Source organism: Episyrphus balteatus, chromosome 2, assembly GCF_945859705.1.
Source record: "Episyrphus balteatus chromosome 2, idEpiBalt1.1, whole genome shotgun sequence".
NCBI classification, from domain to species: domain Eukaryota; kingdom Metazoa; phylum Arthropoda; class Insecta; order Diptera; family Syrphidae; genus Episyrphus; species Episyrphus balteatus.
In genome coordinates, this window is record NC_079135.1 from 91,553,539 (window position 1) to 91,697,717 (window position 144,179).

General features: G+C 30.7%; 1 protein-coding gene across 3 annotated transcripts; it reads left to right on the forward strand.

Moving 5' to 3' along the window:
• Positions 1-33,449: 33,449 nt before the first annotated feature.
• On the forward strand, positions 33,450-106,916 carry LOC129910575 (runt-related transcription factor 3). 3 transcript variants are annotated; one of them, XM_055987999.1, is made up of 6 exons: positions 33,450-34,022; positions 67,568-68,228; positions 88,793-88,906; positions 91,367-91,483; positions 99,091-99,306; positions 105,941-106,916. In XM_055987999.1, the coding sequence occupies exons 2-6, from the start codon at positions 67,709-67,711 to the stop codon at positions 106,750-106,752; spliced, it is 1,779 nt and encodes a 592-aa protein (XP_055843974.1). In that variant the 5' UTR covers positions 33,450-34,022; positions 67,568-67,708; the 3' UTR covers positions 106,753-106,916. The 3 variants fall into 3 exon arrangements, with proteins under 3 accessions (XP_055843974.1, XP_055843975.1, XP_055843973.1); XM_055988000.1 differs by lacking the exon at positions 33,450-34,022 and adding an exon at positions 52,508-53,063 and having other exon boundaries at positions 91,382-91,483; XM_055987998.1 differs by lacking the exon at positions 33,450-34,022 and adding an exon at positions 52,509-53,063.
• Positions 106,917-144,179: the final 37,263 nt, after the last annotated feature.

Below are 144,179 nucleotides of genomic sequence, written 5' to 3' on the forward strand. Positions count from 1 at the left end.
CTTATATAAACATTGCATTGCTTCCAAACTCATCATCTGCCAAATGTATGTGTTTTTTTTAATAAATATATATATTTTACATAGCAATTAAAAAAGAAAACAAAACAAACAAATTCATAATCCCATATACAAATTTTTGATCTCAAAATGAAAATGCATTTGCTTTTGTTATACCCAACTTGTTGCAAAATATTTATCCTTAGAGATATTATATAGCAACTGGTCTGTTAACAAATTACAATGCAATATGGATATGATACCATATTATACCCTCTTACCAGAGGCTAAACTAGAATCAACACCCGACTAATATGCCCTGAATGACTCCTCTGATCCCAAAAAAACCTTATCTTTTTCTGAGCGATGTGTGTGGCTGTCTAAAAAATATGTTAAAGTACAATTGTATCCCTTTTCTTGTTTTGTATGATGTTATGATCTTCCTTTTTACACACTAGACTACCAGATGACGTCGTCGGCAACAGGCACAGAGGGTATCATGTAAGAGTATAACAATCATACATTAAACTGCTTTACATGAGGATAAACATAGAGTGAGAGTCCTTAGGTTATGGTTACCCAAAGCCACTCGGGCTCATGGCCGGCTTAATATATGTGTATTCCTTTTTCATTTTGATGGACGGATGGATTGGATGAAGTTTCGTGGTTGAATGAATTCTATACACTTTAGACTTTTATTTCGGCTCATTGCACTTTATGATCTTTTTTATACACAGCCAGCCGGAACTATCCTTGAGTCGAATATAAAAATTGATTTATAGCGGCATCAATTCATCATCGCAGAATCAGGAGTTTGTTTAAACATGGGCATCATGATGATGATCCGCTTCTAATAAAAATAGCAAACCTTTAAAAAACACATCAAGATGTTCTAGTTTTTATAAAGAAGTCTGAAACTAATTGTCAGATGGTTTTTGTTTGGTTACGAATTTTATTGAAAAATCGGCCTAGGGCTAGCATATGCCGTACCTAAGTATGCGCGAGGCAATAAAATGAATTAATTTCAATTTGACATTTTGAAAATTTTTGTAGTATTTTTAGGACTTTATTAAATAAAATGCACTACTGTTATGTTAAAAGTTGCTTATGTTAAAAGTTTCTTGGAATATATTAAATATTTTTAAAAAATCATAAAAGAATTTTTTAAAGAAATTTTTATATTAAAACTAAAAAATTAATATTAAATTTTGTTTAAAGTTTCAAAACCATCCCCTTAAAAGTATTTGACCTTCGAAACAAGTATGCCATTTAATTTCTTGTGCAACAAGGAATTTTGAGAACAATTTTTTTTTTTATATAAAATTTTCGAAAATTTAAAAAAAAAAATTTGGTACGCCAATGAAAGGGCAAAAAATTATTATTAATTATTATTGTTAACATTAATTGACACATAAAAACAATGTTTCAACAAAATTCATTGGACTGTTTTCAAAAAATTGATTTTTCAAAAAAAAAATTTGAACTTTTCTTACACAAAAAAAAATGTTTGAACATTTTTCTTAATTTTAATAACACTGGTCAACAAGGTTTTTGCCACTAGAACCAAAATATACTTTTCTAAAGGTTTTTGATGTGCTGAACTCGAATCTGAAGTTAGAAATTTTTTATTGGCCTCCGTTTTTGAAATATTACCGTTAGAAAAGGCCAAAAAACATCATTTTGGCTGTTTTCGAGGTTTATTTTTATGTGGGGTAATTCAAAATGAATAAATTTGTAACGGTGCCTTTAAGAACTGGTTTCATTCTTCCAAAAAATGTTTAAATCTTTCCGATATCTCTTTTACTGCCCGAGATATTTAAAGTTTGAGTAGCGGTCTTTGACTAAGAAACAGCACTGGCCAATCAAGTTAAACTTTTTTTTGCCACAAGAACCAAAATATATTTTTCTAAAGGTTTTTGGGTTTCTAAACTCGAATCCCCAATCAGAAAAATTCTATTTGCCTTCGTTCTTAAAATATTACCGTTATAAAAAAAAAAGGTTATTTTATAACGGTTATATTTCATAAACGGAGGCTAATTGAATTTATCTGATTACATATTCGATTTCAGAAGCCCAAAAACCTTTAGAAAAATATATTTTGGTTCTTGTGGCAAAAATTCTATGACCAGTGACTTAATCTTTACATTAAGTTTAGTTTCTCTTTGGTTCATTAGCTGAAACTTAAGATATCTCCAGCAATAAAAGAGATACCGGGAAAATTTAAACAGTTTTTAAAAGAAGAATATCTGTCCTTTTAATCACCGTTACAAATTTGTTGATAATATATTACCTCACATAAAAGTATAGCCTTGAAAACAGCCTAAATTAGGTTATTTAGCATTTTATAACGGTAATATTTCAAAAATGGAGGCCAATCAAATTTTTCTGACTTCAGATTCAGATTAGCACATCAAAAACCTTTAAAAGTATATCTTGGTTCTTGTGGCAAAAAAAAGTTCAATTTTGTTGACCAGTGTAATTATAGAATTATTATAACTTTTTTATACAAAAATGTTCATTGAAAGAGGTTGTTTCGTTTATGAGAAAATCCAGAAAATGGTTCTATTGCAAGTACCAACCGTTTAAAACGGTTCAAAAAATTATTTTTTATTTTATACCCCATAATTTTTTATTTTTTCCACAGGATATATAACAGGCACTGGTTCACGCTTCCGAATTTTCGGTTGACAAAATCTCGTCTTTGATCCTTTGTCCGTCTTTCCGAAATTAAACACCAACTTCCTCTATATGGAAAAAGTTGAAGACCACCATTGCGTAAGATAAGGATATTCTTATTTTCATAGGGAAGTCCCTAAGTGTCCGATATGTGTTTGACTAGACAGTTTGGCGTCTTCAAGTGGCTGAAACATGACATAAATACAAAAGACCAAAAACCGTACCGCCAAAACCAACAATATCAAGTGCGGACCACACAAGTTTCACTAGACCACTGGTCCACCAAAAACCACGACCATCATGCAGTCGCGTAGAAAAAAAAAATCACTTATACATCCTAAAAACAAAAGGAACATCCCAGACAGTATGACGCCAATCGAGAAATACCAGATTTTCCAATACAATACATGCACACACATGATGTCAATACCACACTCATAAATTTGTCTCTCGAGTGCATAAAAGAGGTCCTTATTCTTACGTCATGTTATTATTTGTTTTTCTTTGTTTCAAAAGTCAAAAATTATTTGGGATCAAAGGAAAAGTATCAACTCAGCTGTCAAAAAAAAAAAAATACTTTGTTTTTTTTATTCGGATATTCGGAACTCAAAGAGAAGAGGTTTGAAAAATCTTTGGATTCACTTGGAAAGGATAATGAACAGTTAGAGTACCTAACCAATACAATTAGTAGCTTTATAATTTATCTTATCCTTGCTCCTCTTTTGTTGTAGGTTTTTGTTTCCTTTGTTTTTGTTAAAAAAAAAAAAACTTGTGATCCGTTGTATAGTATGGTATGGTCTAATGTCACATGAATATAAATAATTGTCTTCCTCGTGATTGATTAGAACCCATGAATATGGCGGTGTTTACCCAACAAAATACTAATTTATCATCAGTGGCGTGCCGTGGGATTTTCGGCGGAGCGTGGGATTGTTGTTGCTTTGTTCTTGTTTTGTGTGTTTGCAATTTGATGAATAGAATTCAGTAAATAAGAATGATTATGTTCATGTGTATGGAATTAAACTATCTTTGATAAAAAAAAAAAACTAATTCAACTTGACTAAATTTTTTGAGAATTTTTTTATGTATATAATTTTTTTGCCAAAATGGTTTTAAAAAGTCGTTTTATAACGAAAAATATATCCAACTTAAATTCACAATTCTACGAACCACTTAGCTACTATTGTTGAAATCACATCTTTTTAAACGGTTTTAACCTCCAAACTCTTGTATAACCAGTGATCTCATAAAAGAAAAAATTGAAAATCGTCACGGACGTTTTTTTTTTAATAAATTAATGTTTTCAAAAAGTCATTTTGATGCCAATAAAAAAGAAATATTAATCAACACATTCGCTTAAAAAAATTATTTTTCAAAGTAAAATTTTTAGGAAATCAAGTCAGAACTCAAGAGATCTATGACGGTTCAGAAAATATTTTTTTTATTTAAAGAACTTATTTACCACGGTGCATAATTTTGTATTCACAATCGTCGGAGCCGTTTTTGAAAATAAAAAAAAAAAAAAACGGGAAGAAAATAACCTATAAATTATTCTGATGAGACACAAGAGTCAAAATTAGTATTGTTTTATTTTAATATATCCTTTCAGGGGCGGATCCAGGATTTTTTTCTGGGGGGGGGGGGGGCACAAGGGACGGATTGGCAAAAAAATCAGCAATAACAGTTAGAAATAAAATGACGACTGACTGACAAGCAGCGTATTTTAACGACGCACAGTGCGGTATTTTGGTCTAAAACCTGACCAAAAATATTTTGGCACATTTTCTGCATCAAATAGGTACCAAATGACAAAAAAAATATTCGGAAGGAAAAAATTTCATTTTCTTGTTATAGTAAAAGTCACTTAAGTGCTTACCTACTTATCTCCTGAAAAAAATATAAAAAATCATAAAATGCATGTACAATCCTGTGCTATATTAAAGTTAGTACCTAATCTATTCCTTATTTTATTTTTTGACTTAAGTTGTTTCATTAAATAGTTTTTGAGAAATTGAGTTTTAAAGATAAAATTTAGAAAAAAAAAAACAAATGTTTACGTTTTTTAATTGATTTTGTATAAAATTTTGCAATATCATGGACATATTTATACCATTATTTAATGACCTAGTAGTTTTTAGTCAAATACTCAAATCTTCATTTTAATAAATATTAAAGTTCTAAAAGAAAAACAAAAAAAAAAAAACTGAAACATACTTTTTCCCCGGGAAACCCAGTCTTGTTTTTTTTTTTTATTTGCATTAAAATTTTTTTATATCTCAAGAATATTGTGTTCAAATTGTAGGTCTATTAGAGCCAAATTTACCAAGTTATGGGTATTTAAATACTTCGCTTACGAACGTTTTAGTCCAGAGTTCATAACTTTAAATCGTTCTCCCCACAACTAATGTTTTCAAAGCCGGTGCCCCTCATAACTTTAAAACTAATGCACCGATTCTTTTGAAATTTGGAACACTATTTTTTTTACATATTTTTAAAGGAATCCCTGGAGAAATTTTCTCAATAACATAATGTTTATAAAAATCTATAAGTAAGGGTCGCTTTTGGGCAAACTTCTGAAATGCAAGTTTGTTCTACATATCCAGCAGTTCAATAATATATAGGCAATGTTGTGGAGTGTTGCGCTATTTTAAAACACTAATGTTTAAAAAAAAAAAACAACAAAAAAGTGCAAATTTTTTAAGTGTGAACTTCAATCAATCCGTATGAAAAAATTGAGTTGCATATATATTTATTTTTTTTTTAGAATACCATTCATACCTTGATTGTCGATGTCCATATCAAAATCTTTCACCAAAATCACTTTGAAGTTAAAAAAAAAACACTTTTTTTTAAATCGAAAAAAACATTCGTGTTTACCCATCGACAAATAGTCGTTTATTTATTTGTGAGGTGGAGCTTTTCATGGGAAAGGGATGCAACAAAGAATAAAATTCGCATTTTCAGCCAGAAATAGACAAGAGTTTCACCCAAGTTCATTCTGTTATTATTTATATATTTTAACAACTCTTATAACTTGATTTGCTTTAAGTATGAACCAGTTCTGGGGGGAGCACGTGCCCCCGTGCCCCCCCCCCTGGATCCGCCGGTGCATATATCATTCTTTGAAAACTGGTTAAAATTGAAGATCGTATGAAACATTATAATATTATTTTAGTTTTTTTTTTTTTTTATTTTCGGAGAAATGACAAAAATTGTTTGTATCCCCTTTTGAAAAGTCACTTCTCATTTTTGTTTTACTAGCCACATACGAGTAACAACAGTCAACACTTTTACTTCTACATGTGGGAAGTAACTAGCAACTAGCGATGTATCTACCTATGTATTATTTATTTTTATGGGTATGGATTTACGTCATTGGCTCTCTTCCTCTAAAACATAGGTCCGTCAAGATAGCACCCACACCCCCAAATTTCCAAAATCTGAGTATGCAGTAATTTGTTGCTAATTTGTTGCTAATTAGTTGCTCTAATCTCGAATTTGTTGCTCCACTCCTTTCCCCTCAAAATTGATCACTTTTCATCACTTTTGAGGGGGAAGGGGTGGAGCAACAAATTCCAGATTAGAGCAACTAATTAGCAAGAAATTAGCAACAAATTATTGCATTCTTCTTTTTTTTAATTTTTAGGTTTTTCTTGGTGTGGGTGCTATCTTGACGTTTTGATATGTTCCACAAGTTCCACAATGCATTTTGGACATGAAGGAGATGGATTTAAAAGTTGAATGAGACCTTTTTGAAAAGGTGTTGAGAGGCCCTTTAATTTGATATCATTTTTGTTGCTGTGCGTTAAATTTTGGGGAATTTAGATTTTTTGAGAAAACTGTTGAAGTGCATTTCTAGGTCAAATCTTGGAGCAACAAATTCAACTAATTATCAACAAATTACTGCGTACTCAGTTTTTTGAAATGTTGGGTTTTTAATGGGTGTGGGTGCTATCTTGACGTCAAAATAGCACCCACACCCTTTCCATCAATTTTGAGGGGGAAGGAGTGGAGCAACAAATTCGAGATTAGAGCAACTAATTAGCAACAAATTACTGCATACTCAGATTTTGGAAATTTGGGGGTGTGGGTGCTATCTTGACGGACCTCTAAAACATTCATATTTTGATTTAAAAATAATTTTTACTAAAAGTAATTTTTACTTTTACTTTGAAAAAATTTACTTTTAATATTTTTTCGTACAAAAACTCACGACTAACAGCAAATGTCACATCCGTGATTATTGGTCACACCCTTATAAGTATTAGAATGAATATTTTCCATAATTTTTCGTTGTTTTATGTCTCACCCGATATACACCTGGAAAAGAATCAACTTGCGAGAAGAATGCACCTGCAATTTTAGAATCGGATGTTTTGCAAGGTCACGGCCGTAAAGCTTCTAAATTGGATATTGAAATTAATTTGAGTATATTTTCATTTAATGAAATGAAACCCATGCATTTAACTCAGCATTCAAGTAGCTTTCTACTGACATTTTTTAACCCTCTGTCGGCACACGGGTGTGAATTTGGCAGGACAAAAATAAAAAAATTACGATTTTTCAAAAAAGTGGTCACAAGAAAGTCTCTTTATAAAGGTTGAACATATTTTTTTTCGGAATTATGAATACAATATTCGAATTCCTCGGAATATTCTACATCAATTTCATACTTGATTCTCTATAAAATATTGTGAACGAAAAAAGTTCTAGCGACATGAAAAAGTATAAACCAAATTCGCACCCGTGTGCCTATCACGTCACAAAAAAGAGGTGTGTCTACAGAGGGTTAATAATGGTTGAATAAATCATATATTTTTGAGCAAAACTGTCACACCCGTAACAATGAATACTTCCATATGTAGTTTTTTCAACAAGGGTAGAATGTCTTTAGTGAAAGCAATTTTTTAAATATCTGATTTTTCTACGTACATTTTAAAATATTTTTATTAATTCAAACAGTGTAACATATTATTCGTTTTCGAGTACCTACCTACAATGAATATTCTCCCAGCCAATGCCTTTTTCTTAAAATGATTGACTTCACTTCACATTCAACATTGTCAAATCTGTAAAAATCTCATATACAAACTTCCTGTTTTTAATAGTAGATAACTTTAAATTTGACGGGGGACTTATAACAAAAATATTTAAAGAATGAATAAATATCCAAAACTTTTCGTAAAATAATAAATTTAAAATGTGTATGAACAAAAAATAAACTAAAAATTGATTTTAATTATAAATCCCCCAACTATCGACTTTTTAATAGTAGAGTAACTAAAGCAAATTATTAGGGAACCCGGCCGAACAGCTCTGATTTTGACGATTTTTTTTTTCAAAGGTAGGTAATTAAAAATACTTTAAAGTCTATAGATAAAAAATTGCCGGTGTTGCCGTATTGTTTTTTTAAATTAAAATTAAAATTTTTTTTAACAAAACCATTTTTTTTGCTTAAATTTCATAAAACAAATGATAGCAAAAGATTCTCTAGGTAATTTAAGGAAAATATATAAAAGGCAGTAAGGAACAATCTTCCATCGTTTAAGCGATAAATGCAATTTTCTAACATTCTGACCTCAAACACAAAAAAAATATTTTGAAAACAACGGCAACACCTACAATATTTTAAAACACATTTTTAAAAAGCCAGAAGCTCATTCTTATCTCTTAAATTTAAATCCACTAAATTTGATCAAGACTTTTTGAAAAAATGGTCCTCAAACTCAGAATTAAAAAAAAAAATTATATTAGAAAAATTTAAAATGACTTTTTTCCAAACTATTTCTAATAAAATATGAATTTATTTAAAAAAAATTTTTGGCCATAAATATTGAAAAGTTGAATTTCGAAGCAAAAAATTTAAAATATATCACACTTTTGAAAAAAAATGAAAAATTACTTCAATTTCAATGGTTTTTTTTTATTAAAACTGAATTTTTGCATTGAAATAATTAATTTTCTCAAAGACTGTGGTAAATAGGAACTTTAAATTTTTGCTATTTAACTTTCAACAGTAAGGGTTATTAAATGAATAAAAAATAATTTTATGTTTAGATGTTTAACTTAAAAAAAAAAAATAAGTTAAATTTTTTTTCAAAACTTTTATTAAAAAAAGTTCTTCGAAAATGAAATACTTTTTAATTTTTTTCATAAACCGCAATGCATATTAACATTTCCTTTTATAATTTGGAATCATAATAAATGCGGCCAAAAAAAATTGAAAATAAATGCATTTTATATTACGACCAAGTTTAAAAAACGACATGTTAAAATTTTTTCAATAATTTTTTTTTTCAAAAATCTGAGTTCAATTACCATTCTTTCAAAAGCCGTTCATTCAATTAACTTAATTTTAATTTTACATATATGACTAAGCTTCTAGCTTTTAAAAAATGTATATTTGAATATTGTAGGTGTTGCCGTTGTGTTCAAATATTTTTTTTTGTGTTTGAAGTCAATTAATGAGAAAATTGCATCTATCGCTTGAACTATGGAAGATTGTCCCTCACTCCCATATATTTTTTTTCCTTGAATTTCCTAGACAATCTTTTGGCATCAATTAATTTATGAAATTTAAGAAAAATTTTTGAAAAAAATTTGTTTTTGTTCACAAAAATCTTCAATTAAATTTAAAAAATCAAAACGGTAACACCGGCAATTTTTAATTTATAGACTTTAAAGTATTTTTAATTACCGACGTTTGAAAAAAAATATCATCAAAATCTAAGCTGTTCGGCCGGGTTCCCTAATATTGCCAATTTTTGAGCTTTAGTTACTCCACTATAATGCCTATACTCAACATGAACGAATAAATTTCTTCAGCAACAAGGGATTAATGTTTAAAAGTTTGTTTGAAATTTTTAAATAGAAAATTTTCCTTAAAACTTAAGTCTATAAACATCAGATCAGATAGAAACATTCATCCTTTTTATCATAGAAAAGTGTGCGTATGTTTGTGTGTGTAAATGAATAATGAATGAAAGTTGGAACATCACACATGTATAGACACCATCAAAGAGTCTAGTCCTCTTTCGATGTGAGGAGAGGTTCTATGCATACCATACATGAAAGGGTAGAAAATTAATGACCACATTATTCGGGCTCAAAATCGAAATTAGATGCAAAGTTAATTTTTCTTTTCTTCTTTAAACTTAAATGCAAGAGGATAACAAAACAAGCGGTACAGCATGGGTACACATATTATATTCTCTATATATTTTCATATAGATAGCTTTTTTTGGGTTGTATTCTAAAAAGGACATTTCACTATAGGTACATTTGAATCTAGCCAAATGACCTAGCCTTTAGTCATTGAATTCAAAAATGCCAATGAGTCGAGTAAAAGAGAAAAAGGGGTCCAGACATTTTGGTCGAAAATCCAAAGGGGCTGGTTTGGTTGCTGCTTTCGCAAGCTATGAAAATGCTTTGTTATTAAATAAAAAAAAAAAAAGTAAAGGGAAGATATCCTTTTCTTCTTTGTTAAACAATGAGAGATTTCCTTTTAAATGAATCTCCACATATGTGTGTTAGATGCGTGTGTAGCGAGCGGATGTGTCCTTTTTGTTTACCGTGTGTTTTTTGTATGTACCTTAGCACATACAATCCCCAATTTTGACCCTTGGCTTGGCTTAATTTGCATGCCCAAAAGAAGGATTAATTATGGTCATTTCGTAGAGTAATTGCAAAGGACGAACCAAAACAAAAGAAAGCTATCGCATATATGCAAATTTATAGAAAAAAATATCTACTTATTTGACTGCTGCCACCCGCTCCAACGCCTTCAAATAGATAAGTTTAAAGAGAACGCCGGACAAACAAAGCTCTCACCTTTTATCTTTTTTTTTATTTTTATGTGTCCCAACAGGAGGAAACTACTGTGCGTCTATAAAAATACGATTTAACTTCTAATGCCTCACTCTACTTGAAGAAGAATAAAAAGCGTCACACCAGCGAGCAGTGATGTTAAATTTGAAGTGTTATTGCTATCAAGTTTTTGTAAAATGGAAAAAAATGTTGTTAAAATACCTTGAAAAAAAAGAATTTGACCTGCACACTTTTGCGTGCATATCAAATTTAACCTTTTTTGTCTCCGAAGTTTATGATCATCAAATTTGAGAAACTTTACTCAATAAAACTGTCTAGATATTCTTCGGACGTCAAAAAATATTTTTTGTAGCTCTTAAAAAATGTAAGGATATGAATAAAAATTAAGACTTGGATTGTGTCTTGTCAAAGTTCTTACTTTGCAACGAAGGGACATTTTATTCTGATTTATAAAGTTTGATAATTGCCACTAGAATTCACACGCAAGGTAAAATAAAAAATAGCATACCTCAACAAATAATTTTGCTCCTATAAGGACTTACAGCTTATGTAAAGCTGTATAGAAGCGAAATTTTAAGTTAGGACGTAAGCAGGTGTGTTGAATGCAAACAGTGTAAAACATTGCTTACTTTCTGATATTACGAGAATAAAAATAATAAATGGAAGGTCAAAAATTTATTTTATCAATTGTCCGACCATGTTAATACGAAACCAATGAGTTTTTTTTTTCAAATTTGTAGTAATTTGTAAAATTATTCAAAATAACGTAAAATTTTGAATATAATGATGTTAACAATTTTTTTTTTTTATTTTGGAGGATGGCAATTTTGGATATTCGGCGGCCATTTAAAAAATTGGTAAAAAAAAATAAAAGAACTGTAACTAAGGAGAATCTTTTACTATGGAAGTTTCGCTATATTGCATTAAGAACGTAAGATATTGCAATGACAAATTGAATTACATTTTTATTTTAAATATAATACTTAATTAATTTTTCTAAGCTTGCCAACAACTTCTAGAGTTTTCATGTGATTTAAACTAAAAAAATAATTGAACAGCAAAATTCTCAAAATGGACTCCAAATTGTTTTTTTAAAAAGCTTATATTTTAGCGTTGAACCCCATAAAAATGTAGGTACCTGCCAATTTTTTCTAAAGAAAAAGTATTTCTGAGATTAAGATTAAGAGAACTACTTTTGCCACAAATTCATAAAAAAACAGTTAAAAATGATGGGATTCCTTCTTTAAAAATTCCCTGAAAATCATTAGAAGAACAACAAAAAGTTAATTATTTTTGGTTGAATACATTATTAGATGTTTTTTTTTTTTCAAGAAAAAAAAAAAAACGCGAAAGATATAAAAACCTTATATAACTTGAGATCGAAGAAAAAAAAGGAAAAAAATACTTCATTACACTGAGGGAAAAAATAAATTGAAGTTGAAACGTCTTTGTTTCAAAGATGAACTACATTGATTTATGTGACTTTAAGATACGAAACCATCAAAAATTAAATTTTTTTCCACGTTGATTTTAAAATGTTCATCTTCAACGCAAAATCATTCCGAATAATAGTTAAATCAATGTGGTTTTCATTGATTTAACGTTGCTTTATGGTGACTTTTCTTTCAGTGTAGTCTATCGGTTTATGAACAAATTTTTGATTCTCTTCCAAATACCTATTCTTATTTCAAAAAAAAAAAAAAATTATTTAAAAGTTTAAGACAGTTTTGAAACTGATTTTTCAAAAACCTTTAAGTTTTTGGATTCAAAAAAAGTTTTTGCAATTTTTGGTAAGATTGGTGAACTTTTTGTATATAAATTTTGTGAATTGATAAAGAAAACAAAAACAAAAGGAAGGATAAAACAATTTGATAAATGGATTTGAACTCCGTTATTTTCAAATAGATTTTTAGAGAAAAAAAATCAAAAAAACGTTGGATATATCGCTGGCTGAGAACTAAAATGTTCTATGTCTTATGGAAACCCCTGCAGACATGGAACATTATAGTTCTCAGCCAGCGATATGTATATAAATAAATAATAATTATGCTTATGTTGGGACACAACTAATACCTACATTTCAAATAGAAAAAGTATTATGCTCTGTTTTCGAAAAATTACTTAAAAAAAAAAAAAAACAATTTATTTGTAAAAATTAAAAAAATATTTTTTGAAAACTTTGTTTTTGATTTATTTTAAAGTTAGTTGTACATATATAAAATATACTATACATTTATTAAAAATGAACCAATCATTTAATGTGGAAAAAAATCAAAAACAAATGAATATGTAGGTAGCACCCTTAATTATGATTTAAAAGAAAGTTTAAAGTTAGCTACAAATACTTCACTTTTTAAAATTTTGTATTTAATTGTAGGAATATAACGAAAACTGAAAAAAAACTTACTTTAATCAAAAACTGCTCCAATTTAATTTTTTTGTCTGAACTTTAGCAAATAAGTTCGTAGGTACTTTTGAAGTAAAAAAATATTTTTAAATTGTTAACAATACTTGACATTGAACCATTATCTTTTGCTCTGACATATTCTTTAACGATTCAATAGAAGAATTTACTTTTGAATTATGTAAATAAATAAAAAAAATCAAGTTTGTTTATCGAAAAATTATTTTTTTTTTTAACGGGTTAGTGATATTTTTTGAATTTTCATTTTTTATTTTCCTTCTAATTATTTCTTATGAATGGCATACAAATTTTTTTTTTTGTAGAAATGTTTGAAAGGTACTTTTGAAAATTGATAAATACTATATTTTACTTGTTTCATTTAAAATTGAACTATAAACTTAAAATTATAGAAATACGGGTACAAGAACTAGTTCGTGTTGTTTCTTAATACCTAATATTGTTTTGTTTTTAAACGTTTGATGTTGGTAGTCAACGCTTTGTCAACAATCTATAAATTTTTCTCCCCAATTTTATTTATAAAGATTATTTTTATTGAGTTTTTAACGAATAATCTCCGTGTTTTACTGAGTTCCATATTTCAACAAACTTTACTTTCTTTTAAAATGTCTACTTTTTCCAAAAACAAAAACTATATCATCACTGTACATTTATAATTAAGAGTATATTTTTAGCTGTATGCCTGAAATTATGTTAAATCACCTAGTAATGATTTTTTGTGTGTTGTCTACTTTTAGGTGTCCCAGACTGATTTTTGTTTTCAACTTTACTGACAATATAAAACACAAACGATTGAGCCTGAGGGTTGATCAAGGAATTTTTGAATAAATATGCTAAAGAAGATAAAGTCCAGAGGTCATCCCTGTATTCTCTCTCATTGTTGTTGTTGCCCTCTGCCTTCATCGTCGTCGTTCATGTCTATATTGAAAAAAGTAAATTCTTTTGCTGTGAAATTCTTATTAGAATAACGAAGTGGACGTTTTGAAAATTTATTTTGTAACGGAAAGGGATGAGTGTTGGACATTGGATATGCGGATCTAGTTGGTTGGTCATTTGCTTAAGGATTTATGAATCCTTTTTAACTAGAATATAATTTATTGCTTTTTCAAAGTGGTTTGGTTGAGATGAATATTTTCATAATAAAGCCAAAGTGATAAGGGTATAGGAGTAGTATTATGGAAAGCTAGAAAGTAGAGAAAAGGATAACCGGAAGCTAGATATTGGGTATATATACAAATGAGATAGAAATTTTCAAAAAAGGGTTTCATTATTTTGGCCTTTGAATATCAAAAGAATGAACAATTTGTTTTAAAAGAGAGAAAACATCTCATCGTGCATGGAGAGTATTATAGTGTTCGTGGTAGTTGAACTAATTGAAAGTTGGTCAGGTGGAAATCAAACCAGCTTTATGCAAAAGGGGATTCGAATAGTTTTGAAATCAAAAATTCAGTTTATGTTTATGCTGGGGGGGTGAAAAGAAATTACAAGGGTGTTTTTTATCCGTTCTTTACAAAAAAACTAAAAAAAAAAGAATGAAAATGTAAAAACTTTATTAAAAATTGATTTTGTATAGGATTAATGGTATTATATGAATTTGAATGAAGAAATTCCTTAAAAATGATTTCAATAAAAAATATATTTTTGTTTTGATCGTAGATTTGAATTTTTGGCATTATTTTTAAAAAATGACTTTCTTTTTTTTTTATTTGAAGTGTTATTGTTTTTTTTTAGATGTTGAAAAGTTCAAAAGGTTGCAAATTTTGACAGTTTTGCATGCAATATAGTCTATATAAAGCAAATTTAGGATTTTGTATATAGTCTAAATCGCAGCGAATAAATAAATTTTGAATAATTAAAGCAATTTAAAATGTGCTTAATGTTGTTACATTTGTTTCCTATTCAACAAATAAACATACCGAGTAAAATACATTTCATTTAGCATAAACTCAAAAAATTAACTTGGTAATATGATTTAGATTAATTAAAACGATTTTAATGGACATGAAAAAATTTATTTTTTTATGTTTCGAAAAAATCTTTTTAAAAGGTTTCGACGTCCAAACGTATAAAAGTATGCCTTTGAACTCTTATACAATAAAAAATCAAAACAAAAAATTAAATCTTAAGAATAGTTAAAATAAAATGCACGACTGGGGCCGCACGTACTTTCTCTTGTAGTTCAAAGTATCTATATCTTAAATAACTATTGGAAATTAAAGATTTTCGTTAAATTTTGAAAAAAATAAAAGTAAAAAAATTTTTGTGAAAAACTAAAAATGCAGTTTTGTTAGAATCATTAAGACTATAAAGAAAATCGAAATCGTTTGAGTCGTTTTCGAGAAAATTGCAATAACTCATTAACGATACACGGGAAGAGCCGACATTAGCGATAAAAAAAAAGCAAAAAATTGTCATATTTCCACTATCCGTATTTTTTGAGAAAAACTAAAAACGCAGTTATATTAGATATACGTACAGCATTACTTGTGTCAAATTTTTTGGACTTCTCGATTATCGTAATGTTAGTTTTGATTAAAACCTCGAAATTTTTTTTTTGACACGAAACCAATACTTGCTTTATAGAGCAAGTAAAAAATGTAGGTAAACCTATAAAAATTTTAAAAACAAAAGGAGATGGCACATTTTTGGGCCCAGTGTGTTCACTTACGAAATGGGTATCAAATGAAAGGTGACGGTAAGCACATTACGTGGTAAAATATTTTCAAATTCGTTAGTGGGGTTTTGGAGATATTTGAGTTTGAAGTTTCGGATTTCACAATCAAGATTTCAGCTATTTTTGCGATCAATTAATCGTAGAATGCGTAGAAAGGACTTTTTAGATTGGAAATTAGTTAATCTTTCTTTTTCTAGTACATCATTTTTCTCTAGGAGTTATACTTTCAGAGTAACAGAACCGCAAAGTATCTCATTCTCAGTAATTCCGCACTTAACTCTAAGGGTTGTTTAAAATATTTAAAATATCAAAAAACACACAATTTTCGGTAGTGAACTCTGAAATTATAACTCCTAGAGAAAAATGATGTACTAGAAAAAGAAAGATTAACTAATTTCCAATCTAAAAAGTCCTCTCTAGTTTTCTGTCCGACCAGTCGTTCTCGAGATATTGAGACCAATGCGTTTTTCAAAATGGCGGTCGCCCCACAAGACCAAACAATACGCAATCTGAGATTTGTACTTGGGATAAACCCCTCTTCAATACTGCATTCAAACTTAGCTCATGTCATAGCTTTTTCCAGATTTTTCCCCATTGACTGAACTATAGTTTCTATTCTTATTATTTAATAGGCATATTTCAGCGCGTTTTTGTGTATTTTGCTTATTATAAGGTTTTTGTATGTTTTATAGAACTATTTTATATATAGAATTAAAGGTAACACATTAAGCTATCGAAAAATTACAAAAAAAAGTGCATGTCACCACTGAATATTTTGATATTTCGATGTGCCAAATGCCTCGCTTAAAAAAATCACCTTTTGAGAAGTAAATGCCTAATATGTATTATTTTTTTTAACAAAGAAAAAAACTTTTGATACAGATTTATAGACAAGAGAAATACCTTTTATTTGATACTAATATTATTTCTGTACACCCATTATTACGCATTCTACGATTAATTGTTCGAAAAATTAGCTGAAATCTTGATTGTGAAATCCGAAACTTCAAACTCAAATATCTCCAAAACCCCACTAACGAATTTGAAAATATTTTACCCACGTAATGTGCTTACCGTCACCTTTCATTTGATACCAATTTCGTTAGTGAACACACTGGGCCCAAGCTCCATAGAAAAATGTGCCATCTCCTTTGTATGCTGTTAGACAAATTTATAAATGAACGACTCTTAGAGCCCCCGAATATTTCATAAGACCTTCTACCAGTTCGGGCTCCTGTTCAGTTTGAAAATATATGAGAGTGTGCACACTAGAACGATTTAGTATCAGAAAGGAAATGTAAATGCGGTATAGGTTTCATGTAAAAAAAATTGATGTTGCAATAAAAACCAATATTATAATAATGGACAAGTTAAAAAATATGATTTCTAAATACATGTGTCAAATAATAAATTGCAAAACAGAATTTCTTGTAATTTAGTACCAATAGTATCTTTAACCGATGTTATTATTTGTAAATGTTTATTCATGTCAACGCTGTTGATATTGCACTTTAATGATACATTTCCATTTAAATATTCAAAACCTCGAAAATATTTCGAATTGCAAGAGTTGCAAAATTAGGTACACCTAATTTTTAATCAAAATCCAGGTAGGTACCATTCATTTTGGTCTTATAAAAAGTTTGAATTTCCCTTCTAAGGAATCACTTAAGACCCTCAAATAACAAAATTTGAAGCAAATTGCTTCATTAATTTGGCTTGCAGCTGGAGATAGAGAGACTTACATATAGAAAGGCAGAGTTGTGGGACTTACTTTTTCGCATTTTCTATCATCTTAATGTCATGTCTAATTGGTATCCCGAATTCTTTTTTTTTTTTTCTATGAATCTTATACATACTCTGCTTATAGTATCTATGTCGCAAACACAAATTTGGACTAACAAAAACTAATTTTATTTATTGAAACTATTAAACGAAATGAAATATTACAAGACTATTTTACTTCTCCCTGTTATATCGAAAGTCTTGGGAGAAAAAAAAAATGCCTAACACTTGAAGACAGATGTCTAGAAAAAGAGCGGTCTTCTTAGAGGTGTCTCAAGGTTTTGACAAATTATGGCAATATGACCTTAAATTCAAATTTGGACAAGTTTTCTCTGAAGGATCATATACCTATTCAGGCATATTATGTCTTTATGTATACTTCTTAGCATTTAATTTATTTTTGGGTGTCCCTGTTTGGAAATAAAGGTTTTGAAATTTAAATAATGTTAATCGGGCTCAGATTATCTTATTTTATTTATTCTATCTCTTTTTTTATTTACCTATCATCTTTTAAGTAAAATTCTTACTGCGAATGTGACGATACAACGGTTACATTTATTTTGGAATGTCAATCAGCGCGGGTTAAATCACAAGTAGTCTATTAAAATTCTTTCTTATTCGGGCATTAAGTTATTTAAATTTTTTTACTATTTAGGCACTAAGGCCCATTTGCTCATACGATACTTAAGTATTTAAGTATAACATAAAACCCTATTATATGTTTCACATATCGGTTTGCACGAAACTCAAACTTCGTCCTAAATCTCAGTAAGTTCAACATAACTTAGGGGGAAGAAATAGTGGAACATAAGCTGTTATGTTCTACCTAAGCACTTTTATTTTATGAAAAAAGCAAGAATTTCGCTTAGAAAATTGATGTCGGTAGTACAAAGGACAAGAATTATCAAATTAATCAAAATAAACTTACATTTATTAACTTAAACCATTGAATAATTACAAATAGAAGTGACACCGCTGACGATGGAGCCATCATAAGTGAAGACCCGATATCCCTGCAACGAGCACTTGATGTATGGGTGGATGTTCTAGAAGGTAGTGGGTACCGCATAAGCGCGAAAAAGACAGAATACCTATGCTGCCCATTTTCTGATCCACACAGGCCTATTCCTGACATTTATTTGAATGGTGTAGTGCTTCCCAAGTGTGAAAAGTTTAAATATCTGGGGTCTATGATAAATAACGAAGGTACTTGTGATGACGATATCAATCATCGCGTAAGCGTAGGGTGGATGAAGTGGCGGGAAAATTCTGCTATCTTCTGTGATCGAAAAATGCCCCCTAAGCTGAAAGGAAGGCTCTACACCGCAGTTGTGCGTCCAGCACTCACATACGGTTCACAATGTTGGACAATGTACAAAAAGTATGAGAGTAAGTTAACGGCAGCTGAGATGAAGATGCTTCGTATGACAGCAGGAGTAACAAAGCTTGATAGAATTAGAAGTACGAAGATCCGAGGAAGCCTTCATGTTAAAAACACCATCTCCCAAAAAATTGAACACGACCGACTCAGTTGGTATTGCCATGTTCAAAGGAGAGATCCTGAGAACCCCGTCAAAAAAGCAATATCATACAACGTTCCAACACGAAATAGAAAGAAAGGTAGGCCTAAAAACTCCTGGTACAAGCAAATGCAAAACCACCAGCATTCAGTTGGCCTTAGAAATGGAACAATACAAAACCGGGAGGCTTGCCGCCGATTTCTGAGGTCAACCCGGCGAACCCCACAGGCGGATCACTAGTGTGAAGCAGTTACGTGGGATAGTTATGATCCCCTCGACATCGAGATCATAACAGCGCCGAGAAAAAGGAAGAAGAAGAAGAAGAAGTGACACCGCAGATTACTCATGCGACTATAAGAGTACCAGAGATAGATGAACTACAATAAATTATTATTATACATTTCAAAGAGCTTATATTGATATAAGTTTTCGTATTTTGAAAAGTCATATTAGTCTAGAGAACAAGGACGATGCCTTTTACTCCTACTGGCCTAGGTTCGAATACCGGTAAAATTTGAAATTTTTTTCTTTTGTGGAGATTTTTTTTGAGAAATTTAATTAATTTTTATTCTAGTAATGTAAAAAAAAAAAACAATCTCAATTTCCCGTCAGATTCGAACCTGGGCAGGTAAACTTAACAGACATTCACCTTATCCTCTAGGCTATCTCCACTTTTTGAAATAGGAAAACTTTTATCTATAAGTATAAGCTGTTTAGGATTTGATTTTGGGTTGCTGGATTTGCTTTTCGATTGTTGGCTTTGCTTTTGGATTGTTGGATTTGCTTTTTTAATTCAACGCACGATACTAGCGACGACAATTTTACAGCGGAAGTTTCCCTGGGTGTCCACTTCTATTTGTAATTATTCAATGCTTAAACCATTGAATAATTACAAATAGAAGTGACACCGCAGATTACTCATGCGACTATAAGAGTACCGGAAGATAGATGAACTACAGGTTTGCGCCTCAACTATCATGTATTTTTGAGTTGAGTCTTAACTAATAATTTTTTTAAACCTTCATAAAAAAATTAATAATTATTATTATACATTTCAAAGAGCTTATATTGATATAAGTTTTCGTATTTTGAAAAGTCATATTAGTCTAGAGAACAAGGACGATGCCTTTTACTCCTACTGGCCTAGGTTCGAATACCGGTAAAATTTGAAATTTTTTTTTTTGCGGAGATTTTTTTTGAGAAATTTAATTAATTTCACACTGTAACACTCAAAATATACGCGGGCGGAGACCTATCAGGTTTTGTAGAGCTAGTCGCACTGAATACGAAACGGTATTTGAAAATCCCCTAACACCCCCAAAATCTGGAGTTACCCATTGAAAAAATTCTAGCTTCGACAATTTTTTACCCATTTTCGATTTTTTTACAGTTTCTGATAGAAGATAAATATACCTTTTTAACAATGTATAAAACATGTAACTCGGTTAAACCACTTAGAATTTATAGGATGTCAAAGTTCAAAAATTCAATTTTTTTTTGTCATTTGCCCAACTTCGGCATCAATTTAAAGTATATGTTTTCAAAACAACATGCTATTTAAAAAATATATTCTAAAACTATATCTATTTCCCAATTGATCGAGGTATTTTTTTTGAAAATCACTTCAAAATTGGCTTAGAAAAAAAAATTTTTCGATTTCAACCCAGATACAGAAATTCGAACTTTTAGGTATAGAACAAAAATGTTGTTTCGGCACGTAGTAGGATAAGTTGGGCGCCAGGATTTGATGAAAGGTTTTTGTAGAGGAGCTCAATACAAACATTTTTTTTCTTTGGGAGGGGGGTCTATCTCCCCCCGTTTAGGTGGGAGGGGCATTTTTCTAAAAAAAAATTATCAAAATAAAAAAAAATTATTAAAAAACAACGGCAACACTTACAGTAATAAATGATACCATTTCCAAAAGGCAAAATTGTGCATTTGATTCTTATTTTTAAATAAATATAATATTACTAATAGTTTTTGAAATAATCGATTTCAAAGTTAAAAATAGGGGAACAAAAATTTTTTTAAAACTCATTTTATACTATTTTTGTCCAGACTGTGAATTTTAGTAAATAAATTACTTAAACAGAAAACTGCCTCAATTAATTCCTTATCGAACAGTGAAAACTATATGTTTCTATGTCTTCTAGTTTTTGGGAAAATTGAAAAAACCATGGTACAATTTATACCACAGATTTTTGTATGAGGTTCACTATTTTGCTGTCATATTTCTTTGACTAATTTTGACACACTAGCACATTTACACACACACACGAATAATTTTCGTTTAACTAATTAACACTTATTTTTGGCTCAAATATACTTTTTTACACTTTTATTCAGCAAGGTAAACCCACAAACTTGAAAATTTAACAATATTGTTGTATTTTAATTGCTAAATTGCTCAAAATCAATTTTAATTATTTGACGTTTCTATTGATTTGACTTTTGAATATGAAGTTCTCAGCGATTTATATCATTGCTAGGTTGAATATAAATATTTTTTAGCAACTTAGAATAAACTAAGTAAAACATAAGAGTTATGTTCGACCTAGCTAAGATCAGAATTTATGACTAGTATGAGCAAATGGGCCTAAGCTATTTTCCTTTTCTTTTTTATAGGGCTATCGACTTATTTCATCAGCTACAAACAAATTTTCTGAAAACCAAGGATGAAATTGAAGGTGATGATAAAACAATAATTAAGTGTAAGGTATTATAATAAATGACCGAGCAAGCTTTCATACAATCTTCACGAAGGTATTTCAGTAGGTCTTCAAAAAAAAAAAAAAAAAAATAAAAATGTTTAAAAACAAAATGGTGGCTAAACACTAGCTGCACTATCAAAATTTGGAATAAGTAGGAAAGTTAAAGAACTTATAAAAATAGATATAAATATAAAAACAAAATTTTAGTACAAAAATTCTTATATTTTAATTATTTTAGTTTTAAAACTTTAATAATTACAACATTAATTTTAATTAAAATTTGTTTTTAAACGCTTTTCGGATTAATGGTCCATTATCGGGCGTATGTGCATCTGACGTTTTTCTGAACTTAGTTTTAGTCGTTATGGTGGTTTATGTGCTGTCGTCAAAACACAGAGTTTTGTTTAAATAATGCTATGCTTTCTGTAGCTCTGTGGAAAAATTTTTATTTGCTGAGCACATGTTTTCCTCGTAATATCTTTATTATATTTCCACACCTACCCACCCAACAAATTGTTACCCAGAAATGGAACAATAATTGAAAAAAAAAAATCATGTGTGCAATTCACACGTGGTTGAAGTGAAACCTTAAAAATCATTAAAAAAAATCGTAAAAATATAACTTTTTTTTATTCCATCACTTTTTTATATGACAACCTATAATAAATTTTATACCATCTGAAAGCTTATTGTTTCAGCTCAAAATATTTATATCGACCATGAGCTAGAATTTTTTAACCCAATTAGTTTTCATAAAAAAGGCAAAACAATCAATCTCTTTTCACTTCTAAAGCCATTAAATCCATTTTTTAAAAGACAATCTATGATAAATTTTATATCATTATTATTTCACCTTTTATATGACGCTTCAATCATATTTCTACCACGCCTATAAAAAAAGTAAGAATTTTTTAAAGCCAACCACGTCGAAATTTCAAACTGAGATTACGGTACTTCCTCTACTGCTGGCTGGTCATCGGCAACAAATCTTCACAGGTGTTTTGAGGTATTTTTCAAGTTTTTCAATCAAAGATTATATAACTTGTAGAGCACATACCGTTATGTGTGATATATTAAATGAAAGTTAATATTATCAGCATGCGTACGAAAGTTAAATAAATTTGTTATGTGTTCTAGATCAAAAGATATAACGTGTTTAGAAAAAGAACATCTTTTCACCGTTATCTCAGAATTTTGAACATGAAATTAATTGAAATTTTGCACAATCATAAATTATTTAATAACCTATCTTCTGTATAAATTTCATGAATCTACATATCTATTAAAACAAAAAAGTTATGATCAATTGATTTTTCGTGTCGCTTTTTCGTTTCATCTTGTTTCAAATCACTACGATACTAAAGAAGTTTTCACTTAAAAAAAAAAAAACAGTTTCTAGGTTCACTATGGTGTATGTGTAACATTTTTTTCTTGAACAATCTTGACGTTCAATGCAAATGGTTTTATTCCCATGGTCAACTAATTAGATGAGTTGTTGACAATTTTCTGGCCTTTTTTTATAGCTAAAATGTTTATGCCGATTTCTTTCTATGGGATGCACCACTCCACTCATCGTTAAAAAAATTTGTAAAAATATACTTATAACTTTAGCTCAGGACGATACTGGCATTATAATAGATTTGTATTTTCGATTTTCTGACTGCAGCAATGAGTTCTAATTTTATCTTTTCTATAAATAATGGCAAATGTAGGTAACTACCGATTCCTAAGATAATAAAAAAAAAAAATACCTCAGAATTGGAATGATTAAAGACAAATCCTAATTTTAAGAAAAAAGATGTCAGAACTCTGTGATTATTAAATTCAATAACACGACAGATTTAAAATAACTTTCGTCAAAGTAATTTGAAAATAACTTTAAAACATCGCAAAATAAATTCTAATAAAAATAAATACCTACATAAATAGTTCTATACTTAACACATCTTTAAACCACCTATGTTAAGTGACCGAGCCTGTTGCAGACATTCAATTTCACTTTTCTCCATAACAATTATAATCTTTTCAATACCACTAAAAGTTCATCTAGATATATAAATATGTAAGTATATAATTAAATATCTGCCAGAAATCCCTCCCATATACTCCATCATTGCTTATTCCTTACAAAGTATCTTTTTTGTTGAAGAAGATGAAAAAAAAATTCTTTTCTACTTTCTATTCTCATCACAAAATGTAACATTTCTAAGAGCTTTCTTTTGTGGTTGCAATTTTTTTTTTTTATAACCACTCCACTTTGATAGATTTTGCAGCCGCCATGCTGCACTCCTATTTGAAGTCCTTGCTGCGCAAGCAAATGAGATTGTCGCTAATTTTTTTTTTCTGTCTTTTTCTGTAAAAAAAAAAAAAAATTAAAAGCAAAAAACTTGCTCTATTTTTAGTTTTTCTTTTAAAAGTTTTCCTCCAAAATAGAAAAAAAAAACTATAAAATAGTTCCGCGCATGTATATTTCGTAAAAGCGATAGACCGAAAAGAGTTCTGTTTACAATTTGCTTCTTTGCAATTTTCTTTGTTTTTTTCAAAAATAAAAAAAAAAAAAAAACAAAATGTAGAAAAAAAAACAAAAAAAATATATAAAAAGGAGAATTTCAGAGCGGGAGCTCCGCCCGTAAATAGGTACACGTGATTCGAATAGAGTCTCCCATCTCTATATCCGAAAGCATCCAAATCCAAATTATTTATTTCCTGGCTCCCGCTTCGGAGTAGTCCCAAATGAATGATGCCACCATCCAGCCAGCTAGCAGTTGGAGAATATTTTAACATTTTCCACGGAAACCAAAAAGAAAAGGATTTTGCCGCTGGGAGCTCTCCATATTGCAATAATGCATTCGGAGCTTATTTTCACATTTGTAAATGTGTTTGTTTCCCTGAAATGTGTGTGAGTGGATGCAAATAGAAATAAAATTTTCCTCATTTTCCAAATTATAATCATCGCACTACTTTGCTCCGCCCGCGCTCTCGTCGTCGTCGCCCTCTCTGGCAGCTCAAACTCTCTATTTGGTTACAGTGTAGCAACAAAATAATTTTAAACCCAACCCACCAGAAACCGCAACAAAATTCCCCCCGGAGGGGATTTTGGGGGTGATCCCAGCAACCTGAACAGAATAACAACAATCCTCCAGCTTCCAGCTTTAGAGCTCCAGCGGCTGATGGCTGATATTTGTATTTCATGCTCGTATATTTCTCTGCAACTGAGTAGAGTTGTATCTCTCGGATTTACTTTTCATCTGTGTGTTGTTTTGCTACTGTTTGGTTTGGTTTTGGGATTGCTGCTTCATGTTCTGGGTGGTCCTGCTGGCTGGCTGGATTGTTTTAAATATTGTGTGTGTGGTCCATTACAAAACATACTCAATACTATGAGAGCTGGAGAGAGTATGGTTAAAAGGGTTGAGGTGCATAGAGGCAATTTTGTTGCTTTACCATATACAAACTCGAAATATTTTGTGGACTTTGTTAAGAGCTTTCTGCAAAGCTTTTGACTAGAAGAGGCATGGATATTGGATATATGGAAATGCTATGATGCAAAAGTTTTCAAATCCTTGGGTTAGTTAAGTTGTTAAATTAAATTGAGCATAGAAACTTGGTGTAGTATGAAGACATAAAACCTGCATATTTGAAGTTCCAAATGATCTTTAAAGAAAGAGTTATTGTGTTACAGTTTGATAGAGAAGGAACAATCAAAAAGGAACATTGTTTTCATTTTTCTACAACGTTATCACATTTTTTATAATAATTTTTAAGAATTAAAACGTATGTGGTCACTGGGGCGTATGTGTAACCTTTTTTAAATAAGCATTAAAAATAATAGTTAATCCTGCACATTAAATTAGTTAAGAATTAAATTAAGATTAAAGGAAAAAGTAAAAGATAGGTGCAAAAAGTCATCACAAAGTGAGAGTAGAATATCAAAGACATTTTTATATGCAATGTTAAAATAATTTTGTATTGCATTCTTAAAATTTTCATAAGCTTTTTAATTTCCTCGTAAGTTTAAATAGTTTACAATTAAAGTAAAATACTTTTGAAAATTTTTAGTATGCAACATTTAAACATTGCATATAAATGTGTTGACAAAATTTGCAAGTAAATGGTTAAGTCGTTTTGGAGAAATCTAGAAAAAAGTGTAATAAACGTAAGAATATATATACAGTTAATAATATCTTGGAATGCAATATTACTAAGCCTAATTTTTAGTATAATTGTGCAAAATAAGAACCAAATCGATCAGACGCAAAGCCCAAGTACATGAATTTCACTTTGACACAGGGTTAGTATTGAGTAATCGATATCGATAGAACAAAACCTGAAAAAAAAAAACTAGAAGATGTTTCTTTTATTTATTTGGAAACGATTGAGCTGATGTCTTCATTAATTTTGTGATAAGGACCACCCTTATGTACAACTAGCAATAAAAATAAACACATTTCATGTTCAATTTTGACAGAAATGTTAAAAAGTGTCAGTCAAAATAAACTCCTTTCATTATTATTTTTAGTGAAAGCAATGTTATTCTTTGTATATACACTGAGGGAAAAGCCACCATAAAACAACGTGAAATCAATATGAAAACCACATTGATTTAACTATTATTCGGAATGATTTTGCGTTGAAGATGGACATTTTAAAATCAACGTGGAAATAAGGTTAATTTTTGATGGTTTCGTATCTTAAAGTCACATAAATCAAAGTAATTCAACTTTGAAACAACGACGTTTCAATTTCAATTTATTTTTTCCCTCAGTGTAGGTCAACAAAAATAAGGTTACAAAATGTTCCACATACACCACAGTGATCGTTTGAGTCTTAAGGTTAAACCTAATTGATACAAAATTTGCAATAGCTGGGACAAAAAAAATAATATAAAACAAAGTTTGTTTTTTGTTCTCTGCTTTTTCATATTGCTCATTTACTTTAATAATGTCATAACTCAAAAATCACAATTTGGAGAAGTAATTTTAATAAAGTCATCTTTAATCCTACAGAAAATCATAAATGTGATAAATGCATGAAATTTACATTTTTGGTAGTACTCAATATAAGAGTTATTTTGAGATATTGGGCCACCTTGTATTCCATCTGGAAGGGTAGATACAAGAGTTTTTCTGTGTTGCACTTGATTTATTGCATACCATAGTATAAGTAATAAAACAATTTTATTAATATGATACATGATTTTGAGTAATTTCTTAACTCACGATCGAATAAAATTAATACCAAAATGTCTTGACCATCATGTAAAATGTTATTGAACTCTTTATGAATAGGCTTGTACTTAAAGAGCAAGAATTTATTATTGTTAATAGGATTGTTAATACAATATATAACCCTCATTTTAAAATATTGGGCTACTTAATATTTTACGTCGAAGGGTGTTTATGACGATGCACAGAAAGCAAATTAAATGAATTTATGGAAAATTCGTTATTATTAGAAGGCCCATATGCATCCTCTTAGGTAAAATATTAAGTGGCCCAATATGAGAGATTTTGGGCAAAAGTGCAATGGTGTTGCATTGAAAGTGTTAAAAATGTATTCGATGCACTTTTTTTTTGAAAAGAATTTCAGAAGTTTCATTTAAAAGCAGAATTCTAAAGTCAAAATTTTGATCCCAATGAAAAAAAACGGACTAAGAAATATCGAAAAATCCATGTACACATGTGAACTCGATAGTTTAATTGCATATAGCTGATTGACTTTATCTTAAATCAAGTGTGTTTTTATTTCAGTATAATTTCAGCCTTAGACTAATTTTTAAAACAATAACAACTATAACAAAAAGTAATAACTCTCATAATTTTTCAGATTAAAAGCAAAGTCACTTTGTTATTATTTACTAAATTATTATACATAGATACATAAGCTAATAATACATAAGCTAATAAAACATATTACTGTTCTGTTTTAAAAAATGTGTTTGGCCATAATAAAAAAAATAAAAATTTTATATCAAATCAAATATAACATAACACATTTAAGAGGGGAAACCGACGAAGTTACGAATACCAGAGTTACGGGCAACAGAGTTACGAGCGTCAAAGTTACGCGAAACCGAAGTTACGAAAAACTAGAGTTACGAATTCTAAAGTTATGTTAAGCTATGACATGTGATTTTTGGGTTGGCAACAATTGCGAGGAAATATGGAATTATGGAAATACAGAACTATGTAAATGAGTAAAGCGAAAATGGGTGTTATTTAATCTTGTAAAATTTTGATTGGATAGGTAAAGATAATTACATATATGGTTTTGTTTTTGTGCGAGAAGATCTCAAAAACGTTGAAATAGAAAAAAAAAACATAAGTATACTTATGTAAGTTTGGGGGACATAATTGAAATTAACTTCTTATTTGTCTAACTAATATTGCACCTACGTATCGATATTCTCTTATTTATGTTTCCATAATTCCATATCGTTCCTCGCAATTGTTGCCAACCCAAAAATCCCATGTCATAGCTTAACATAACTTTAGAATTCGTAATTCTAGTTTTTCATAACTTCGGTTTCGCGTAACTTTGACGGCCGTAACTCTGTCGCGCGTAACTCTGTTATTCGTAACTCCGTTACCATTTCATTTAAGAGTTATGTTAATATTAGCTGAAGCGGTAGTTAGTTAATAATAACATTTTTTGTTTGAACTTTGAAATTATTAGGATAATGGTTTTACGTGCTTTAGCATTAACATTGATGCACTATTTATCTTTGTCATATTTTAAAAGATACAAAAAATAGGCATGTTTCTGGTAATAAATTTGAGGGTATACTATTATTTGCTTTTCTAACACTGAGACACTAAAATAATATAATAATATTTTTGTTCGTTATTGTTTTATAAAAATACAAAGCATCTTATCTAGAAGGATAAGAACATGATCAAAAAACTTTTTATATTTTTAACATCAAATTTTTCTATAAATTAAAGTTTTTAAGTTGAAATAGGACAATCACAAATCATCTCAATTAGAATGAAGTCCATATGGAATTACTTTTGGTCCTCATTGGAATTATTGCTTTTGCAGCTGTCTCTCAAGCTGCTACCGACTAAATTGTCCTAAGGAGCTTTGTGGAACTAAAAAAACACATTGCTTTCAACGCAACCGGGATAAGTTTTTAAAGCTATTAAAGCATATTTGAAAAAAAACACGACTTACGAACAAATTTACTAACTTCCTTTGTTCATATTTTTTACTAGAAATTTGCGAAAACTTGCTCCTCAGACAGAATAGACAGGTCACTACTTTCAAATCTTCACAATATGATAACAATTTTGCGTTTTATTTCGTTTGCAATTTTAAGGAGATAAATATGATTGATGGCCAAATTTATTCATCTGGAAAAAGTGCAAGTAAGTGTACCACTGGACAAAATCCAAACTTCAACGCATTATGTTCTGATAATGAAAAATATTAAAAGTTAATTGTGAATGAGACGGATATTCCGAAACGACCACCTTTTAAAAATATATAACCATTTTTATTGAAAGAAATATGAATATTTTTTTGAGATCAACAAGTAAAACCAGTAAAAAATTTATAGTTAATAAAATTTGAAAAATAATATTTTTTCGTTGCGTGGCGATATCCTGTCAAGGCATAGGGTTGCCACGCTTTAAAGTTAATTTTTTGAGTTTTTTTCGACAACACCACCCTGCTTAGGTATATGGTAAGTGTTAGAGGTGTAAAAAAAAAAATTATGCCAGAGAAAATTAAATTTAAAAATTTGAATATTCAGGATTTTTAGAAATTTGACATTTTAGAAGGGTTAAATTTAGATAAAGGTCAAAAAGCTATTTCCTTAACAAAAAGTGTAATATCGATACTGGAATCGATAGATATTGTTAAATTATTATAAATCACATATACAAACCCAAAATGTAAAAAATCTGCTACTCGAGACATGGACGTTTAAAAGTCCAAAAATCAGCACGAAAGGTATTTGAAATAATGTTTATGTTACAGTGGTCGGCAACGAAAATAGAGCTCAAACCAAACCATACTTTTCTAAAGGATTTTTGTGTGCTGATTCCGAATCCGAAATCAAAATTTCACTGGCACGTCACGTTTTCGAAATATTTTAATATTAACAGGTCAAAAACGCGTTTTTTTGGTACGTTTGACGTTGAATTTCATAATCGTTAATTTTTTTTTGTAAAACTACTTATGCAATCTCCAAAAACCATATTTTATCGTCTTAAATATGTAATTTTTTTTTTCAAAATAATTTTTTTCTACAACTAATTTGATATGTAATGTATAATATCTGAAAATCTTAAGTTGAGGTAACTTATTGTTTTTTGAAGCAGATTTGAAGTCAATTTCAGTTTTCGACTCCTGATTTAGATTTAGAAAATATATATTTTAAATCAAATGCCAAAAAATATTTCATTAAAAATTAGTTTTTGGGACTTTATAGCGAAAATAGTGATGAGCAGAGTTAAAAAACTAGACGTGATGGAACAATTCTATAAACAGTTTTCAATTCAGCACATTCAAGTTAATCAAAATCACCTTACAGAGTTCTTGTTCCTGACTTTTTTTTTTGTTTTTTGCCGACCAGTGTTATTAGAGAGCAAAAAACAAAACTCGACACGTACCTGCCAAATTTTTGATTTAACTAAGTTTTTGGCTCCTTTATATTTTAGAAGAATTACAGATTTTTACAATTCAATTCACTGTTTCGGTGAAATAGAGCAATTTTGATCATGTTATTGTCAAAATAAAATAAAGCACAAAAAATTATTTTCCTAATAATTTTAAAATTTCAAACAAAATAGAGTTATTATTAACTAACTACCTTAAGTCTCAGCTAATATTAACATACTTTATAAAGGTGTTATTTGTTTTGATATGTAAATTTTTAATTTTTTTATTATGGCCAAACAGATTTTTGAAAACAGAACAGTAAAGACGCGCGATTCTCAGAAATATGTTAGGTACAAATAATTTATTATTAGCAAACAATTATTTAGTAAATAATAACAAAGTGACTTCATTGTTATTTGTTTTAAAAATTATTCTGAAACCAAAATTAAACTAAAATAACAGCACACTTAAATAAAGATGAAGTCAGTCAGCTATTTTCTTCGGATCAAAATTCTGACTTCAAATTTCTACTTTTAAACTAAAATTTAGAGTTATTTTAAATCTGTTTATTAAAATTCTTCTTTTTTTTAAATTTCTTTTTCAAAACTCTACCTTTTAAAATCCTGCTTTTCAAAATTCTTGAACAAAAAAATCTGTTTACTAAGCAAAAATATACCAAAGTAAAAATGTAATTCAACTATTGTTTGAGTGTCAAAAATTATTTTTGTATTCTTGCTTAAATAAGTGAGAGGATAATTTTAAAAATTCAAAACTAAAAATTTTTTAAACAGTCAATTTTTTGAGTAAACAATTTTTTTCAAAACGGATTAATGAATTTCCTTGAAGTTTTGCTTCAATAAGTGAAAAAAATAATTTCTTCAAAAATTTAATTTTTTTTTTTAGTTTTCGAAAATTTTTATTAAAAATATTTAAAAAGTTTTTTTCGTAAAAAATTTCTTATAAAATTAATGATATTATTAAATTAAAATTATTCTTTTACGAAATATATAGAAAGCTATTAGATATCTATTTAAGTGAATAGTATTCTTTTTTTTTCCAAACATTTATTTTATGTAAATTCGAAAAAAAAGTCTTTTCTCTATTATTTTTAAGATCAAAGATGTCGTTCAAAACAAAATATAGATTTAATTAAAAAAAAAAAATATAAGATAAAATATCTACTCTGAATGTCCTTTCAGTAAAAATCCTTACAACAGAAAATATAATTCTCAATATCCAGAGAGTTAAATGAAAGCTTAATTAATATAACCCTTCTTTTTTAAATAGCTTCCACCATGTGCTCTATAAAACGTAAACAAACCATTTATTTCTTTGAAAACATACCAAATATATGTTACCTAGCTACCAATTGAGAGAATCCCTTGCAACCCTTTCGTATCACAAATTAACTTGTTTGCTTTGCAGAATCACTAAAAAGCTTTTTGGATTTCATGGAAATAAAACCCTACGAGTATCAAAAATCTGCAACCCTTCTCTGTATATGAAATTTTCTCTCCAAAAAGGTATCTGTTGCTTGTTATAAAATTCCGTTGCACATACCCCAGTCACTCTTAACATAACAGAATCACAACATTTTCCTAACAGACAAATTTTAAAATCCCTGTTATCACTTAAAAAAAACGTTTAAATTCAAAGCAAAAGGGGTGCACAAGTACACTATTAAACTAGATTATATTATATGTAGATGTTATCTGTAGTGTCTCTTTTTTTCAACCCCCATAACTATCATTCCTCCCACCTCCCCCAAAATTGATCTCCTTTCTCTCCATCAACTTACCCATCTTCAAGAGTATTTTCCAACTCATTTTCCCAACTATCGCGCCTCAGATGTGTGTAGTTTTTAGGTCTATTTCATTATGTAAATTTCTCCCGCACTTCACTTTTTATAGTGCCACCACCCCCATTCACCCTCCCCAAACCATCAAAACTGAACTCCTGTGCCACTTTTCATTTATTTATAACCCACATGAAGGGTATCCGGTGTGTTTAAATGAGCCTGTGTGCGTGTGTGATTTTTCCAATGCATTATCCTTGTTTCAAAAACCTGTTTTTTTCTTAGCAAAAAATATAAACTTTTACTATACCAAACCAGGAGAGCAGAGGGGTTTGAGGGGGGGTAGATGTTGATGAAGCATCCCTTTTTGTAACGGTTTTTGGTTGGTTTGTTGTTTGTCCGTCCATATCGTCGATATAGTCTCATTCACACATATCATTAAGCATATTGTCAGTGTATATTCCCATGTGTGTGTGTGTGTCTGTGTATATGTGTGTTAATGATCTCCAATACAAACAAAACAACTTCAGCAACTAAAAAAGCTCATCTAAGTTGGTGTAGATGAAATTATACCAACCGCACATACGCGGAGCTCCTGATGAGTACTCGCATGGGGGAAGGATGGGACAAGGGTGGTAAAAAGTGGGTGATGTTGGAGGGGTGGAATGGGGGTTCGGAAATGTGTAATGAAACTGGTTTTATTAATATAAATTTTCTCTCTCATTCTGTCGTCGATATGATGGTGTATGCAAATTGTGTTCCCCTCTCACATCATGTGTGGTCCTTCATACACATCATATCGGCAGGCAAGAAGGGTGGCATAGTCGTGGCAGCAATGACCATTACCATCAGCACCACCACCACCACCATCGCTATTGCCATATCGTCCTCTCGTCTCGATGCTTGTTATTATCTATCATCATAAGAGCGCGGCACGGAAGTGCAAACAAACCTCGACATCAGAGTGACTGAAGGGGGTTTGTCGTCGTATAGTTAAGTCTCCACTCGTATGCAAGCGATAGTGTGCGCCAGCTATATCTTTCTAATCAACATACTGTTTAGTTGGGCTAGCAAGCAAGTGCTCCTGGTGGATGCTTTCCATTGATACCGATTGTCGAGATATAGTAAACTCATCATAATGACGCGTAGCAGCTTCTGCTGCTGGATGTGCCTCCATTTATACCTATAAGCTGAAGAAGATCGTCGACAATGTTGATGCTGATGATAATAATGATGATGATGATGATGATGACGATGCTTTTCAGCTCCAGCCCCCTTTTTTAGAGAACCGTGTCGTCGTCGTCGTCGTAGTCATCCTCGTCGTGTCGTCGTGTGGCAAAGGCACACAAAACAAAATATACCAACAACACATCACAGGAATATACCTATACCATTTTCTCGATATTCCCTCGTTAGCGGTATCGCCACGTATACAACATGGTTTTCACTCACTCTTGAAACGGCCGTTGTGCGGACGTACATGTTTAGACGGAGTTTATGTCTGTTTTTTAATTCACTCACAGTTTTGACCACTTACTTGTCGGGAGTGTGTTCCGAGTTATTTTCTCGCAAAACGAAAAAAAGGTACATAGCGGCGGCGGATAATATTTTCAAATTTTTTTACTCTGTTGTAATAAAAAGAAAAAAAACAACAACAAAATAAAAATAAAATAATTTAAAAAAAATAAACAGATTCTACCCTTAAGCTTTTGAGTGTTGTGTTTTTAAAAAAGTGAAAGATAAAAATTATAATAATTTTACAGAAAATTTGAATCGAATTAAAAAAATTAAAAAAATTACCCCTGGCGGATAACCGATGGAAAAGTGTACAAGTGTGTGAGTGAAATTGTGAATTTCAGTGATTTGAAATACCTAATTAATAACAACAGTTATAATAACTCATTTATTGGAGATACAACACTTCTGCTGACTGAAACAAAAAAAAAAAAATTGGAGAAGGACTATCATCAACATAATAGATGACATCTTACGGTGGTAAATTTTAAGAATACAGGTACATATACTTACCCAGTTACAGCTCGAATTCAGGAAACAAAACATTATAAATGTTTCAATTGCGATGAGGTTTTAGTTACATTCAAGATGTATAGTGAAAATGTATAAAAGAAGTTATATTTAGATTTTTTTCTGGACTTCAAGCATCCAAAAAAAAAAACAAAGGAACATTGACAATCTCTTTTGATTGTTTCTTCCTAATTGTTTGGTTAAATAACTTATAAATAAAGCAAAACGATTGTTGTAACGGTCTATCTGTAATTAAACTTTTTTTTAAGACTTTATATTTTCAGCTTGAAGTTTAACAATTTTTAAACACCAATTACACTGTGCTACAAAATAAAAAAAAAATACACCCGAGAAATAACATTTTTTTTTTTTTTATTTTCAAAAAACCATTTTTACAGACTTTACGATGTAATCTATGAATATCTTAGTCATTTTTTTAACAATTGTCAATATGTTATATGTTTTTGGAAAGAAGATTTCCAGACCTTTTGAATGATGTAAATAAGTCTATTGTTTAAACAAATTAAGTGTAGGTTTTTATCCCATAAATCTTGAAAAAGTGATTTTTTTTTCTCAATTTTTTCAACTTTACCCAATTTTGTTTTGCAAAATAAAACAAACAAATTAATAAAGTTAGGTTATATTCTGAAAGAATATTTATTTAGGCACAAATTGGTGTATTGTTTTGTTGAATTTGACCAAAACTGCGGAATCTATGGTACTTTTCCCGTAAAAAGATATCATGATGTGAATTGCAAGGTGCACAATAGGGTGCTCGTTATTTTAAAATAATTAGAATTTGTATGCTCCTGAGATCTTATATGGTTGGAAATAAACAAAAAATAATATTCCCCTAGTTTCAAGTCTCTAACTTTATTCTAACACGTGCTGCCAAGCGGTTGAAGTTTCTTATGGGAATAAGTTGGGGTTTCTTGGACCTAGTTAAGGCATTTAAATAATTATTTTAATGCCTTAACTCTGGAATTTCAAATTCTTTTGAAAAATATCGAAAATAAAAAAATATAAATATTTCAAAAATACCTGTTAGAAAAATGAAGATACAACAAGTTTGTTGTGTAGGTATCTAGTAAGTCGTTATCAAGATATTCGGTGAAAGCGATTTATTTTGAACTATAAGGTTTTCATTTATTTTTACTCAAAAAATCACTCAGGATTTTTTCATAGAAATTATTTGACCAAAACACCAGTGCAATCATCTTGTTTAAACTTAAACAGCTAATAACTCTTGCTTCATTGTCGAAAACCTATTTTTTTTTATGTTAAAGCTCATTTGGCGGGTTATATACGAGTTAAATTAACAATTGAGCGGCCATTTTGAATTTTTGCTTGATATGTCATTTTGACACGTAAACAATAGATCTGTTTGGTTTTCTTATTTCCTCTTATTTACCCATTCTTTTTTTTATAACGCAATTTAAATACAATTATTATAATTTCTAACTCTCTAGCTTCTCTGTCCCATTTCTGAAATTACTCTATTTAAAGAAATAACATGAAACATAAAAATATAAAAACGACGGAAAAAATATATAATATAAATGACTTAAATATTAAACCACATTTTCAATTTTGTAACGAATATTTTTGGATTCGTCCCACTGTACCTACATGATTGAGTGACAATTTTGCTTCTATAATGCTTTACAGAAGCAACAATTACATCTGTAAAGCTTTATAGAACCAAATTTGTTTGTCCGAACGGTAATCTATTTTATAATCGCGTTCGTGCTTTGTGTCAAAAAATTATTATCTGTTTATTTTAATTTTTTAAACGACTAGAATTATTTATCTTGAAAAAGTGTGATATGTGATTTAATTTGGGGATTTGAAAAAATTAATGTGACAAAGCAACTATTTTAGTGAATTTCGTAATTTTGTTGATATAATTCTTTTAAAAATACTAAAATTTATCCATTTATTGGTCGGTTTAAGTGCAAAAATACGGTGGTAGGGCATTTAACCAGGAATTTGTACCAAACCAAAAAAAGATATGCCAAAAACAAGAAGATTCTGTATTAAATTAAGTGCATTTTTGCATGGTTTGTTGTCAAGAATAATACCGGATAAATCTAATTTTCTAAAAGTTTTAATTTAAAAAGAATCCACTTTATTTAATAAGAAACTTTTTTTATTTTTTGCGAAGAAATTTAAATTAAAAAATAAAAAAAATTGGCATCGACTGGTGATCGATTCTACAACCTTTGGGTCACTAGGCGAGTGCCATCAGGCTATCTCAAGGTGGAAAAATAGTATGATAAACTGCAACTTAAGCTGAGATCTGATAAAAACTTAAAAATTTGTTTAACTTGTTTCAATTTATCAAATACTTAAAAGATTTTCACAATAATTTTAAATCATTTCCTATGCAAATAGAATTTATTACACTGGTTTACAAGGGTTTTGTTGCCGAAACAAAAATATACTTTTCTGAGGGTTTTCGGTGTGCTGAACTCGAATCCGAAGTCAGAAATAACTTACTAATCAGCTCCCGTCTCAAAGATATTACCGTTAGAAAATGCAAAAAAACGTTTTTTTGAGTTCTTCGGACTTTTATCTTTTGTTTACGGAAAGTTGTTTGAGCATATTTAGTAACGGTTTCTATAAGAACTGTTTTCCATCTTTCGATACCTGTTTAAATCTTTTCAATATCTTTTGTATTGCTCGAAATATCTTAAAATGAAGTAAGTGGGTTTGGCTTCAAATATCATATAGGAGATAATGACGTTATAAAATTTATAAAAATACCAAACAACTGAGGATATCTCGGGCAGTAAAAAAGATATCGGAAAGATTTAAACAGATTTAAAAAGGTGGAAAATAGTTCTTATAAAAACCGTTACTAAATATGCTCAAACAATTTTCCTTATATAAAAGAATAAGGTCCGAAGTACTGCATTTTCTAACGATAATATTTCAAAAACGAGAGCTGATTAATTTTGTTTGACTTCGGATTTGAGTTTAGCACACTGAAAACCTTTCGAAAAGTATATTTTTGTTTCGGCAACAAAAAAAAAAGTTTAATTTTTTTAACCAGTGTTATAGAATCTTTTTATTTAAAGTGTTTTTTTTTTTTAAGTTGAAAATTATCATCAAAATGAAATGAAGTTTACTTTAAATTTAACAGAGATGGGATTTAAAGTGGGCATTAGGGTGGTTCAATTTTTTGGTTTTTACATTTCCGTTGTTCCCTACTCAAAAATTGCTTGCATATGTTTTTTGTATTACACACCTGAAATTTCAGCTTTTTAGGTGAAGTGTAAGTGGGCGCTCAACAGGCTCAAAGTTTTTGCTCAGATGCTGTTACAGCTGGGTAATGCCTAGTAATTAACTTTTTCTTTAATTTATCAAGCGAATTAAGTTGTGATGCGGTAAAGTTTTCATGATATGTTTTTTTTTTCTTTCACAAAACACTAATAGTTAAGTGATATTTTCACAGATAAAATTTTTGTGCATTTAAATTCGTCTGTAAGTATTTTTTGCTTAAAGTTAAAACAAAACAGAATTAATCAATGAAATACAAGCTAGTGACTCAAAACCAAAAAAAAAAACATGAAAACCATTTACTTGGTTGTCGGGAACATGCGTGCTTATCATGTTTAGGCCAAATTCCAACTCCAAGCCAAGTCCTAATACGATGTAATCAGATATTAAGGGTGACAAAGTCTAATACTTCAAAGCTGATGAGCGCCCTCTTCCTTTTACTTTTGAGGGCTAAAACTTTCAGCATATGTTGGTATTGATGTCTGTAGCAAAATAATGGGTAGGGAAGTATGTAGATATTGAATTATATGGTTTATTTTTTTTGCCTTATAACGTGGACCACACTAGTGGGCATCATCTTATTTTAAAGTGCCTCATTTTCTTCGTGCTGTCGTTAATTAAAAATTATAACATTAATTTCTATTAAAACTAAAAAATTGGTCAAATCTAACAAATGATTTCAACGAAAAAATAAAATTGAAACCAAAGAAATCGTTGGTACTAATTTTCCTGTCACCTGTAATACACTATTTCAGTTCGTGCATCATTGTTGTGATTGTAGCTAAAGCTTATGAACATCTGTTATTAACCAACACTAAGGATTATCGAAACATATGTACGTATTTGAGTTTATTCAATATTTCACTGACTTTTTTTCTGCTTCAATTTCCTATATCCAATAATGAACATTTTGGTATTACTAATACAAATCTATTTATTTGTATAGAGAGAACGAAAAACTCAATATGACAAACATGCATTTGTCTTAGTTTCGGGAAACGAAACCACTATTTTTGAAAAAGTGCAAAAGTAGTTGCACAATAGTTAAAGCCTTAGCCTCCAAATTCAAATATTTTTCAATAGATAAAAATTATACAAATCCAACCCAAATATGAAAAACAATAGTCATAATTAAATATAGCCTATCAAAAACTAAGGTTAACAATTTCTATACCATATTGCATTTTAAATATTAATTATTGAATTTGCCAACGAAATTGGATAGTTTTTTTTACAATTTTTGTCGCCTTTTTCAATTGATATCAGCCTCATTTTACTAATTGTAATAAACGATAGTTTAGTTTACAAAAAAAAAATGTATGTATGTACATGTTAATTAAGAATTAGTTAAAAAACAGTAAAAAACTAAAAATGGTTGCCGCTTGATACTGATTCAAATAAAGTAGTAAATATGGTTTAAATTTCGGGTAAACCAAGAATAAATTAGAAAAAAAAAACACTAAAATAAAATATACAAAAACAGTATGAGTTTTGTTTTTTTAATATATTTTTTTTTTTTTTTTGGATATTTTCAATTTTTATTTGGCTTATCTGAAATTTAAACAATTTTGTTTTCTTTTTTGTTCCTATTGAATTTCAATTCAAAAATAGGGTCTTAATCATGTTTGAGTGTTTTTTTTTTTCTAATTTGATTTTATTCAAAATAATGCGTTATAAAAAAATACAAAAAAAGTTAAATTTTTGCATTAATATTGGAATAAAACACTTTGACTTAGCTGTTCACATTTTTAAAGACCTCCACAAAAAAAAAATGTATAATCACTAAACATCTTTTTATAATCATTTTTATCAAAAAACAAAACCGACTTCCATGGATCGAAACTGTTTTTTTTTTTTTTTTTCTAATAAATAGAACAGCTTTCCAATACAAAAAGAATTATCAAAATTAGTTCACTCAGTCCAATGTTATGAGGTAACAAAAACAAAAAAAAAAAAATGTATACAGACGAAGTATGTAAAAATGAATTATTTTAAAACAATCTTATTTTCTTTTAAAAAAGAAATTCTCAGTAATTTTCAAAGAACAAATTAAACTCATACAATCAGAAAAAAATGCTGCTCAATAAGGAATTTTTCTGAATAAAATGATGCCAAAGTAAAAAAAATCCTGGAAAAGCCACTACAAAATTTTTGAGATCCTTTTTGAAAAAAAAAATTTCTGTCAAAATCGTTAAATGAACAAGAAAAAATTGTGAGAAAAGCTTTAATTATTATTTTTAATTTTTTTTTGCTTTTAAATTCAGTTGAAGTTTGGTAAAAAAAAGAGCTTTTTTCAGAATAGAACACCAGCATGAACACGAAAATGAAGTGGAAACGAAAAAACTACGTTATAAGTTTTTTTCTTGAGGTACCTTAGGTACTTAAATTATGGTGAGTTAGGAACTGCTGCTTTGTAAAGTCTAGTTTCAAGAAAAACGCTTTTAAAATTACTTTAGATATGTAGATGTATATTCTACAGAAATATGCAAGGAATAAAATTTCGATTGTTTCCAATTTTCAATTTGATAGTGATGCTGTTAAATCTTGGATTGTTGATCTGTTTGAAGAAAATACCAATAAATGTTTTATGATGCATAAAAGCTTAGAAAACTCAATAAAATTCAATTATTGTATCAGTTTTAAGAGTTTTAAGATGAGGCGGTCACTCGGGCGTATGCGTGTTTTTTTTCTTTCCTTTTATTAAAAAGACATTTTATGACTAGATAACATCACAACTTAAAAACAAAATGTAGGTATAATTTAATTTTATTCAAATACAATTTGTGTTTATAATGTTTTTGTGATTTTCAGGCAACTCAATGTACCAATGTAAACCAATGTTTTCAAGAAATGGTTGTGGATTCCATCACATCACAAAACACATTTTTGCAGCATTTTTTATTTAAATTGATAAGATATTTAAATTGATATTTTAAAATGTTAAAATGATAGGTATTTTTTTTTTTTTGCAGTGTAAGATTAAAATCTGTATAAAAATAGTTTTTTTGTATGTTTACTTTGTATTTTGAAAATTGCTCCTGCATTGCAATAAGGTTAAATTAGCTTCTATAAGTTTGACTCCAGAGAGCATCTTCTTTGGCCAATTCTTTAAGGAGATTGTCATTAAATCCTGCACAGAGGCTCAATGTCTTCCTCATGACGTATTGACACTAAATGCACCTCATAATTTTTTGTTGGCTGGCCTATATTGTGTATAAATTAAATCAATTAAAAATATAAAATCAAAGTTAATCCCAGGTAGGAATAAAACATTATCAGTAAGTGTCAATATAACCACTTAAAACACATGTCAAATGTCAAGTACTTTTCCGGTTGCATATACAAAATAAAAAAAAAAAATTAATACCTACTCAATTGGATATATCTTGCACTTTTCAAGCGCGACACTAGTTCTGCATATCGGTCTACCACACCGCACCACAAATCGATGATTTTGGTTGACCAAATATATAAAAACATATAAAAAAAAAATAATACAAAAAATCACTACAAAAGTGTCAGTATTGTGAAAAAATGCACTTTTCAAACCCACAACCATTAAAAACCAGCCACCGCGCGCGCCGTGGTTCCATAAGTGAGTGGTAAGCATTTGAAAATAAACAAAAAATATATAAAAAATAAAAGAATAAAAAAAAAAAAAATTATAAAAAAAAACAACGAAATCCCTATAATAATCGAAAGTTTCAAAAATTTCTGCGGCAACCAATATGTTGGAAGCATCAGGATGCGTATGAAATTTATGATCAATGAATTGTGGTGTTTTTAAAAATTTTTCAAACTGAACAAAAAAATAAACTGTGACCCTCCAAAAATCTCATACCACTGCCATCGTAGTCGTGGTGAACCCAAGTGGCCAAAACAAATAAACAACAGTGAACTTTTTTGTTGCATTTGCATTAAACACTGCTTCGTCCTTATATCCTTTTTTTTTTTGTATATATATTTTTTTTTTGTTTATTTGTGAGCGCGAGTTGTACCTAGTTGAGTCCACTGCCAGACCTCGGTTCTGGCCTCAAATGATGTGAATCAAAAACACACAAAAGTGGCTTTCGATTGTGGCAGATTTGCGTTTTTCTCTCTTTTTATTTTATTCTCACATGCAGCTTGTATAGCGTATATAGCCGTCGCGTCGTTGCTCCACCATATAGTCTCTCTACTACAACACTTGTTTTATATTTTTTCGTGTATTCACGCTGTTGCTCAGTTGCATTTTTTGGCCAAATGTTGCTAAAAAAAAAGTGCATATTTCCCCCAAATGCATGAATGCGAAAAAAAAAAAACACATACGAGGGGCGCGGTAGTGGTTACACTCGAAAACCGTAAAAATCAACCCAAAAAAGGTTACACCCAACTCCTAGTTGCATCATCACAAACAGGTTCACACAGAACAACGACGACGTTGACAATTGAAAGGACTATCATCAGTTTTTTAGTTTCTTTTTGGATTTTTTGTTTTTTTTGTTTGGTTCCCCTGTAATTTTTTGGTATGTTTTCTGGAGGAATACAAATATGAACGAAATGGGGTTACCGCAGGATCAACGGTCCCTCGCGAGGATGTGGTCATATTGAGTTCACTTGCATGCAATTTTTTTTCAGCCGTTTTATCGATTGAATTAAGCGATGACCGGCAAGCGGGTTGAATGTGTGTGGTATGACTTCCTTTTTGCTTGATTTTCTTTTTTTTTTTTTTATCTGTTCTGAATTCATTTCAATCATACTGCCATATCCTCGCGGGTGTCTTTTTTTGTTCGTCGGTTAAGGATATCAACGCGAAATCAGTTTGGGAACAACAATCAGAATGTCAACCACTCTGCCTGATAAAAAGGAAAGACTATAGCTGGCATGCATGTTGGGCATTACATATATATATTTTCGTATGTTTGTATGTTCGCATCGATGAATGTGCGAATTTTGATGGTATTGGCAGTGTCATTTCGTAAATGTGAGTTAACAAAAAATAAAGAGAGAGAAAAAAAAATTATGTATAATAAAAAGGACCTTTCACACCGCTTAACCACTACTACAAATAAAGTTAAGTTGCTTCAATATTCATGCTCTTCGTGCAATTGTTTTACCGACATCGTTTTTCTGTTGCAATGCGGCGGATATGGCAATTTGTAAGGATATTTTTGTAGGTTTCATTGTGTTATCAATTAGAGTTGCCAGATATGAATTCAATTCACAATTTTCAATAGTTTGAAATTCAATCCAAAATTAAAAATAAACTATTAGAGATACAAATATTTTTTATAGCTTATTTGAAATATAATAACCTAAAGCTCAATCCAAATGAAGGATTTTTAAAAATTCAGTCATTTAATAGGGTAAATAGGGGTAAAAAAAAATTGCAAAAAAAATGGCTATTTTGTAAACGCGATAATGTAAAGAGTTGAATTATTTTTAATGAATAGATAAATTCATTGCAAGACTGACAATAGTACTGAAAAAAATTCTAAAAAATTTCAAACCAAGTAATAAATGGTTTTCTAAAACTAAAACATGAGGTAGACCTTTGACGAAGTACTTAGTGATTATAGGTAGGGGAAATTTTTGTTGACAATTTGAAAAACGTCATTCGAAAGATAATAAAAAAACGTTAGGGGTCTAATACGAGTTTTTTTTAAGTCTCCACCTTTCGAAATATGAATTTTTAAAAATAGCTAGGTACTTATTTTATGGTTTGGGTGCGTTTTTATTTTTTTAAATTTTTCGTAGCGTTAAAACTTATACAACATGTAGTCTATGACTGTGCGCATACATGTGCAAAAAATTGGTATTTCAAAATGGTTTTTGACCGAATAACGGAGAAAACAAGTTTTTTTGTGCCAAGTTTTTTTGACCTTTTTTAACCGTTTTTTATTTTTATCTTTTTTTTTCAACAGAAGAATAAATGAAATTTATATTTTAGATAGATAATAGACAGGACTTTATCTATGCAAAACTTCAATTTCAATTTTGTAGTCACAGTTTTGAGATAACGGTAAAATAAAGTTCTATTTTTCAACAGGTTATATCTTTTGATCTAGAGCAGATAATGGTGTAATTTTTTTTGTAAGCTTTTAAAATAAAAAAATTAATAGGTATAATGAGAAAAGAAAAGAGGTAATTGTTTTACCTTTTTCTTGTAAATTATGATTGCTTGAAATAAATAAACGCTTCAATTGACTCATTTTAAACAAAAGCACAAAACCTGTTTTCTTACGACGTTATCACGTAAAATCACCGTCCCTAAACCGGATTTACAGACAACCTCTTTTTTTTTTTGAAAAATCAAGTTTTTGAAAAGAGGTGATAAGTATTGTTGACATTTCGTTTTGAAGTGTTGAATAACACTAGGCAACAGGGGTTTTGTTTTACTAAGCCCTGATTTTTTAATGATTAGTTTTGTTAGCCTATCAAACGAATAATCTCAATACAAAAAAAATAGATATTCCTAGGAATGAGTTCTGTCTGAAGCTTATCTGACTATTGAAAAATTGGCCCTAAGTTTAATAAACTTTTCTGAAGGTTTATGAAGTGGTGAACTCAATTTCGAAGTCAAAGATGTTCTATCAGCTCACGTTTTCGAGATATTTCCGTTATAAAATCTCAATAATCGATTTTCTGCTACTTTTCAAGTAATTCTGTTTCAGAAATAAATCAATAATTTTCTAAAGGTTTTTGGTTGTGTTGAACTCGAATACAAAATCAGAATTTTTCCTATCGACTCAGGTTTTTGAGAAATTCCCCTTATAAAATCTAAATAATCGATTATTTTCTAAATCTTGAGTAATAAACGACAAATCTGAACAGAAAAGCCGGCGACTTAAAGCTGAGTAAATAAGCAACAAATTCTAGAACAACTTTTCTGGGTCACTCCAGATATTTAAGTGTAATTTATTAAAACATTTTTAAAAAAATCGAGTTTTTAAAGAAAATTTCTGCAAAAAAAACTTTATTATTGAAAAAAAAAAAAATCAAAATGTATCGAATCCCTAAAGTTTTTTGTTTGCAAAGCACACTTTTTGTCAAAGATAAAAAGATAATTTTCTCCAAAATCTATAGGTATATAAATTATAAAGATATGACCATTTTTGTAACGATCAATATTTTCCACTTTTTCTTTAATTTTTGAGTTTTTTTTTTTTGTCTATAACTTGAAAAGCAAGCCGAATTTGAAAATTTTTTTGTAGATAATTAAATTTCCAATCGATGTGTATCATTTAAAAAGAAAAAAAAATTGAAATATTGTAAAAAACTTACGAAAAACTAATTATAAAAGAGAAAAAAAAAAACGAAATTTTTGATGTTTTTGCTAAATGGTCTAATTTTATAATTTGAACATTTATAGATATTGAACATGTAAAGGAGAAAAGAAGATACTTTATCTTTCAACATAATGGTCACAAAAATTGATTACAGATAAAATTGGATAAAATATGAACTTTCAAAATTTACTGTTTTTGGTCTTTTTGAACCTTTTTTCTTTAACTCAAGATATAGTCCGAATACTAAGTAAGCTGGAAAAAAAACAATAACAAAAAACTTTGAAAAATCATATCTCGAAAACCAATATTTTTTTAGATAAGATTTTCGAGTTTTCTGGGCTTAAATCTATACGAAAAGTATAACGGCACTTAGTGTCCAAAAAAAATTTATGTTTTTGTAAACTAGATACCTAGTGTGATATGCAATTCTTGTGAAGTTTCGGAAAATCTCTACAGTACAATTTACAATTCTTTCACTAAAACATTATCTTATAATAATAACTGGGAACAACAGATAGTAAATCAAAATATTTTTTTTTCATACGCCATTTTGCTTCAAATTAAAAGTTTCAAGTATTATACAAGCAGAAAAATAATGTCTAACCGAGAACTTTTTTGGCTGGGTTGGAAAAAAAATGTTTTTTTAAAAATAACGTAGTTATGCGTAGGTTAAAAATTTCTGAGTTCTCGTTGCTAAAATCAACGTAGTCGCGGTTAAATTATATCTATTGTTTAAAATTATCATTTTAGAAGGTTATTTTTAACCGATCAACTTTGATATTTTATTACAATTTAACCGAGAAAGTGGGTAAGATTCAATAATTTTGAATAACCGAATCGATTCCTGTACGATATTTTTTTGCGTGTAAAAATTTAATTTCTTACTTTTATTTGAAAACAACAACCCAAGTTTTGTATGGTGAAACACTGGTTTATTATTTTAAAAACTTGTTATTGCAGTTTACAAAAAAAGTATAAAAGACTCTAACATTGAAATTATACCGAAAGATATTACAATTTGAATTCAACTAAAATGAAAACTTATAAGATAGTTAATCCAAAACAACGTTAAACGGTGGGGTCCATAAAATAATGCCATTAGACACTACAACATGTTAGAAACTGTTAACATCGTAAAAACCTCTCAAAAAACCTATGTTAGTGCTAATCACAAAAACATCTAACTGGAAACTGCAATTAGGTATAGAAGGAACAAAATTTGTTCGACGTGCATCAACTGTAATGGAAATCACATGGGAGACTATAGCGTCTTTGAGGTAGATAAATGGTTACAAAAAGTTGAAACTGAAGTCAAAAGGTGTAGAAGTTAAACTTGTAGATATCTGGCAACTCTCCTTCTCTTATCCCTTTTGCCCTCTCACATTGTTGCACATAATTGAATGGCCGACAAAGAGAGAAACAAACAAAAAATTGTTTCGTGCATATATTTGGAAAACTTTCACTCGAAATAACACAAAAAAAAAATTACGAAAAAAATTCCCTTGTTATAGTACATGTTTTCCCGTTGGTATTTTGTTTCCGTTTTTGTATTATTTTTTTTATTATTTCGTACTTTTCCCGAGGTTTTGTATCCTTCCGCAACCGTTTGGTTAGCTTTAACCTACGATTTCCACACGAGAACTTTTGTCAATACATTTTCACACCTTCCCGCGAACGATGTGTTCAGAGGGTGAAGTTATTTTTTTTTTGTTGCCTGTGAGAGGTCAGTGTATATGAGTGTGTGTATAGATATGAGAAATTCATCTACCACAATATGGCAAGGCAATATTATACAACTCCTTCGGCTGATGGAGACGACAACTCAAACTCCCGCACGGAAACTCGGAAAAAATATCACTTTGAGGAATAATAATGATTTTTAATGGGGAATCACTTTAATTTCGTATGTTAACCACATCATATATATTGTGTTGTCCCTTGCCGATGGATGATGGTAATGGCGGTGGTGGTGGTATGGGTTTAAGGACTCCCCACCAGCCACACACAGATTTTTTCTTTTTTCTCTGCGTTCTCTACCCCATGCCGTGAAACATCCTCGGTCAGGTAATAAACTGGAGCAGTGTACAGTTTAAGTGGATTTAATTGACGGTGTAAGTGCGGCATTGAGTTTATTATCATAATGAATATTGGGGGATTAAAGGAATTTGTGGATTTTATTATTGAATTACTGCCCCAACATCCTTGTTATAATGCTGTTGCAAAGTAGCACACATAAAAAAAAAAAATTATAAAAAATAAAAAAAAAAAAATTTACAACGCACCGAGGGATAAAAGGAACAAAAAAAAAAAAAAAACATCCTGCCAATGAATTATTAAGTCATTATCAGTTGCGGAATTGTCCGACTACCAGTTTTGTGTATGCATAAATCGACGGGATGTGGAGGACATGGTAAATGAGTCCTCTGTATACTAAATGAGCATGTACTCAGGGGTTATTTGTGATTAATATAATTTAAAGTATAATTTTTTTTTTATATTTAACAACAATAACAACATGCGTGTAACTATACTCAACCAACAAAATGTAAAAAAAAAAAAAAAATATAAAAAATTAAACATAAAAATACAAATTATCAAAAGATTGATTGGAGTGCGGTAGGGATTTTCACTTGAATTACAGTTTTGTAATTAAATATTTATTTCATGCGAACGAATGCTATTTTTAAAATAGTAAGTATACGCCATGTATATCCAGAGATTATTATTATTATTGTACTTTACTTTATGTGATACTGAGCTAATAATAGAGAACGAGAGGATTTATATAGCGTTGATGCCTATAGACTGAATTGAATGCATTTTAAGTTAACAACAACTTTGAAATATTATGTAATTTACATTTTTTGAGAAAAGCTATATGATGTGGTTTTCCTTTTTTTTTTAAAGAATTTTTTCAACTTTATTTTTGTTAAAGATCATTTATTATTTTTCTCTACATTGTAGTTTTCTTTTAATACTATCGTAAATTGCATAAAAAAAACATCTCATATTGTACATGATTTCCAAAATGTACCAAATCCAAAATGTAAATTGAGAAAATGAAATCTCATAATTTTTTTTATAGAAAAAATCATAAATTCGTTAACTGATTCTTTAAAATGTATAAGAAATATTATGGAACTTCGATAAGACTTGCATAAGTGAGGTGGAAGATAGATGAGAAAACGAACAATTTCTTTAATAGATTTTTACAGGTTTAAAAAAATTAACTTACTCGAACTTTAGGAGGAAGTTCGTGCAACCCAGTTGTCCATTTTTATGTTTATTTTATTAATCATATAGAGTCTATAAAAATGGTAAATAAGCAATATTTCAAAGTTCTCAGAGATTGTTTTGAGCTTGATGATTATTTTTTTCTAAATTTTTGATTTAAATACGAGTATAATGTTTTATTAAAATAAGGAACATGTTAGAGTTTGGAAATAATTATGTATTTAAAATATTTTAATCAAATCATACATTTATGTTTTTTATGTTCAGCATACGAAAAAGCAAAAACCTAGAGCAGGACTGGCGAACCAATGACATGCGTGCTATTGGTGGCATGCAATTAAAAATTACGGACACGTTACGAATTGAATAATCCAATTGCACCTCCAAGCAAAAACATCAAATGTTTTAACGAAGTTCTGTTTTTTTTTTTTAATTTTGTCCCCGATTTTATCTCTAAAAAGAAGCAACCAAATATTTAACCTGATCTGAAAATTCAATACAATTTTTTAAATCAAAACGTTTTCGAAAAATTGATTAAAAAAATATTTTTTTTTTTAAGATCCAAAAATGTATTTTAATAATAATAAACCAAATAATTTTAATTTTAAGAATTTTCTAAATTTTGTATAACGTGCGTCGTATTTGAAATTCAAACACAAGTTTCCAAAAATGAATCTTTTGGAAATTAAGTTTTTGATGTAGGTGTATTGACAGTATATATTCCGCAGTGACGTACACTCCAACTCACGGACAGCATTTCGAATATCACTTGCTTTGATTGTGATCAAAATCTCAACATAACCAATATTTACACAATAGACGAAATAAGTTTTTGCTTGCACGAAAAGTGTACTTCAAAGCGTGTACGGATTTTTTTTTTTCAAATTTGGTACAGATGATTTTTATAGAATTCTAAAAGTTTTTTTTTAATATTTTTTTTTTTTCAAATTTCGATAGAACGCGTACCTCCCATACAAAATTATCAAATTATTTCGAATTTCTCGAAAATGGCTCTAAAGATTCTAAATTTTTTATTGAACAAAAATTTGTCTTTCCTTGTCGCCTCATCCCAACCAATTTTTTTTTTAAGTAGAGGATAAGAGCTTATGTTCAACTTAAATTATTTAAGTTTCGTTTCAGCAAATGGCCCCAAGAAATATGAAAAGCAAAAAGTTATTCTCCAAAATAATAAATAGCAAAACTAATGAATGTGTTACTCTCATGTTACATGTAAGTAACATGCACTGCCTATGACCACCAAAAAAAAGCTTGACAACTGAGAAAATAATTTTTTATATAGTAACAATGTAGGTATACTACTTCTTCTTACCCAAAAAACATAACACTTTCTGGATTTATATTTTTAATTTTTTTTTTCAAACTATGACCATATAAACAAAATTTTAGCAAAAAAATAATGTGAATTTCAGTCCCTTTTTCGATAAAATAAATTAAAAGTATGATATTTGACTAACTTTTTGTACTAATCCAGTAACTAGACATTATTATCTTTCAATTAAGCCATCGAAATCTAAAAAAAAACTATTTAATGGAATATTTTTACGAATTTTTAAATATATGTTACATGAGAGTGACGCTGGGTTCGAAAGGGTTAAATAACATTTGATGTTGAATGAATTTTCTAATTGCTTTGCTATTTCATTTAAGATAAAAAAATACGATAAAAGTTGGAGTTGCTTAGTTGAATAAACATAGACAAATTCTAAAAAATACACTAAAAAATGTGTATGGCGTATGAGTGATTTTTTTTAGCAAAAATTCATTTTTACTAATTTTAAAATCCGGAAATATTTGGAACGAAACATTTTTGAAATATTATCATGAAACTTAATTATCTAGCTTACTACCTTTACACAGATATACCTACATAGCTATTCCGGAACAACAACCCATTTTTCTAACCAATTGTTATTTTTTTATTTGGCCGGTACAATTTTTTAAATCACTAACCATATAATAGCAACTAGTGTAATTGTTATATTTTTGGTGACAAGTTCTTAAATGGGAAAAGGATACATAAAACAAAAATTTATTTCATAAAAAGCGGAAAAATATTGTTTCAATTCAAGTCATCAAAAAAAGCAAAAAAAAAAACATGAATTTTTATTTTCTCAAGTCATTAATTCCATTTTTTGCCCTAACAGCCTATACAAAATTTTAGACCATCTGAAAGCTTATTGTCTTTGCTCAAAATATATCCATCAGGTGTATGAGACATCTACAAAAAGAGCTAGAATTTTTTTTAACTCGATCAAATTTCATTAAAAAAAGCAAAAAAAAAAACATTTATTTTTATGTTCTCACGCTATGGAATCAATTTTTTTTTTGACAACCTATAAAAAATTTTATACCACGTGCAAAGCTTATTATTTCACCTTTCATATGACGTCAGATCTCCACTGGTGTTTTGAGGTTTTTCGCAAGTTTCTTGATTTAACATTGTGTAGCTTGTAGTTAGTCTACTGTTATGTGTGATATACCAAATGAAAGGTAATTGTATCAGGATGCTCATAAAAGTTTAATACAATTTCTATCTGCTCTTGGTCAAAAGTTATAACCTGTTGAATTCTAAAATTTTATTTTACCGTTATCTCAAAATTGTGTTTACGAAAATGATTGAAACTTCGCACACATTGAGTCGTGGTCATGGTCTATCATTACTCCATATACTTATTCCTCTATCTATTAAAGAAAAAAAGATAAAAATAAAAAACGATGAAAATCGATTAAAAAACGGTAAAAAAACGTGTTTTTTTAAAACTTGTTTTTTCCGTTATTCAGTTAAAACTCACTAAACGATTCCAATTTTTTGCTAAAAATCAAAATCTACCCAAAAATACCCCTAAAAAACAAGGTGTTTTTCAAAAATTCATATTTCGAAACGCAGAGTGTTGGAAAAAAAATCCGTATTAGACTTCTAATTTTTTTTTCCCTCATCTTTTACCTGACACCTTTAGAATTGTCAAAAAAAATTTCCCTACCCAAAATCATCATTTTGTCATAGCGCCAACACGTGTACAACGTTCAAACAAAACGTTATAGCTTAGTTTGAAAATTTTTTAGAATTTTTTCTTAAATGCAGTTATTCTTAAATTAGTCTCATCTATATATAGCAAAATCAACTCTCTACAATTTCGCGTTTGGATTTTAGCCCAAATTTCATCTTTCCGTTTTACCCCTGTTTACCCTATTAAATGACAGAATTTTTAAAAATCCTTCATTTGGATTAAGCTTTAGGTTATTATCTTTCAAATAAGCTATAGAAGATTTTTGTATTGCAAATAGTTTATTTTTAATTTTGAATTGAAATTTTTGCCACGAAATTTTTGACGCGAGAGTGTAACGTTAGAAAATGGCGACTTTTTTGTGGTGGCTGCCATGGTTCGTCGATTTATAAGACGTTATCACGTCAAAAAACTAAACTAAAAACAATTTTAATACTATTTGGTTTAAAAAAGGTAATTTACGCCCCTGCCAAACAAATTTGTCGTTTCAGAATCAAGCTTTTTCTAGTGGTAATGCTGTGACTTATTTGTTCACGAACTCTATAAAATTTACCATTTTTATGGTATGTGTATCTTTAGAAACGAATCATTTAAGAACTAAAAATTTCATTAAGAAATTCATTTTCTCACTTAAATCCTCTCTTCTGCTACGTGTTATATAAAATTTCCAAACTATTTCTAACTGCATAATCAAGAAATCCTAAAAATAAACACACACTCTATAGCTCTGCCTAGAAATGAGTGCATTGCAATCTGCGAGGAGATTATCCGTCGGACACAGATGATGGCCATGCTATCTACAAAATTCTACTATGCATTTATACCTACATATATACCATCTCCGCCAATTTTGCATCATGATGACCATATCAACGTTAAATCGCATCATCATGGAACGAACGAACGAGTATACCAACTCAACCAACCTATCCAAAAAGTTTTACTTAAAAAAACATTCCGCTATATGAAATTTTCGCTCTCCAAAAGTGCGACAAATTTACCCAGGATCGTGCGTTGTTCGTGTGATGCGTGTGCGTATTTACGCACTTCACACTTTCCGGGCACACACATGATGCGGTTGTGTATGGGTGGGAATAATTTAAACAATTTTCGGTCTACCCCAAAAGTGTATGCCACATAATGCAAGAAGTCCTGCTGCTAACAGTTGAGCTAGAGAGCTAGAGTTCCAGAGATATGCCGATACCGTGTGTGCCAGCAGCAGCAGTAGCAGAGCCCAAAAAACCAGTCCTACCCCACGCAACAGTTCCCATTCCTCCCCCAAATTTCAAACAACATACAATACAGATGCCATAGTATTCTGCTATCACAAAAAACACTCACACACTGACATCCGGTATCCATCACATGAAAGGGTTAAACTTTTGAACAGGGTGGAATAAAGGGGGTACAAGACTATCTCTGTGTGTGTGTTGCATACGTTTCAGGTTTTCTTTAACACTCATACACACTCAGCCTACTCTTGCACTATATTTTTAGCCAGAAATTTCCTAGATGATGAAAATTTGTATCTGTGACTTTTGTGGATTGTGAGAGAGTGTGCGTGCGAATTTGTATCCAAATGTGTAGTAAAAACGAGAGCAACACAACCCAATTGAATATAGTGTGGAGGGCTTTTGCTTGGATTTTCCTCTTCTCAGCAGCAACCAGCAGCAGAAGCAACATCAACACCAGCAACATCAACTATAACACACAATATGTGTACTGTGGCGGTGGTCGGAAGATTTTCGGGTTAAACAGTTATAAACAGGAACAGGATACAATTCAAAATACGAATACCTAGCGTACGGTTGCCGCCGTCGTTGTCTTCTTCACCGCCGCCGCTGTCAACGTCATCGTAACCGTCAAATGTCTATCATAACGTTGTCGTCCCCATATTCGTGTTCTGTGTCATTTCCGATTTACCAACCGATTATTATAATCAAAATCAAAGTCATCAAAGTGCGGCGTCAATGAAATTATAGCGCATATATGTATGCAGTTATTTGTCTACGAAAAAAAAATAATAATAATAAATAAAACCAAGCTATTCGTGGATATAAGTGATAAATAAAATAATAGTGAATACATAAGTTCAATGGATTATTAGTTGATGTTTTTATTTGTTTGTATTTCGGTTAAATATCTTGACAAATTCAATAACAAACATTATGACAACAAGCAAGGAAGTGCGTTTGGATATTTAATTAACGGTTACCATGAGTAAGTTATTGATATTTTACCTACGAATATCGCGTGAGTGAATATCTTTGTTGTTTTTTTTTTTGTTTCTGTTCAAACACAGTGGTAATGGTTTTCAAATTATAACGAAGCTATTTAACGAAATAGGAATCTATCTTAAGACCATTTGAGAAAATAACCGTTTTGGGGAGTGATAAAGTGACACTTAAAAATGTTGACAAATCCAGGTTGTTGGTTCACTATTTAATTTGAAATAAAGTTTCTTTATAAACGATAAAAACATTGTATAAAAAATTCTACGAAAAAAATTAACATAATACATTTTAAAAAAAGTTTTTAAACCTAAAAAAAAATTGTATGAAAGAAATTTTATTAATGTGTTGAATTGGCAACAATTAAATTCGTGTTGAAAACTTGATATCTAATTGTTTAGCCTCCCGCTATGAGAAGATTGTATAAAAAACACGAAAAATTAACGAAAAACTTCAACTTAATTTTTATGTGTGTCTTCTTCTCAAAATAAAATTTAATGTGAATTAATTTGCAATTCAGTTATTTGACAAATAATTTTTTTTTTTTAGTTAAAAAAAAAAAGTCCAACAAAAATGGTATCGCTGCTTCAATTCGATAATGGAAAATGTTTCTTTAATTTCGCTATAACCTCTATAAAGCTTTCTGTAACATAGCCCATGTACAATAGATATACAATATTGGAAATTTCCATAGAACTTGTGTTTTGATAAATGTGTAGCTACAAATGATGAAAATTGTTTTTGAAATATGCACTAAGAAAGTCTTATAAAAGTTATAAACTGCATTAAATCAGCTTACGCTACGTTACGTTACGTCACTTTATGACTTTTGGTTCACTTTTTAGCTAAAAAAATTGAAGTCTCTACCGAAGTTGATGATGCGTATTGCTTTTAGCAATAAAATTTGTAAATTCTTAGTAAAAAGTTGTTCTAGCTATAATATGGCCTCATGTGCTAAGTCCTTATCGTCACCTAATATTCAAATTTATTAATTTTTTTTAAACAAAGTTGAATTATTAAATGAGAGTCTTTTAGTGCAAGAACTGCCTTGATATTATTGTTTGTCCCTTCATATCGCACAAAACGGTTGAAACTTACCACTTCTGAAATATTTCTAAAGTAAAAGTGTACCAAGACACTTTTTTCTAAGAATGCATACAACATTGTGTAAGAAATTAAAGTCAATCTGATGATTACTTTTCTAGTTTAGTTAGAACAAACGTATAGAAAGTGAATTTGTATCCATGCGTGTGAAACTTTAATTGGTTAATACTTTTTGAATAGAATAAGAAACCATATGATTTTTTTGCTTCAAGCTGCTGTTTTACACCACCACCAATTATTATCTCAGGATTTGCAATTTTTGGAGATCTTAAGAAAATAATAGAAAAATGTACTAAAAAAGCTTGCAAATACACATCGTACAACAAAAACAACTGGAAAGTCGCAGTCGAAGAAACCGACGTCCCTTACTTTGGCGGACACTTTGTGGCGGTATCAAAAAAAAAAAAATTATCACATTAATTGTAGCTAATTAAATGCTAATTTGTTGCGAAAAAATTAATTTTGTAGCTCCACCCAGACATTTTTCATTTCAACTTAAAGTTTCAAAAGTGCACTTCGGGTTTGATGAGGCCGGTGGAGACTTTTTAAAAAAATCACTTTTTTCTTTTTTTTTTTCTTTTTCCATTAATTGTAGCTTTTGAATACATGGTTTTTGATACAAACCAAAATTTTGTAGCTCAAACCGTTTTTAAAATATATGTATTTTGTTTTAAAAAGATGTCTCAAAAGTAACCTTTCAAAATCCAATTTTTTTTTTTTTTTGCACTAAGACGAAATCCAAAAACCTCGATTTTGTAGCTCGATTAGTTTTTTTTTTATTCAATATTCCGCTAAAATAAGACTCAATTTCATATGTAACGGTCAAAATTTTTGAATTTCGCAATTTTTTGGATTTTGAAAGGTTACTTTTGAGCTATCTTTTTAAAACAAAATCTTGAATATTTCAAAAACGGTTTGAGCTACAAAATTGGCGTTTATATCAAAAATAATGTATTCAAAAGCTACAATTAATGGAAAAAGAAAAAACTTAAAAAAGTGATTTTTTAAAAAGTCTCCACTGGCCATCAAACCGGAAATGCAATTCTGAAACTTTAAGTTGAAATAAAAAATGACTGGGTGGAGCTACAAAATTAATTTTTGCGCAACAAATTAGCATTTAATTAGCTATAATTTTGGACATCAAAAAAATATTGATTTTCCTACTTTCGTCCGCTAACTTCAGTCTTATTTTAGCGGAATTTTGAATAACAAAAAAACTGTTTAAGTTGGAAAAACCAAGTTTAGGTATGCAATTAAAAAGCATTTAAAAACTTACAAATTTGGAGGTCAACTAAACTCATTAGTTTCAATCATTTCAGATTTTGTCCGCTAACTTCAGTCTTATTTTAGCGGAAAATTCAATAATTCAAAAACTATGCGAGCTACAAATTTTTGTTTTGCGCAACAAATTAGCAATTAATTAGCTACAATTAATGAGATAATTTTTTTTGATTCCACCACAAAATGTCGCCAAAGTAAGGGACGTGACTTAGTCCACTTTCATAATCAAGGGCACAAATAAAGTTCGGAAAAAAATTTCAGAAGTCAGTTTTTTTATACCGCAATGGAAAAAGGGATTGATATTCAAATATTGACTTAAAGTAGCATTGCTGCTGGGAAAATGTTGTACAAACTTGAAGCTGATCTTATTTTATAGAAAGTTAAAGTTGTGCCTCAAAATTTTATTATATCTATCACTCACCGAAAAAAAATAAATCGCAAAAGCATTACATTTTTGTAAGTTCATTTATATGTATTTGAAAATTTGAAATACAATTTTAAATGTAAAATAATCTCAGCAACATTTGATCTTCTTTCTATACTAAGTAATTGATGAAAAAACGTTTTGTCTTTATTCGCAAATTTTGACAAATACAGGAAAAAAATATACTCCATTTTACTATGTTAAAAATGCCTTACAAAAGTTCCATGGTCCATGGAAAAGTATATTTTTAGTATTTCATCGATCTTTCAGGAAAGGGACATTTATGAACATCCAATCAGCCAGCAGGCAAAAAAACACCTGGTAAGGAAGGAAATATTAACCCTCTGTAGGCACATCTCTTTTTTGCGAATTTGGTTTATACTTTTTCATGTCGCTAGAACTTTTTTCGGTCTCACTATTTTACAGAGAATCATATATGAAATTGATGTAGAATATTCCGAGGAATTCGAATATTGTATTCACAATTCAAAAAAATGTATTTTCACCCTTATAAAGACACTTTTTTGTGACCACTTTTAATTTTTGTCTTGCCAAATTCGCACCCGTGTGCCGACAGAGGGTTAATAGCTAACTTGGACAGTTTTGTCGGTCATCGTGGTGATGTTTAAAGAAATTGCAGGGGCTGTCCTAGTTTGCTTGCAGAATTGTCTTTTTGGTTCCGAACAATCTTCGTTGGCGTTGGAGTTGAGCTTATCCTTATCCAAAAGCCTTGCAACATTACAACCGTTTTGTTTTCCTCAAAAAATCAAAAAATTAATTTAAAAAAAAAAAAGAACCTCCTCTATTAACTACGGGACGATTGGTTTTCTTAGGGATGTGGATGTCTTGATTAGCTGATATGTTTGAGAAAGTCAGATATACGAGTTGGTTCATTGACAAGGAAAATTAGAAATGTTTAAGTATCTAAATATTTAGTCCATTGAAATATTATATTAACCTTGCATTTTGGGTAGGACAAGATTTTTTTGTTTTGATGTGTAGAGGAGGTTAATGTAAGTATACAATCTAGTTTTCATGGTTGAAAGCCCCCCCCCATTTGGCCGCCATCTTGGAAAATGTGATGAAAACAGTTTTTTACCGATATCTTGCGAACCGTATGTCCCACAAAAAAATTGTAAATGCTTTTAAATTGAAAATTTTCAAACAAAGCCATTTTATGTAACAGTTTTTGAAAAATTAATTTTCAAAATCTGAATTTTGAAAAACAAAATTTGAAAAAAAAAATTTCAAACTAATTTTACTTGCGATATATGTAGGTACTATATATCAAGTTATGCATTCGTAAAAGTAAAAGTTGAGATAACATTTTTCCATGACATTACGATGGTAAAGAATGCTAAAAAAGTGGGTCCCGGAAGTCCGTCTGTCTGTCTGTATAAGGAGCTACAGCCTAAACGGATGGACCGATTGACTTCAAACTTGGCAGGTTTGTAGCATTTTTCGGAGACCCTCCAGAAGAGTTTTTGGAATTAATATTTTTGGACCAAAAATAACGGTACTTGTTATATACCGATTTTAGTAAAATTGAAATATCTCGAAAACGGCTCTAACGATTTTGTTTAAAAAATTCAAATGTAAGTTTTAAGCTAAGGTCTATCTTCAAATGAAAAATTATTTTTTGGAAAAACATTATTAACGATACCTGCCATAAAACCGTTTTTTTTTTTCAAAACTGATTATCTCCGAAACTGCTTATTCGAGTTCAACGAAACTTTATGTGAAGAAGCATTTATACAATTTAAATATAAACCAAAAATAAAATTTAAAAAAATATGTTTTTGATTTTTAAAAAAATTTTTAAATTTTTTTTTTGAAAAATCAAATTATCGAAAACGGGACATTGAATTTTTTTGAAATTTTGTTTTTAGATGTTGATTAGTGATTTCTACAAAATTGCATACCAATTTAATTTTAAAACTTTTTCTCCAAAAAATTATTTATAAAAAATTAGTTTTTTAAAAAACGGCTCTAACGATTTTGAAAATTTTTTTTCTAAAAATGCATCTTAATATGTCAATCAAAACTGCATAGGTACTTGTTTTGGAGGGCAATTTAATTTCATATTTTATTTTATTTTTTTTAGAACGAATTTTATTTTTTTTTCCAAATTTCTATATAAAAAGTCTTAAAAATTTAAGCAACTTTAACTCTAAGAGCAAGTTCGTGCGACCCAGTAGTGCATTTTATTTTATTATGAACTGCTTGGGCAAATATTATTTTATTGTCTTACCATGATGTTATTAAAAATACGAAAAAGTGACTAACCTAGCTTTCTGTCTTGAACTTTTCTTAAATAGCATTGAGAATCTAGATAGAAAACTAGTTTAGCCTGTAAAATGAAACAAAAACGTTAAAGATGATTCTTCAAAAATTTCATACTCAATATAAATACCTTTCTCGAAAAAGAAAATTGAATTTGATTTAAATAAATCTTTTTGCAACAAAATTACAGCTTTCAACCAATAAATCAAAAAACATAATTTTTTTTATTATCAACAAATTTAAATGCATAGGAATATGTACCCTATTCAAAAAATTTGCAACTTGTTTACCAAACAATTCTCTCAATCGTCAAAACAATTCTAAAATAAAAACTACCCATACAAAATTTTCTTTCTTTTTTTTTTTAATAGCTCCTTTTAATCTGACATGCACTTGTTTCAATGAAAACAAACGAAATCAAAAAAACATTATAATTTCAACTGTATAATTCGTTCCAAAAATAAACTAAAATTTTTATATTTTATTTTGTTTATAATAAAATTGTGAGCACACCCATATAGCTTATAGAAATAAACATTAGGGGTGGTCCGCACTGCGCATATATAGGTATAGTTAAATGGCGGCCATGTCGGTGTCTCAACAAAATATCAGATGAAGCCACCCACATGCAGCGCCAAAATTTAATACAAAAAAAAAACCAAATCGGTCGATGTCGGTGCCACACTTGTGCATTGCTCTCTCTTCTCCCTATCATCATCATCATCATCATCATCATCATCACCATCATGCCTATCCTGAATGTCATCATCATCATAGTCGTCCACTCATCCCTATGCATCGTCGTAGTCTTCGCCGTCGTCGTCGATTTATTGACGTTTATTACACACTCATTAGGGCGCACAATACGCGAGGTCATAAAAAGTGCGGCAGGCCCGCTACCGCCGCCGGTTGATCAATCGCATCATAATATACAACACATCTGGCGAGACTCAAATACTTGGACGCAGCGCATAGAATGAGAATATGGAGAATGCATTGTGAAGAAAATATGAATTCGAAAGACCACACACACACACTCTCTTAATGGTTGCATAGAAATATAAGCATCACAAGGACATCATGGGGAGCAAATCTGCAGTTTAACAAATTAAATGACTTCCAGTCAACATTGTTATGACACGATGTCACCAAGTCTACAATACGAAGAGAAGAGATGGAGACGACACATAGATTGCAGTTTGCCCGGAGTCGGAGTGTGGTTTGAGTGACGAAAGTTTGTCAACCGGCACTTGGCCTTAATGAAATTTCTCATACCAATATCCTCTCCCTGGGCCAAAAAGGATCTCTGGACATGACAGAGCTTTCTCCCTATAGTTTGATATATATGTACCTCCTCTACCATCAACTGAGAGAAGAAGAAGTAATTATTGGGGAGAAGATCTCACACCGAGACCAACCAACCAACCGACCGACCGACCGACCGATACACCGAAAGAGGTTTTCGCGCCTTGATGCAGTCATCATCACTTTTCGGCTAGAGTCGATTTCGGTCTAGGCGGAGTACACCTTCCTGTGTGCCCTCTTAACATACTTTGAGCATCATCATCATCATCATCGATGGGGATGGTATAAAAGGACGATTTGCAAAAGACCGAGAATATGCATTCAATGCAAGGATGCACTTGTACATTTTGGTCCTTCTAAGTTGCACTATATCTAAGGGTGTGACAACTTTACGCATTCATAAGCTCTCATTTTGCACATGCTGGGGCGACATACTCAGGAGTCCAGAGAGAAAAACAGAACAGGAACAAAAACGATAACACAGGAACGGGAAACAGGAAAGGCATCACACACAACAGGACTTACCGCAGCATCCGTGAGGTACACTTATAAGTGCAGAGTTCCAAGTTCCTCTCCTGGGCTGGATGTGTGCGGAACCAGAATATTGCCATCCGCAGTGACCACAGTGTCGCACGCCAGTGTAAAAGCGAACGCATTTTGGACGACCCAAGTCGACGTCGATGCATCGTTTTTCGGGAAGTGTGAGGGGGGCTTTGGACTCTTTGTGTGAGGTCTCCACACAAGCTATTACACTGCTGCGAACAATGCACTTTTGAGGTAGAACGCACAGTTCATCTCTGGGTTTGAGTTTTTGCTTTATATGAAGGCATTGGTTTTCTGGAAGTGGAGGGTGGGCGGTCTGTGATGGCGGGTGACAATGACGAAGCACAATATGACTCTAGGCTATATTTTCGATGGTAAGAATGGGTTAAAGGTGATGACGACGTCGTCGATGCTGTGATGATCGTGTTTAATGCACTCGCTAACCAAAACGGATACCAAAAGCATCTAGACTTTGGTTTTTGAGGTTTGATTGTCACTTGTTTCGGAAGTTGCCCGCACCGACTAACCGACGACGACGAAGCCTTTCGAATTTCTGGATGCTTGATGCGATCCCGAATCAAATGCAATAATATTTGGCCCAATACATTGCATTTATCAATTTTGTTGCGTTTTTCAATGAAGAAGTGTTGCCCAAATGAAAAGCTACTAGATAAATTGAAAAGGTGGTAGGAGTGAAGTAATTTGTAACATTTCAATGCGAGGTAGTGAATGTCAAAGATGAAAGTGAATTTTCAACTTTAAGACTTTGAAGTTAATAGGAAATGCATTTACATATGACAATATTTAGTCTTATAGAAAGAAATTCACTTATCACAAAGCCAAAACCACGAATCTGCAAAATTGTAGTTTTGTAGAAAACGGCTTCAAAGTTTTGGAAACTCATGAAAATTAATGGAAGCTAGGCAACAGATTGAGGATTCGAGTTGACGCAGTGAATAGAAGGACCGATAACAAGTTAACTGGGCTCATTAAAGTGAACATGTCCAAAAATTCAGATTTGCGGTGTTGGCTTTGTGCCGACGATATCAGTTGAATAGCTGGCCAAGAAAATGATTTGTTTTAATTTTGTTCCTGCATTTTATTTTTATTTTTTAGTAAAAACTTGACAAAAAGTTTGCTTTTGGGATGAGAACCAAGAGGATAAAAAAGAGTCTATAAATAAAAGTTGGGTGGAAGGATGTTTTTTCGCGGTCTAAGAACTTAAGTATAAACGTTTAATTTGTCATCAAAACCAAAAATAAAATGAATTAATGGGTTTTTAGGACCAATTACAGATTTGACTGTCTCTTCGAAAAAAAACACCCTTCCAAACAACTTTTTTTAGTTCTTATCCCAAAAGCAAACTTTTTGCCAAGTTTCATGAGTGCAACAATTTTTTATTTTTTAAATGCTTATTTTACCTGTACTATTTAAGTGATTCTGCTTTTCGAAAAAATTACAAGAATGAATAAATTTTAAAAATAAAAATTAAACTTAAAATTTGTTACAAAAAATCTAAAACACACTTAAAATCAGTTTTAAAATTAAAAAGAAAAATTGATTTTTCATATACAAATAAAAAATTTTAGAAATTTTTCTTAAAAATCGTTTCAACCAAAATAATTTCATAAAAATTAAAAATTTTCGAAATAACAAGTGTAACATCAAATAACACATTTTGAAAAGTATTTATCAATATTTTAAAAACTGTTTTAAAAACATCAAATAACACATTTTGAAAAGTATTTATCAATATTTTAAAAACTTTTTTAAAAATCAAAAATATTTTTTTTTTGAAAATTTTATTAAGTATAAAGATTTATGTCTATGTTGATTCAATTTTCGTTGAAATCGGTTGATACAATTATTCCTATCTTCGGGACCTTATTTTTAGATTCAAATTCAATCCTCAATCGGTCGATAGAAATCGAGAAGTCGAACTCAACGACAATAAATACTACAATACCAAGATACGATTTTTTGAAAAGCTAGTAATTTATTCTTGTCTCTTAATTTAAAACAGTTAATTTTAATGATTTACATGATTTTTTTTCATAATTGTTAAAGTTTTTCGTCATTATTATTATAAGTTTTTATTCAAAATAAAATCAAATATTTCAATCCAAAAATTCTGTTTTACTCAATCTTAAAAGTATAAACAGTGAAATTTTTTTAAGTATTTTTTTTTTACTCTGAGTTTGAGGACTATTTTTTTAAAAACGCTACATTCAATTAAATTGATTTTAAACTAAAATACAAATAAATTTTTGATTTCCACTTAAAATTAAATTTTGTTTAATTTTTTCATTTTTTGAATTAAATACAGTCGACTTCCTCTAAGTCGAACTTTTTCACCATTTTTAATGAACAATTTTGAAGAAAAAATATTATATAAATCCCTCTAACTCGAATTTCACTCTAACTCGAACCGATTTTCGAGTCCCGTGAGAGTTCAACTTAGAGGAGGTAGACAAAATTTAAGAATATTTATGTTTATTTCACATTGATTTGGCAAAATGTTTTCAAAAAAATTAGTGTACTTGTAAAGACGTCTTAACTTAGTTTAAATGGTTCCAAAAACATTAATAGCATTTTTTCAAAACGGTGTTTTCAAATTTAGTGAAGAATCTTCTTCTGTAGAAACTTTTGTCTAGTAGGTAGGTATACACTTTAAAGTGTTAATTTTCTTGAAAAAAAATTAAATTTTTATTATTTTATTAGCATGTCTCAGTCAATTTGTATTAATTTAATTACATTTGTTAAAATATCGATTTAAAAAAAAAAAAACATTCAAGCCTTTGACTTATGCAAAAATGTTGGCGTTTTGAAAGTTTAAGAATCCCCAAAATAACAAAGAAATTATTGGCAAACAACCTTCCTCTAATATGCTTTATTGGAATTAAACCCTTTCCAAAATACTTATTAAGTTTATCAAGGAAAGTTCATAGCTTCTTTTTTCAATAGCGTTCATGTAATAATAACATAAATCTCTTAAATTTCATACAACTGATTTGTTACAAAAAATGAAAAAATTCCATAACTTAATGCATATCAGCAACATCGTCTGTTACATCCCAAAAAGAATACCAAATTTCTCTCATATACAAATTTGTAATCATCAAAGCAAATTCCAAATCTGATTGCGGACATAAAATACAAAACTTTTACCATCATCGTTCATTGAGCTGGAAAAAAAAACAACACAACTCCACATCCACTTCAACTCTTTCCTAATAATTCACCACCGAAAAATACCCAAAAACGCAATCAACCAGAAGCATAACTAAGCTTAACCCGCATAATCGAAACGAAAGAAGACAAAAAAATTCAAAACAAGCACTGAAAAGAATTTCCAACAAAAAATTCGTTAAGGAAAATGAACGAACCTAAAAAAAAAAAAAAAAACGAGACTCCATCAGAGTTATCTTGGCATGGAATGGAGTTAATATCCTGCGGAATGTTATGCGGCGTACCCATTGTCGGAGAGAGTCAACCATTAAACCTTGACCCTGGAAGTTGTTCTTTTTTTTTATTTTTTTTTTTTTTGGTTCATAACCAACACCAATCTTGATCCTAGCAAACATGTCCCCAACTATACCTTTTTTATACATAAACCATTGTATCCGACATCAGGCAAACTCGTACACACGTTGTTAAAATATGTGTTCCGGTGAAAGCCTCCATTTTCTGACAAAAAAATATAAAAAAAAAAGGAATATAGACAAAAATGTGGCTCAAAATAAAAATAAAAAGAAAAAACCAGAGAACAAAGGTCCACAAAAAATCATAGCCAGATCGGGTGTCCACAATCTGACACCCCATTGGAAGTCGTTAAACACGCATATTGTCCACCGAAGCCATCAGCCAGCATCGCAGCAACAGCTTCAGAAAATTGCAAAAAAAAAAGAAACAAGAAATATCAAAAGGACGATTCGTCCTTTTCCCCTCTCTCTCTCTCACTCTTACCACTGAAATAATTGACATCAAGCCCAAAACGTATCTAGTGGTGCTATCTGCTTGTCGCCGTATAAACTATGAACTCTGGTGCTACTGTGCTGCCCGCGAAATCACTGAACAATTTGGCTCACTGGTGACGCCGCTGACGACCGACATTGTCGACTTAAGGGGATGATGACACCCAATTTGTGGATTTACCCGCGTGCGTTTCGCCATAAACCCACATAACGCTATTAATTTGAAAGGGAGAACCGTTATATGGTCAGAACAAAAATAAAAAAAAAAAAATGGAAGTTTATTTCTTTTTTTCGTTCATTTCCACGGCTTTCAGGAAAATAAAAGAAAAATATTGAAAGCTTTGTGGATATTTTCTTTTTGTCGGACGTTGTCAGAATTGAAATTGACTCCGCATCGTATGCCTATGGCGGCGGCAGTGGCGACTATATGATGTGAATTGTGATGCCTGATGCTTGAACTTGGCGGTTTGATGCGCGGTGTCAATGGCGGTGGTGGCAGATAGAGAGAAAGAGAAACTCAACTCGGGACTGTATTTCAGGCGCGGTTACCCGATATATGCGTTTTTGTATTTTTTCTCCTTTTTTTTGTGTTTTGTTCGGCTCTTTTCACTTATATTCCAATGTCCATGTCGCTTTATTTGCATTTCGACAACGTTCAAGTGCGGTGAACGAAAAGACCGACATTTTGGTGATGGTTGATGGCTGGGCTGGTAGGTATATACAGAATCATCGGCGGACTATGATAATATCGGAGTGATCTCTGAACTCTGACCAGAAAAAGATGCAAAAAAAAAAACGCACATTGACGATGTGAGTAAAAGCGTGTTAAGTGGATGATGCCGCTCAACTGTTATATGTGGAACAGCGCACTTGATTTTCAAGTGTTTCGAAAAAGTGAAGTTGGGTTTTTGGTTATGTTTTGTTTTATTTTTCTGGTTTTTGTTTTACTATGGCAGCGAATAAATTTTAATTTTATATCATTTTTGGTTAGCAGAGAAGTTATTTGATTTTATTGAAATTTGTCAACAAGTTTTTTATTATGTTGAACATGAATATGATATTTTGTAAGCGGCTTATAATAATTACTCAAATTTATTTGTGTTTTTCGTGAGAAGAGGAAATGCAATTTTCGAAAAGAAGGGAAGTATGTGAACCCAATGGTTCAAAGCTCCATCACCAAGAAAAACAACATCCATATCCAAAGTGCAATACAATAGAATGTGGAAGAGGTCTTCAATACCGGGAAAGGGAATCAGATAACAACAACAAATCAATGTTAGATTTTTTTTTGCAGAAAACTTCATCACCTATCCAACCTGCACCCTATCGGTAGTTTTTCAGCGATATCCAGAGATCCATTTAGCAGACCCTCCCAAAAAAACTATGTTACAAACAATGGCACAGCAATCAAGGAATTTAGCAGGAATTATCATAACTCAATACGCCAATGTTTGAAACACGATAAATTTATAGCTCATCCCCGATATTAGATGTATGGTAGAAAAGCTCAAGTCCTGGTTTTAGACCCCCCTGGCAAAATCCGCCATTTTGGAGAACGCGAATCTCTCTATATCTCCGAAACTATTGGTCTTGGAAATGGTTATCAGCCCAAAGTTATATTTTTCTGGGTGGGCAATTTTTTTTTTAAGGTTATTTTTTTTTTCAATTTTTTTTTTGAAGTTTTTATCATTCCCGGTAATAGTTACATAGTTTTTGAACCGTACAAGTTATGAACCATTAAATTTCCGATAATTTGGTATTTTTTTGAAAGTCATGCGATGTATGAGTCGAAAGTTATTGATCTGAAAACTATATTTTTAGTACGGGAAAGTAAGTAAAAAAACAGTAATTTTGTGGAACGATATTAACTGTACTAATTGGTGATAAAAAAAACTTAATTTTTATTTTAAAAAATAATTTTTTTTGAAAAAGATGTGATGATTTTTTTTTTAAATTTCGTTTTTAAGTTATGATTAATATTTTCTTGGAATTTGCCTACCGGTTTTTTTTTTTTTGAAAAAAATATTTAAAAAAACCACTCTGAAGATTTTTAAAATTTATTTCATCTTGTATAAGAACAAAAATCGCCTACTTCTTTTTGGGATCAAAATCATTTGAAATAGTATTCAAGTCAAGTACCTAATTAAAAAACAAATTTTATTTTTTTTTTATAATCCAGTTAAATAAGGGTTTAACCTCGGAATGAATGTTAGTAGAAATTTTTTTTGCTCAATATCTTCCTTTTGCCATTCTTTTACATATCTCAAAAGTCTAGAAAAATCTCATATCCGCTTGTCGCGATTTCAAGGTCATATCGCGAAATGGAGATTTTCCAAATTAGCAAAAATAGGCTACGGTAGTATACACACATATGATACATGATTTCAAGGTATTTTTTAATGCTAATTCCAAAAAATCTAAAATCAAGACAATCTGACGTCTCTAAAAAAAGTTATACCTGTTTTTCATCTGTCAACTCATATTATTATAACAGTTGCAAACTTACTGCCGAAAAACCCTTAAAAGTTATGGTAGATGGACCAAATTTTGCATGAAGATTTTAGAATCCATCATTATTAAAAATCAAAACAATCCCTTACAAAAAATATATATACCTACGAAATAATGGTATTTTTTGATGGAGGGGCAAATTTTAGGATATGCACTAAAGAAGATTCTTGTTTATCTTAGGAATAAGTGCAAATAGGCTAATTTTTTCATTTTAATCTTTGTTTGGATATTCTTTAACTACCCTCAAAAATCTAAAAAAATCTCATGTCCGCAAGTCCTAATTTTCTTGGTTTGAAAATAAGGTGCAGATTTTAAAAAATTAATAAGAAAAGTTTAAATTTTTATATGTATACCAACATATGCGACATGATTTAAAGGTATTTTTTAACACTAATTCCAACAAAACTCACAAACAAGTCAACCTGACCATCCCTGAAAAGTAATGCACCTTATTCATGTTGATCTGACACAAATATCTGAAGTGTAGTTTTCCAATTTTTTAAAATCTGCACCTTATTTTCAAACCAAGAAAATTAGGACGTCAGATTGTCTTAATTTTAGATTTTTTGGAATCAGCATTAAAAAATACCTTGAAATCATGTATCATATGTGTATATAATACCATAGCCTATTTTTGCTAATTTTGAAAGTCTCCATTTCGCGATTTGACCTTGAAATCGCGACAAGCGGACATAAGATTTTTCTATACTTTTGAGATATGTTATAGAATGGAAAAAGGAAGATATTGAGCAAAAAAAATTTCTACTAACATTCATTCCGAGATTTACCCCTTTTTTCTCCTTATTTTACTGTATTATTAGGTACATTTCAAATGAGTAACTTTAAAAAATCATGTTTTAAATATTGTATAAAAACTAAAACTAGAGCTACTTTTACCATTCGAGAAAGAAAGTGTGTAGGTAAATATTGGCCATTTTTTTTTTCGTTCGTGTTCACTTCAATTTATTTTTGCGTTTAAGGCTGCATTTTACTTTATTAAAACATTAATACCTAAATTACCTTAGTAAGAACAATTATCTTAAAAAAAAAATACTTCTTTTCTTTCAGAACAATTTAGAGACATGATTGCCTACTGAATACCCCAACATTAACCTAAAACAAAATCACAACAAAGAACAAAATAAGAATACCTACATAATTTTTCACGTTGAAACTGAATTTAAACAAAAAACCGTTAAACTGGCGAAAATGCATCTAACGACGACACCAAACGTCACAAATACCAACTCAACAAACAACAGCTCCAACAATGCAACAACTGGCAATAATACCAGCAATACAACAAATTCTACCAGTGGAACTGGTACGAATAACAATAACAGTTCTACAAATGGCACCAATGGCAACACTGAAAATACGCCGCCCACAGCAGCGCAGCTGCTCAATGAGGCATACACCAAAATGACATCTGACATTTTGGCGGAAAGGACGTTAGGTGATTTTCTAACAGAACATCCGGGTGAATTGATCCGAACCGGAAGTCCGCTTTTGGTGTGTACAGTGCTGCCGCCCCATTGGCGATCGAACAAAACTCTGCCGGTTGCATTTAAAGTTGTTTCGTTGGGCGATATTGGTGATGGGACAATGGTAACAGTGCGAGCGGGTAACGATGAGAATTATTGTGCTGAATTGAGAAATTGTACGGCCGTGATGAAGAACCAAGTGGCGAAATTCAATGATCTGCGATTTGTTGGGAGAAGTGGTCGAGGTAAGTTTTTGTCTATTTTAAAAATTAATGATTCCCCATTCTCCTTTTTCTATCAAACAAAAATAATCGAAAAAAACCACCGAACACAATTAACCACTTTGGTTGTTCGATTTAACAAACTTTGTAATCAATTTACCGGAAATAAACTTTTCCACCGCCCAATTTACCAATAAATCCCCAAATACATATTGAATGCAAGTCCTTCATGACTAGGACGAAAAAAAAGGCAAAAAAACGAAATCCCCCCTCAAGTAAATATACGACTACTACGACGGAAGGCATTGATTCTCTTATCCTGTAGTCAAGAAACTTTTTACGGAAACAGATTTATCTTTCCCACGGCAAATCAGCACAAATACAAAAAAAAAAAAAATCCTTAAGAAAAGTTTAGTCCCTTTTGCGTGTTCTTGTATTCGTGTTTTTTGGGGTGCGAAGAACAAAAAAATAAAAATTGAGGTAGGCTTTGAAGAAGAAGAAGGAATTCCCTTTTTTATTTTTACCCGAAAAAAGAGGGGTGAAGTTTTGTTTTCTTTGGATGTTTTCTTTATTTAAAAGAAAAAAGTATCCATATCGAAGGTGTAAGGACTTTTTCACAAAGCAACAGGATGAGCGATAGGAATAACACGTTTTTTAAGGACACGCTCCAAGAAAGGTTATTTGAAAAAAGATTTATGAGGATAAACTGAATTGTGTTGGTGTACCCCAAATTTTTGTTGACTGCCATTTAGTAAGCTACTCAGTGATGATTTAGTAAATTTGTCCGGGGATTATGAGATGAGATCATTTGTCTATACTTTCCGGATGTGGATGGTTTTATGAAAAATTGGACTTTTGAACTTTTTTTTTTTTGTCTCAAAAAAAAAAAAAAAAAAAGACCTGAGGGCTTATTTTTTGAAGTCAAGAGACTTGTGACTGTGTTGTTTTTGATTATGTTGGTTATTAAGTTGAGGAAAATGCGGTTGCTGGTGTATCAAAAATTATTATGAAAAAGTTATGTTTTAAATGAAAGAGAGGTTTTTAAAAAGTTGATAAAATATATGGTACATTTAAATTAATATTGAAGAGGAGATTTGTTTGTAAATGATTACGAATATTTGCTTTAGTGTTATTAGGTTTGTTACAAATGGGGGAAGTGAATATAAAATATAAAATAATAGGAGAAAATTAAACGTTTAAAAAATTGGTATATGGTTATCTTTGGTCCAAAAATAATGTTATGTTTGAAATGTATCGGAAGTTCGTTTTTATTTTAAATATATGCATAACTTTATGTATTCCCGAGTCAAAATAGAAATAGAATTTTGAAAGAAATAAAAATCTTGACCGCTGCGCTACAGCTGCACCAACGCCATTTGGCGGAAAATTTCGGAGCACCACCGATACATACACCATGATACATAATTTTGGATTATTGAAAATTAAAAAAAAAAAACTACCGACGAGAAGGAGATTCGAACCCGAGTATCCACAGCACTTTCAGTTAGAAGTCCAACGCGCTTTAACCACTCGACCACAAAGTCATGTTTGTAAGAACTGGCAATTTGTTACTTAGGTATGTCAAAATAACTTTAAAGACGACTTAAACATTTTTTTTAAGTACGAGAATCGATTTTTTTTCATACAAAATGAAATGGTGCGGACGTGGTGCAGTCGTGGTGCGGCGGTGGTACAGCGAACTTTTTTCATAATTTATAATTTTTTTCAAAATGAAACGGTGCGGAAAGCGGTTTAGAAATGTTTGATCATAGTGCGGACGTGGTGCAGCGTAAGTGCGGCAGTCAAAATGTGCTGCGGACGTGGTGCAGTGGTGCGTGATGCTGCGGAATTCCATTTTTACTCTGGTTATGTTACCGATATCCGCTAATGACAATTACTATACAGTAAGAAAAATGCAAAAAACTTAAAATTGAATTTTAAAATTATTAAAACACAATAGCTCAAAACAAACCATGCAATTTAATTTTTTGAATGAATAATTAATTTTTTTTTGAAAATTGTAGGCCCTTTTTTTTAAATCATACAATTTTCCAGCATATTAAAAAAAAAATGCCATCATTTAGAAATAATCATTCAAAATTTCAAAAATATTTATACTTATCGTTTTCAAAAAAAAAAAAAATATTTTTCAATTTTGCAAATTTATAATAAGAAAAAAAAAAAAAAATTATGTGTGCAATTCACACGTGGTAGAAGTGAAACCTTAAAAAATTATTTTTCTTGGAAAAAAAATATAAAAAAAATCTACCTATTTTTATTCTATCACCTTCAAATCCATGTTTTTTATATGACAACCTAGATAAATTTTATATCATCTGAAAGCTTATTGTCTTAGCTCAAAATATATATATCAATCAAGTCTATGAGACATCTACAAAAAGAGCTCAAATTTTTTGAACTCGATCAATTTCCATCAAAAAGCAAAAAAAACATTTATTTTTATGTTTTCATGCTATTAAATCAATTTTTTTGTTTGACGACCTATACAAAATTTTATACCATGTGAAAGTTTATTGTTTCACCTTGTATAATAATGTATAAATCTTATTTCAAAGATGTCTACAAGAGAAGTTAGAATTTTTTAAAGTCAACCATGTCGAATTTCCAGACTGAGATTACGGTACTTCCTACACTGGTAGCTGGTCATCGCCAACAGATCTCCACAAGTGTTTTGAGGTATTTTTAAATTTTTTTCAATTTAAGATTGTGTAACTTGTAGAGCACGTAACGTTATGTGTGATATGTAAAATAAAGGGTTATGTTATCAGCATGCGTATTAAAGTTAAACCAAATTTGTATGTGCACTAGATCAAAAGATATAACGTGTGTTGGAAAAGAACATCTTTTTACCGTTATCTCCGAATTTTGAATATGAAATTAATTGAAATTTTGTACAATTATAACTTATTTAATTACCTATCTACAGTACAAATTTCATTCATCTATCTATTAAAATAAAAAAGTTATAACAAGTTGAAGTCGTGTCGCGTTTTCGTTTCATCTTGTTTCAAATCACTACGATACTAAAGAAGTTTTCACTTCAAAAACATTATAAAATGTTTTTTTAGGAAATTGGAAATAATTTTTGTTTAAAAAATGGTTTCCATAAAGTTGATCAAAAAATCTACCAAATAATAATAATAATCCAACTTTACATACCTACCAGAGAACAAAACCTACCAAGTTTGATAGGATTCTACCCAAACGGATTTTTGTCATCATGCACAATATCAAAAACAATAAGTGATATTGGAACTAATGAGCTGGTCTTGTACAGATGAAGCTTTGTCTTTTGGCTAGGTGTGTTGCTTTTTCGAATAAGTGGATCTTGAAAAGCCGTGTATCCGTCCGTTTGTCATTTTGTCATTCTTTCATGATCGGTCGTATAAGGAGCTACAGCCTAAACAGATGGGCCGATCTTCTTCAAAATTGGTATAGGTATAGTAGTTTTTCGAACTTGTACAGAAGGTTTTTGGAATTAATTCACTTGGACCAAAAATAACACTAGGTTTCCGTCAAATATACCAATTTTTAACAGTTTAATTTTCTAAAAACCGGTTTTTACGAATTGGATCAAAAAATTCAACTATGCATCACTTTTTATGCAAGGATTACCATGAAAAAAAAAAAATTTTTTTCAAAATCGTTATTCGTATAATTATGTAATTCCCATGGAACCCGATTTTCTCTTTAAAAAGATTTGCTTAATTTCAAAGAATTTTTTTAACAAAGCATTTTTATAGTTTTTATATACCTATAAATCAAAAACTAAACTTTGAAAAAAATAATTTTTAGATTTTCAAAAAAATTTTGAATATTTTTGTTTGAAAAATTAAATTTTCGAAAACGGGATATTGAATTTTTTTCGTAATTTCAAAAATGTAAAAAGTTTAAAAGTTTAAGAAAGTTGAACTCGAAGAGCAAGAGCGACACAGGCGTGCATTTTATTTTATTTAAAGTCGTTATTTTTAGGGAAAAGTGAGAAAATGAAGGAAGTAAGTAAATAGAAATAGGAAAATTTTGAAGTAGGTACTGTGAAATTTTTTTTGCCTTTTTTTAACTTTGAAATCGATTATTTTAAAAACTATTGGTTATAATATATTGATTTAAAAATTAGAATTAAATGTACAATTTTGCCTTTCGGAAATGGTATCATTTATAACTGTAAGTGTTGCCATTGTTTTTTTATAATTTTTTTTTTATTTTGATAATTTTTGTTTAGAAAACTGCCCCTCCCACCTAAACGGGGGGGAGACAGACCCCCTCCCAACGAAAAAAATGTTTATATTGAGCTCCTCTACAAAAACCCGTTATCAAATCCTGGCGCCCAATTTATCCTACTACTTGCCAAAACAACATTTTTGTTCTATACCTACCTAAAAGTTCGAATTTCTGTATCTGGGTTGAAATCGAAAAAATTTTTATCTAAGCCAATTTTAAACTGATTTTCATAAAAAATACCTCGTTTGATTTGGAAACAAATATTATTTTAAAATATATTTTTAAAACAGCATACTGTTGTGAAAATATATACTTTAATTTGATGTCTAAGTTGGATAAATGACGAAAAAAATGGAATTTTTGAACTTTGACAGCTTATAAATTCTAGGTGGTTTAACCGAGTTACATGTTTAATACATTGTTGAAAAGGTATATTTATCTTCTATTAGAAACTGTAAAAAAATGGGTAAAAATTTGACGAAGCTAGATTTTTTTCAATGGGTGAAGGTAAAAAAAAAAAACGTTTTTTGCCCCTAACTCCAGATTTTGGGGGTGTTTGGGACTTTTTAAATACCGTTTCTCTCTACAAAACGTGAAAGGTCTCCGCCCGCGTATATTTTGAGTGTTACACCGTGATATTATTCGTTTTCTTTTCTAACGAAAGATTACTATTTTTTACACGTAGAATCCCAATAAATTTTTGCTCGAAATCATAATTTTTTTTGTTTCAATATATTGTAATAGTTTGAGGTTCGTGTGCGGATTTTTTTTTATTTCAGGATCTGTGAAGGTTAGATACCATCGCAAAGAGTAGTGAGAGGAGGTTTTGTTTATTTTTTTAACTCAGGAACTTATTGATCCAAAAATCTTATCATGCATGTATTTTTTTATATTTTGTGGATTTTTTAATAAATTCTCAAAAATTCAGGAGGTCACTAGTGATGCTCCTTTAATTCAAACAATTCATATTTTACTTCTGTGCAACTTCAATAAAATTTATTTCTTTTTCACTATTTTTAATGATACATCCTTGAATATTGAAAGAGTCTTCTATTTCCTTTACAAAACAAAATAAATATTCCATGTAGATTAGGGTGGTCCATTTTTTTTAAATTTTATATTTCCGTTGTTCCCCACCTAAAAACTTGTTACATATTGTATTAAAAACGTGAAGTATCAGCTTTTTAGCTCAGGTGGAACATGGCGCTCAACAAGCTCAAAGTTTTTGATAAGATTCTGTAGGTACTAGTAAGATGCCCATTCCTAAAAAATTGATTTTTTTTTTTCAAATTTTCCTGGTGAAGGTAGTTGGGATTTTGTATAATTTTTCATGATATGCCTTTCTCATTTACAAAAACCGTTAGTTAGTTGATATTTTTGACAAATTATTTTTTCATATAAATTCGTCGATAATTTTTGTTTGTTTGCCCAAAAGTTAAGAAAAAAAATTATGAACGAAAAATTTGTTATTCGACGCGAAAGAAAGATGTAACTTGTTTACTTGATTGTCAAGAACTTGTGGGCTAGTCATTTATACCTATTTCTTGATGCATCCGCATATCCAACAACTATAACAACCACAACTGTCACATTAATCTGCAAACTATTTTTTTTTTTTTTTTTCAATTTCTATTAAATTCCATTCCAAGTAATAGAAACTTTTTGCACAAAATGACAAACTGCAACAACAAATTCTCCATATAAATAACGATATATTTTATAGAAACGAGTATAGAGATGTAGTGTATATTGATCTGGATACGTGACAATTTAAATTGACAAAAAGATTTTCCGTTCAAATGGATAAACAGAACAATGCTTTAGTTAACTCTCAACAACCATCCGGTGAAATTAAAAAAAAAAAAAAAAAAGATTCACAATCGAATCGAATAAAATGGAAAAAAACTGCTGGTCTCCTCTCATTCCTAAAGATATACGTATTCTTATGTGTATACACAAATAGCATTTATATTGTGATGTATTGGTATTATCCTGTCCAACTATATCTATACTTTTCGAAGCCGTAATCCTTTTGCAACATACTGCCTATAGTATACAACAACGAATATGCACTCTAATGAACAAACGCATGTGGAAATCGAGTTTTAGAAAGATGGCAATTCGTAGATACGCAGTTCAAACACCTTCAGCTGCCCATTCCGAAACACACACTCTTTCACTCCTCACCCGAGAGTGAAATAATTTTATTCGTGCACCTTTTTTAAGCTTCTCATTTAGTCCTCTGGACGCTGGCATGCCATTGCCATCATCCCTCCAATGTGTTCGCTGTATTTGAAATCCCTTTTTTCAAAGCATCGCTGATTTTTCGAATACTCGCCCCTTATTATGGACATGATGATGATGCGTATAACATCGCGTGTATATGTAGATGCTCTGCCACTGCGTATCTCTACACACGCATTGACAAAACGCAATCAGTGCATCGCATGGAGCTCGATTGATTCGCACAATAAATGCAAAATTGCAATTATTCAAATGCTACCGGTTGGTATATAGGTCTGGCCGGGTTTAAGTTGGGGTTGAGGCATTTTGGGGTTTGAGTTTGGGTTGAAAATATGGTTGGCCAGTATGTAGCGGGGCTTTGAATCAGAGAGAATACCCGAACTGCCAACTCCGCTCCACTCCGGTCGGCCGGTCGGCGGACCGGACAGACGGACGGTATAAATTAATTTGATGAAGCACAGGGCACGATGCGGTGCGTATGTGTTTTCTGTTCATTATTCACAAGAGCAACGAAAATTGACTGATTGAAATCTGTATCTACGCGAGTTTATCGGTTTTTCATTTTATGCGTTTTTCAACATTTTGTATTTTGCGTTTTCCATTGTCCATTTGCAATAGTATGTAGCTATGTTGTGCGTATATGTATGGAATGTACTGTATGCCTATGTAGAACGATATAAGAATATACTTTTATAAATCATTTGGAAGCGCGTGGATGGTCCCGTGGGGGCTGAGCAGAGGAATAGAAGAGAATGATGGGCGATGTAAGATAAATGCTGGACCAGGCTTTTAATTTAATCAAATGCATGAGTGTTATCGGGATAATGAGATATCCCGATGAAACATTATTTTACATATTGTCTTTGTGTATGTGTGTCTCTGTTGTTGATGATGAATAAATGCAATTGGTGTGGGATATATTCCATTATGCTTTACTGTTTGATAATGCAACTATATGTGCTTATTTATAGACATTGAGTGAAAGAATGAAATAGGATCAAACTCATTGATTATAAAGTAAAGTATAGGAATTGATTTATCTATATAAATCTGACCAAATAGGAATAGCTTTGTTTTTTTTTTGTTTTTGTATTGTACAAAAGTTTAATCAATTAATAACTTCAAGCTGGAAAAGAACTTATGTTTTTCGTAAAAAATACGAGTATGTTAACTATTGTGACCATTACCATTAAAAAAATGTAGGTACATCAAACACATTCACCGATTTTAATTTGAAAAGATACATTAAATTCATTATTTATTGATTTTTTGAAGTGAAAACTTCTTTAGTATCGTAGTGATTTGAAAAAAGATGGAACGAAAAAGCCACACGAAAAATCAATTGATCATAACTTTTTTGTTTTAATAGATAGATGAAGGAAATTTATACAGTAAATAGGTAATTAAATAAAATATGATTGTGCAAAATTTCTAAACACGTTATATCTTTCGATCTAGAGCACATAACAAATTTATTTAACTTTAATACGCATGCTGATAATATTACCTTTCATTTAATATATCACACATAACGGTACGTGCTCTACAAGTTATATAATCTTTAATTGAAAAACTTGAAAAATACCTCAAAACACCTGTGAAGATTTGTTGCCGATGATCAGCCAGCAGTAGAGGAAGTAACGTAATCTCAGTTTGAAATTTCGACATGGTTGGCTTTAAAAAATTCTTACTTTTTTTTATAGGCATGGTAAAAATATGATTGAAGCGTCATATAAAAGGTGAAATAATAATGATATAAAATTTATAATAGGTTGTCATTTAAAAGTGGATTTAAAGGCGTTAGAAGAGAAAAGGGATTGATTGTTTTGCTTTTTTTATGAAAACTAATAAGGTTAAAAAAATTCTAGCTCTTTTTGTAGATGTTGTATAGACATGGTTGATATAAATATTTTGAGATGAAACAATAAGCTTTCAGATGGTATAAAATAAATTGTAGATTGTCATATAAAAACAGTGATGGAATAAAAAAAAGTTATATTTTTTCGATTTTTTTTAAATGATTTTTAAGGTTTCACTTCAACCACGTGAAAATTGCACACATGATTTTTTTTTTACTCATTGATGTGACATGTTGAATTTATTACCTAAAACTTCTTTTTCTTAACTAAACTAAACATTTTACTTCTAAATAATTGTTCTATTGAGGAATGGAGATCTCGAAAAATATAAATTGTTACCTACTAAGCTTACGAGATATTGGAAAAGTCCTTTTTTTTATCATTTTGTTTTAAAGTTCAAATACATCCTTACAAATTGAGTTATTATGAAAAATTAGAGTACTGAAATTTAAAAGTTTTGATAAAAGTATAAAACAATTAATTCACAAAAATCAATAGAAGTGAAAATATGGATTTAAAAAAAAAAGTTTAAGATTAAGGGTAATTCCATATGGAATGTGGACAAATTATGAAGGCGTTTCTACTTTTTCTAGGAGCAAATCACTAGGTTACGAACGGCAACTCTTTATGCAAGTTACAAGAAAAGATTCTTTATAACCCTAATGGATAGAAACCTAGAAACTAAGTTCAGAGAGCATAAATAATGTTGAATTATTTTTAGAGCATAACCTTGCCAACTACAGAATAAAGACAATATCCTCTAGTGATTATATTAACATTGAGGCACAGACAAATAAAAAAAAAACTAAAAAATATCGCCCCTAGATTTTTATTTAACGAAGCGAATGGCGTTTATTTTATGAAAATGGGTCCATTATTACAGTGGTGACGAAAGTCCAAAAATTTTTAAATACATTTTTTGGTGTTTTTTTCGTTTTTTGGCCATAACTTTTTTGCTAAGACAAATAAAAAAAAACTAAAAAATATCGCCCCTAGATTTTCATTAACGAAGCGAATGGCGTTTATTTTATAAAAATGGGTCCATTATTACAGTGGTGACGAAAGTCCAAAAATTTTTAAATTAATTTTTTGGTGGGTTTTGTGTTTTTTGGCCATAACTTTTTTGTTAAGACAAATAAAAAAAAACTAAAAAATATCGCCCCTAGATTTTTATTTAACGAAGCGAATGGCGTTTATTTTATGAAAATGGGTCCATTATTACAGTGGTGACGAAAGTCCAAAAATTTTTAAATAAATTTTTTGGTGTTTTTTTCGTTTTTTGGCCATAACTTTTTTGCTAAGACAAATAAAAAAAAACTAAAAAATATCGCCCCTAGATTTTTATTTAACGAAGCGAATGGCGTTTATTTTATAAAAATGTGTAAATTATTACAGTGGTGACGAAAGTCCAAAAATTTTTAAATCAATTTTTTTGGTGGGTTTTGTGTTTTTTGGCCATAACTTTTTTGTTAAGACAAATAAAAAAAAAACTAAAAAATATCGCCCCTAGATTTTTATTTAACGAAGCGAATGGCGTTTATTTTATGAAAATGGGTCCATTATTACAGTGGTGACGAAAGTCCAAAATTTTTTAAATAAATTTTTTGGTGTTTTTTTCGTTTTTTGGCCATAACTTTTTTGCTAAGACAAATAAAAAAAAAAACTAAAAAATATTGCCCCTAGATTTTTATTTAACGAAGCGAATGCCGTTTAATGTTTCAAAATCAGACCAGTTTTGCGACTTTGGTGGCTGTCCAAACCTCAGCAGACAAATTGTCTGCAAAGTTCAGGATCATTAATATAATCATAATTTTATAATTATAATTTATTATCTGTGATTTAAGTAAGCATCGTTATACAATATTCGATTTTAAAATTACTTTAATGGCAGGCAACATGAGTTACTAAATTAATGTAACGTGATTAACCTTAATATTTTCAAATTTTTCCTCGAAATTTTGAACACATTTTTGGTTTTGTCACTAATTTCAAATTTTGTATGTATGGAATTTTCATTTCATTAAGATTTTTAATTTTACAGAAAAACTTTATACTGTCGGACTCTTTAAACTCGTCTCCAATTAATGTAACGTCTGTTACCAACTTTAATTTTTTCTCTGCAAATGCTAATAATATTTTACATAATTATAAAAGTAATATTTATGCTTCATTCATGGACAATATATTCGTATCAATTAATATTACAATTGACAAAAAAAAATCTATTGATGTATTGGACATTTTTTTTTGATTTTAACGTGAGTTACCACGGAATTATCCTTAAATAAAAATATTAGCATATACATATACCTAATATCTTGCATACCTTTTTGTCAAAGTTTTCAATTTTGCTTGACCTTACACACCTAAGGATTAGGTTAATTTGTACAGAAGTTAAATCAACAGAATTTTCTTAAGAACTTCCATTATGTGCTTTATAGCTTATGCATATTAAAAAACACTAAAAATTGTAATTGTAAAACAAAATTTAAACTTCAAATTCCTTTTGCAAAAAACTACCATTTTTGACTTAATATTTTATACATGCGCAATATAGATAAATTGGATACATACATGGGTACTAAAAAGGAAGTTTAGGAAACAAATATTTTGGTACAAAAAAATTTTACAATCATCAAACATTGTTAAGGTTCCTACCATATTTTTTTATATTTTGCACAATTTTTTACTTGCTCTATATAGGGCAAGTATTGGTTTCGTAGCGAAGAAAAAATTTTAGGTTTTAATCAAAAACAACATTACGATGATGGAGAATTCCAAAAAAAAGTGGGTCTCGCAATTCCGTCCGTGCGTCTGTGCGGTTGTGCGTCCATCTGTAGTCTGTACACATTTCCACAGCCTAAACGGTTTGACGGATTTTCTTCAAATTTGGTACAGATGATTTTTATGGAATTTTGAAAGTTGGTTTTATTTTTGCTATTTTATATCTCACTTAGAAAGTGTTTCAATTCAAACCAAATATAACTCAAAAACGGCTCTAACGATTTTGCAGACGTAAAATTCAAAGCAATTGCAATAAAACTGCATTTTTATTTATTTTTTTTTTTTTTAAGTCAAATAAAAAAATTTTTTTTTTCATTTAACAAAATTTTGCAATAAATGTCGACTCTTCCCAACATCAACAAAATTTCTTTAAATTTATATAGAGGCAGCTCTAAAAATCTACAAGTAAACTAACATAAAAGTGTTTTAAACTGCAGGAGCAAGTACGTGCGACCCCAGTCGTGCATTTTATTTAATAAATAACAATACCAGGATATTGTTTAGCAGCCCTGCTAAGTTCTAAAAATCAAAAAATAATACTGACTTGCCTAAAACTTATTTTAACCAATGTTGTATGAGAAAGGTTTTTTCCTTTAAAATATTCAGACAGACTTAAAAACCTGGTTGATAAACAATTAAATATTTGCCTTGGGGCTCACCAGTTTCTGAAACTGTTCATTTGTTCACTGATTTTCTTAACATTTTTTATGATCCCTTTATTTTATTTACATTCACTAAAAGGTGACACATACTCTTTCCACACAAAAAAATCATCCCTATGTCTTTCTTCAAACAAAAATAAAAAAATATCTCAATTTGTCATTTAAACTTGTTACGTTCTTTTGCTCGTTCTTGAATTGTAAACCTTTTATCCATTGGCAACGGTCTTTTTCAAGAAGATGTTGTATAAGTAAGAATATATTTATTTATTAAGCTTTGTGTAAAATAATACCGCCACATATACACACATGAGAAAAAAAAACAGCATACAGATCTATTTTTCAATTTACAAAACCAACCCTATGAGCGAGAAATAATTATGCGGAATTGTCAACGTTACAATAGTCTCAGAAGTGGGATGTTACAAAAATGGGGTTGGGGGAATTGTGGTGGTGGCTTTCTATTAGCGATAAATAAATCTTAGTCTTTCACTTGAGAAAAAGTTAAATAAATTAAAACCGTGTGTATGGTATTGGTGTGGTGTTTTTTTATACAGGTTGTTGTGCTGACACCATTGTGTTCGGCGCAAAGTTATCGTCATCATCGTCTTCGTCGTCTGTATGGCATAGGCAGAATTGAGGTGCAGTTTTTTTGATTGGGGGTCGTTAAGGACGCGTTTGGTGTTTTGTTTTAAATATACTTTCGTTCAAAGTAATTTCTTGCTTGTCATCTCCCATATTCGTATTCAACACGCTCTCGTCGTAACTAACTAAAAGCTTTTTTTTTTTGTTCTATCCTCCAGAGTATGCTCATATTTAACATGCAACAGAATGATGTTGTTTTTTTTTTTTTTGCCAACTTATAAGAGGGGAATGGGATTAAATCCTGATGTGGGTGTTTTGGTAACTGTGGGGATAGCAAAAAGGTGCGTGAAGCCATCATACCTAACCTACCAACGTTGTTAATTAAAATTTTCAAATCGATAAATCTAATTAACTGGCACGGAAATAACTCTTTTTCGTTGTTATTTGTTGGTGCGACATACCATCCATATCGCCAACACCATTATTTCCCGCTTAGCATACTACACTCCTATAACACTCCTATAATACTTATATAAAGTTCATATAACATGACGTGTCGGATGGGACAATTTGCGCGCAGATTTATTGTTCCCGATATAGGTATGCGTTTATAACTCCGGAGGGTGCTTATTATAACAATCATAACAGGAAGACAGGTTAAAAAACATGGGTGTAGTATAGCTACGCGTATAGTTTAAAAAAAACACACCAGATAAGTGATGTTGCGATGAAAAACGGGTGGTGCGCATTTAATATGGGGGAAATTGTATGTGCTTCCGCTTGTTAAAAGGTGAAAACCATGTTTTCAATTGACAGTTTGTTGTGTGTTTACAATATCGTCCCCATTTTTCGATACTTACTAACAAGGACTAGGTGGCTTTTTTGATGTTTCAGGACTGTGTTAAGTTATTGGAAACATCATGTTTTCATAACCTGTTATATTTTGAGAGTTGGACTCTTTTTTTTAAGACTTTTTTGAAGGATAAGAATGTAAAAGTTTTGTCCTTGCAAAATACATCACATTTAGCACTTTTGTTCCATTTAGCTAGAAAACAAGAAAAAACACAAAAAAAAGCTAAACAAAAGGTCACTTTAGTTGGCCGCTAAATGACATCAATTTGCGTGTTGGTGACAAGTTATCCTTTCAAGTAGTACAGACCCATTTGAAAAGGATTGAAAAAGACTTTTTTTTTCTCAACGAAAAAGAATAAATAAAATAACAAAAAAGGCTTATTCAACGAAGTTTCAAATAATTTTTTTTTTTCTGTTCAGTTTTATGCATTCACAAAACTTTTCTCATAATAGACAATAAAATGGAAATTGTATTCGCCATGTAACCATTAGAAGAAGGATTAAACAAAAAAAAAATAAAAAGGATAAAACTCTTTTGTCACAACGAATTAAGTAAACAATACAGCTGGAATGAAGAAAGTTTACTGGTTGTGCTTTTTAAGTGAAACAATGTGTTTTTTTTTGTAGGTACTTGTTGTTACAGACAATAATTAATTGCTTTTACTGTAACTTTACTTTTGGTTTTTCGAAGTAATTTTTTATAGAAAGCCAAACTTTGGATTCTAAGGTCAAGCACTTGATCATACAAGTTACACGAGTTAAAGCACTGAGATGTAGAAAAAACTGGGCTTACATAAATATATAGGTACATGCATGCATATGTATGTAGGTATGAATATGAAAAAAAAAATTAACACATAATAACACTGGTTCTTTTTTCGCCTTTAAATGATATGTTTTTGAAATTATGAAAAATTTGACTCTCTTGAAAAAAAATCTTGTTTCAGGAAAACTCTAGCACGTACCATTTTATTTAAAGAGATTTTTGAAAAATATATTATTTTCATAACAGTATCTATCATACGATACCAAATTTGTCAATATTTATTAATTTCAAAAGAATAAAAGTATACTAAGTGGGAAAAGTTCTATCACGTAAAGATTTTGAGATAATCGAGTTAGAAAATCACAAAAACAATTTTTTGTTAGAAAATCCAAAAGAAATTATCAGGTATATCTCAAAAAAAAAAAAGATAGCTGATCGAGTTGTTTCTACTTATTGCTACAAATCAGAAATTAACCCTCAAAACTAAACTAAAGTTAATTTATCAAATGACAAAAACAAAAAATCAACTTTCAAGAATTTTTTGTTTTAATTTTTATGGATGACCAAGAATTTTTGTAACGACCAACATTTTCAACAATTTTCTGTAGAATTTGTTGTTAAAAAAAATACATATCTAATTCTTTAAACATAATTCTAAAAATCTGACAGTATACATTTTCCAAGAGAAGCTGAATTCCAACAGAAGACTTTAAAATAACAAAAAATTGCAAAGGTGGTTTACCTTAGGACCTATACACATTTTGGAATATTGAAATAATTTTTTTAATCAAATAGGTATTATTAATGATAATCATTTTTTTTTTCATTCGATAATTTACAAAGCACTTAAATATTTATAATCATTTACCTACAAATAAACGATTTTTGCAATAATGCTTAATTTTATAAAATAATGAAAGCTTAAAACATTCATTCTTTTGTTTACATAAAAACAAAACATGCATATATTTCTACTTTTAAACAGTAAATACACAACGTAATAAATGTTCACTGTGGTGTATAAGTAATTTTTTTTTTAAGAAACAATAAATAAATATACATTCATGGACTCCTTCTGTATTGAATATTCAAATAATGTTTTTTATTCTAAATAACGATTCAAGTCTCGATCAGCAGAGAGCATACCCTATTAAAAAGGGTTAGGTACTTGAATTCTAGAATAAAAATTTCATTTTTGGAAGTGGTCAAAACACTTTGATGGATTCAAGATAACTGCTCTTGCTTAGATTGTTTTTTGTTTTATTATTTTTAAGAATAATGATTTCAAAATTATTTTTAAGCAAAAAAAAAAAATTTAAAATAAAAAATAAATTTTTACATAAATACAAGAATATTTTTTTCATTTTAAAAACGATTCAACAATTCAAACATTTTCTTTTTATTAAAACCACTTATTATTGCCGTTTTAGAGCAAAACTATCTATTGATGAGCTATATTTTTGTTAGCTTTGGTCGTAATCAATTACAATCACCCAAAATATATACAATATTCGTTTCAGGCGCATAAGCTGTAGCTTGAAAAATCTTTAATCAATAAACAAATTGGAATATGAATAAAAAGATGCAATGAAAATATTTTTTTTTTTTTAATGCTTCAGTTCGAAAAAAAATAACAAAACGCAAAAAGTGCAAATTTATGACAAATCTTCATCTTCCACTATTCATGTAGAATTAAATGGTGTTAAAAAAAAACGTAGGTATGTTTGCACCAGACTTTAAAAAAACTATTCTATTCCAAAACTGTTCAGCACTAAATTTATAACGAAAGAAATGTTCACTGTGGCGTATACGCAACTTTGGTTTAAAATCTACGTAAGCTTGTTTGTGTTGAATATGCAAGTATTTCTATTAAAAATAATGATTTTAATCCAAGTTAGCCTCTTAAAAAAGGGTTGATTGGATTCAAGAATAAGAATAGAGTTTCAAAAGTCTTCGAAAAAACACTCCGAAGAATTTAAAATCACTAGTCTGGCTATGTTTTTTGATATTGTTTTGTATTTATTTAAACCTTTTTTTGTTGTTTTGATGAGTTTTTTTTTTGAAAAGGTGTTCTAATAAATAATAATAATAATGATAAGCATAATCAGAAACTTTTATTTTGTGTTTCTATACTTCTTGATTAACCGATTCGTGTGAAAACACATAAATTTGTAAACTTTTCTTGTTTACCCTAATTTTTGGGTTCCACAGTGTACTTGAGTTCAAACATCACGCATATGTTCATGTTAAATTGACATTCTTCTATAACACTTTTGGTCTACTTGTAATTATGTTTTACCAAAAACAAATAAAATACCATTTGCATGTTTAACTTGCATTTATTTTGACACAATAATAATGTAGGTTTTTAAAAACTCACCATATTACATGTCAACAAAGTAGGTGGCATATTAACTGTGATTGCGTATATGAATAGCTTCGCACAATATAAATGAGAAACTATAATAATTGTTCACGGCACTCAATGACACCAATAAAACCTGAGAAAACATTGGTATGTAGATTTACACTCGCAAATCGGAATAGGAAGGTTTTGTCAACTCGTTTAGTTGCACGCAAACCCCCAGCTATCAATTATGGAATGAATATTATCTCTATAGTGTTGCAATATTAAGTTGATATGTGCGTGAGGGGTTGTTATAGGATCAATCCAACTATACTACCTTAGCTATATAGAAAATGTGCATGAGAGATATAAATCACTCAAAGACAAGTTGCAAACACACACCTTTTTGGTTGAACGCAGTGTAAACAGGTTTATTACGACAACAAAAGCTTATATTAGTTCGGTATACCTACCTACCTTTCCTACCTCTACCTGTGATGTGTCGGAATAGAAGACGTCCAACACACAACACATCAACATCACCCATCATCAGCATCAGCCAAAGGCGTTTCGAAATTCCCATATTTCGTATTTACAGAGGCTTATTGGCAGGCATTAATACGTTCATCCTTTGAGGTTTTCCGGTCATGCGGTTTATAATCAGATTTTGTTGGATAACTCTGTTTGTTCCGTTGGATTTTGAGAGTAGAATATGGGTGCCGTATAAGATTTCCGTTTTAATCCGGTACTCGATTGTTGATGTGATGCTTTAGCAAACGACCATTTATATTTACACTGAGGTAAAGAATAAGCTTTGTACATGTGCAATGTGCTTGTGCATTATGGAGCAAAATATTCATAGGTTTCGAGAGTGTGTGTGCGTGGGTAAGAGGAATATCTTCAAAGTTCAAGATGGCATCCTTATGTTTGCTGAGTGCACTCAGAAGAATGCTGCGTAATGGGAGGGATCAGAGAAGATATTATAGGGACTTTGAAATGATTGGGAGAAGCAAAATAGATTTATGGGTTTCGTTATAAATCTTAGAGATTTTGGCTAAAATAATATAAACAATCTAGAAAAGTTGGTTTCTTCGAAGAACAATAATTTAGAAGAAGTGTCATCTTAACATAAGTGACAGGCATTTATTTGAACATTTGAAGGCAGAAGGTAATTTTAAATAGGCTTATAAATTCATTCTTCCCCGTAACACAATTATACATATAATTCACAGTCTTATGCAATAAAAACAAAAATAATAATAATAAAAAATGGAATATTATTACACAAAATATTAAAAAATTGCTTATGTTTTGCGTACACCAAATATTTTTATAAAAAACTAAGTTTAATATAATTGTGATCAAATGTCTTAAAAACATTAAATAAATATTGCGTTATTCATATAATATAAAAAAAAACATGACCAAAAAAATGTTAAATTTACATTTAGAAGAAAGTGTTGCTTATGTTTTGCACAATTTTGTAGGTATAATTATATTATTTATCAAAGTCGAAACAGCATATTGCATAAGATCCTTAATTTGCACATTTCCGGACTAAAGAACGAAATTTGTTTTGGCCATCAAGATCGTAGCCTTCTTTCAAAGGAATTTTATTTAACCTTAAAGATAGAGGACTATTTTAAATTCAACCTTAATAACGCTTTATTGGAGGTTTTAAGATCTTATTCTGAATTCTGAATTCAAATTCGTACTGGAAAAAGAAAAGCAAAGTTTTTTTTTTATAAATAGGTACATAAAAAATAAATACGATAAATGGTTTACTTAATCTACACAAAATAAAGTTATTGTCAAATAATGTAAAAGTTCACACTAAAACACAAAAAAAATTTTGATTGATTGAAAAAAAAAAAAAATAACCTCAATGAAACCTTAACTACATTGGCCAATTTATGCAAAAGTTCAAAGTGAAAATATTTTTTTTTCTCGCTAACGCTGTTTGTTTGTAAAAATGAGTACACAAATGGTTTTTAAACCAAAAAATAAGCCTTTTGCATCATTTTTTTTAGTTTTCCAGCCCGAAAAATTATAGATACCTACAAAATTGCGTTTGAAAATTTTCATTTTTTTACTTTTTCACTTTTTGACCCAAAGTTAATGCAAGCTTAATGATTTCATTATTATAGGTAATATAGAGCAAGTTTAAAAAAACGATCTCGAAATAACAACATAACGTCAATTTCAAACCGGATAGTTTAGTGAAATTCCTTGGAGGAAAAATTGACATATGGCCAAAATGGAAAACCTTGCTTTTTTCAGTAGCAAATCTAAAGATTTTGATTTAGAAAAAAAGGGAATAAAAAGAATATTTTTTCAAACGTTATTAACACTACCTGTCATAGAACTATTTTCTTGTTTTCTAACTTCTTGTTTTATAGCTTTCAAACATTTAAGTGATTAAAAAAATAGCCAAACTAAAAATTAAGAAAAATGTTCTAAATTTTAATTTTGGATTTTTTTAATATACTTCAATTAATTTTTATTTGAAAATTGTATCAAACTGGATTAATAAATGAATTAAGGTTAAATATGTAAAAAAAAATTAAATTCAATACTACCTACATACGTATGTACACTGAGGGAAAAGCCACCATAAAACAACGTGAAATCAATGAAAACCACATTGATTTAACTATGATTCGGAATGATTTTGCGTTGAAGATGAACATTTTAAAATTTAAAATCAACGTGGAAAATAGGTTAATTTTTGATAGTTTCGCATCTTAAAGTCACATAAATCAAAGTAGTTCAACTTTGAAGCAACGACGCTTCAACTTCAATTTATTTTTTCCCTCAGTGTATGTACTAATTTTTTTAAAATTTGAACTCAGCTAAATTTGTTTACGAATGAGTTTGCCCTTCCCTAATCAATATTCTGTGTACGCCCTTGCAGTACAAAAAATATAATGATCGTCAAATTTGACAAAATTTGAGACCTTGTCAATTTTTTCACTTATAAATTACAGACGAAAAACGCACAAAAACTAAATTTTTAACAATATTTGACCATTTTCCGACAAGATGCACAAAGAAAATTTTTTATTTTTCAATTTATAATTTTTTCAAATGACATTTTATGAATTAAAACAAAAACAAATTTCCTGTTTACTGCGATTCAAATATAAAAATTAAAGGCAAACTTGACAGATAGGTCTCTGTTTTTTGACACACAAATTTTGAAAATGTTCGGAAGATAATAAATTTCAAATAAAAACAAATCAGCATTTCATTGAAGTTTTCCGAGATAATGCCATTTTTTTGAGTAAGTTAAGTCCTGCTATGTACATACATAAGTAGAAATTAAGACGAAAATTGCAATTTTGAATAGAAGCTTTTGTGTATTTTTGGACAAGTCCATTTCGACCAAAAATAAAAAAAAGTACGTATACACCACAGTGAACTTTTTTTCGTATATCCTACATTATCAGTTACCTTTCTGTAAAAATGTGTAAATAGCGTTGTTTTACTATTAATATAATGATTAATCAATGCTTTCAATATTAAGACAACAAGCTTCATGCACAAATATCAAACCTTCTATCGTTCAAAGGATTTCATTCATCTATAGCATTCTCATCACAAAATGTATACATAAAAAAAACTTTCATCTAGCTATTTTTAAATTATACTCTTCTTGCTCCTTCATTGGGTACTGTTATGTTCTTGACATGACTTCATCAGAGACCAGCGTCAAGACTCCAAATTTTGGACTGTTTTTGAGGTTGAATTAATATTAACGTTAAGGCATGTCTGTGATATTTGGTACAATTATTTTTACATTTAACTGTTTATTTAAATATTGAAAGGATTGCACTAAATAATTGCATTCACTTCTAATACTGCGTTCAATAGGAAATAAGAATTTAAACCATGACAAAAATTGTCAAAATGTAAATGTCTCAAAACATATTTAAAATCGTATTTCCTGATGCACATCTAGATACATAGTCTATACAAGCTTTATATGTTCCAATCAAATGACAAATTGAAAAACCCCAGACATGCAAATTCAAAAAGAACCCCAAACTATTTTCCACAAAATCTTAATGAACAACATCCTACATATATCAAAAAATAAAAAAAAAAAAACATTCCTAGAGGAATAGTAGTATACACTTCGTTAGATTCACTTTACTATAAATATTCCTTGATACTCTCCTCACACAGGAGTCTACATATGTCCTTTTAATAGAATATATTTTTGTTTCTTTTTTAATTCTATTACACAGGGAAGAGTTTCACACTAACCATCACCATATCGACATCACCACCGCATATAGCCACCTACAATAAGGCGATAAAAGTCACTGTGGACGGACCCCGAGAGCCCCGTTCGAAGACAAGTAAGTAAACAATATCTTATCCTTTTTGGTATAAATCCTTTTGTTTTGTTTGCCTAGAAGGCAATTTAATTTGCATCCATATTTGAGATACGAGTATAGAGTAGAGGCTTTATCACACAGATTGTTATTTCTGGTCTCTTTGTCTGTGTGTGTATAAAATGACAGTTCTAACTTTCATCACCAAGTCTTTGCAAATGAAATATACAAACTATCCTGCAATATCCTACTGCAAACGTACTTAAATGTATTTGTGTGTGCATACCGACCAATATATTCCACAAATGATTTATCTTTGGAAAATATTTAATGTATGAGGACTAGAAAATACATACATATAGAAGATTCCTTTTTGTCTATATAAATTGTATTTATGTATATAACTTAACTGCGTATGGTATACACGATATCTTGCAAAACGATTCAAACATCTTTTGCATTCTAACTATAACAAACAAAAGGGATTGCAAGAGAAGAAAATCCTTGATATTCAACAACTGACAACACTCGCTCAACCTCTTGGACTTTTGGTTGTGGAAAATTTGCATTTTCCTTGATATCATCTACTGTATAACTCCTTTAAGCTTTTTGAGGAAGGATCTGTATGTTGGTAATTGACTTCAAGTCTATTCATCTTCTCTCTTCTTACCACTATACGCGTTGGCCAACTGTAGAATTCTGTAATTAATTGAGGAAGCTTAAGTGCTGGGTATATATATGCAACATAGAGCTTAAGCCTTTCCCCCAATGTCCGATTACATGCAACGAATTCGTAATGAATTGCGTGTTTAATTAATGTCTCCCATTGGATGTTGAAAGTTGCTAGAGTTGTGTTGTAAATTGAAATAATATCTTCTTCGATAAAGCAGTTTAGGTAAATGTTTTGAATTGTTTTTGAAACATTATTCAAGATCGGTTGATTTTAGACAGTTTTAATGAATTTTTATACAAAATCTGTGAAATCAACTCTGGAAATGTCTGTGTCACCTTTCTGTCCAAAAATACTTCTCAGTTTTTTAATACAAGTTTCAAAAATGATTTGAGAGCAGAGTTGTAAAAATATCAATTGCAATGCATTTGAAATTAAAAAATTAAATATTTATTGCAACTGAAAAAAATTTGCATTAAAACAAAAATATTTGTTGCAACTGAAAAGAACTTGCATTAAAAAAAAATATTTATTGCAACTGAAAAACATTTGCATTAAAAAAAATTTATTGCAACAACAAAAAATTTGCATTAAAAAAAAATATTTATTGGAACTGAAAAAAAATTTGCATTAAAAAAAATATAGAGATATTGCAACTGAATAAATTTGCATTAAAAAAAATATTTATTGCAACTAAAAAAATTTGCATTAAAAAAAAATATTTATTGCAACTGAAAAAAATTTGCATTAAAAAAAAAAATATTTATTGCAACTAAAAAAAATTGCATTAAAATAAAAAAAAATATTTATTGCAACTGAAAAAAAATTGCATTAAAAAAAAAATATTTATTGCAAGTGAAAAAAATTTGCTTAAAAAAAAATATTAATTGCAACTGAAAAAAATATTTATTGCAACTAAAAAAAATTTAATTAAAAAAATATTTATTTCAACTGAAAAAAATTTGCATTAAAACAAAAATATTTATTGCTACTGAAAAGAACTTGCATTAAAAAAAATTTGTATTGCAACTGAAAAAATTTGCATTAAAAAAAATAAAAGTATTTATTGCAACTTAAAATAATTTACATTAAAAAAAAAATATTTATTGCAACTGAAAAAAATTTACATTCAAAAAAAATATTTATTGCAACTCAAGGAAATTTTCATTGAAAAAAATATATTTATTTATATTAATAAAAAAAAATTATTGTTATTGAAACTTATTTGCATATGAAAATAAAATTTTTATTGGAAATAATAATATTTTTCATTAAAAAAATTATTGCAAATGAAAAATTTTCTTCGTTGCAAATTAATGCAAAATGTGTGCATTGAAATTGCTAATGTATATGGCCAAATAGCCAAAATTGTATGAAGTTCAACGAATAGCTATTAAAAAAAATTATTTAATGCACACGTTTTGCATTGATTTTTGAACATTTTTTATTTGCAATAATTTTTTTTAATGTAACATATTTTTATTTGCATTTAAAATATTACTTTCAATGCAAATATTTTTCGGTTTCAATAACATTTTTTTATTTAATGGAAATATTTTTTATTTGAAATAAAAATTTTTTTTAATGCAAATATTTTTCAGTTGCAAAAAAAAATATATTGTTTTTATGCAAAAAATTTATATTTAAAATTGGTTAATATTTTTTTAAATTTGTAATGGAAAACAAATGCCTTAAAAAATGATTATTACATCCCTGTTTGAGAGTTAACTCCTTTGAACAGACTTTATAATAATTTCTTCAACTAAAATATAGAATAACTTATATAAGGGCAGAAATTTTAATTAAAAACGCAGTGTTATCACTTTTAGGACAACAACAACAATTCCACTTTGCCTTTGGCCAGCGACCGTTTCATTTTTCTGCCGACCCGCTTTCTGGATTTCGAATGCCGCCCATTGGAAATTGTCAAAGTGAGTATGAATTAATTTTTATATTATTATCATAAATATTTTTTTTTTTTTCAATTTTTTGATGTGTTTTTGGGGATGTTTTTTTTTATTATTATTTTTTGTAACAATACATATTGGTAATTGACGAAACTAACTTAACCAGCTAACCAAGTTGTGAATAGTTGTGGCCCAAATCACGCGCACTAAAAAAACCACAGTGTTTAGCATAAATATTGCAAGTATGCATGTTCTTTTGTGGTTCAGCAAAAATACATTTCAATGAGGAGGAGGAAGGGATGATGCAAATGAGAATTGGGTTAAAAAAAATATGAAAAAAAGGGAGGAGGTTTAGAACAAATTATTGTCATCGTATTCAGAGGTTTTTTTTTTGTACTACGCAATTATTATAAAATTGTGTTTTTTGAATGTATGCATAATGTTATAACAAGGATTATCTATTGAAAAAAATAAATACATACTTATATTTATGCATATTTGTGCAATCATATTAGATACATTTTAGCACTCTAAATTAACACACATTTGGGGTATAAAATAAATCAAATAATGTCACCATAACTATCGATTCAAATTCAATTTTATTTGTATTTTAGATAATTTTTTTTTTTTTTTTTTTTTCTGTTCATCTTAATTGTGGCACAGTTGGACTTATATTAGATCCTGTTTGATAAATTAATTTACTTGTTGGTTTATTTACATGTATGAAGATATCCAATCCATACAATTTTTTTTTTTAACTTTCGGAAAAATTTTTAATGGTGATTATCAAAACAATTCAAATAATTTTCTCTACTACCTACATATAGAGAGCTAGACTTTTTCGTGGAACGAAAAACTGAAAGGCTAAAATCTGAAAGAAAAGAAATATTAGAGTACTTTAAAATCCTTGTTTTCGGGACGACAACCCCTGATAAAATCCGAAACCTCGAAATTTTTTTTTTTCGATTTTTTCTGCCCTGTTCGATTTCACTAGTCAAAAAGTTTTTTTTTATAGAAATTAAAGTATATTTTTCAAATGGTTTTTTGTACGCTGAGCTCGAATCTGAAGTCAGAAAAATTCTATCACATCACGTTTTTGACATATTACCATGCCAAAAACCAGAAAAATAGTGTTTGGGACGTTCAAAATTCAATATCTCAAAAACTTTGCACGTTAGAGCTATTCTAATACTTGATTCAAATTAAAAAGGTCAAAGACCATTAGAAAAGTAAAATTTGGTTTCTATGGAAAATCAAAAAATTTTTCGGTAACTTTTTTGATTGAAAAATAAGCTATTTTTTTAATTAAATTCGTCAAAAATCCAAAAATTAATTTTTTGCTCAAAAAACATTTTTAATACATAGAAAACATAACAAAGTAATTTTTAACCAAGTTTTGTTAAAATCCAACAATTTTTGTAAAAGATAAAAATAAAAAATCAAAAAATCGTATTTTTGCATTTTTTCAATATTTTTGAGGTTATAGAAAAAAATTGTTTGAGTAAAAGTTGTAGACATTTATACTACCTACAACTTTTGCATTTGACTTTTTTCGATAGGACGTCTAATTTTGACAGAAATCGTAAAAAACCATGATTTTTGACACCCACCCCACTTTTTCGCCCACCTACCCCCTTTCCCCAATTTTTTCCCCTTTCATATACCATTTATCCTAAATTTTCCCACCACCCTTATGCTGCTAATAATTTGTTCAACTTTTGCCTTCTGAAAACCGGATTGGCACTGGTCTATTAACCATCCGTGTTGAAAATTCGTTGTTGCAAAAATAACTCTTTTGCTGGAATATTAATGCAACAATTTTTTAAACACCTGATACGAGTGTCTTGAGTACCAAGCCTAATTTCTTCCAAGACCATCGAATACCGTAATTGAGAACCATCAATTTTCGCCCAGAGCTAGTTTATTGCAACATTCTGACAACGAGAGGCATTCCAGATTGTTTAAACAATAAAATTATGCCTTCTGCATAAAATACGGAAAGGGACAGGTCGTGTAAATTGGCTCAAATCATAAAGGTATTATAGGAGGAGAGTAGTTATTTCCCGGGTTTAATTGGAAGTGGTAATTTTTAATAAAGTTACTTGAAATTGAAAAAAATATTAAAAATCAACCGAAACATTTAAACCACAACTTCAGAATAATACTTTTTTTTTAAGCCAAAAATTAATAACAATAAAGTAAGTTGATTTTATGAACAGTTTTTGAAACATTCGTTTCCAATCTTCAAATTAAAATTTTCTAAAAACTATTCATATAAAAACTTTATTATGCTTAAAAGAAAACTAATGAAAGATATATCTTGGTTTGTTGGTATGGCAGTTGTTTTTAATATTTGTTTTTTATTCTTTTTATTTCAAGTCAGTATTTTTTTTTTTTTTTTTGTAAGAAAATCGATTCTTTCCACTTAAATCAGATTAAATAAATTCCTTCCCTTTTACCATTTTTTTTTAGTTCGAATCTTATGCAAAAAAATATTTTACTGTTTAAACATTGTGATTTTGTTGTTCGATATTTTTGTTTTAATGAGCTCAGAATTTTTGCACTCGACCCAATTTTTTACTTTTCAGATTTCTTGCATTCGTTTTTTATGACGTATGTAATAATTTTATCACCAAAAAAACAGCTTTTTAAATAAATTTAAGCTCCAAAAAAAATACGCAACTTTATGAAAATAAAAAAAAAAAAAAAACAAAACAAAATGCCAAAATTGTTTGAGGGTTTTTGGTTTAATATTTTTATAAAAGCCCAGTTTTTTAAACAACTGAGTATTTACCCATTTTTTATTTTAAATCTGTTCAAAAAACTATTAGGTACTATTATTATTTTGGATGCATCCATCTATTAGCTTGAAACAGTAAACTTCAGGAGCCATAATCTTTTTTTACTGATCCAAACTAGAAACAAAACTAAGGACGTCGTCGGTCGTGTTAAGCTATTCAATGTTTCTGTAGTAGATGTATTAGCCACATCTGTCTGTGTCAAAATTCGTTGAATTTGAATTAGTTCTTTGCAAAAAAAGTCAATTTTTCTCTGTGCATGGAAATGAACATGAAAACAAAAATTAAAAAAAAAACATAAAATTCGTTCTTCCAAAGAAAATAACAGCACCTAAAATAGAATTGAGCTCTAAGAACCATGAAATTAAATTTCTTATTTAGGATACATTTTTTGAAAAAATAATAAAAACCGTTTTCAATAAATGTACCTATGAAAAAAAGAAATTAATTTACAAAGGTTAAACTCTTGGTTAATAAATTTCAATCGAAAAGTATTATAATTGGGAAGAAGTGTTCGATTTAACTTGATTTTTGCAAGCTTATAAGCAATGCTCTCAAATGAAATTTTAATATAAATAGTTCCATATGGATAAGTATTTGATTATATTTTCAGGAATTATTAGATCAATGTAAAGTTGTTATATCCTTCCAAAAATCAATGCAATGTGAATATATTTTCATAAAATAAGTACATTAAGCAACCGGATGAAAAGAAAGAGTTAAAACTATATGATAAATATTTTTTTAAAGTTCAGAATATTTTAAAAATATATATACAAAATGTTTATAAATATACCTGCAGGTGAAGCTTGATGCATTTTACCAAAAAAAAAAAAAGAGACAAACGGTCTTCACTTATGCATTTTTTAATTTTTAAATTAAAAAAGCATAAACGAGCATATTTATATCGGCTGTCCTGAAATAAGTCTACTGCTGTCGCTGCCGAACGCTGGCCAAAGGCATAATTAGGCTTAATTAATAGCCCATTCGAAAATTATTAATTAGTTTTTATAAGCGAGTGGACTTTAAATGGACGGATATTGATTTTGTGGCCGCATTATTAATGCTATTGGCTTAAATTTTCAATGCAATTATCGTGGTCCTTGTTGCAGCGCACAGTTTTACATTGCATGTCGTCCACATGTATGTAGAGTAGATACAGAGTTTTAAATTTTGTTTTTTTTTTTTTTTTTTTTTTTATTTTGTTTTTAAGGACAATCGTGTGATATTGTGGGTGAATTTTATTTTTGGGAACAAATTTTTAGGATGAGAATATAAAATTCGTTATTTGGTTGTACTATATAAATGGAATATAGATACATTTTGCCGATTTTGTGAACTTTATGCGATGATGTAACTCAGTTAGAGCGGTTTTACATTTAAAATAAATGTATTGTCGGTTTGGATAATAATATAGAAAATAGCAAATAACATATAAACAACACACAGAGGATATAATACGAGGAAAAAGGATTTCATTTAAATCTAATTTGTAAAACCCAAACCCATGCATTATATGGGTAGGTATTCTGTTAAGTGATAGTCTTTGATTTTGTAATTTATTATGGATTATTGTGAAAACGTAACTAGTTTAGCTCTTTTATATTTTAATGGTTTTTTTTTTGTGTGTTTTAAATAGGAAATCAATGTGTACGAAAGTACAAAAGTATTGAAAATAGTACTAAAATTATACATTGGGCAATGCTATATAAAATACGTTCCACAATATTGAGCTATTATTAAAAAGATAATAAAATTGATGCAGCGATTGTACGAATCGAGTATATAAATAAAAATTATAACCATTTATACTTTCAAACAAAGTGGTTGAGTTTTTTTATTTCGAAGTATTTTAATCAAACTTTTGTTTACAAAATTTAAGAAATTATTCTGGAGTGATTAAACACAATGAATCTGTTCAAAAAAGTATTATGCTATTTTTCATGGTTCTCAGAAATTATATTTGATTTATTCTGAAGTCTAAAAAGTTTTTTTTATATAAAAAGATTTAAAGGGAAAATAAATGCAATTCGAAGTAAACGACTAATTTGATTTTTAAAATATTTTATAGTCAAAACTAAAATGTAATAATCCATTTCTAAAAATCCATTTAATTAGAAAAATGTTGGTTAAATATTCATTATGACATAAATAATATGTTTTTTTTACAAGATTGGTGATTTATGAACAGAAATCAATCCCAAGATATTGCACAAATGTTGTTTTATCTTTGATTTTAAGTTTCATTTTACTATTGACAGTGAAAAGTCTTCGCCTTGCAATAAAAACACTGGTCCATTATATTCAATTCCTTCTTTTAATGGAAAATGACAGTTCGTGGCTTGGCGAATAGAAGGATAGACTAAAGCCTCATTATTCAATTCTCCAAACTTTAGTTTTGTTTTATTGGCAAATTATAAAATTTAAAATTTTCTTATGTTTTTCAAACAAAATTGCATAGTTTCGTGATTCATATGAAATCTGTTTTTTATTTTTATTTTCTAAACGGTACCTAAGTGATAAAAAAAAAGAATTTCAAAGAAACATTTAAATACAAATTGGCTCAGCATCTACTGTTTTTAACATAGGTACCTTTACAATTTTGTGTCTTTTGACTCTCTGTAACTGGCCTAGCGAATATTTCTACTTTTCACATAATATAAATTTTGTTCTCAAAAATTCATTACCGTTTTTAATAATTTTGAATTTCTAATAAATGGTTCAATTTGTACTAATTTTTTTTTACGCAAAAGCTTTTAAAATAATTCAAAAACTACATTTTTTTGATTTTTAAAAGGGTTTCAATTTTTTTCTGTGAATTTTTATAAAATTTTCGAAATAATTATAATCCAGTCAAATAAGGGTTTCACCTCGGAATGAATGCTAATAGAAATCATACCTTCGTTTTGGCATTCTATAACATACCTCAAAAGTCTAGATTTTCAAGGTCAAAGCGCGAAATGGAGATTTTCAAAATTAGCAATAATAGACAATGGTACTATATACACATGATACATGAATTCAAGGTATTGTTAATGCTGATGCCAAAAAATCTAAAATCAAGACAATCTGACGTCTCTAAAAAAAGTTATACCTGTTTTTCATCTGTCAACCCATATTATTATAACAGTTATAATTAAGAACCAAACAATGCAATGCAAAAAGCACACACAAAAGCAAATATTTCACAGTTAAAACCAGATTTTTTGATAAGAACGTCGTAATTCGCTATGCTTTCAAAGGATTTATTAAGTAGAATTTTTTTAAAAATTTTAAACCTACCCCTATTAAAGGGGTTATTCATGTTCACGCATGCCTCTTAGGGCATATTTTGTAAAATTTTGCATGGCTAACTACTTTTTTGCAAGTTTAGGAAATGATCAAGAAATATCTAGTCGCTTTAATAATTGCTCAATAACAGAGTAAAATGTTTTAAACGACAATAAGAAAATGTTACGCATACACCATAGTGACCCACCACCAATTCAATTGCTAACATGGTAATATTTTTTTTTCACTGAGTTCTTTCTTTTGATAAAATACATATTTGTACTTTTTTGATTCAAAATGGTTGATTAAATCTAGTCTCGATATCAAAAAATTTCTGGAAGTGCAAAAACTCACCACTGACCGAACTACTTGTATTAAAAAAAAGTAGTATTCAGAAAATTAATCGATTTCAAAAAGCGATATCTTTAAAACCATTTATCCCAAAAGTATTATCCCTATTATTGAAACTTGAACATGGTAGACCACTTTTGCGGAAAACAACCCTTTATTTTTTTCTATTTTTAACAATGTTTTTCATGTAAAACTAGGGTCAAACAGAATTTTTTTTTTGTCATAGGCACCTAATAGGGTCAATTTTTTTGTTGTTGTTATGAAAAAATTGATTTTTTCTGTTTAATGTAACTATGACTTGATAATTTGTAATGGTAACTCCCAAGACCCACAGATAAATTCCAAAGCTTTCATATGACGATATCATTATAAAATTCCATTCATCAAACTCGTGCACGAAGAAATTCACCACCTTGCTTGGTGCAAAATACCAATATTTTAACAAAAACATATTGGTAATTCTTTCTCCTCATCCCCACAGTCAACGACATTCATTACATATATACATATTCCAGCATTCACATTTTTGACATGTTATGGAACGTTTTTGAATTGAATGCCAGCATGTCAATAGCAATGACGGCAGTAGACCAAGCCATCATAAATCTCCTGCCAATAATTTCACTCTAAACCGAGTTTCACGCAAAAGATCTAAGGGATGTGGGGGTGCCAGAATGTTGGGGACCCATCATACAACATGGACACGATGTTGTTGGTGTTGATGTAATAACACTTTTGCACCCAGTTTCTATCGAACATCTCTCTGAATCGATATAACCATTTGAAAATTGGTCAACACAATGGTGCACTGGAGAAAAATGGACAAATACTTACATAAAACGGATATTTTGAGCCCACAACGGGTGGGCTGGAAGAACACACATACACTCGGTAAAGGGCAACGTTGTGGGATTTAAAGTATTTGGGTTTGGTTTTAATCACACAAAATAAATGGTCGGATTGGCGGCGAGCCGTTATAAATCAAAAGTGTGTTACCATCCCGCAAGAGGGTTTTAACTTGATATTCTATAGGGAAAGGGTTTATAGCTGCGGAAGGGCTTTCAAAGCATCGCAATGGCTATAGCTGGAATTGTTGGTGGTTTTTTGTTACGTTTTGTGTATTTGGTTTTCGACTATTTTAGCATGTAATTGAAAACACGTTTTTTCTATGGATTTTTTGTTTTTTCTTTTTATTTTGTCTCTACTTAGATATGTCGCAATTTGGATTAGGAGCTGCTAACACACACTGGGGATATGGATCAGCGAGTGCTTATTCACCGTATCTGGCTAGTAGCGGATTATCGTCTTGTACAACGCCATCCTCTGCACAATTTAATAACCCAGCTTTGGGTTTCACCTGCTCCTCCAATGATCAAGCTAATAATCAGGATTTTTCGGGAACAGCGAATCGCGATTGTGTGCCAAGTAAGTATACGTGTAAATCAGTTTTTCTATTTTTTTGTTAAAAATTAACGCATTTAACAGTTTTTGTAGGTAGTGATTTTTTTTTAAATTTTATAACTCCATTACCGAAAAAAAAAACTGTTTTTGACTATATTACCCTATTAATACAGTCAAATAAGGTGAAAAAAGGGGTAAACCTCGGAATGAATGCTAATAGAAATTTTTTTTGCTCAATACCTTCGTTTTGGTATTCTTTAACATACCTCAAAAGTCTAGAAAAATCTCATGTCCGCAAGTCGTGATTTTCAAGGTCAAAACGCCAAATCGAGATTTTCAAACTTAGCAATAATAGACAATGGTATTATATACACATAAATAATACATAACTTTGAGGTATTTTTTAATGCTGATGCCGAAAAATCTAAAATCAAGACAATCTGACGTCTCTGAAAAAAGTTATACCTGTTTTTCATCTGTCAACTCATCTATTATATATATTAAAGTTTGGTTTTGTTTACGTTCGCTAACCGGCCACACCGGCTGACTTATTTTCTTAATTTTTTTTTTAAATCAAAGAGGCATAAGAGGAAAAGGTTTAAGGCTAAAAAATTAATGATATTATAGGTTACATAGGGGTAACACGACATTGAAAATAGAGGTTATTTTCTAAACGGTAAGTTGTAGAGAGTTGAATTTTTTTTTAAATGATAGATAAATTTATTGTAAGGTTGAAAAAGGTATTGCAAAAATTCTAAAAAATTTCAAAACTAAGTTGTGAAGGTTTTTGTGCAGTGAAAACATGTGGTAGAACTTCGACAAAAGGCTTATTAAAGGTAGGGAAAATTTTTTACTTAAACTTGAGTTACACGATTGGAAAGATACTAAGAAAAAAATTTAGGCGTCTTATACGGATTTTTTTCATAGGCCCTGGATTTTGAAATTTGAATTTTTGAAAAACAACTAATTTTTAGGGACATTTTTGAGTAGTTTTTAATATTTTTGTAATTTTTATAAGCCTCCAAAAAATCTCAAGCTTATAGGAAATATAGGCTTTAGTCATGTGCAAGCATTTACAAATTTTTAAATTTTAAAATGATTTTGGACCGAATAACGGGAAAAACAAGTTTTTTTGTCCCAAGTTTTTTGGCCGTTTTTAACATAGGCCATATTTTTCATAGGCCACTTTTGCTAAAAGTTTAAAAGTGAATATTTTTAAACTCATTTTACGAACTTTTCAAGTGATTCCCTTTTTCATTTAAAATGTTAACTAATTATAGAGTCGAAAATTAAAAATAAATACAAAAAATGGCGGAACGAAGTCCGCCGGGTCAGCTAGTATTATTATAACAGTTGCAAACTTAGTACCGAAAAACCCTCAAAAGTTATGGTAGAGGAACCAAATTTTGCATGAGTGTTTTCATATCCATTATGATTAAGAATCAAAACAATGCAATGAAAAAACATATAAATCTATGAATAAATGGTATTTTTTGAGGAGGTATAAATTTTAGAATATGCACAAAAAAACATCCTGGTACAGTCTGGGAATTAGTGCTAATTGGCTAATTTTTTTGGTTTCTATATTCTATAACTCATGTCAAAAATCTAAAAAAAAATATCATGTCCGCAAGTCCTTATTTTCCATGAGATCAGATTTTCTTGAGAAGCACGTTAATCAGTTTGCTTTGGAAAAATGTAGGTATACAATACGTTTTCAATATAAATTATGCAATGAGTGATAACAACTATGTACTAAAAATCTTTAACAAGTAATTTGGTTATTAATTCCACGTGACCATGAGCACACCAGCCAGATTTTTGTGTGATTTATCAATTTCAAAAATAAAAATAATCACGAGTGCTGTGACGTAGTAAGAATATTTCAGGGCCCTATTTCATAAAACTACAAGACTAATAATTATTTGTGAATTTACTTGTAGCTTGTAAATTATCAGCAAATTTCTGTTTCATAAAGAATTTCAATAGACTAATAATTACAAGTAAGTAGACTTGTAGCTACAAGTGAAATTTATAAGTGCGGCGAATATTTCTGTTTCATAAAAGTATTTGTAAAATTTTTATTAGTGATAGACTTGTAGCTACAAGCGATTTTTTTACAAGAGTAGAAAGACTAATAAAAACAAAATATGATGGCTAATTTTGGTTCCTTTGGGTTTTAAATTTAATTGATGGATAACTTTGTATCACTAAAATGGATCTTAAATTATCAAGCATTATAATCAAGAATTTACAACAATTTTTGGGTGTCATGGACAGAAAAAAATATACTAGTTTTGTTGTCCCTTTAAGGAGCGTTAATGGACATCGTTTGGCAGTTAAAGTGCAATACCAATGCAGTCTTTTAAATTTTTATGATATCAAAAATTAGTTGGCACTAAAATCAATCTTCCATTCCTAGTTACAAAAAGTCTTGCCTTTTAAATCATTATGCATTCACCTTCCTGCAATATGCACTCAAAATAGAAGCTTTTGATTGTAAGTAATTGCGGTTTAAGGATATAAAGGAAACGACTTGAATTTAACTTTTTGATATAGTAAGAAGGATTTGTATTGGTGCCAGGCATTTGTATGGTAGAGGAGAGTGGGGCTAAAAGTAACAGGGGTAAGAATTAACAGTTAAAAAAAGCGATGTTCCTTCCAATATTAAGAAACGCGTAAAGGAGAAAAATGCTCAATTTTTCCATATCTACCGGCACATTTTCTTCAGTTAAAGATTAGACGACAGGGTGAGAAGTTATACAAGTGGTGCCCAAAAAAAGCATGTTTGTAACTTTTTTTTTTAATTTTATTTTTGGTCTACCTGTTTACCCGAAAAAGATAGAGTGCTAAGTGTTTTTTTGTTATATGCAATTGTGTTTTGGCTCAAATTGCGTGTATATGTTATGTCTATATCAGTTTCGCTTTTTTTTTAAATTGATTTTGTTTGAAAAAATACATGCTGGGGCTAGTTGTAACATTTTTCCGGGGCAAGTTGTACCATGTAAAAACCTACCTATACTGAAAAATTGTTTACCTTATATAATAAACAACCCTGGATATGAATGCTTGTAATTGAATTTGTATTTCTTTTGAAATTGGAAACACTTTTTGAACCACCACTTGAATTCATAAAGCTTATTAAACAATTTATGAATTCAAATAACTTTAATTTAAGACTACTGTTAAATTTTCTCTGGAAATCTTGGATTTGCTCCACTTTTTTTTAAATTTGCACCAAAATTTCATGACTGAGGTTTGTTTTTATTGTTATTAATTAAAAATAAATAAAAACAAACATAAATAAAGGTATTTTACTCTTATTTTTAGTTCTTGGTACAACCTACCCCGGTATGTGTTACACTTTGCCCCGTATGTGGGGTAAGTTGAAACAACACGATTTTTTTTTGGAAGCTTTATTTTTCAACATTACCGTTATGTTTTGCTGAATTTTTGTGATGGATCTTGCAGATAAAACATATGGGTCTTTAATTTAAAAAAGGTCTGATTGACCCATTTTCAAATTTGTAGGAGAACCATCGGTTTAAGAAAAAAGTGTTACATTTGGCCCCACTCTCCCCTACTTAAAAAAAAATTGCATTGTTATAGCATTGAATTTTCATATGCTCTTGCTGTAGGGATTTCAACATTCATACACAAAATTCGATAGTTTCATTAGTTTAAATTTCTCGTTACCTACTGCATTAGATTTGGAGCGCATGGGTTTGAAGACTATCTAGGAACTTTTGATGCTTAATATAACGCTAAGACCACTAAAATATTTTTTTAGATGGTAAAGAATTTTTTAAACAAAAAGTGCAAAAAGTTCCCGAGGCATTTCCACCCCATAACGCGGAAAAGTAATGAATATTAAATTTGGTTATTTATCCTTAAAGATTTATTTACTTAGAGATAAATATTTACTTCATTATGAGTTTAAGCTTTTTTGACGAAAGTTGCAAAAGATGATTTGTTTTGCCAAGTAATATTTAGTGCATCAATGTTTTAGTTCAAAGGAATTTCACAACATTTTGCCATTCAAAAATCGAACACAACAACACTGATTCATCTTTAAAGCTCGATTTCATTTGTTTGTAGCTTTTTTCTCAAGAAACATAGACTTATCTATAGCCTTATATTTAAACTAAATGTTAAGACCATAATCTACCAAAAACCAATCTTTAAAAATCAAGCTTTTAGCTAATAAAGCCAATAATGTTTATTATATTTCACAAATATTCCTCATAATATTTCGTCTCTCGCTGCTGCTACAAAAAGTTCGAATATTTGTTTATTATTTGTTTATTTTTGTTACCCCTAGTTACACTTGTAGTTTTTTAGAAGCAAAATAGTTTGAATTCGCCAGACTACAAATGAATGAAATTTTTTATGAAACAGAAAAATACAACTCCATATTTTATTTGTGCTTGTAACTACAAGTCTACAAGTACAACACTAATAGTTTTATGAAATAGGGCCCAGAACTTAATTTTAGCTGTCTTAAAATGTGACTAGAAGTCAAACAAAGACAGTCAATAAAAAAAGGAGTTTACACTCAGGTAAAAAAAAAACAACTTTAAATCAACGAAAAGCACTTTGATTTAACTATTTTTCGGAATGATTTTGCTTTGAAGACGATAATTTTTTTTTTCAAAATCGAAGTAGAACGTTAGGATATTTTGAAGTGTTTTTAATCATTACACATTCTTAAATCAAAGTTGTTTCAACTTTAAAAAAAAAACTACAATTTAATAAAACAAAAAAAAGAAGAAAAGTAGCAGCCATTGCGGATCGATTCAACAACTCTTAGGTCCCTAGGCGAGCGCCTTAACATCAAACAATTTCACTTTTGAAAATTATTGGGATAACTGCATGCCAAAGTTGAAGACTGAAAAACATTTTTGATTTTTTACGTTGTTTGTACTTTAATTTAAAAATATTTAATGTTAGTTTTTCAAGTTTAAATAAACGTCGGCTATATTCCAGATAAACAGGTGGGAAAGTATTGTGAGGAATTTTAAAGAAACTTAAAAAAAGCATTAGCTTCATGTTCCCACTTTTCGGCTACAAGATCCTTCTACTCGTATATATCAACCTTGCCTCACGCGTTTCAAGGTCCACTCTGATAAATGCTCCAACTGATCACTAATCAGACAAAACTATAATAGCTTCACTCGAGAATTGCATTACGATATGTTTCCCAAAAACATGCAAAAAATTTGAAATATTGATTTTTCTAAACGTAACGAGTGGTACTTGAAAATTTGAGGTAAAACAGCCTCAGCTACAAGTTTGTAGAACCTACTATCTTTCATATCCACTAGGCCCCTATATCGGGCCTAGTGGATGGAGGAAACTCTAGAGAAATGAACTTTTATAAAGCCAAAACTCTTTGCTAAATGACCAATATGGAAAATATTTTATTTTTCTCAAAAACGGCTTCGACGATTTTGTTTTAACAAAATTCTGCGAGCTTAAGAAAATAAGGTCCTACTATCAAAATATTGACGGTAGGTACGTGTTATTGAATTGTTTTGTTCATTTCTGGCTTCCTCCTAAATGACTTAGAATTAGTTTTTTCATACATGATTGTCTTGGAAAAAGTTGGTGATCATAAAATGTGTTTTCTCACCAAAATTTTAATTAAAAGGTCCATGATTTGGCCAGATAATTAGAGAAATAATTAATGAGCCAATTTAACATGAAATATTCTACAAACAATACCATAGCAACGGCTCTCAAAATTTAGTAGCTTGTTAACTCTGCATCTTAGCAGTTCTTGTGAAATTTCTCAAAAACCCCTACTTTTAACTATTATTTCACTTATGCTGGCTCTTAAGCGATTTTTGTTTTTTTTTTTTACAATTCTTTAAATAAACATGGGCAAAAAATATTATTATATCATTTTTTATTATACCATTTTTGAATTTGAAAGCCATTTTGCTGAAAAATTTCAATACAAAAATTCTAAACATTCTTAGTTTCTTCTTATGATATTTTACTCTAAGAGAATGTATGTGCGATCCAGTCGTTTGTTTGTTCAGATATAATTTTTAGAACAACAAAATGTCTTTTATTACTCTATTTTTTTGTTGGGATTTTTCTTAGTCCCTGGAATAGTTACATAAAATTTTTCGTCTGAAGTTCTTAAATGTAAATTTCGTACACCGAACAAATGTAGCCCTAAGGCAAGGAACTGCACCTCAAATGTACAATTTCTTCTAACTTGTAATTTTACTACACTTAAAAGACCAAAAGAGGAGTTTTTTTTTATTCAGAAATTAGTTTTAAAAGAAAAGTTACTCATACGCCACAGTGATTGTGTAAATTTAAGCTTTAATAAATTGGTATAAAATCTGAACAAATAGGAACAAATCGGATTTCTTTCAGTATTTCATGGTTTTTAAATGATAAAGTGTTGGAAGTGTTGCAATGGGAAAATGTCAAACCAATGAAATAATTTAGTGTTGTTGGGTTTAGAAATAATTCAAATTATTAAAAGTATGCATTTTATACTTCTGACCCCTTGAATTGATTTTAAATAAAACTTGTACTCTTTTATTGGAATATATTACTGAAAACACGCATTTGTATTTTAAAAAAAAAATATTTAGTCAGTAGTACTTATTATTATAATTTTTTATCTTTTTTTTTTCAGTGCTTCCTGACTCAACAGCTACTGATTTGGATCAACATCTTAGCAATCTTGTTGGATCAACCACAGGTCAAATGACACATCACAGCCTGCTAGGTGCAACTGGTCAAACATCCATCTCCTCAACCGTAAACGGTGGTGGTGGTTCAGCTAATACCTCCATTTTGGTGCCAAGATATCATTCGAATTCAAATCAAGAATACAATGTCCATTCAAGTCAAAACGGTCCACGAAGTCTAAGTGATTCATCTCAAGCTGAATCTCCCGTCCAGGAGGACCTTCTAACCTCGAATACTCCCAATCTCGGCGGTGGTGGTGGAGCAGCAGCTGGCAATGGCCCAAACAATGGTGGTGGAACAAATAATGGCGTGGCTGCTAATCAGAACTTTACAGGAATTGTCAATCAAACGCAAAATTCTTCTGTAGCGTACAGTTCTACCGGCGGAAGTGGATGTAATGGCTCATTGTATCCAGTTTTACCAGCCAGTTTGCTGTATTCTCAACTCTATACCGCTGCGAATCAAACTCACGGCTTCCATTCCCATACTCTGCCACCGCATGCTTCCCCAAATTCCGCTGTACACGGCGAACTCCAAAGCGTTATGGACCATATTAGCAATGTTGGCGCCCGCCAACAGCATCATATCATGGCTGGCGGAAACACTCATCCTGGCGATCTAACACTGGTTGGAAACTGCGGAGCATCAGCACGAAATGTTGACGATGGCAACACTAATCGCCAGGTGGCGCTCGCTGCCCATCGTGGCCACCACAATCCAACTGACAATGGGAATTCCGTGTGGCGACCATATTGAGGGTTCGATTATCTGATGATGTAGGAGTCCCAAAATTGTGACTGACAAAGGGGTCAAAATTTCGACACAAGTGAACCTCAGTCAAAAATGAAAAAAATAGAATAATTTCAAATGTAAATATTGTAAAATAAATAAAAAATAAAAAGAAAATATAAATATTTAAATTTAACTAGTTAATTCTATCGTAAAATATATTTAAAATTGAAGTTTGACAGATAACAACTGTCAAATTTATCCCCCCAATACATTTAAATGCACAAAGAAAAAAATAAATCGAAATATGCAAAATGTCATTGATTATAATAAAGAGCGTATATAAGTTCCTAATAGTTTTTTTGTTGTGTTTTTTCAAACCTATACCTACTCTTAATTAATTTTTTTTATTTAATTAATTTTAATTTTAAATTTTTGTAAAATTTTTGTGAGTTTTGTAAATAATTTGTACATTAAACATTAAAAACAAAAAAAAAATATTAATGTTATTTATTGTATACCTATAGGCTTAAGAAAGATGCGAAAATCAAGAAGTTAGTAGTGAACAAAGATGTTTTCCTTTTTTGTCATTCTAAAATTTATAAAAAAAAAAAAATAAAAAATAAATTTCTTATTAAAAAAAAGTATTTTCTAGAAAATATTGTTCTCTATCTGTAAAACTTAAATAGTTAAATTAAATTTAATTGTATAAATAGAATTTTAAGAAAATTAAAATTAAAATGCTATATGATAAAAAATTATATTATAAAAATAAAAACAAAAAAATATAGATAACTAACTGTAAGAAGATGAAATCCCATCAAAAGTTAATGTGCGAAATGTGAAAATTTTTAAAAACAGTATATAATTATGATTAATTATTTATTTATTATTCAGATGTATAAGATGAAGTCCAATAAACAACAAAAAAAAATTATGTAAAAATCTGTAAATTGTTTGTTATTCTTTTGAGATTTTTTTTCTAGCGGATATTTTTGGACGTGATAACGTCTTATAAATCGATGAACCATGGCAGCCACTACAAAAAAGTGGCGACATTTCCTCCCGTTCCACTTGATATTTTTCGCAGTGCGGCAAAAATTTCAATTAAAAATTAAAATACATTAGAGATACAAAAATTCTCTATAACTTATTTGAAAGAAATTAACCTATATTTGAATACAAATGATGGAATTTTAAAAATTCTGTCATTTAATAGGGTAAATAGGGGTAAAACTAAATTGCAAAAAATTGGCTATTTTCTAAACGCGACAATGGGTGATATGCATAAAAAGGTAGTACTTACTTAAAGTAAAAGGTGAAAGTAAATACACTATAAATTCTAGTAAAAGGTAAAATTCATAGTATTTACATACTTAATTTCGTATGCATGAAAAAAAGTACCTGCTAGCAGGCAAATACTTTTAGTAGATATTAAATTCATCCAAGTAAATACTAGAATTCACCCAAAAATGATAGTAAATACTTTTTTTTAGATGATTGGTATTCGTTTTGTATTTAAGCCTAGTGCAGGTATGCTGCTGAAGCGAAACGAACATTTTCTTACAAAACAAGTACAACGAAATTGTAAACGAAAAATTTTATTTCAGCTTGGCCAACGCAATTCTTACCTATGCCCGAACCCTTGGAAAAATTAAAATCATTCGTCACTAGCATTTAATTGTCCAGGGGGTCAATTCCCGACTGTGAAATGATAAAAAATTTATCATTTTAGTTTTCATATGAAAAATTTTTGAAGTTTGTTTTAATTTGTTCATTAGTCTGAAACCGAATTTATTATGAAAACGTGATAAAACTTATCACTTTACAGTTTCACAGATTGGGAACTGACCCCCAGGTCATTTTACTTGCTAAAAAAGTTTTTTGACTTTGGAGACCTAGACAAATTTTCGTTTCGCTTTAGCGAAAAAAAGTTTTACCGTGTAATACAAATTTTTACTGTTTCTTAAATTTGAGTTTATGAACATCTTTTCGTGCTATTTTGCGAGTCAAAAGTAAATTTGACAGCAGCATAAAAAAATGGGTACTTTCAAACACCTATCGGATAGGCTATCTGGGATACCCGTATCTGGAATATTTCTTTGAACGAAAAGCTATCAAGAGAGCTTGCCAAAACAGCTATACAAAAAAATATGCAAATATTGAAAAGAGGAAATTGTTTCTTTGCACAATCGATTTACCTTTATTTCTTGCAAATTTATTTTATTTTCAAGCTGAACAATCACGCAAATAAAATAGACCAGTGCCGATGCCTTCAAAAACATTAAAAAGTACAAAAAAATCATAGTAGGATGAAACCCATTGGAAAAGGAGGGGAATATGATAAGAATGAAAGGAAAAATAAATTACGGGCGAGCCGAGTTCGGGAAGTGGGTGGGTTGAGTTTTTAATGGTAAAAAATGGTATATCTTGATTTCCGGCAAAACTACAAATCCTATAGAAAAAAGTTGTATGGCAAAGTTGTAGATAATAAAAAGATCTTCAACTTTTGTACCAACAATTTTTTCACATAACCTCAAAATTTATGTGAAAAATTCAAAAAACCGAGTTTTTGGTTTTTTATTTTTTCATTCAAAAACAAAAATTTTTCTACGAAATTTGGTGAAAACTTACCTTATTATGTCCCAAATACACTGTAATTTATTTGATTTAAAATATTAATTTGTTCACCTTATTTTGACTTAATACCAAAAAAACACCCTAATTTTCAATCGAAAATTCACGTGTCAAAATATCAGCTTTTTTCAAAAAGTCGGTGGGCATTTCGTTCGTTAAAATGTCTATTTTCTGATGGTGTAAAAAAAATTTTACATTAGTATACTATAGAACATGTTCTAGTAAAATTCAAAAAATGAAAAAAGCTTGAATTCGAAAAAAAAATTTTATCATTGTTTACAATTTTGGCCTATTTATTCAAATTTACACTTTAATTACTCAAAAAACGTAAGATTTCATGTAACATTGATTAACAACAACAACAATGTGGGCGTTGGCAACTCTACACTATTTTCCATGGAAGAACTCAACTCGCTCTGTATGGAGATGATTACAAGTTTATCTGTTTGTAAAACAAAATTAGATCAATTTAATGCGATCGCACGTTTAGCTACTAAGTTTTTGTACTCAAATCCTAATGTTAAGTAAAATGGCAGATACACATATTAAGATAATTACTTGGAATGCTAAAGTCATACGCAATAAATTTTTTGAATTTTTAAATTTTTTGAATAGCAACGATGTTGATGTTGCTTTAATAACTGAAACTTGGCTTAGTTCTGAATTCAAACTTCCATCATCTATTTTCAAATGCTACCGAATGGATAGGATTGATCAAATGGGTGGTGGGGTTGCGATTTTCATACGGAAATCAATTCAACATTCGCTCTTACCTATAGTTCAAACGAAAATTGTTGAAAACATAGGGGTAGAAATTTTGTTACGTAATCAAAGGAAGGTTAAGATTTTCTCTATTTATTTTCCCGGTGGTTCTTCATCTGAAATTAAACGAAAATGGCTGAAGCAAGATTTGAGGAAGTTTTTCACAATGACTGGTGATTTTTTGTTAGGAGGGGATTTTAATTGCCGTCATAGAGATTGGGGTTGCCTAAGAGCAAATGCCTGGGGTAATATTTTGTCAGACCTTTCATTGTCGTTACCAATAAATGTTTTCTATCCACCGTGTCCCACGTATTTTCCTGCAGGTTCCCGTGGAAGTCCTTCCGTCCTCGACCTATTTGTATCAAATGTCTCTAGTCTAATTACAGAACCTACATCGTTTCCTGCTCTCAGTTCTGATCACAATCCGGTCTTTTGTGACGTTTTATGGTCGGGTGAAAAAAAAGTGCAATATTTTCAGGATTTGAAAAATGCAAATTGGAAGTGTTTTAGAAGAACAGTCAATGTCAAATTTGAAAATGATTGCACTCATTTAGATACAATTAACTGTACAGATGCAGTGGATACCCTAATACAAAAATTTACAAAAACTATTCTTCCTTCTATAGAAGAAAGTGTTCCAAAACTAGCAAAAAAAGATACTCATAAGAATCTTCCATTTAACATTTTAGAACTCATAAAAGTGAGAAATGTTCATAAAAGAAACTGGCAACGTTATCGGCAACCCTTTTCTAAAACAATGATTTCCCATTTCAACAAACTGATTTCGAATGAGTTAGTAAGACATCGTAATGATGAGTGGAATCATAGGCTTAGTAGGCTAGAAAAGAATGGTAAACCATTTTGGAACATTGTGAGGGTAATTAAGAGTAAAAACAGAAAAATTCCATTTTTGAAAGATTCATCTTCAGTTTTTTATACAGACACTGAGAAAGCTGAAGAACTTGCCAGAAACTTCTCAAATAATCATCTTGTATCTCATAACTTAGGAGATAGTGAAACTAATAACCTTGTCAGAAACACGATTCAAAACATAAACGTGTCAGTCGAAATGACACCACTAAATGCCTACGTTGACGAAAAGTGCATTAAAAATATTGTTAACAGCCTTCAGATACGAAAAGTTGGAGGATTAGATTTAATAAAAAATGTCTATCTAAAAAATCTACCTCAGAGTGGTATAAAGTTTTTAACAATTATTATTAACGCATGCATTAAACTCATGTATTTCCCTGGTGATTGGAAAAAAGCTAAAGTTGTTCCTATTTTGAAAGCCGGAAAAGCACCAGAAATGTCTGCCAATTATAGACCCATAAGCCTACTAAGCAGCATTAGCAAAATTTATGAAAAAGTAATTAAGGAACAAATTTTAAAGATTGTTTCAAATAATGATATATTTCCTAATGAACAATTTGGTTTCAGAAGTTTTCATAGTACTTCTCATCAAATTAAAAGAATCTGTAACTATGTAAAAATTCATCGCTCAGAAGGACGATCTACAGGAATGATATTATTAGATATTGAAAAAGCTTTTGATTCTGTATGGCATGATGGACTAGTATATAAAATGATAAAACTCAATTTCCCAGTTTATTTGTGTAAAATAGTTCAAAGTTTCTTGTCAGGTAGATGTTTTCAAGTTCATGTTAACTCTGGTGTTTCTTGTTTATATGTTTTTGATTATGGTGTCCCACAAGGCTCAGTTCTTGGACCTTCATTGTACAATATTTATACTTCTGACTTCCCAGTTCTTCCACTTTGTGAATCAGCTATTTTTGCCGATGACACAGCTATATTTTCATCGCATAAGTTTGCTCTCAATATTGAGACAAATCTAAAGTATGCAATTGAAATTTTAGAAAAATATTATACCAAATGGAAGATTAAGCTTAATACTGGAAAAGTGCAAGCAATCTTTTTCACGCGAAAAAGAAAACCTTGCTATCTTCCAAGTACCCAACTTCAAATTAGTGGTGATATAGTACCATGGAAACAGAGTGTAAAGTACCTAGGAGTTTATCTCTACACCAAACTAACTTTTAGGGACCATATTCATAATACGTTAAGGAAGATGAGTATGGCAATAAAACTTCTTTATCCGTTCATTAACCGAAAATCACAGCTAACAAATGAAAATAAAATTATTTTACATAAACTTATCTTTCAAGCTATACTTTTATATGGATGTCCAGTTTGGGAAAATGTTGCAAAATGCTACATAAAAAAGTTGCAAATTTCCCAAAACAAAGTTTTAAAAATGATGCTTAACCTTCCTTGGCATCACTCCACTCTTGATTTGCACAGAAGAGCGAATGTTGAATTGATTTCCGACAGGATTCGTAAGCTTTCAAATAATTTTAACAATAGCTGTGATAACTCTGAAAATCCTCTAGTACGCCAGCTTTATGTACCTGTGATTAATAATAATTGATTTATTTCGTTTGCTTTTTTTTGTTATTTATTTTTCAAATATTGTAATTCATATTGTTCTTTAAAAGTTTACAATATTACTGTATAAATGTTATTTATTTCATTATTGTTACAAGCTCACTAACACACTACTAACGTTATATACTAAAAACTTAATAACACTACTAACCATTATTTCATTATTATTTATTTATATATTTTATTTTTATAGTTTATTCTTTATTTATTTATTATTTGTTATTTATTATTTATTTTTGATTATTTTTTATTTATTTATTTATTTATTTATTTATTTATTTATTTATTTATTTATTTATTTATTTATTTATTTATTTATTTATTTATTTATTTATTTATTTATTTATTTATTTATTTATTTATTTATTTATTTATTTATTTATTTATTTATTTATTTATTTATTTATTTATTTATTTATTTATTTATTTATTTATTTATTTATTTATTTATTTATTTATTTATTTATTTATTTATTTATTTATTTATTTATTTATTTATTTATTTATTTATTTATTTATTTATTTATTTATTTATTTATTTATTTATTTATTTATTTATTTATTTATTTATTTATTTATTTATTTATTTATTTATTTATTTATTTATTTATTTATTTATTTATTTATTTATTTATTTATTTATTTATTTATTTATTTATTTATTTATTTATTTATTTATTTATTTATTTATCTATTTACCAAATAAATTGTGTGATATTTCCTGACGGATTAAAAACAAAGTACATACATATTTGTTATATACTTGCTAAACAATTTTTGTAAATGAGCATTCCTTGTTTTTTCTTTTTTGATTATTTATTTATTGAATATGTATACATTATACATGTATACTTATATATATATATGTATTTACATATATATATACAATTTTTTACTATACATACGTTTTTTTTTTTTTAATTTGAATGAGGGTTTTAAATCGTATTTTTCCCTCAAGTAAATAAATTCATTAAACTAATTAATTTATTCTTTTTATAAATAATGTTTCAGTAGTAAGAAAATGTATTTCAAATCTCTGAATGTAAAACGTGCGGTCGTAGGCTTTGTTGAAAAAATGTTATTACGAAATAAAAATCTAAGAAAAAATAAAAAAAAAAAAAAAAACTTTTTATGAAACTATAATGTATGCTACTTCTTCTAAGCAAAAAAACAAAACACTTTCTGCATTAACATTTTTTATATCTTTTTTTTCAAAATTATGACCATATATAAAAAAAAAATTTTTTTGCAAAAAAAAAAATGTGAATTTCAGTCCCTTCTCTATAAAAAAAATTAAATGTATGATATTTAAGTGACTTTTTGTAATAAAGTTTAATTTAATATTTTTTACGAATTTAAAAAAAAATGTTACATGAGAGTAACGCTGGGTCCGAAAGGGTTAATTTTTTTAAATTTTTCAAAGCCTTCAGAACATGTAGTCTTTGACCGTGCGCATGCATGCGGAAAAAAATTGGTATTTTAAATTGATTTTTGATTGTGCAAAATTTATTAATTTAACTTTATTGAGCATCCTGATAACATTACCTTTTATTTGATGGTATCACACATAACAGTACATTTACTACAAGCTACACAATGTTAAATTAAAAAACTTCAGAAATACCTCAAAACACCTGTGGAGATCTGTTGCCCATGACCATACCAGCCACCAGTGTGGGAAGTACCGTATTGTCAGTTTGAAATTTCGAAATGGTTGGCTTTAAAAAATTCTAACTCGAAAAAAATATAATTGAAGTTTCATATAAAAGGTGAAATAAAATTTAATATAGGTTCTCAGAGAAAAAAAAATGCACGACTGGGGTCGCACGTACTTGCTCTTGTAGTTCAAAGTATCGTTATCTTAAATAGCTATTGGAAATTTAAGATTTTGTTTAGTGTCGAGAAAAAAAAAATCAAAAAAAAAATTGTAAGTTAAAAAAATTAAAATTAAAATTTTTGAAGTTATACTTCTTATGGGAGGGTGGGTATGAAAATTTACTTTTTGACAAGAATGTCAAAGGGATTATGACGCGATCACCCTGGGTAGCAGGGCTGTCGTTTCACCTTTAGAGTACGCAGTACTTTAGTATTTAAAAATGCAGTACGCCGCAGTACGGCCAACATAAAACACACAACACGTAGCAAGTTACATGTTTCATGTGGCAAGTTGCATGTGGCAAGTTGCATGTGGCAAGTTGCATGTGGCAAATTGCGTGTGGCAAGTTGCATGTGGCAAGTTACATGTGGCAAGTTGCCAGGGTTGCAAAAAGCTAACATTTCAGCTCAGCTCACAGCTCAGCTCAAATTTGAGCTAGGTACCATAGCTTAGCTCATTTGAGCTGAGCTGAAAGTGAGCTGAGCTGAAAGTGAGCGCCCCAACTTCCAACGCCTATATCTCGGAATTTTGAAAAAAATGAAAAAAAAATTTTTGATGCCAAAAGGTAGCGGGGACTCTAACCTACATTTGGGTACAACTTCCATCCCTGTAGGTACACGCGTTCTCAAACCAGGAGAACTTAAAGGTAAAAAAAAAGTTAAGCCCGATTCTGAAAAAATAGGCATGATGTGGCGGTTTAACATGCAAGGCGATTTTTTAAAAATCTGACAATGTGCAAAGCGTAGGCCCATGACACAAGCTATCATTTGGCATCACTCCCAAAAATTGCTCTCAAGCGGCTTAGCTTCCAGGAGCGTTCAAAGATTCGGGGATTTTTCGAAAAAAAAATTTACCCCAACTTTCAAACACGATTTTCTCGGAATTTTGAAAAAAATCGAAAAACCGGATTATACCACTATCGGCTAGCTGAGAATATAAGCTTTCATATGGCACCACTCCCCTGTCTCTAGATCAAAGCCTTCCAACGTCTATATCGCGGAATTTTGAAGAAAATGAAAATAAAATTTTTGATGCCAAAAGGTAGCGGGGACTCTAACCTACATTTGGGTATAACTCCCATCCCTGTAGGTCCACGGCGTTCTCAAACCGGGAGAACTTAAAAGTAAAAAAACAATAGACACGATTCTGAAAAAAAAGGCATGATGTGGCGGTTTAACATGGAAGGCGATTTTTTAAAAATCTGATAATGTGCAAAGCGTAGGCCCATGACACAAGCTATCATTTGGCACCACTCCCAAAAATTGCTCTCAAGCGGTTTAGCTTCCAGGAGCGTTCAAAGATTCGGGGATTTTTCGAAAAAAAAATTTACCCCAACTTTCAAACGCGATTTTCTCGGAATTTTGAAAAAAGTCGTAAAACCGGATTGTACCTGATTTTTTTTTATGATTAAAAAAGAAATATTTTACTAAAAAAATAGAAATATATTTACTATTAACCCTAGAAAGATAATCTACGTCTGTAAGACGTATGGCGTGTAAAGAACTGTTTTATCTAATTCAATTCAAATTTCTGGGTTTTTGTTAAATTGATTTGATTTATTATATCATTTCTTTAAAATAATCTAAGTAATGAGTTAAATAAATATGACAAAAAGTGTTAACATAAGACCAAAAATATTTTTTAGAATCATACGTCTCTGAGACGTATATTATGATTATCTTTCTAGGGTTAAAAAAACCAGGAGAAAGATCACGAAAAATTATCTGTTTTATTTATAAAAATATCCATGTGTTAAAATAATTCCATTAATAACTAGAACCAAACATCTTGAGCTATGGTGTTTTATAAAAGTTTAAAATATCTTCATATTTCATTATACTTTCCAAATAAAAATCAATGTATCCTCTCACCCATCACAGCTCAGCTCAGCTCACTTTACTTTAGCTCACCCAACAGCTCAGCTCAACCATCAGCTCAGCTGACTTTCAGCTCAGCTCAAATGAGCTGAGCTATGGTACATAGCTCAAAAGTCAGCTAGCTCAAAATTTGAGCTGAGCTGTGAGCTGAGCTCAGCTCACTTTTGAGCTTTGTAGCAACTCTGCAAGTTCCATATTGCTACTACTAGTGCTGAAGCACACACAATTCTCATAAAATAACCATATCGCACATTTTATGCTCAATTCATTTAGTTTCGTTAAGCGTATACCGTACGTTCTGAACCGCACAACATGTGTAAATTTCACAGAATAAATTGAAAACTACATGGACGCAAGGAGGATGAAAGAATTAATTTATTGTTCACTTGATAAAAATGTAAAAAAACGAAGTGTGGATTAATTAATTTAATAATAGAAATTAAAAATATCAAATGAAATTCATTTACATTAGACTGGGCCAAAAAAATAAAATATTTTTTTTTTGAAAGTTACTTCGAAAATCTTGTTCAGGATGATGGAAAAAAAATTTGGTGAAAATTTGAGCCGTTAAAAAAAATTTTAAGAGGTCTATCATCGGTGTTTTTTATTTTTATACATGATATGATGTTTTACAACAGAACTGCTAGACGATCAAAGTAAAAAAAATTTCTGTTCATTTTTACTTATATAAAATTAAATTTCCTACAAAAAAGATCTAATTGAAAATTTTCGTCAGACGAGCCGTATTCGAGTAATTAAGCTTTTTAAATCGAAGTGTTTTTTCAATTTGACTGTTTCACTTTGGAATTTTGTGATGAGCAAATAAGTGAATAGAAAAATAAAACCTCGACAGATTCTTATAGGAAATTTAATTCTCTACAAAAAAGGTCTCATAGTAATTTTCCTTAAATTGAGTTTTGAAGAAGTTATTCACGATTTAAATCGAGAAAAAAATTAAAAAATCAATTTTCAATTTCAAAATTTTCTAATTCACTGAAAATTCAATATTTTCAAATTAGCAAGATGTTTCCTTGTAGGGAATTAAACGTTCTATAAAAAGTTCCTTGGCAGCAAATTAATTGCTTTAACCGTTTAGAAGATAATCGTATTCAAATCGCAAATGCATACTTATCATAAGAGAACTATTGAAATCAGTGGGCATTGGTTTTGATACGAATATCTTCTTAACGGTTAAAGCAATTAATTTGCTGCCAAGGAACTTTTTATAGAACGTTTAATTCCCTACAAGGAAACATCTTGCTAATTTGAAAATATTGAATTTTCAGTGAATTAGAAAATTTTGAAATTGAAAATTGATTTTTTAATTTTTTTCTCGATTTAAATCGTGAATAACTTCTTCAAAACTCAATTTAAGGAAAATTACTATGAGACCTTTTTTGTAGAGAATTAAATTTCCTATAAGAATCTGTCGAGGTTTTATTTTTCTATTCACTTATTTGCTCATCACAAAATTCCAAAGTGAAACAGTCAAATTGAAAAAACACTTCGATTTAAAAAGCTTAATTACTCGAATACGGCTCGTCTGACGAAAATTTTCAATTAGATCTTTTTTGTAGGAAATTTAATTTTATATAAGAAAAAATGAACAGAAATTTTTTTTACTTTGATCGTCTAGCAGTTCTGTTGTAAAACATCATATCATGTATAAAAATAAAAAACACCGATGATAGACCTCTTAAAATTTTTTTTAACGGCTCAAATTTTCACCAAATTTTTTTTCCATCATCCTGAACAAGATTTTCGAAGTAACTTTCAAAAAAAAAATATTTTATTTTTTTGGCCCAGTCTAATTTACATATGTATACTGAATGAGAAGTATAACTTCAGTCGCGTGTACATGTGTACACACACTCTTTTTTTTTTCAAAAACTAAAAAAAAAAAAATTTTTTTCAAAAACTTTTTTACTTTCGACACTTCAAAATTATGTCTGTTAATTTTGAATAAAATTAACTCATGTTTTGATGAAATATATGAACTTAAAAAATATGTTAATTTTTGAAAAACGGCAACGCCATATTTCCGTTCTCCGCATTTTTTGAGAAAAACTAAAAACGCAGTTTTGTTAGAGCCGTTTTCGAGAAATTTGCAATACCTTGAAAAATTTATATGGGAGATATGCGTTTAAAAGGAGATATTAGAAAAATAAAAAAAACGTGTCTAGGGAATTACTTAAAAATCATGTGTACCAAGTTTCAAGCAAATCCGTCCATCCGTTTAGGCCCTAGCTCGATCTTCTCCATCATCGTAATGTCGGTTTCGATTAAAACCTCGATTTTTTTTTTTTCTACACGAAACCAATACTTGCCCTATAGAGCAAGTAAAAATTGATTTAATGGCATGAGAAGACAAAAAAGAATGATATTTTTGCTTTTTTTGATGAAAACTGATTGGGTTTAAAAAATCCTAGCTCTTTTTGTAGATGTCGCACACCGTCGATATAAATATTTTGATCTGAAAGTTTTCAAAAGTGACGCGCGTCACTTTTTGTAAAACTGACGGGCGTCACTTTTGAAATCTGACGCGCGTGGCTTTTAGTAAAACTGACGCGCGTCACCTTTTATAAAACTGACGTGCGTTACTCTTTGAAAACTGAAGCGCGTCACTTATTGTAAAACTGACGCGCGTCACTTTTGAATGAGCCCCATATGAATCTTTTATTTCAGAAACATCATAAGTCCATGAGCACTAACTTTTCAGGAGCAACAAAAAACTGTTTTTAATGTTAAAACTCCACAACACTTCAAATTTAAAGTATGCCGAGTTATAATCTAGCTAAAGACGCATTTAAAAACCTTCAAAATATAAACCTTTTTTCAAGTCTTAGCGGGTTTTTAAGCCTTTAAAGTCGCTGGACCTATGTCGTTTCTGTTCAAAGTGAATTTTTTTTGGTAGAACTTTTGTTTTCATCTAGCTATAGCTTTTGAACCCTGCTGCTGATTTTAATGAATAAAATAGCAGTAGATAGAGTAAATCTTAACCTCTTCATTGATATAATATATTTTTGATATATAATTTTTCCAGAAGATGAATAACTTAACATAAATGAGAAATTTTTTTGGGGAAAAAGGGACTTATGCTGTTTCTGAAATAAACGATTCATTTCATAGATTGATCAATATCTTATATTTATTAAAGTATAAAATTATTTATTACCAAAAACAGTATAAGATTGTTTTTCATATAAAAGGAAAGTAAAGAATTTATTACAAAAATATTTCGATTTTTAAAATTTGGTTTAGCATTTTTGATATCGGTGTTGTAGCAGAGATTTTATTAAACTGTGGTTCAAAGTAAATTTTTTGGTAAGGAAAGCCAAGTACATAGAACATCAATTAAAAAGAGTTGATTAGTGGACAGTTTATTCGTCAAAATGTAAGAAGAAAGTAAGAAAGAAGAAAGTTAAAATCAAGAGGCTTGGCAAGGTAACTTCAAACAATACAAAGAGTACCTATAAAAAAGTAAAAAAAAAAATTAAGACAACTATTATTTGCTTTAAACCACTTTTTAAAGAAGTTTGGAGATGAGATAAATCAAATAAGGATACAGATGGCACCCAATGCAAAATTGATAACGCGTGACACTCACCAAACACTAAAACAATATTACTTTATTCAAACCGAAAGGATATTTGATTTTTAACTCTCTTATTCAACCATTACCTTAAATTGACTTCTTTTATGACTGAGCCTTTTTCCGCTATCGTCCTGTGGTTATCCCATTTCTAAACAACAAAATCCAAGAGAAAATGCAAGAAAATTGTCAATCCTTAAATTACGTGTAGTTTAACATCCATCGATATAGTGCGGGACCGAAAATAATGCCCCGACCAAGAGTCCTCAGCGCATAACATAACACTTGGTATTGTGTCGTTACCATTCTCCAGATATCCGTTAAATTGTCCACCATATCACATTTGTGACCGTTCATTTGGTTCCTCCAAAGGCAATAGCACGCTTCGCAAACTTGTGTCCCGGTCTTCGTGTGTCGTTCCAACTTAATTGGATGCCACAATGTGGAATAAATTGAGCAGAAAATTACTTCATATTCACCTATATGTTCCCCCAGGCTGTATCGCGGCCGGCAGCAGGGCGGGTGTTATTTGGATACAGCCAGCGACGCGGCAGGAGCAGTAGCAAGCAAGCAATGTGCGAAGGCTAAGGACATTAACTCGAATGCCATCTACACTTTGGCATTTAGAGTGGAGGAGTCGGCCGGTTGGTGGCGGACGGCAGCGGCGACGACGTGGTGCGCTGGACCGTTCACGGTGAGCCACCAAGTGGAAGGTCCTTTAAATGTGTTATTGGCGGTGTACTTTGCCTAAGGACTTCAGAATCACACTGACACTCTCTGGAATATACAACATACAACAGGGGTGGGAAGCTTTAATTATGTAATTCATTGCACGGATTGTGTTTCTGTGGACGATATGCAGACCATAGACCAACGCAATGAATTGGAGATTTCCGTTCTTCAGGCAGCAACAATGAATATACTCTCTCAACTCGCTATATAGTAGCAGGGGCGATTGGATATAGTAGTCGCTTTGGAGTCGAGTCGAGTAGTCATGCCGCATATATGCGACAATATTGCAAAGAAGTCCTCTTGGGACACACTACGTATATCTATTTCTATTCTGTGATTTGGAGCCTCAACATGGCAAGTTTTATGCTCTTTATTGAAAATAAGGCGCTAGGATTAGGTTCGTTTGTTTTGAATCGGCTCATTATGAACACTCCAGTGGATGTTCTCTTAATTAGGGATTTGGTTAGTTTGAAATTAGAAATTGTCCGGAAAGTTTGAGACTATGCGATTCAATTCGGTTTGACGATATGGTTTTAGTTTTAGTTTTTGGGTGAAATGTTATGCAGTATTTTACAGTGTAAGAGAATTTTGAAAACCTAATTTTTTGGTGACTAAAATTTATTTATTCTAGTTTCAGAATATAGTAGGTGACTTTAGTCGCCGACTTTAGTCGCAGACTTTAGTCGCCGACTTTCTTCGACAAAAGTCTTCGACAAAAGTCTTCGACAAAAGTCGTCGACAAAAGTCGTCGACAAAAGTCGTCGACAAAAGTCGTCGACAAAAGTCGTCGACAAAAGTCGTCGACAAAAGTCGTCGACAAAAGTCGTCGACAAAAGTCGTCGACAAAAGTCGTCGACAAAAGTCTTCGACAAAAGTCGTCGACAAAAGTCTTCGACATAAGTCGTCGACAAAACCTTCGACGACTTTTGTCGAAGACTTTTGTCGACGACTTTTGTCGACGACTTTTGTCGACGACTTTTGTCGACGACTTTTGTCGAAGACTTTTGTCGAAGACTTTTGTCGACGACTTTTGTCGACGACTTTTGCCGACGACTTTTGTCGACGACTTTTGTCGACGACTTTTGTCGACGACTTTTGTCGACGACTTTTGTCGACGACTTTTGTCGAAGACTTTTGTCGAAGACTTTTGTCGACGACTTTTGTCGACGACTTTTGTCGACGACTTTTGTCGACGACTTTTGTCGGCGACTTTTGTCGACGACTTTTGTCGACGACTTTTGTCGACGACTTTTGTCGACGACTTTTGTCGACGACTTTTGTCGACGACTTTTGTCGATGACTTTTGTCGACGACTTTTGTCGACGACTTTTGTCGACGACTTTTGTCGACGACTTTTGTCGAAGACTTTTGTCGACGACTTTTGTCGAAGACTTTTGTCGACGACTTTTGTTGAAGGCTTTTGTCGAAGACTTTTGTCGACGACTTTTGTCGACGACTTTTGTCGACGACTTTTGTCGAAGACTTTTGTCGACGACTTTTGTCGACGACTTTTGTCGACGACTTTTGTCGACGACTTTTGTCGATGACTTTTGTCGACGACTTTTGTCGACGACTTTTGTCGACGACTTTTGTCGACGACTTTTGTCGACGACTTTTGTCGAAGACTTTTGTCGAAGACTTTTGTCGAAGACTTTTGTCGACGACTTTTGTCGACGACTTTTGTCGACGACTTTTGTCGACGACTTTTGTCGACGACTTTTGTCGATGACTTTTGTCGACGACTTTTGTCGACGACTTTTGTCGACGACTTTTGTCGAAGACTTTTGTCGACGACTTTTGTCGAAGACTTTTGTCGACGACTTTTGTCGAAGGCTTTTGTCGAAGACTTTTGTCAACGACTTTTGTCGACGACTTTTGTCGACGACTTTTGTCGAAGACTTTTGTCGACGACTTTTGTCGACGACTTTTGTCGACGACTTTTGTCGATGACTTTTGTCGACGACTTTTGTCGACGACTTTTGTCGACGACTTTTGTCGAAGACTTTTGTCGACGACTTTTGTCGATGACTTTTGTCGACGACTTTTGTCGACGACTTTTGTCGACGACTTTTGTCGAAGAGTTTTGTCGACGACTTTTGTCGACGACTTTTGTCGACGACTTTTGTCGACGACTTTTGTCGACGACTTTTGTCGAAGACTTTTGTCGAAGACTTTTGTCGACGACTTTTGTCGACGACTTTTGTCGACGACTTTTGTCGACGACTTTTGTCGAACACTTTTGTCGACGACTTTTGTCGACGACTTTTGTCGACGACTTTTGTCGACGACTTTTGTCGACGACTTTTGTCGACGGCTTTTGTCGACGACTTTTGTCGATGACTTTTGTCGACGACTTTTGTCGAAGACTTTTGTCGACGACTTTTGTCGAAGGCTTTTGTCGAAGACTTTTGTCGACGACTTTTGTCGACGACTTTTGTCGACGACTTTTGTCGACGACTTTTGTCGAACACTTTTGTCGACGACTTTTGTCGACGACTTTTGTCGACGACTTTTGTCGACGACTTTTGTCGACGACTTTTGTCGACGACTTTTGTCGACGACTTTTGTCGAAGACTTTTGTCGACGACTTTTGTCGACGACTTTTGTCGAAGACTTTTGTCGAAGACTTTTGTCGAAGACTTTTGTCGACGACTTTTGTCGACGACTTTTGTCGACGACTTTTGTCGACGACTTTTGTCGACGACTTTTGTCGACGACTTTTGTCGACGACTTTTGTCGACGACTTTTGTCGACGACTTTTGTCGACGACTTTTGTAGAAGACTTTTGTCGACGACTTTTGTCGACGACTTTTGTCGACGACTTTTGTCGATGACTTTTGTCGACGACTTTTGTCGAAGACTTTTGTCGAAGACTTTTGTCGAAGACTTTTGTCGACGACTTTTGTCGACGACTTTTGTCGACGACTTTTGTCGACGACTTTTGTCGACGACTTTTGTCGACGACTTTTGTCGACGACTTTTGTCGACGACTTTTGTCGACGACTTTTGTCGACGACTTTTGTCGACGACTTTTGTCGACGACTTTTGTCGACGACTTTTGTCGACGACTTTTGTCGACGACTTTTGTCGACGACTTTTGTCGATGACTTTTGTCGACGACTTTTGTCGACGACTTTTGTCGACGACTTTTGTCGAAGACTTTTGTCGACGACTTTTGCCGAAGACTTTTGTCGACGACTTTTGTCGAAGGCTTTTGTCGAAGACTTTTGTCGACGACTTTTGTCGACGACTTTTGTCGACGACTTTTGTCGACGACTTTTGTCGACGACTTTTGTCGAAGACTTTTGTCGACGACTTTTGTCGAAGACTTTTGTCGAAGACTTTTGTCGGCGACTTTTGTCGACGACTTTTGTCGACGACTTTTGTCGACGACTTTTGTCGACGACTTTTGTCAACGACTTTTGTCGACGACTTTTGTCGACGACTTTTGTCGACGACTTTTGTCGACGACTTTTGTCGACGACTTTTGTCGACGACTTTTGTCGACGACTTTTGTCGACGACTTTTGTCGAAGACTTTTGTCGACGACTTTTGTCGAAGACTTTTGTCGAAGACTTTTGTCGGCGACTTTTGTCGACGACTTTTGTCGACGACTTTTGTCGACGACTTTTGTCAACGACTTTTGTCGACGACTTTTGTCGACGACTTTTGTCGACGACTTTTGTCGACGACTTTTGTCGACGACTTTTGTCGACGACTTTTGTCGATGACTTTTGTCGACGACTTTTGTCGAAGACTTTTGTCGACGACTTTTGTCGAAGACTTTTGTCGACGACTTTTGTCGAAGACCTTTGTCTACGACTTTTGTCGACGACTTTTGTCGACGACTTTTGTCGACGACTTTTGTCGAAGACTTTTGTCGACGACTTTTGTCGACGACTTTTGTCGACGACTTTTGTCGACGACTTTTGTCGACGACTTTTGTCGACGACTTTTGTCGACGACTTTTGTCGACGACTTTTGTCGACGACTTTTGTCGACTACTTTTGTCGACGACTTTTGTCGACGACTTTTGTCGACGACTTTTGTCGACGACTTTTGTCGATGACTTTTGTCGACGACTTTTGTCGACGACTTTTGTCGAAGACTTTTGTCGACGACTTTTGTCGAAGGCTTTTGTCGACGACTTTTGTCGACGACTTTTGTCGAAGACTTTTGTCGACGACTTTTGTCGACGACTTTTTTCGACGACATTTGTCGAAGACTTTTGTCGACGACTTTTGTCGAAGACTTTTGTCGACGACTTTTGTCGACGACTTTTATCGAAGACTTTTGTCGAAGATTTTTGTCGACGACTTTTGTCGACGACTTTTGTCGACGACTTTTGTCGACGACTTTTTTCGACGACTTTTGTCGACGACTTTTGTCGACGATTTTTTTCGACGACTTTTGTCGACGACTTTTGTCGACGACTTTTGTCGAAGACTTTTGTCGACGACTTTTGTCGAAGACTTTTGTCGACGACTTTTGTCGAAGACCTTTGTCTACGACTTTTGTCGACGACTTTTGTCGACGACTTTTGTCGACGACTTTTGTCGAAGACTTTTGTCGACGACTTTTGTCGACGACTTTTGTCGACGACTTTTGTCGAAGACTTTTGTCGACGACTTTTGTCGACGACTTTTGTCGACGACTTTTGTCGACGACTTTTGTCGACGATTTTTTTCGACGACTTTTGTCGACGACTTTTGTCGACGACTTTTGTCGACGACTTTTGTCGAAGACTTTTGTCGACGACTTTTGTCGAAGACTTTTGTCGACGACTTTTGTCGAAGACCTTTGTCTACGACTTTTGTCGACGACTTTTGTCGACGACTTTTGTCGACGACTTTTGTCGACGACTTTTGTCGACGACTTTTGTCGAAGACTTTTGTCGACGACTTTTTTCGACGACTTTTGTCGACGACTTTTGTCGAAGACTTTTGTCGACGACTTTTGTCGAAGACTTTTGTCGACGACTTTTGTCGACGACTTTTTTCGACGACTTTTGTCGACGACTTTTTTCGACGACTTTTGTCGACGACTTTTTTCGACGACTTTTGTCGACGACTTTTGTCGACGACTTTTGTCGACGACTTTTTTCGACGACTTTTGTCGACGACTTTTGTCGACGACTTTTGTCGACGACTTTTGTCGACGACTTTTTTCGACGACTTTTGTCGACGACTTTTTTCGACGACATTTGTCGACGACTTTTTTCGACGACTTTTGTCGACGACTTTTGTCGACGACATTTGTCGACGACTTTTGTCGACGACTTTTGTCGAAGACTTTTGTCGAAGACTTTTGTCGAAGACTTTTGTCGACGACTTTTGTCGACGACTTTTTTCGACGACATTTGTCGAAGACTTTTGTCGACGACTTTTGTCGACGACTTTTTTCGACGACTTTTGTCGACGACTTTTTTCGACGACATTTGTCGACGACTTTTTTCGACGACTTTTGTCGACGACTTTTGTCGACGACTTTTGTCGACGACTTTTGTCGACGACTTTTGTCGACGACTTTTGTCGACGACTTTTGTCGAAGACTTTTGTCGACGACTTTTGTCGACGACTTTTGTCGACGACTTTTTTCGACGACTTTTGTCGACGACTTTTGTCGACGACTTTTGTCGACGACTTTTGTCGAAGACTTTTGTCGACGACTTTTGTCGACGACTTTTTTCGACGACATTTGTCGACGACTTTTGTTGACGACTTTTGTCGACGACTTTTGTCGACGACTTTTTTCGACGACTTTTGTCGACGACTTTTTTCGACGACTTTTGTCGACGACTTTTGTCGACGACTTTTGTCGACGACTTTTGTCGACGACTTTTGTCGACGACTTTTTTCGACGACTTTTGTCGACGACTTTTGTCGACGACTTTTGTCGACGACTTTTGTCGACGACTTTTGTCGAAGACTTTTGTCGACGACTTTTGTCGACGACTTTTTTCGACGACATTTGTCGAAGACTTTTGTCGACGACTTTTGTCGAAGACTTTTGTCGACGACTTTTGTCGACGACTTTTGTCGACGACTTTTTTCGACGACATTTGTCGAAGACTTTTGTCGACGACTTTTGTCGAAGACTTTTGTCGACGACTTTTGTCGACGACTTTTATCGAAGACTTTTGTCGAAGACTTTTGTCGACGACTTTTGTCGACGACTTTTGTCGACGACTTTTGTCGACGACTTTTTTCGACGACTTTTTTCGACGACTTTTGTCGACGACTTTTGTCGACGACTTTTTTCGACGACTTTTGTCGACGACTTTTTTCGACGACTTTTGTCGACGACTTTTGTCGACGACTTTTTTCGACGACTTTTGTCGACGACTTTTGTCGACGACTTTTTTCGACGACATTTGTCGACGACTTTTTTCGACGACTTTTGTCGACGACTTTTGTCGACGACTTTTGTCGACGACTTTTTTCGACGACTTTTTTCGACGACTTTTGTCGACGACTTTTGTCGACGACTTTTTTCGACGACTTTTGTCGACGACTTTTTTCGACGACTTTTGTCGACGACTTTTGTCGACGACTTTTGTCGAAGACTTTTGTCGACGACTTTTGTCGACGACTTTTTTCGACGACATTTGTCGACGACTTTTTTCGACGACTTTTGTCGACGACTTTTGTCGACGACTTTTTTCGACGACTTTTGTCGACGACTTTTTTCGACGACTTTTGTCGACGACTTTTGTCGACGACTTTTGTCGAAGACTTTTGTCGACGACTTTTGTCGACGACTTTTGTCGACGACTTTTTTCGACGACTTTTGTCGACGACTTTTTTCGACGACTTTTTTCGACGACTTTTGTCGACGACTTTTGTCGACGACTTTTGTCGAAGACTTTTGTCGACGACTTTTGTCGACGACTTTTTTCGACGACTTTTGTCGACGACTTTTGTCGACGACTTTTGTCGACGACTTTTTTCGACGACTTTTTTCGACGACTTTTGTCGACGACTTTTGTCGACGACTTTTTTCGACGACTTTTGTCGACGACTTTTTTCGACGACTTTTGTCGACGACTTTTGTCGACGACTTTTGTCGACGACTTTTGTCGACGACTTTTGTCGAAGACTTTTGTCGACGACTTTTGTCGACGACTTTTTTCGACGACATTTGTCGACGACTTTTTTCGACGACTTTTGTCGACGACTTTTGTCGACGACTTTTGTCGACGACTTTTGTCGACGACTTTTGTCGAAGACTTTTGTCGACGACTTTTGTCGACGACTTTTTTCGACGACATTTGTCGAAGACTTTTGTCGACGACTTTTGTCGAAGACTTTTGTCGACGACTTTTGTCGACGACTTTTGTCGACGACTTTTTTCGACGACATTTGTCGAAGACTTTTGTCGACGACTTTTGTCGAAGACTTTTGTCGACGACTTTTGTCGACGACTTTTATCGAAGACTTTTGTCGAAGACTTTTGTCGACGACTTTTGTCGACGACTTTTGTCGACGACTTTTGTCGACGACTTTTGTCGACGACTTTTTTCGACGACTTTTGTCGACGACTTTTGTCGACGACTTTTGTCGACGATTTTTTTCGACGACTTTTGTCGACGACTTTTGTCGACGACTTTTGTCGAAGACTTTTGTCGACGACTTTTGTCGAAGACTTTTGTCAACGACTTTTGTCGACGACTTTTTTCGACGACTTTTGTCGACGACTTTTGTCGACGACTTTTGTCGACGACTTTTGTCGACGACTTTTGTCGACGACTTTTTTCGACGACTTTTGTCGACGACTTTTGTCGACGATTTTTTTCGACGACTTTTGTCGACGACTTTTGTCGACGACTTTTGTCGAAGACTTTTGTCGACGACTTTTGTCGACGACTTTTGTCGACGACTTTTGTCGAAGACTTTTGTCGACGACTTTTGTCGACGACTTTTGTCGACGACTTTTGTCGACGACTTTTGTCGACGACTTTTGTCGACGACTTTTGTCGACGACTTTTGTCGACGACTTTTTTCGACGACTTTTTTCGACGACTTTTGTCGACGATTTTTTTCGACGACTTTTGTCGACGACTTTTGTCGAAGACTTTTGTCGACGACTTTTGTCGACGACTTTTGTCGACGACTTTTTTCGACGACTTTTGTCGACGACTTTTGTCGACGACTTTTGTCGACGACTTTTGTCGAAGACTTTTGTCGACGACTTTTGTCTACGACTTTTGTCGACGACTTTTGTCGACGACTTTTGTCGACGACTTTTTTCGACGACTTTTGTCGACGACTTTTGTCGACGACTTTTGTCGACGACTTTTGTCGACGACTTTTGTCGACGACTTTTGTCGACGACTTTTTTCGACGACTTTTGTCGACGACTTTTGTCGACGACTTTTGTCGACGACTTTTGTCGAAGACTTTTGTCGACGACTTTTGTCTACGACTTTTGTCGACGACTTTTGTCGACGACTTTTGTCGACGACTTTTTTCGACGACTTTTGTCGACGACTTTTGTCGACGACTTTTGTCGACGACTTTTGTCGACGACTTTTGTCGACGACTTTTGTCGACGACTTTTGTCGACGACTTTTGTCGACGACTTTTGTCGAAGAGTTTTGTCGACGACTTTTGTCGACGACTTTTGTCGACGACTTTTGTCGACGACTTTTGTCTACGACTTTTGTCGACGACTTTTGTCGACGACTTTTGTCGACGACTTTTGTAGACGACTTTTGTAGACGACTTTTGTCGACGACTTTTGTCGACGACTTTTGTTGATGACTTTTGACGACGACTTTTGTCGACGACTTTTGTCGACGACTTTTGTCGACGACTTTTGTAGACGACTTTTGTCGACGACTTTTGTCGACGACTTTTGTCGACGACTTTTGTCGACGACTTTTGTCGACGACTTTTGTCGAAGACCTTTGTCTACGACTTTTGTCGACGACTTTTGTCGACGACTTTTGTCGACGACTTTTGTCGATGACTTTTGACGACGACTTTTGTCTACGACTTTTGTCGACGACTTTTGTAGACGACTTTTGTCTACGACTTTTGTCGACGACTTTTGTCGAAGACTTTTGTCGACGACTTTTGTAGACGACTTTTGTAGACGACTTTTGTCGACGACTTTTGTCGACGACTTTTGTTGATGACTTTTGACGACGACTTTTGTCGACGACTTTTGTCGACGACTTTTGTCGACGACTTTTGTCGACGACTTTTGTCGACGACTTTTGTCGACGACTTTTGTTGACGACTTTTGTCGAAAACTTTTGTCGAAGACTTTTGTTTGTTGTCGCAGATCTGAGTCGTACGTTATATACTTATATTTTTGAAACTAGAGGTGGTATAGTTCCCTAGGTACCTAAATGATTCCTACAAACATTCGTTTTTATTCTAAAACCGATTTCTACATTTACGAATCCGTCAATGCTCTGAAAATCAAGTTCATTGAGCCCATTAAGTAAAATTATGTAAAAACTTTATAATATCAAACCTCAATAAAAGTATTCTCTGCGACTTTGCACAAAGTTCTTCACATTCTACTACCGCACTTTTTACCGCGTTAAGCAAAAAAATACCTTCAGCAATAATCCACAAAAATTTGCAAATATTTGCACTTTGCCAACAATACTGGCAATGAATTCCTATACCTTACACCCCTCAAGAATGAAATCACTGCATTATGAAGCCCTCTAACCCTCCAATAAATACTTATAACCTCCTCTATGGGGGTACAAATGGCGCGATAAAAAAACTGAAACGGCTGCGGTCAACCCCAGAAGACTGCAACTGAATATTTTCACGTGCCGCAGAATTGCTGCTTAAGCAAAATTTAAACAAAATATAACAAAATAGTGTCAGTTAGCTATAGCGCGCCTCTTGCTTGATATTTCATAGTGTTCACTCAACGTCCGCATATCGTCCTCTTATAATAATGCCCAAATGCTATTTCAGCTCTCTGGGACTATGCTGACATTCATTTTTGGCAAATTCTATTTATATAATTTTTTGGAAAGAAAGGTTCATCTGTTCTACGTTTCTACGAGTGTACCATTCTGAAACCGCATTATACAGATATTCGTATACGTTAGGAATGCACCCTCTCTCTCTCTCTTCCATTTTTGCCCAAAGTTAAACCAACAAGGAGCAAAAATAATAATGCTCTTTCACCAGCACCCGGATAACTGCCAATTTTATTTGCTTTGTTATGGAAAATTCGGTTGGATTTTTTTTGTTTTAGTCAAATAGTTTTCAACATTTATGTGAAAATGCTAATGTTTATATCGTTTCGGGCTAAAATAATGGTGTTTGAGTATTTTATTTGTATCTGTATGCTCACCACTTTTTCATATCAAATTGTTAAACAAAAATCTTTATTTCATACCTGACAGACCATTGAAGTTATGTTATTTTATTTTGAAAATAAACCTAACTTTTCAAATTGTTTTATTTTGAAAAACGAAATTGTTTTTTAAAAATTTGTGTTATTCGAGTATTTTAAACCCCTTGCGAAAAAATGTGTTTTAGAAAATTTCCTCCAAATTTATCGAGTGAGACATCAAAAGGAAGGACGTCTCTTTAAGCTCTACTCATAAATGAAACCCAAAAAGTACGAAAATTACAAACATTTATTTTTTCGGATTTTTGAAAAAAAAAACCAATGTTAACCCCTTGCCGAAAAAAATGGATTTAAAACAAATTTCCTCCAAGTCCATTGATTTACACGTCAAAAGAAAGGGGTCTTTAAGCTCTACTCATAAATGAAACCCAAAAAGTACGAAAATTACAAAAATTTATTTTTTCGGATTTTTGAAAAAAAACCAAAACTTGGCGAAAAAAAAACGGATTTAAAAAAAATTTCCTCCAAATCCATCGAGTGAGACATCAAAAGAAAGGCCTCTTTAAGCTCTATTCATAAATGAAACCCAAAAAGTACGAAAATTACAAAAATTTATTTTTTCGGATTTTTGAAAAAAAAACCAATGTTAACCCTTTGGCGAAAAAAATGGATTTAAAAAAAATTTCCTCCAAAACCATCGATTGACACGTCAAAAGAAAGGTCTCTTTAAGCTCTATTCATAAATGAAATCCAAAAAGTACGAAAATTACAAAAATTTATTTTTTCGGATTTTTGAAAAAAAAACCAATGTTAACCCTTTGCCGAAAAAAATGGATTTAAAAAAAATTTCCTCCAAATCCATCGAATGAGACGTCAAAAGAAAGGTCTCTTTAAGCTCTATTCACAAATGAGACTCAAAAAGTACGAAAATTTCAAAATATATTTTTTCGGATTTTCTATTCACGAATGAAACTCAAAAAGTACGAAAGTTTCAAAATATATTTCATTTCACAAATGAAACTCAAAAAGTACGAAAATTTCAAAATATTTTTTTTTTCGGATTTTTGAAAAAAAACAAGGTTAACCCCTTGCACAAAAAAATGGATTTAAAAAAAATTTCCTCCAAATCCATCGAAAGAGACGTCAAAAGAAAGGTCTCTTTAAGCTCTATTCACATATGAGACTCAAAAAGTACGAAAATTTCAAAATATATTTTATTTCACAAATGAAACTCAAAAAGTACGAAAATTTCAAAATATTTTTTTTTTCGGATTTTTGAAAAAAAAAACAAGGTTAACCCCTTGCACAAAAAAATGGATTTAAAAAAAATTTCCTCCAAATCCATCGAGTGAGACATCAAAAGAAAGGCCTCTTTAAGCTCTATTCATAAATGAAACCCAAAAAGTACGAAAATTACAAAAATTTATTTTTTCGGATTTTTGAAAAAAAAAACCAATGTTAACCCTTTGGCGAAAAAAATGGATTTAAAAAAAATTTCCTCCAAAACCATCGATTGACACGTCAAAAGAAAGGTCTCTTTAAGCTCTATTCATAAATGAAATCCAAAAAGTACGAAAATTACAAAAATTTATTTTTTCGGATTTTTGAAAAAAAAACCAATGTTAACCCTTTGCCGAAAAAAATGGATTTAAAAAAAATTTCCTCCAAAACCATCGATTGACACGTCAAAAGAAAGGTCTCTTTAAGCTCTATTCATAAATGAAATCCAAAAAGTACGAAAATTACAAAAATTTATTTTTTCGGATTTTTGAAAAAAAAACCAATGTTAACCCTTTGGCGAAAAAAATGGATTTAAAAAAAATTTCCTCCAAAACCATCGATTGACACGTCAAAAGAAAGGTCTCTTTAAGCTCTATTCATAAATGAAATCCAAAAAGTACGAAAATTACAAAAATTTATTTTTTCGGATTTTTGAAAAAAAAACCAATGTTAACCCTTTGCCGAAAAAAATGGATTTAAAAAAAATTTCCTCCAAATCCATCGAATGAGACGTCAAAAGAAAGGTCTCTTTAAGCTCTATTCACAAATGAGACTCAAAAAGTACGAAAATTTCAAAATATATTTTTTCGGATTTTCTATTCACGAATGAAACTCAAAAAGTACGAAAGTTTCAAAATATATTTCATTTCACAAATGAAACTCAAAAAGTACGAAAATTTCAAAATATTTTTTTTTCGGATTTTTGAAAAAAAAACAAGGTTAACCCCTTGCACAAAAAATGGATTTAAAAAAAATTTCCTCCAAATCCATCGAAAGAGACGTCAAAAGAAAGGTCTCTTTAAGCTCTATTCACAAATGAGACTCAAAAAGTACGAAAATTTCAAAATATATTTTTTCGGATTTTCTATTCACAAATGAAACTCAAAAAGTACGAAAGTTTCAAAATATATTTTATTTCACAAATGAAACTCAAAAAGTACGAAAATTTCAAAATATTTTTTTTTTCGGATTTTTGAAAAAAAACAAGGTTAACCCCTTGCACAAAAAAATGGATTTAAAAAAAATTTCCTCCAAATCCATCGAAAGAGACGTCAAAAGAAAGGTCTCTTTAAGCTCTATTCACATATGAGACTCAAAAAGTACGAAAATTTCAAAATATATTTTATTTCACAAATGAAACTCAAAAAGTACGAAAATTTCAAAATATTTTTTTTTTCGGATTTTTGAAAAAAAAACAAGGTTAACCCCTTGCACAAAAAAATGGATTTAAAAAAAATTTCCTCCAAATCCATCGAGTGAGACATCAAAAGAAAGGCCTCTTTAAGCTCTATTCATAAATGAAACCCAAAAAGTACGAAAATTACAAAAATTTATTTTTTCGGATTTTTGAAAAAAAAACCAATGTTAACCCTTTGGCGAAAAAAATGGATTTAAAAAAAATTTCCTCCAAAACCATCGATTGACACGTCAAAAGAAAGTTCTTTTTGATCTCTATTCATAATGAAAGCCAAAAAGTACGAAAATTACAAGTCAATTTTTGGATTTTTTGAAAAAAAAAATGCATTTTAGGTGTCTATTCATAAATGAAACCCACAAAGTACGAAAATTACAAAAATTTATTTTTTTCGGATTTTTGAAAAAAAAACCAATGTTAACCCCTTGGCGAAAAAAATGGATTTAAAAAAATTTCCTCCAAATCCATCGACTGCGACTTCAAAAGAAAGGTCTCTTTAAGCTCTATTCATAAATGAAACCCAAAAAGTACGAAAATTACAAAAATTTATTTTTTTTCGGATTTTTGAAAAAAAAAAACCAATGTTAACCCCTTGGCGAAAAAAATGGATTTAAAAAAATTTCCTCCAAATCCATCGACTGCGACTTCAAAAGAAAGGCCTCTTTAAGCTCTATTCATAAATGAAACCCAAAAAGTACGAAAATTACAAAAATTAATTTTTTCGGATTTTTGAAAAAAAACCAAAACTTGGCGAAAAAAAAAAAAACGGATTTAAAAAAAATTTCCTCCAAATCCATCGAGTGAGACATCAAAAGAAAGGCCTCTTTAAGCTCTATTCATAAATGAAACCCAAAAAGTACGAAAATTCCAAAAATTTATTTTTTCGGATTTTTGAAAAAAAAACCAATGTTAACCCTTTGGCGAAAAAAATGGATTTAAAAAAAATTTCCTCCAAAACCATCGATTGACACGTCAAAAGAAAGGTCTCTTTAAGCTCTATTCATAAATGAAATCCAAAAAGTACGAAAATTACAAAAATTTATTTTTTCGGATTTTTGAAAAAAAACCAATGTTAACCCTTTGCCGAAAAAAATGGATTTAAAAAAAATTTCCTCCAAATCCATCGAATGAGACGTCAAAAGAAAGGTCTCTTTAAGCTCTATTCACAAATGAGACTCAAAAAGTACGAAAATTTCAAAATATATTTTTTCGGATTTTCTATTCACAAATGAAACTCAAAAAGTACGAAAGTTTCAAAATATATTTTATTTCACAAATGAAACTCAAAAAGTACGAAAATTTCAAAATATTTTTTTTTCGGATTTTTGAAAAAAAACAAGGTTAACCCCTTGCACAAAAAATGGATTTAAAAAAAATTTCCTCCAAATCCATCGAAAGAGACGTCAAAAGAAAGGTCTCTTTAAGCTCTATTCACAAATGAGACTCAAAAAGTACGAAAATTTCAAAATATATTTTTTCGGATTTTCTATTCACAAATGAAACTCAAAAAGTACGAAAGTTTCAAAATATATTTTATTTCACAAATGAAACTCAAAAAGTACGAAAATTTCAAAATATTTTTTTTTTTCGGATTTTTGAAAAAAAACAAGGTTAACCCCTTGCACAAAAAAATGGATTTAAAAAAAATTTCCTCCAAATCCATCGAAAGAGACGTCAAAAGAAAGGTCTCTTTAAGCTCTATTCACATATGAGACTCAAAAAGTACGAAAATTTCAAAATATATTTTATTTCACAAATGAAACTCAAAAAGTACGAAAATTTCAAAATATTTTTTTTTTTGGATTTTTGAAAAAAAACAAGGTTAACCCCTTGCACAAAAAAATGGATTTAAAAAAAATTTCCTCCAAATCCATCGAAAGAGACGTCAAAAGAAAGGTCTCTTTAAGCTCTATTTACAAATGAGACTCAAAAAGTACGAAAATTTCAAAATATATTTTATTTCACAAATGAAACTCAAAAAGTACGAAAATTACAAAATTTATTTTTTTCGGATTTTTGAAAAAAAAAACAAGGTTAACCCCTTGCACAAAAAAATGGATTTAAAAAAAATTTCCTCCAAATCCATCGAAAGAGACGTCAAAAGAAAGGTCTCTTTAAGCTCTATTCACAAATGAGACTCAAAAAGTACGAAAATTTCAAAATATATTTTATTTCACAAATGAAACTCAAAAAGTACGAAAATTACAAAATTTATTTTTTTCGGATTTTTGAAAAAAAAACAAGGTTAACCCCTTGCACAAAAAAATGGATTTAAAAAAAATTTCCTCCAAATCCATCGATTGACACGTCAAAAGAAAGTTCTTTTTGATCTCTATTCATAATGAAAGCCAAAAAGTACGAAAATTACAAGTCAATTTTTGGATTTTTTGAAAAAAAAAATGCATTTTAGGTGTCTATTCATAAATGAAACCCACAAAGTACGAAAATTACAAAAATTTATATTTTCGGATTTTTGAAAAAAAAAAAAACAAGGTTAACCCCTTGCCGATAAAAATGGATATAAAAAAATTTCCTCCAAATCCATCAAGTGAGACGTCAAAAGAAAGGTCTCTTTAAGCTCTATTAATAAATGAAACTCAAAAATTTCGAAAACTACAAAAATATATTTTTTCGGATTTTTTGAAAAAAAAAAACAATACTAACCCCTTGCCGAAAAAATTGGATTTAAAAAAATTTCCTCCAAATCCATCGAGTGAGACGTCAAAAGAAAGGTCTCTTTAAGTTCTATTCACAAATGAAACTCAACAAGTACGAAAATTACAAAAATTTATTTTTCGGATTTTTGAAAAAAAAAACCAATGTTAACCCCTTGCCGAAAAAAATGGATTTAAAAAAAATTTCCTCCAAATCCATCGAGTGAGACCTCAAAAGAAAGGTCTTTTTGATCTGTATTCATAAATGAAAGCCAAAAAGTACGAAAATTACAAATCTATTTTTTTCGGATTTTTTTAAAAACAAACAAGCCTAACCCCTTGCCAAAAAAATTGCATTTCAAAAAATTTCCTCCAAATTCATCGAATGAGACCTCAAAAGAAAGGTCTTTTGATCTGTATTCATCAATGAAAGCAAAAAAGTACGAAAATTACAAATCAATTTTTTTTCGGATTTTGGGAAAAAAAATCTCTTGTTGAAAAAAATGCATTGCACCTAGGTGTCAAATTTAAAAAAGTTTTGTGATAAATTTTTTAATGGTATCAAACATCATGTTGTTTCTTTCACACATTGAATGTACTTAATTCTGCCCCATTAAAAACTCCGGACATCCGTTCTTTTTGCTTCACATTAGCAAGTTTAAATTATTGACAGACACATCCTTCCGACTTAAGAATTGCACCTTTTTCACGTGTAGGCAGAGGAATAAACAGAAAAATAATTCTACACTCTTATCCATTACATTTCTTCATACTCCCATGCATTACACATATATGAAAAAAAAAACATTCGAAGCACTTAAAACTTTATTCCTCATCCGCTTAATTAAGTTCAAAATATTGGAATGTTACGGATGCTTCCATTTCACTCTGCTCTTATACCTACTTTTGGAAGTGCGTTAAACTTCTTATATTTTCTTGTCAGAGAAGAAGAAACACATCTCAAGTGGGTTCATATTATAAAGACAAGTGCGAGCACTTGAAATTATCACATCATCATGTTAACAGAGACTTTTGAACAATTCAGCTAGCAGAAAGTATAGAGAGCCACCTTAATTATGGAACATATCCTTCATAAATATATGAAATGGTTGCCATTACTTTGAATAAGGCAATTATTATGGCTTCCAATGATACCCAAGATCCGGATCGACTAAAGAAGTTTTCCCAAAAATCCTTGGATACGTGTGTGTCACATTTGAATGTTGTAGGCATTCATATGTGGTCTCTTGAGGATAACGTTGATGATGTGAGAAAGGATTAAACTGGGGAGTTTTTTTGTTTTTTATTGTAATGAAATCCTTATGTCTGGCGGATTTTATATTAGCTACGTAAATTACATGCGTGATGGTAATGTTGAATGTTTTTGATCTGCTTAAGATGCTGAAAAAAAAGGCTCAGCAATCATCCATGGCAAATTATCCTGAGTATCAAGAATGCTATGCTGAGAATTTTTAATTAGTTTGTTTGGTATAAGGATGTGCATTTTTTTTTTTTATGTTTTTAATTTTAATTTGTTGGTGCTCTGTGCCTTTTGGGAGATATACAGCGTGGAGAATTTAATTATGGATACAGTCTTACACGAGGTTTTCTAATTTTATATAGGATTTTGCTCTGTTTTAATTGAAGATTTTGTGAAACAAGAAGATTCTCTTAAGGATATTTATTTTTGTACAATATAAATAAATGGATTCAAAAGCTGTATAAAATCATAAATCATAGAGAACCGTTTCATTCTAAAACTGGGGTTTTAGAGCCAAAAAAAAAACGTTTTCGATTAAGCCGTTTTTTTTTTTGGAAATTGAGTTTTTAAGAGTTGTTCGGGGGGTTTTAAAAGTTGTTCCTAACATTGTTACGACCTCTTATAGTTTAATAAGAAAGAAAACTAAAATAATGAAAATAAATTCATTGTTTATGTTTTGTGGACTTGATGAATATTATTCAATTAAATAAAGTTTTTATGACCTGTAGTCCAAAATGCTTTTCGCCCAGGTACAACAGTTGTTGGACTCATCAGTTAGATGCTGTTGTGTACCCTTTCTAAGACGCAAAATTTTTGGTCGATGATTACCGACACTCTTATTAAAATTACAGCATAAAGATACTGTGAATTTTAATATTTCTAGGGGAATTTGAATAAATTCGTGCACCTAAAAAATTCACACGATCTTTATACAAAACCTTCAAAATTTAATTAGTTGAATGATCTTTTTGCGGTCAATAAGGAAGAGACTTATCAATTTTCAATATAATCGAGACCACAAATTTTGTTCCTTTTAACAGATTAACTTGTTAATAAAAAATTTCGTTTTGTTAGACAACTCCAGGTTGTCATATGCGCTAGAGGAGACAATACCAAGTATTGCATACAATTTTTGGAAAGAACTGTAACTTGAAATTTTTTTTCTTAAAAAACAAAAATTATTTAATAGCAGTTATCAGACTTTGAATTGCTAAATTTGATAATACTGTTGCAGTTCAGCATTTTTTTGACTTGCTAAACAGTAAGCAAACACAAAAAAATACACCAAAGAATTTCAAAGCCATTTTTTTTTTTTTTTTTGGAAAAACAATTTTTTTAAACTTTTGACTATTTTTGAAACTCTTCTTGGTCGAAAAAACTTTTCCGTGCTATTACGATTTAAAAAAAAAAGTTTTTCCGCGCACTCTAGTGAAGGGTGATTTTTTTTATTAAACTGAATTTATAATGAATTTTAAGGATGATAGCTATTAGTATCCGGGTAATGATTACCCTTAAAGACCAGTGAAAATTTGTACCTATTGCACTGAAAATAATAACTACATTAAAAAGATTTGTACAGTCACTTGTAGTAGTAGTATAAATTTTGTTAGATTCAGCATAGGTACAAATAACCTTGTTTAGGCACTTAAATGATGTTTCGAGAAAAAATAGTTTCAAAGATACATATAGCACAATTAGGGTTGCCAATTTTTTTAGGAAGGAATAGAGTATATTTGATTTCAGAGACGAAAAAAAAGAGTACATTTGAAAAAAAAGAGTACCATTTATTTCAAGTCCTGAAAATGTATTTTTTTTGCTTCTTACAGTACATAACAATTTTTTGTTGTTTTTTAAAATATGTGTATCGTGTATGACTAAACGTTCAAATTCAAAATTCATATACATTAAGAGCTTATTTTTGATCAATTTCAACGAAGCCCTATTCCTCTCCTCTCGCCATTTCATATTCAAGACCGAAAATACTCTCTCAGTGAATGCTGAAGTGGCAACAACAGATAGAATATGGCTTACAATTTTTGCAGTTATCAATATAATTCATCGAAATAAAAATATATAAGAAGGTTAACTCAATTTTAAATACCTTGATATTTTACAAGAAAAAATCTAATATTTTGAGGTCTTAAACAAAACAAAGTAAAATAGAGAACAAAATTTGAATTAAAAAAAAAATTAAAATTTTAGTAAAAAAAATAAATTTTAAGTTTGACTAAACACAAAACAAATAGGTCGTACTAAAACAACGTAAAAAATTAAAGTGTTTTGTACTCTCTAAATTACAATTGTTCAAATTTGGAAATTATAAGGTCGAATGTTTTAAGCCTCGTTTTTTTTCATTCAATTCTATCTTTAGAAATATGAAAGTTATCCACCAATTTGTAAACGTTAAGATGCTTAGTATTTTGACGTACTCTATCAGAGATATAGATTATAGAGTACACATACGTTAAATAGAGTACAATACTCTTTTTTAGAGTACGGTTGGCAACCCTAAGCACAATCTTAAAATGCATTATTGATATCTTTTGTTGGCGCACAGTGCTGTCTAAAACCTGGCCAAAAATATTTGGGCACATTTTTCGCTTCAAATAGGTACCAAATTACTAAAAAGTTATTTGTAAGGAAATTTTTCATTTTCTTGGTACCTACACAGAGAAAAAATAAGGCAGGGATGACTATGCTTCTGGTATATTTAACTTTATTTCTGGTATATTCAACTTTATTCTGATTAAATATACTAGAAGTAAAGTTATCCCTGGCGTTATGTTTTCTCCGTGTATAGTCCCACTTAAGTGCTAAACTCCCGATTAGCCGTGAAAAAAAAATGATTAAAAAATCAAAAAATGCACGTACAGTCTTGTGCTATAATTTTTCTTAAAGCTAGTAGTTTATTCTTTATTTTGGCTTTTAACTCAAGTTGTTTCATTAAGTAGTAAGTAAGAAATTAAGTCTTAAAGATGAAATTTAGAAAAACATTTTTTTCTCTTTTTGTTAACTAATTCTGTATAAAATTTTGCAATATTATGGACCTTTTTTATCATTATTTAATGACATGGTAGTTTTTAGTCAAATACTAAAGAATTCATTCGAATAAATAACAAAGTTCCTAAGATAATTTTTTCACTGAAACCCAGTTTCTTTTTTTTTTTATTTGCAATACAATTTTGTATTTTCATTTTTTAATTTTTAACTGATTTTAAGAATATTGTGTTAAAATGTAAGGTCGATTGGAGCTAAATTGACCAAGTTATGAGTATTTTATTAAAAATCTTTTACTAAGGGTCGTTTTTGAGGAGTTTTTTTTTTTCAAGGGGCTTTTTTTCGGGGAAGCAAACTCGGGAAAACTTTTGTAAAAAGTTGACATGTTGAGGTTTTCTTGTCAGTCTTGGAAGAGAATAGTTATTGATGGTCTGAAAATTTTTTTAATCACGATACTCATTCAAACAATTGAAAAAGCCGTAATGTTGGGGCTAAATCCAAACTAAAAACAGTGTTTCTGGTAAATTTACCCTCATTAGGAGTCCTCTATAGCACCTACAATTTTTTTTTTTTTCATATACTTTGATAGGTTTTAACTTCTCTTTAAAAAAATTGGTGAAATTGGTTGACTCGTTATTGAGAATGTCAAACAAATATCAATCAATCTTCGGATAGAAATTAAACAGGACAAGAAATTTCCGCGATTCCCTTTAAACTTGGTAGTTATTAGTATGAGGAGGTTGTTTGATTTGATAGATTTACCTATCTTATTATAAACTATTAAGAGGTTTGTTATGAAATGGTGTTAGACGTTGAAAAATATTTTCAATAAGTTTGTATTAGAAATCACACTACGATAGTGAAGGACCCTGACCGTATACATATGTTTTGTTATTGTTCTATATCACAAAAAATACTAGTTCTGTGAAAAATGTATACATCCATGCATATATGAAAAAAACCTAATACTGAATCGTTCAAAAATTAATTTGTTTATTAGTTTTTGAATAGTTTTGCTTGGCCATGTTTGTGTTTTTGTTGCTTTGTTGCTGTGCGCTGCGCTCATCAATTATGTCGAATTAAATTCAATTTAGAAAATAAATTTGCAATTCTCAAAAAGAATTCAACATCACATACAAATGTGAACTAACACATACTCATTGATATTCTAAATATCACACATTCATATAGCAAAAGACATATGCTTTAGGTATATTTATATTGGGAAAAGCACCAGGAACAGTTCCTGCGGGTCAATTTAAGTATACACGCACACCACAGCCCGCACTGGATGGTCAAAAATGCCAACGCATATAGTTTTAGACGCCACTTCCTCGCAGGCTCTCTCTAGGTAGTTGCATGCGATTGCATATAGTCAGTATAACATCAGGACATACTATGATTCGGTCACCCCTATATGTGCCCGATCACACTATCACCACATTCAATATGTTTGCCCAATTTTAGGATATTGATTTGAATCAATTAATTCATGCGGTAACCATAGTATTACTCCCTCGAATCTAATTAATTTTAATACTCACACATACTCACGCATACTGCTCACACGCACTATCCACATATTATATCTAATTCCCACCGGAACAAAATGGCTGGCACTCCCGCACTTATACCGACCTCTATACAGCTTTGATATGGGGAGTCGAATTTGGGGGGAGATATTTTTTAGTTGGTGATCCCATGCCATTGCAATTGTCCCCATTTTTGGGTAGATTTTGTTGAATAAAATAATATTTGCCTATTTTGGCTAATCATTGGAAAATTTTAGAAATAACCTTCACAAGTGACCGCATGAATGTGCTGCCACCCTATAAGCAATGGTGTTCGCGCTACCGCGCCGCCACTGCCGCCATGCCACCACACAACACCGCTCCACCCTTTTATGGCAACAATGTTGGGCAATAAATCCGCGGTAATAGGATTTTTAACATCTATTCATACTCATGCTTGTTTTTTGGAAGCGCCCGCGCCCCCCCCCCCCCCCCCCCCCAAGCCCCAACATCTAAACCAATGCGTGTTAACAAATGATATTCAAAAACCGGGCTCCAACTTTATTCCCAACATATAAAATACATATCGCAACTGACCAGCAGTTGTTGTTGCTGTTTATACAGTGATTGTAACAGATTTTAAAGGATATTGATTGAATTAGATAAATGATAAATTTGATTTTTACAAAAAAAAAAAAACGAGTGGAACAAGTTTTGAAATAAATAAATTTAAAATTGCATTTTAGTATTTTTTTTTCGACGCATTTAGAAGAAGATTTACTGGAATTAATGCATTGGCATTGGAACTCAAAATAAATGAAATTTGTATTTTTTGTATTTTTATAAAAAAAAAAAATTACTCATACGCCATACACATTTTTTTTTTGTTTTTATGTCTTATGTGTTATATTATGTTATTGAATTGTCTGCTGATCCCGGATATTTTTTTCATTTGCCTTTTATCAAAATTCGGGGCAAAAAATGTGTTTGAGACATTGGGTGGAATTCATAGTCGTCACTCAAGTTGAGAAATATCTTAAGCATTCGCTCAAGCGAATCTTTATTCACAGTCATCACTGGAGTCGAAATTTGTGAACTTCTGAGGAGGCTTTTTTATTTGAGGAAACGCTTAAATTTTTTCAGCGGTTTGTATTTATTTATTTTTAAATATTGTTTAATCACGACAAATCAAACCGATGTCGAATTATTAAAAAAAATGTTTTTTTTTGATGACAGTTCATTCAAATCAGTCAAATTTTAGAGTTTGAGAAAAAAATTTCCTCAAAACAAGATTTTTACATGCGATATACATAGGTACTATAGGGGAAGTTTAGGATTCGTTGAAAAAAATGACATTATGATGATGGAGAATGCCAAAAAAGTGGGTCCGGCAATTCTATCTGTCTGTCTGTGTGTACCTCGAGCTACCGCCTAATAAAGCGATTTCCTTTAAACTTGGTAGTTAACAGTTTTGGGTAATTCTCTAGAGGAAAAATTGAAATTTTTTTAATACTAAAACTAACGGTAATTGTCATATAACGGAAATAGAAAAGTTAATTTTTTTCAAAAACGGCTCTAACGATTTTGATTAAAATTTTTGTTTGTAGTGAGCACATAAAAGCTTCCCTTGGAAATAAAAAAAATATTTTTTGAACCGTTATTAACTGTAACGGCCATAGAACGTTTTTTTTTATTTTCTCGTAAATGACAAAACATAATTTGACAAAAAATTTTGTACATTTAAACTATCGTTATTTAAAAAAAATTTTAATTTTTCAAAAAACACATTTTTGAATTTTTAAAAAATATTTCAAAATTTTTTTTGAAAAATCAATTTTTTGGAAACGGGGTTGGTAAAAAATTTTAAAATTCCATTTTTATGTTTAAATTAATTGTTTCTTCAAAATGGGATACCAACTTTTTTTTTGAAAAATGTTAGAAATTTTTTATATACCTATAAAAAATTACTTTTTTAAAAACGGCTCTAACGATTTTCCACAAAAAATTTCTAAAAATTCCTTTTTATACAAGAAATAAAATGGCATACTTTATTTTTTGTAAAAGG

Excerpts from the sequence above, each read along its gene's own strand:
- LOC129910575 (XM_055987999.1), top strand. The coding sequence starts at position 67,709 with ATGCATCTAACGACGACACCAAACGTCACAAATACCAACTCAACAAAC. Across the intron at positions 68,229-88,792 it reads TGTTGGGAGAAGTGGTCGAG|GGAAGAGTTTCACACTAACC; the intron begins GTAAGTTTTTGT and ends TCTATTACACAG. Across the intron at positions 91,484-99,090 it reads GCCCATTGGAAATTGTCAAA|ATATGTCGCAATTTGGATTA; the intron begins GTGAGTATGAAT and ends GTCTCTACTTAG.